Raw genomic sequence first — 144,179 nt, 5'->3', positions numbered from 1 at the left:
TAATAAAAAAGATTATGAGCAAATAAGAGTTTGAATTATTACTCAAAAATCACTCTAAATCCTAAATTCTTAAATTATGTAAAATAAATCTTAAACTTTTAAATTCATACAAAAATAAACCTTAAGAGTTAACTTCTTAACACCATTATTTTTCTATGAATTTAACTCTAACTATACAGTATCTACATAAATAGTAATGGTATTATAAAAGTTAACAACAAGGTTTATTTTATAATAAATTTAAAAATTTAAGGCTTATTTTATATATTTTAAGAGTTTAGGGTTCAAAGTAATTTTCGAACAACAGTTTAGGATATTATTTAGTTATTAACCTAATAAAAATTAAAAGAAAAATGATTTTTAACTTTAGAGTTTAACACGGCAGGAAGCGATCATTATTTTTAACCTTCTTTATTTCAAGGAAAAGAGTTTCTGTGTAAGAGGGGGAAATAGTATTTATTTATGTATTTGATATATTCCCTCCTAATTTAAAAAGAATTACTATTTGGCGGTGCTGAATCAATTTTTCTGACGTTACTAAGTTTACCTTTTATTCTCCTTGTCAGATCTGCTTTCAAATGGCTAGTATCTATGGTATCTTCTCTTTTGACAACATTCTTTCATTATTTAATATTATTTTTTATCTTTTTTTATTTCAAGAAAATGACTTCTTGTTATTGTGTAAGAGGGGCAAAATAGTAATAATAGGTAGTGTTTTTTATTTAAAAATAATTAAGATTTTTATAAGTTATTTTTTAATGACAGAATTTCTTTTTTGCGATGCTGAATCAATGTCCCCAATGTAAGTCAAACTTGCCTTTCATTCTCATTCTCAAATATACTTTTTCAGCCATCTTTGCTGTCATATGGTTAGTATATATTTATATACTATGGCATCTTCTCTCTTGGCATCATCATTGTTTCGTTAACTTCTCTTCCATCCTCTTCATGTTTAGCATACAAAAAACTTTCACGAAATGAAAAATGTACTTAAAAAATGAAATAAGTGTATTTTTTTTACTTTTTTTAGAAGTCACTGCTCTGCAAGCTAAATGTCGTATTCTACTGTCTCTGTGTTGCTGAAATTTCACTACTTTTAGGCTTTTGGCAACGGATAGTATGTGATCAATCTACCTCAATATGTCTATCTTCACGCATTACTAACCTCTATTATTGCCATTGTAAGTTGTAAGGCAACTGATTTTGTAAGTCTCAATTGCGGAAGCTAAATGCTTGTTTGATTTCTATTTTCAAAAAGCTGTTTCTTTATTATTGATTTTGTTATTAAAAGCCCTTTTAAATTGATCATTTTCTCAAACTCAGTTCTTATTCAAGATTGGACTTGTAAGCTCATTATTCATTTATTTTCATTTAAATTTTAAAAATTTAATTTTATAATAGAATATTACATATTCTTTTTTTTAAAATGAAAATTATAATGTTCAAAAGTAAAAATAAGTAGTATAAATTTTAATTTTAAAATATAGACACATATTCTAAATTCTAAGTTTAATTTTAAAATAAAAAATTTATAATTATTTTAGGGATCAAACAAAATATAGGCTTAAACAGTTAGTCCAAGCATTTTTTAAGAATTAAATGGGGTCAGCTTGGAAATCATTTTATATAAAAATATCTTAATTTTCAAAACTCAAGCCCTAAGAAAATTTGCTTAAACAAATAGAGTGATAAACGGGAACATATTTCCGACTCTACTATCACAAAAATATCTTTAATGTATATTGATTTACTTTTGGTAGTTGGTACCTAATTTTATTTTAATAATTCACAGACATCTCTTTCCCAACAAAGTAGCCATAGGTAAAAGTGTATGTGTGTACATGTTCAAGGGTTATCATTTTATGTTGTTGAATGCCACTAATGTGCATTATGTATTTGTATGTGTAACTAGTTCTCGCACTCATCACAATAATGAATACTGCAAGCCTATTGTTTGCACTATTCAAATTTACTTTAAACGGTTTAAATTTAAAGTTTTAGATCTACAATTTTTAATCAATAATTTCAATTTTGAAAAAATAGTAAGTAAAAGATTTTCTTTATTTTAAATTTTCTATTAAAATATTTTTTTAAAAATATGAAAAAAAAAGCAAGCACTTTCCATTATTGATATCTGAATTATCCACATATACCTTATTTAATTTTAAGATTGGTTATATAATTACTGAAACACTTTTGAAAAATTCTAACTAATTTGATAATTCATGCAGGTTGATTCTTGAACAAGAAGCCTTTAAAGATATAATTAAAACACTATTTGCAATTATTCAAGTGAACTTTCCAAATTCATCTCCTTTTGATGAGAACTCTACAATTACGTGGATTCTTATTATAAGCATATCTGTTTATGGCTTCACATCAGATGTTATCTCAAGATCTTGTGCTTATACAGCATTAGTATCATTGGTGATTCCAGATCATCTTAAATTATACCTCTTCATAGCCTATTTGACACTATTGTTCATATATTTTGCCTGCAACAAAATATGGGATATGTGTGTGGATGCAATTTCATATTTGAAGAACAAGTGGGATTTAATTATTAGCAGAGACTGCAATGACTCTTCAAACAACAATAGTGTCTAGACTCACCTCTCAAATACTTTTCTTTGCCAATGTTGTACCTTTGTATTAGACTTTAATTTGTATTTAAGGCTTCCAATGTTTCTTGTAATGCTTCAATTTATTAGTTGTTTTTCATTTTATATATCATTAGATTCTATATAAAATGAAAGATATTTTGATATTTTATGGTAATGAAAAGTGCACTATTTATTTTATTTTTATGCTTTTTCAAAGAAAATTTTCTAAAATTATGCATTTTTTATTAGGTAAAAGAGTAAATTGACTCAAAAACTATTGGTCCAAAAGCATATAGGACTTTAAACTTATTATTTGTATAATGTGCCCCTCCAATTTTTGAAAACAATGCAATCTAACCTCTATTATTAAAAAAATTAACTTTGACTACTAGTTATTCAAAAAATGACAGGAAATAACTTAAAAAATTATAGAAAGTGACCAATAAAATCTTCTTGATCCTTTTTTGTAATTTTTGGATCATTGCCTATAATTTTGGGTCTTTTATTGTAATTTTTGGAATCTTTTTTTTTAATAATTTTTGAGGTGTTACTAATTGTTAAAGTTAGCTTTTGTTAATAACAAGGATCAAATTTTACCGTTCTCAAAAGTTGGAGGGTCATATTGCATAAATAATGAGTTTAGGGTCACAAACGCTTTTGGATCTATAATTTAAAATTCAATTTCCTCTTTTACTTTATTTTATTTTATTTTCTTTAATGAAAGTGTAAAAGAATCCAAAACTACACCATTTTATTACCATAAGAAACAGAAGAGGATTGCATACGAAGGTCCTGTTTAATTTCAGTTTTCAAAAACTATCTTTTACTTTTGAAAATAAGTATTAAAAATTTTACTTTAGTAAGTGTTTTAAATTTAAATTTTTTTAAAAATATTTTATCTTTTTTAAAAAATAACAAAGTCATAGCACTTTAGATCTACAACGCTGTGGAGTATGAACAATATATTTTTCCCTTTTTTTAAATTTTGTAAAATTTAGTTAATGAATTATTTAGTTAAAAAAATAAAAAATATAGTTGTAGGATTCGTGCTAAAAAAAAAGGGTGTGAGACCTTCTATTTAAAAATATGAATGTGGGACCTACATTTATAAATTTTAAAAGCTTAGACATTGTGTAAAAAATAATAAGATTTTTATATTTTGAAAGCTTATATAAAATCTATAGTAAAAATTAGAGGTGAATATAAGATTTTTAGGAAAAAGATAGGTATTAGATATACAAAAAAAATTACTAATGTTAAAAAAGTGGGTGCAAGACCTATAATTTAATTAATAAAATTAAATTAGTAAGTAATATAAAAAATTAACTTTTAAAAAAATTAGTTAGTGAATGGTTTTGTTAAAAAAAATCAAAAAAAGATATAATTGTTAGACTCATGGTTAAAAAAAAAGTGGGTGTGGGACCTACATTTGTAAATGTTAAAAATTTAGACAATGTGTAAAAAATATTAAATTTTTTATATTTTTAAATAGCATGTTGAATCTATAGTGAAAATTGGTAGTATATATAAGATTCTTAATAAAAATAATAGACATTAGATATGCAAAAAAATTACCAATAATGATTAAAAAAATGGTTGTGGGACATGTAAGTTAATTAATAAAATCTATTTACATGGGGTGAAAAATCTTTGCCATATAAATTCTTATTTGTAAATGTGAAAATTTTAGATGAGGTGTAAAAAAAACAATATTTTTATATTTTTAAAAGTCATGTAGGATTTATAGTAAAAATTAAAGGTGGATATAAGATTCTTAATAAAAATAACAAGTATTAGATATGCAATGAAATTTACATGAGGATAACAAGGTTTAGATAAAAACAATTTATTGTATATTTATTGTTAAAACAAGATAACCAATTATAAAATAAATTGTGTGAAAATATATAGAATAAGTTTTGTTTATATTCTTCAAATGCATAAGGTATAAAACCAATTATTTTATTATTTATATGTAAAAGTAGATTATGATTTTAAAACCTATGAAAACATTGATATAAGTATGTAACATCCTCAAATTTTAATTTGGTTATTTAAGTCCGATTAGATTAATTAAGTTTATTAGAGGTATGTGGTCAGAGAGGTCTAACAGGTATGTTTGATTGTAATTTTAGCCCTAAATGTAAGTCAAAAGTAAAGTCAAGTCACTTGGATATGAATAAGGAACGAAATCTGAAAGGGAAGGCTATATGTCGCATGCTACGGCTTGTGGAGGAGCAACCGCGGCACATGGGTGCTAATGCATCTGGGGAGATCTTCTTTGTGCCATGCACCATGACGCATTATGTGTTTGCCGCGAAGCATTGTATAACAATTTGAGTTTTAATCCTCTAATTAATTAAACCTAATCAGGGTAATTAAGTAAGTTAAAGTGGTGTGTGGCCAGAGAGGTCTAACAATCGTATTTGATTGTATTTCAGCCCTAATTGTGATTTCAGTATCAAGATGGGCCACCCGGGCATCAAAAGGAGACGAAAAATGAAGAGTGATGTTGTTGTGCCACACACTTCGGCATGGAGATCGTCTGCTGTAGCACATAAACACTTATGATGTGAGGGAGGACCTCTCTGTGCCATGTGCCATGGCACATTATGTGTCTGCCGCGGTGAATGACCATTTTCTACAATTTATCAGATGTGAAAATGAGATAGAAATAGAGAGGCAGAAAAGAGAAATTGGAAGAGGCATGCCAAGCTTTGCTAGGGTTTGCTAATAGACAACATTGGGAGTATTTTGAAGGTTACAAACATCTAAAGTAAGTATCACACTCATTAATCTCCCCATTTCTTCCACATTTATAAGTTTATAATTAGGGTTTGATAGTGGAAGTGGAATTTTGATCCATATAGGTTATAGGTTTGAATTTATTGACTCAAATGGAGTTAATGAAAGTAAATTAGAGTATCTAAACCTAGGTATAATGAATTTTGATGTCTTAGGTTGTTGGGCACCATTAATATATAAAAATCTCATTTATCATAGGTAGTTGGAAGATTATGTGCCATTAATGAGGATTTAATGGTTTATTAATGTTATTGGAGACTAAAGGTAATTAATAAACCTAAGAGATAGGCTCAAATTCATATACAGTGGTCATTGGGCAATTTAGAAGTAGAGGATTGAGGGTGTAAATGCTGATTGTAGTTTTAGCTCTTAGTCACCTATTGGATTGGAAATTCAAGCTTGGAAGCTAGTAGATTGAGGGGTAAACTTTTGACCTCTCAAAGGTTTGAGGTAACTGGGGAAAACTTTACTTTAGGTAGTTATATATTAATTGATTGTAAATTGATTTCTATTATTGTGTGGCATGCATGGGTTGATTTTCAATGTGAAAAGCATGTGCTAGTTTCGATAAGTATATGGAAAATTGAATGTGCATAAAGTTATTTTGACTTGAAATAAAAATGCCTAATTAGGATGTTTTTAAATATAAACATGCTTATATTTTGGAAAATAAATGTAATAATTATGTGAGATAGATGTGTATTGATGAGAAATAGATTTTGAGAAGATGATGAGAATACACACTTGGGTAGCGCATGGTCATAAGCCCAACGTGATTATTGTAATAATGAGCAAACGAAAAAAAATGTGAAATGAGTGAGTATTGATTATGGCATGATTAGTGGTGGGAGCTCGCTTAGGGATTGGGAGTAGAGAAAAATCCATATGGTATTTAGGCTGCCCTCTAGTGTAAGGGGTATAGCCTTATCTCATAGTTTGTAGAGGGACTGTCTCTTAGTTTGTTGAGGGACTAGAACCTAGCTATCTCCACCAATTCAATGAGGAGAATAGCCTAGGGTATGAGACACCCTAGGGATTCGAGAATGATGGAAGTCGTGGTCTGAGAGTGAGTCCTATGATCTTTGGCTGGGTTAGACCTCACGATTGATGAGCTTGGATAGTTCAATCACACGAATGGAGCCTTAATTAGTGTTATAGCCCATGGTTTCGGTCTAAGGAAATAAAGAGGGTATAAGGTTGGTTGATCATTGCCTAAGTAAATATATGACGTGTCACACTTGTTAAGTAGTGGCAAGTCGCATGAATTGTAACATCTGAAAAAATTTAACCCTAGTTTATTAACCTAATGAGAGTAATTAGTGAGTTTATAAGGTGTGTGGCTAGAAGGGCTTAACTTGGTATATTTGTTATGATTTTAGCCCTAGAGGTGGTCCCGAATTGAAGGCGGGCCACCCGGGCAAGGAAAAAGGAAATAAAAATGAAAAATTGTTCTCTGTACCACATGTCACAGTACATGGTTGGTCTGCCGTGGTGCACATATACAAATTTAAATACAACGACCTCCTCTATGCCATACGTCGTGGCACATGAGCAAAATTTTTGATAAATCAAATCGTGTCTATGTGAGAAAATAGAAGAGAGAAAAGGAAGAAAACAAAGAGAACATTGGAGCTCTGTTTAGGGCACGCTCATTGGCTCCCATTATTGACGTTTTGAAGCTCCTAAACATCACAAGTAGGTAATATAAGCCTTATTCTTCCTTTCTCTCCCTCATTTATGATGATTTATAGTAGGGTTTGACTTGGGAGATGGATTTTCAATCTATAGGAGTATGGATCTGATTCTATTGGTTTGAATGAGTATAATGAGAATTGTTTAAGGTATTGGAATACCACATTGATGATTTGGAGTAGTAGTTGGTCTATGAGAGCATTTATTATCTAAAATTATCATAAATTATGGTAGTTGGGAGAGGTTTATGTGCATTAATGGTGATTTGAGGTGTTATTAGTGATAATGTACATTATAGAACCTAATGAGCCCATTGGGTATGAATGGTAGTGGCTATGAGTTGATACAATGGAGTGTGTGAAGCTATATCTATGATAAGCTTTAAGAGTTAGACACTGATGATATTCTTGTGATATAGATGTAGTGACGTTCGTTTTGGCACTATTCAAGCTTGTTGAATCTTGGAAAGTTGGTATAGTAAGGGGTAAACCTTTAACCTCTCAAAGGTTTGAGGTAATCGAGAGAAACTTAATCATTATATTGTTGAATGTTAATTGTGTCTGTGAAATGTGAATTATGATTTAGATTAATGATGCATATTAGCAAATGTGTTGTTGTTATTTGTGAAATGGTTGGAAGGATAACTTTTATTATGCCACCCTTATGTTTTGCGAAATTTTTTAATTTGTTATGATAGGTGGAGAATTGGGTTGTATTAATGTTGCTTTTGTGGAGTAATTGAATATGGTTATATGAGATTATTTGCCATGAATTAATTCTTGAAAAATGCATAATATGTGAGAAATGTGCTAGCATGATCATTGGCGGGAGTTTGCCTAGGGAGAGGAGTAGACTAGTTGAAATCCATGTGGTATTGACAGTGACCGTTGAAATTGAGAATTAGCCTTGGCACCGACTGTTGGAATCAAGAGGTAGCCCTTATCTTATAGTTGACTCGGGACTGTCCCACTTGTTTTATGAAGGACTTGAACCTAACTAGTCTCTATTGATTCATAAGGAGGTTAGATTAGGGGGTACGACACCCTATGGTTGTTAGTATTAGAAGAAACCGGATTATATAAGTGAGTGAGTTTACCCTGGCCCGATAAACTCCTCACAAGTGAAAGGATGAGTTAGTCTATAAAGGACGTAGCCATGTGATAGCCACTAATTTGTGTCAGAGGTAACAGGAGGATATAAGGTTGGCATGTGATCATGCATATAAGTCCGGCTACATGGTTGTTAGTTTTGTAGTCCGGCATGTGTTGAGGGTGCATAGTTGTTATTTTTGCGACCCTATGTCATGTTTTTGCCAAATAACATGATAAAGTGTTTTATGGTAAGCCCGGTTACATGGTTGTTAGTTTTGTGAATCGTAGTCAAGTGTTATGTGTTATTTGTGCTTATTTGCCTAATTTCATCTATTTACAATTGATATGCAACTGTATGGGTTAAGTGAAACTTGGTTACTGAGTGGTTGTACTCACCCTTCAATTCTCAATATTTTCAGGACCTAGCTTATCAGATTTGAGTCGGGGAAAACATACAGAGGCTTAGGATTGTGGAGTAATCCTCTATATGTCTCTCTTTTGTTATTTTCTTGTGTATTTATTAATGTAATTGCTAACTAGGATTATTTGACATAATTTATGCACTACTTACATGATTTTGTGTATAACTAGTGTATTTTGTACCTTAGGTTAGTGAGTTTTGGTTGTGAACCCATTGATGGGGCCAAATACTTGTGTAAGTAGAAACATATGCATTTTGAGAAATTTGAAATGAAATTATTGATTTTGTACAACATTTCCTCCCTTTTTATGTTTTGTGAAAATCAAGGTTGAGTGGTAATTTTATGAGATAAGTGTTTTTAATTGTGTGTGGTGTGTTGCACGAGTCTGCAAGAGTTCATTGAGTATGGTCAGATGGTTGGTGTAAGCTATTGGCACGTGTGGTTAAGTTGGGACACCCCATTTGTGAAATTTTATGAAAAGAAGTCAAAATGGGTTTTGGTGTCCAACTTTTTATAAAAAATGAGTTTAAGTATGAAACTAGTGCCATTAGCTAGACCTAGGAGAAAGCTTCGTGTAGACACCGAAACCACCTCAATCGAACGTCGGAGAAAGATTTGGGACGCATTAGAAGTTCACTCCCTATGCTATCAAATGACAACACTGATGCTATCAAATTTCCTACAATGGGCTGCGGCGTGTGATGCACGGCATAGAGAAGACGAGCTACAATGCACATGTTGTAAGCCACAATGCACATGCCATTTTCTAGACAAAATCTATTTTAAGTTTTAAAACTCATTATTTTGGGTCTTAATTGATTTCCTAGCTTCTACTTTACTTTTAAAACTCTAATGTGGATTTGTCAAATAATGTTTGAGATTTGAATTATTGAAATTGGGATTCCTTTGAAAAAATTTTGAGAAATTCCTTTTTATAAAACTTTACAATTTAGTAATCCTTGAAGGTTAAACCTTAGGTTGCTATGATTTGAAGTCAAACGTGATTTAATAAGGGAGACTTTACGGCTTGGTCTCTTGGTCATTACAATTTCCCTCACCGAGCTAGTGCTAACTCCCTTCTTCCTTTTTAGAATTGCTTCCATCCTTAGGAGGGAAAAATATGGTGCAAACAAGAGCCACAAATGTCAGAAATGCACCAAAAAATGTGCAAAGACTAGAACAAGAATCGGTGAACCAAGAACGATAACCAGGACCTCAACAGGGTAATAAAGACAATGCCCTGGATGAACTAAGGCGTATGATGATGGACATCTGGAGGAGAACGGATGGTTATAATGAGATCCTCAGAAGAAGACCTGGGGAGAGTAGCAGGATTGTAGAGAGAGTTAGGGTTGACTAAGAGGAAATCCGAAATGATATGCACATTGAGGTACATGGACATAGAGATGAAGAGTACTATGAGGAAAGCATTCTTGAGGGCCAATGTGATTGGTGCTGCTTAGGACAAGTGAGCCCGAAGGCTCTATAGATATGGCTTTGAAGCAGTTCACGAGGTTGAATCCTCCTTCTTTTAAGGGGTTTATGGAGGATCGAGCAGCTAAGAAGTGGATTGACAAGCTTGAGACTATCTTCTCAATCATAACCTATACAACTGCGTAGAGGGTTTTCTTAGCCATTTTCATGCTTAAGAATGCAACAAAGTAATGGTAGGAAAGTGTGAGGCTGGTGGATAGCTCGCAAATGACTTGGATAGAGTTCAAGAGGCAGTTTTTCACCTACTATTTTCCAGCCTCATTTTGAGTAGAGAAAGAGGCAGAATTTCATAGACTCCAGCAAGAGAATATGAGTGAGGAGGAGTTTATAGAAAAGTTCAATGAGCTATCAAAATACTCCACTTACTTAATTCATCATGATGACAAGTATTAGAAGGACGAGTAGTTTCTTAATAAGATAAGGCTTGAATTCAATCATCAGTTTGCTACTTTTGATATTACTTCCTTTGAGGTTATGTGCAACAAGTTCAGAGCCATAACTAGAAGGAGTAGAGTGGTGGAAGAGAAGAAAAAGAGATGGTCAAGGGAGATTTTCTTCTTACACAGGCCCTATGGGTAAAGTGAGTAAGAAGTCAGGTTTTAACCCGAGTATATCTGGGAGGTACAGTGCTAGAGGAAGCAAGAAGAGCTTCCATAAGGGGTCCCAATGTAGGGGATCCAACCAGAGGAGCAATGCCCCAAGGAGTTAGTAGGCAGAGTCAGAAATCAAACGTCCCAATAGGGATCTATAGCTCCATCTACTATGATGCCATTTTTCATAAACGTGTCTACGCCAGCTGGTGCATCTGTGAGGACCAATCATGCTTGTTTGAAACTTGAGTTGAAGTTAGTAGAGATAGAATTACTATTATTAACTTAATCTACTTACCTTTGAGTGGCATTGATGTGATAGTTGGGATGGATTGGTTGTTTGCCAATGGTGTGACACTTGACTGTAATAGAAAGACAGTTTCCCTACCAATTTACACAGCGATGGCTGTTAACCCTAAACCTATCAAGTCATTGCCAATAGTGAATTGTGAGACTCCCAAGTTCTTGTCAATCCTATAAGTAGAGAAGTTAGTGAAAGAGGGTTGTCAAGCTTTCATGATCTACTGTTTTACACACGAAGTGTACGATAGGAGAATTGATAGAATTAGTGTGGTGAATGAGTTCCCAGATGGTGTTTGATAACTGAATGTTAAGATTGCCACTAGAAAGAGAGATTGAATTCTCGATAGATTTAGTACTCGATATCGAGCCAATCTCTAAGGCTCTATATCGTATGGCTCTTACAGAATTAGAGGAATTGAAAAGGCAATTAGAAGAGTTGTTGGAGAAGGGATTCATCTAGTCAAGTGTATGCCATAGGGATCGCCTATGTTGTTTATAAAGAAGAAAGATGGGAGTATGAGGTTGTGCATTGACTACAGGCAACTTAAACAAGTGATAATTAAGAACAAGTATCTTTACCACAGATTGATGACTTACTTGACCAACTTACCGGAGTCGCAGTTTTCTCTAAAATTGATCTGAGATCTAGATACCACTAATTGAGGGTTAAGATAGATGATGTGCCTAAAACTGCATTCAGGATATGATATGGGCACTATGGGTTCTTAGTAATGCCCTTCGGTCTCACAAATACTCCTACAATCTTTATAGACTACATGAACAAGATTTTCATACCCTACTTAGACAATTTTATAGTGGCTTTTATTGATAACATCGTGATATATTTTAGAGATGAAGAAAACATACAAGACATCTAAAGATAGTGCTGCAAGTGTTGAAAGAGCACAAGTTGTACGCTAAACTGAGCAAGTGTGAGTTTTGGCTATGAGAAGTGAAACTTTTAGGACATGTCGTTTCTACTGACGACATAGCAGTAGATCCACATAAAGTTGACGCAGTACTATTATAGGAGAGATCAACTTCGGTAACTAAGATAAGAAGTTTCTTGGGTTTAGCCGGCTTTTATCGGAGATTCATCCAAGGGTTCTCTTAGATTGCTTATGCTTTGAAGAAGCTAACGAAGAAGGATCAACCATTTGTCTGGACAAAGAAGTGTGAAGAGGCATTTTAAACTTTAAGGAGAAATAGACTACAGTATTAGTGTTGACTATTTTAGATCCCAAATGGCTATATGTGGTCTATATTGATGCATCACTTAAGGGATTGGTTTGTGTGCTAATACAAGATGATAGAGTTATGCTTATGCATCGAGATAGCTGAGACTGCATGAGGAGAGTTATCCAACTCATGACCTTGAGTTAGTAACAGTTGTATTTGCCTTGAAAATATAGAGGCACTATCTCTATAGTTCACGATTTGAGATATTTAATGATCATAAGAGCCTCAAGTACTTAATTGACCAGAAGGAGCTGAATATGAGATAGCGAAGGTGGATGGAATTTTTAAAAGACTACAACTTCGAGTTGAAGAAGTACCATCCGAGAAAGGCCATGTAGTGGCCGATGCTTTGAGTCGCAAGACCATACATGTGTGTGGCTGATGATCCATGAGTACAAGCTATTGAAGGATTTCTTTAGTGAACACTAGAATAGTTTAGATTTTACTGTGTACAACTTGAATACAATGGTAATTGCTAATGAATTTTGGAAAGACTTGAGAAAAGCTCAGTTTGAAGACAAGTATCTGTTAAGGATGAGAGATGATATTGAGGAAAAACAAGACCAAGGACTTTTGGTTTAATAATGATGGGTTGGTTGTGGGATCGGTTATGTGTACCTAATGATAAAGGGGTTTAAGAGACCATTCTAGCTAAAGCTCATCGGAGTAAGTTCACCATTCATTAATACTACCAAGATGTATTAATACATGAAGATTTGGTAGTGGTGGCTTGGTATGAAGAGGGATGTGACATAGTATGTATCTCGATGTCTGACTTGTCAGAAGGTGAAGATTGAACACAAGAGACCCCTAAGGTTGCTACAATCATTAGAGATTCTCATATGGAAATAGGAGTGTGTGTCTATGGATTTCATTATAGGGTTGCCACGTACCTAAGCGAATCATGATGCTATTTGGGTAATTGTGAATAGATTGACCAAATCTGCTTATTTCTTAGCTATTAGAGCTAATTATGCTCTAGAGAAGCTTGTAAAGGTCTATATTCAAAGAGATTGTAAGGTTACATGGGGTGTTGAAAGAGATTGTGTCAGATCACGATCCGAGGTTCACATTAAACTTTTAGAAAGCACTGCATGAGGCTAGAGGATATGCTATATGCTTGTGCCATCGAGTGGAGTGGTAGTTGGGATAAGCACCTACCTTTGGCAAAATTCTCTTGTAACAACAGTTTTCATGTGAGCATTCAAATGGCTCCATATGAGGCCTTATATGGTAGGAAGTGTAGATCACCGCTTTGTAGACCAAGTTGAGTGAGAGAAGCATAATGGGTCCTGATTTGGTAGATCAAACCATTGAGAAAATTGAGACTATCCATCAGAAGTTGTTGACTACTCAGAGTTGATAGAAGAGCTATGCAGATAAGAGAAGGAAACCATTAGAGTTTATAGTGAAAGACCACATATTTCTGAAGGTCACATCTATAACTAGAATTGGGAGGTCTATTCGTGCAAAGAAATTAACTCCTAAATGTATTAGGCTATTTGAAATTCTAAGAGAATTGGACCTTTGGCATACCAAATTGCCCTACCTCCTCATCTGTCGGGTGTACATGATGTATTCCATATGTCTCAATTGAAGAAATAGTAACCTAACCCTTCATATGTGATTGAGCTCGAGGATGTGGAGTTACATGAGAATTTAACATATCGGGCAGAGCCAGAGAAAATTGTCGAGAGTAAGGAGAAATAACTGAGAAACAAGACCAATTTGACTTGTAAAATTCATATGGAAAGGGATGACTTCTGGTGATATTATGTGGGAAACTGAAGAGAAGATGAAAAAACTAATATCCTCACTTGTTTCAATGAGGTAAGGTTTTACCAACTTTGCTAGATTAAGTGAATTTTGAGGATAAAATTCCTAAAAGGAAGGGAGAGTTGTAACATCTTAAGTTTAATCCCTTAATTAATTAAACCTAATTAGGGTAATTAAGTAAGTTGAAGTGGTGTATGGCCAGAGAGGTCTAATAATCCTATTTGATTGTATTTCAGTCCTAATTATAGGTTTGGTATCAAGGTGGGCTACCCAAGCATTAAAAGATGGAGAAAAATGAAGAGTGATGTTGTTGTGCCACACGCCACGGCATGGAGATCATCTACCGTGGTGCATAGACACTTATGATGTGAGGGATGACCTCTCTGTGCCATGTGCCCTGGCACATTGTGTGTTCGCCACGGCGTATGGCTATTTTATGCAATTTATCAGACGCGAAAATGAGACAAAAATAGAGAGGAAGAAAAGAATAGAGAGGAAGAAAAGAGAAATCGAAAGAGGCGTGCTAAGCTCTTCTAGGGTTTGCTAATCGATGAAATGGGAGTATTTTAAAGGTTACAAACACCCAAGGAAAGTATCACACTCATTAATCTCCCTATTTCTTCCACATTTATGAGTATATAAGTAGGGTCTGATAGTGGTAGTGGAATTTCAGCCCATATAGGTTATGGGTCTGAATTTATTGATTCAAATGGAGTTAATAGGAGTAAATTAGAATATCTAAATCTAGGTATAATGAGTTTTGGTGCCTTGGGTTGTTTAGTACCATTAATATCCAAAAATCTCATTTATTATGGGTGGTTAAAAGATTATGATGCCATTAGTGGGGATTTAATAGCTCATTAATATTATTAAGGACTAAAGGTAATTAATAAACCCAAGAGATAGGCTCAAATTCATGTAGAGTAGACATTGAGCAATTTAAAAGTAGAGGATTAAGGGTGTAAATGCTTGAAATGGTAATGTTAATGAAAATTCAACTTAGTTGATTATAGTTTTGGCTGTTAGTCACCTATTAGATTGGAAATTCAAGCTTGAAAACTAGTAGGTTGAGGGGTAAACCTTTGACCTCTTAAAGATTTGAGATAATTAAGGAAAACTCTACTTTGGGTAGTTATAAATTAATTGATTGTAAATTGATTTCTATTGTGAGTATGGCATATATGGGTTGATTTTCAATGTGAAAAGCATGTGCTAGTTTTGATGAACATATGAAAAATTGAATGTGCATAAAGTTATTTTGACTTGAAATGCAAATGCCTAATTAGGATGTTTTTGAATATTAACATGCTTATATTTTTGGAAAATGAATGTGATGATTATGTGAGATAGATGTGTGTTGATAAGAAATGGATTTTGAGAAGATGATGAGAATACACACTTAGGTAGCGCATGGTCGTGACCCAATGTGATTGTTGTGATAATGAGTAAACAAAATGAAAATGCAAAACGAGTGAGTATTGATTATGGCATGATTAGTAGTGGGAGTTCACTTAGGGATTGGGAGTAGAGAAAAATTCATATAGTATTTAGGCTACCCTTCAGTGCACAGGGGTATAGCATGTCCCACAGTTTGTCGATGGACTAAAACCTAGCTATCTCTACCGATTCAATAAAGAGAATAGCCTAAGGTATGAGACATCTCAGGGATTTGAGAATGGAGGAAGCCACGGTCTGAGAGTGAGTTCTATGATATTTAGCTGGGTCACACCTCACGATTGGTAAGCTTGGGTAGTCCAGTCGCACGGACAGAGCCCTAATCAATGTTATAGCCTATGGTTTTAGTTTGAGGAAATAAAAAGGATATAAGGTTAGTTGATCATCGCCTAAGTAAATATATGACGTGTCACACTTGTTAGGTAGTGGCAAGTCGTGTGAATAATGGGTCATGTCCACGTATCTGAGAATATGGTGATAACACACCTAGTTTATGAGAGATAAAGAAGTTATTTAATGAAAAATGATAAGTTATGGTATATGTGCACTTGTTTTACATACTTAGTTCCTTATACATGTATTTGATTTATAATTGATATATAACTGCATAGGGTAGGTTTAACCTTAGTTACTGAGTGGCTAGACTCACCCCTTCTATTTAATATTTTTCAGGCTCTGGCTTTGGTACTAAGAGGGAGAAGATTTAGGAGGCTAAGAATTAGCATATTCCTACTATATGCCTCTAGTTTAGATTTAATTGTGTAATAGTATATGATTAGCCAAATCTAGGATGCATGCTATCACACTTGCACTATTTTATTATTGGAAATGTTAGATTTGTATTTTGGGCCCTTAGTTTTTGTGTATGTTGATGTGTGTGTGTGTGTGTGTGTGTGTTTTTATAGGGCCAAAATACTAGTGCAAGTGTAGAAATAATGATCTGAACATGTTTTGAATGATTTAGGCAAAATGTAATGACAATTTACCTCCCCCTCTGTTTTTGGTAAAATGGGGTTAAGGAGTAAATTTTTGTTCTACTATTATTTTAGTGCTTGTGACGTGTTGTACTGGTAGTCCTAGGTCCATTGGACTTAGTCCAGGTATTAGAAAAAGCTTTTGGCACTTGTTAAGATTTTGGACACCCATTTTGTGTGAAGGTTATGAAAAGTAGTAAAATGTGTTTGGGTGTCCAACTTTCTAATGTGACTTGTTTGGAAGTGAAACCTATCCATTAGCTAGTTAATATGGAGAGGTTTTCGTAGACACCTAGATCACGTCATTTGAATTTCGGATGGAGAATCGGGGCACGTCAGAAGTTCCCCAATTCTACTATCATTTGACAGCAAAATCAGTTGAATTTTCATGCAACATGCCATGGTGTATGATGCTTGAGCTGCGGCACATGGCATAGAGAGCAACATGCCACGGTGCAGCGTGCAAGAGCCATGGCATATTGTCCTGTATCACAGCATATGTTTCGTTTTCAACTGTTTTTGACTTCTTTCACTCCTCTGAGGTATCCTATGCTTTTAAAACTTATTTTACTCTAGTATAAAGGATTTGGATTGATTTAAACTCATTGTTATTTAGAAAACTTGGGATTCCTTGCTTTTATATTAAACCTTGGTAATTACTCTTTGAGCTAATCTTTTGATTACCATGATTTTTTATTTGTTAATTATGTTTAGTAGAGTAAGAATATTTCATATTGTGCATCTGCCGTGACACATAGTTACTTTTTTGCAAAATAAGATCACAAAATGAAGCAAAAAAGAGAAGAAACAAAGGAGAAGTGAAGGACAAGCAATAATACTCTACTAAGGCTGGTAGAAATTAAAGCTCATAAACATTAAAGGTAAGCTTTTCAAACCTAAATCTTTCTACTTTCTTCCATTTTCTTGATGTTAGAAGCTATGATTTGGTTGAGAATGATGATTTTCAATCCATAGAGGCTATGGGTCTAAGCCTATTGACTTAAATAAAGTTAATTGGAGTTGTTTGAGCTATTTAAACTAACCATTCATGACTTTATGCGTTTTTGGTTGTTGGGGCATATTAATGGACAAAAACCCATCATTAATAAGGTGGTTGGAGCAATGTGGTTTCATTAATGACAATTTAAGAGTTCAGTGAAGTTAATGTGAGTTGAAGAAAGCTAAGAAACTCTATAGGTATTTTTATATGAGTAAAGAATGAATCCTGAGAGTGAAGAAATGTTAAGTTAGTAGTAAAAATTACCCACAAATTGGATATTGATGAATTATATTGTAATTCATTGTAGAGTAAATATTTTCACACCATTCAAGCTTCTTGAAAATTTTAGGAGTAAGTATTTGAGAGGTGAGGTAATTGAGGAATTCTACCTTATGCTTTTATATGTTAATTAGTTTATTGATTGATATTGGATAATTTAAATGTGTGAAATTTAATAAAAATGTAAGTGTGGTATGATTTGTTGGAAAATCCACCTTGATGGTTTTGTAAAGTTAAAGTGAATTGTTAATGGGTTTTCAATGATTGTTTCGCTAGGAGTTCAATGATTCAAAAAGTAAAAATTTCAATAAAATTGTGTTCAATGACGTGATTGAATGATAAGTGGAGTACTATGATTGTGTGTTAGAGGAGTTTAATGACATATATGTTTTGAAGTTCAATGATGTAATTTGATATGTAAACTTCAATCACTAAGTATAAATGGAGTTCTATGATTGGATGTGTTGGAAGTTCAATGATTATTTTTAACGTGGAGTTCATAAAAAATTATGAATATGTGAAATAAGAGTACAACGAAATGATTGAGCATGTTGAGTAGTAAAAACTTGCTTGTTGTGAGTTATTACATAAATATGCATTGCATGATCGTGAGAGGTGGGAGTTCACCTAAGAAGAAGAATAAAGATTTAAATTCACATGGTAAGGCTTCCATCAGAGCTCGATGGTTAGCCTAGATTCATGTATACATCTTGTCTCACTTGTTCAATGAGAAACTATCCTATTGGTTCAACGAGAGACTCAAACCTAGCTAGTTATCTACTGGTTCAATGAGGAAGTTGGTCTAAAGGGAATGACACCTCATAGTGTGAGGAAATGAGGAAAACTATGATCCATAAGTGAAATGGGAAACCTTGGCCGGGTACCCTCTCATAAGTTTTTTGGCTAAGGTAGTCTCAATGTATAATGTTTCTTACTACAAGTGTACGGGTCATGGCAAGCAATATAATGAAAGTAAAGTATCATTCCCTCAGAGATTTGTTTAAAAATAGTGATCAAACAAAAGACCAAGTGAGTTCAATTAAATTAGGCCAAGCATAATTAAGTGAACATGATTTTGCAAATTAAATTAACACTAGAAAATAAAGAAAACAAATTGATTCACAGACTTCAAGCACAAATTTGGACCTAGAATTATTTATCTCCCTTGTATCTCATAACACTAAAATCACCTCCTCTCCTAAATGCTTTTAATGGAAATAAGTGCTAACCTAGGGTTTTAAAAATACTTGGACAAGCTCTCTCAAGTCATAAATAAGTGTTTAGTTAAATCAATTGCCCAATCTCTTATTACAATTAATAAAACTCAATTTTTAACTCTAACCCTAATATGGCTACGCAAGGCTAGCAAGTATATCTCTAATTGATATGGCTTAGTCGGACCTTGGTTACTAAATAGTTGTACTCACCCTATTATCTTCAATATTACAGGAAATAGTTCAAGAGGTATGGATAGAGGAAAACACCTAGAGGCTTAAGACTATGATCCTTTTGTAGTAGGCCTCCTTATTTTAGTAAACTCGTGTGTATGACAATTTCAATTGCTAATTAGGAATTCTCATTTGTTCCCTACTTGCATTATGTGAATTATAAATTATAAGTGTATTTTGGGCCCTGGGAGTGAGTTGATGAATATATGTTATTATGAGAGGGCCAAAATACTAAGGCAAGTAAGAGTAGAGCATATTATGAGATGATTTGGGAGAACTTGATGAAAATTGTGGTAAGCTCCCCCTTTCTATACTTTTGAGTTTAAAGGATTGAGTAGTAAAAATTTGATTTGGGAGTATTTTATGTGATATGATGCATTGCATGAGTTAGTTTTAATGATTTGTATGTGGTCAAATTGGTATCAGTGGCTATTGGCCTTTGGTATTTAGCTTGGACACTTGATTTTGCGAAAATTGTTGTAAAAGTGTAAGTTTTGAAAAGGGTGTCCAATTTTTGTTTTAAAAATAATTTGAGTCTGAGACTAATGCCATTAGTTAGAGCGTAGAAAGAGCTTTCTGTAGACACCTAGTTCGCGTCATTCGAACGTCGAACAGAGATTTGGGGCACATCAAAAATTGGCCCTAATGCTGTTAAATTGATAATAGAATTTACTGTCACAATTTGTGTAATTGCACTTTGACGCGTGATGCCACGAGCCATAGCGTGTGTCACAGAGGCGAACATACTGAGGCGCATGTTTAATGAGCTGTGGTGTACGCCTCAAAATTTTTTAGAAATTCTCTTATTTTAAATTCTTAAACAAATGCACTCACTTATGTAATGATCCTATGTTTTTGCATATTTATGAACTTTGATTTGTCTAGTTGCAAGACTTTGAAATGATTTTAGTTTTGTAAACTTGGGTCTCCATTTTGCTAACCAATGAAAATTTTATATTTTGATAATTACTATATTCTCATTCCCTAATTACTTGGGATTTGGTTTTAATTATGGGATTAGAAGGAGGAGGATATTACACAAGTAATATAATGAAAGTAAAGTATCATTCTCTCAGATATTTGTTTAAAAATAGTGATTAAACAAAAGATTAAGTGAGTTCAATCAAGTTGAGCGAAGCATAATTAAGTGAACATGATTTTGCAAACTAAATTAACACTAGAAAATAAAGAAAACAAATTGATTTACAGACGTCAAGCACAAATTTAGACCTAAGATTATTTATCCCCCTTGTATCTCATAACACCAAAATCACCTTCTCTCCTAAATGCTTTTAATGAAAATAAGTGTTAACCTAGGGTTTTAAAAATACTTGGACAAACCCTCTCAAATTATGAACAAATGTTTAGTTAAATCAATTACCCAATCTCTTATTATAATTAATAAAACTCAATTTTTAACTCCAACCCTATAGCTATGTAAGGTTAGTAAGTATATCTCTATCTTACTAGCAAAACCATCCATTCAATATGCAAATATCAAGTTCTTGCACTATTTTACCTAAGTTTTATACTCAACCTAGCCCTCTCAAGCATTAATTAAGTGAACCCAACATCTAAATGGTGGCCAATCACTTAGAAGCATTAAGAAAAGAGTAAAATAAACACAGATATATATATATATATATATATATATCATTAATCACAAAAAGAGAGGAGGAACATAGTATTAATCCATACAAGGGTTCCAAGTAACCCTAGAACAAAGTGTTTAGCTACTCATAATCATCTAAAAGATACAAATACAAAAAAAATATTTGAACTCATATAAGAATTTTAGAGAGGAAAGGAAGAGGAATAGAAAAATCGAAGAAAAAAAAAGCTCCCAATGTCTTCAAAAATCCATTCTCTTGGATCGAACTCTTCCAATGCCCAAACCTTAACATGTAAAGCTCTAAATGGTTGCTCACAGACTGAAGAATGCATTTTGGGTCGAGCTCTCAACATATATATGTTCTAGCCAATCAATTTTTGATAAATAAAACATAGCGTTTTTTGACAACAATAAAAGTCGTGAACGAAAGTCACGAGTTTCTGACGACTTTGGCAGTTTTGAAATGTTTTTGCAACTAAAAAAATTTATCCTTTTTGTACTTGATTTCTTCATCCAAAAGCCTTCCAAAAGCATTAACAAAAATCTAGAAATACATCTAATCAAATCTTAAATTAAAATAACACAAATTAGCCTAAAAGTATCAAATTAAAGCCAAGAATGCAAACTCAAAACAAAATGCACATTTTCCTAATTTAGGCAATAAAAATATATGCAAATGAGCCAAAATGGATTAGAATATAAGAAAAATGTGATGAAATTCTAGAGGTGAACATATGGACGAACCTAACGTGTGATAGTCCATGATTCCGTGTTAGAGGAATAAGAAGGATACAAAGGAATTGTGATCATACATATTGTGAAAAAAGGCACATAGCTGTTACATTGTGATCCTAGTGAAATAAAATGGGTGGAAGCCTTGTTTGTTATGAAATGGCATTTATTTGATTAAAATCCCATAAGTATGTATCATTGTGAATGAGCATGTCAATGTAAGCTCTTGAAATATAATTTATGAATTAAAATCTCATAAGTATGTATCATTGTGAATGAGCATGTCAATGTAAGCTCTTGAAATATGATTTATGATTCAAAATTGATAATTATCTCATGTGTATGCCTGATGGGAATGAAAAGGTTAAGCTATGGTCTTAATTAATTCCAGGCTTTGTAATTACTTCTTAAATTGCCACTTATATTTAAATTAATTGACGTGCATTAGTATGTGTTAGTTAGATCTTGGTTACTGAGTAGTTGTACTCACCCCATTATCTTCTATATTATAGAAAATAGCTCAAGAGGGTTGGATAAAGAAAAATAACCAGAGGCATAGGATTGACATCCTAGAAGTAGGCCTCTTTTATCTTTTGAGTATGTATGTGTATATGATGATTGATATAGCCAACTAGGACTAATCTATTGGGATCTTACTTACATTAGTGTTTGTGAATTGTAAAGTGTATTTTGGACCTTAGGATATATGTCTACAATTTATGATATCTATTGCAGGGCCAAAACACTAGTGTAAGTGTAAATTGAGTATGACATGTGATTGTTGTGGATTATATGATGATATGTGTGATTTTAGCTCTCGCTTCTATTTTTGAGATTAAGGGGTTGAGTACTAAAAATGTAATTTATAAGTATCATGTGTGATGTGGTAAGTTGCACAAGTTAGTTTTACCCTATTGTATGTGTTTTGATGGTGTTTATGGCTTTTGGCTTGTGGGATGTGTTTTGGACACTATATTTTGTGAAAAGTGATGAAAAAATGAAAGTTTTAAAATGAGTATCCAAATTTTGAATGAGTAATAATTTGAGTGTGAAATCAAAGCTATTAGTTAGAGGTCAGAAAAACTTTTTCATAAACACTTAGTTCGCATTAATCAAACTTTGGGTGAAGAAATGGGAGCATCAAAAGTTGCATTTGATAGCAGAGTTTTGCTATCATGAAACATGCAATGCGTTGCGGTGCATGTTCAACGAGTCGCGGCGCACGTCTTTGTAATTATAGAAGTCTATTGTTTCTTGATTTCTAAGAAAATGCATTTATCCTTTTAATGATCCCATATTTCTGCATAACATTTATACTCTAATCGTTCATTTGTAAAACCTTTTAGGATGGTTTTAAACTTTGAAAAATTTAGGATCCTATCATTATAACCTATTTGTGTACTTAGTAATTTGTCTTTTACCTTGACCCCATCTCTTAATTAATTAAGATTGGGAGTTAATTAGGGAATAGTAACTGAGATTTTACAAAGTATTTGTTTCAAGTTAAAGCATAAAAAAAATCAGGGAATTCAAGTTAATTATATAATATTAATAAATATATCTTTCACTGCTCACCTAATCTTTTTAGTAAAATCATTGTATCATGCTCATACAAATGATTGATTAATGGTATTATAACATAAATTATATTATTTGTTTGATTTACAATCATTATAATTATGATTTATAAATAATATTATGCCATAAATTGTAGTACTATTCACTATAGTACATGTCTTTTTTAAGGTGATATGAAAAATTTCAATCCTTCCTTGCAAGTATCATCTTATTAAAATTTTAGTTTTATAGTTGTCGGCTTTAAGGATACCTTAAAAAAAACAAGAAGAAGAAGAAGAAGCCGTTCCTTAAATTTTAATTTACACAGGGACAACACAATCTAAAATAAAATAAGTTATTATTTATATTTTTAATATGTATGAGCATAACAAATTTTAGATAAAATATTCTTTAAATTTTAATTTGTATAAATTAATAAATTATAGCGTAAAATACACTGATATCTCTTTTGTTTTGTTAGAATTATAATGACTTATCTTTTTAAAAAAAATCTATACTTTAATCTTATTTTTAACACTACTAGTAATACTATGTTAAATATTCTAAAATATTTAATTTATTATTTGCATTTATGTTGAAAAATTCTAAATTATTAATTTCCCCTTATAATCTATTTGTTTATCCTCTTGCTTTCTAATTTAAGGAACTTCAAATAATTTTTTTGCCAAAAAAATTTAAACAATTAAGTATGACAGTAATTTAAAAATATTTTATGAAAATTATAAAATTTTAATAAACATAAACACAAATTATAGTGATTAATCTATTTCTTGTTTCATTAATTTTTTTAACATAGGTGTTTGAAATATTATTTTAACAAACTTATGTATTTCATTTTTAAAAAAAATACTAAATAAATTAGTTTGTATAACTAATAAATTTAATATATGAATAAAAATTTAAAAAAATATATCAATAATGATATTTTGATCCAATATATGTGATTTAATTTTCAACTAATGACTATATTAATGAAAATAAAAACTTAAAAATAGAAGATATGTTTGTATTTTGTACTTGTAAATCACGTAATATTACTATAAACTTTAAAAAATGGTTGTCAAATAAAAAATGATTGTTTAGATGGCCAAAAGAATCTAGGGGAAATTCAATATAAGACCATGAAAGAGAATTATTTATGAATGAGGCTAAAAAATTCTTGGGAACTTGGTCTAAAATGGGGAAAAAAAATTGTTACCCAAAATGACTAAAATTTCTTTTTGCAAAAGAAAGAAAAAAAGGCAGATAAAGTTCATGTTAGTTGTGTAACTTTACTTATTAATTTTTCAAATTGCTTGTTAATGACTTTATTTTACTTGTTAAATCTGTGACTCTCTCAACTGAAGTGCATCACTTATTAATTACATAATTTTACTTATTAATTAGACAATAAGAATTCTTAACTACTTAACTAGCTAACCTGTGATTCCTTAAACTCAACTATGTACATTATTTTTTATTTTTCCAATTGTACTTGTTAATTTTGCAATAATATTTATTAATTCTATAACTTGACTTGTTAATATCGTGACAAGATTTGTCCAATCTATTAATCTAAAAGGCAATTAAACATTTGTTAATTATGTAATAATTTTATTTGTTAATTTCTTAACAATACTTGTTAATTATCTATCATCACTTATTAAATGATATTTGATATCTTGTCCAACATCAAACTTGTAAAAAAGTCTATTACTTATGAAAGTATTATCTTAAATTGTGAACTACATAATATTACTTGTTAGCCACATAATATTACTTGATAATGCTTAATATCACTTGTCAATTTACATTTCATCTCTTATTACAAAAAATCAATCATCAAATACATTCCATCTCTAATTTACGCTCCAACACAAGGAAATTTGCTGTCAATTTAAATTTCCATCTCTAATTACAAAAGATAGAATATCAGAGAAATACATGCTTTCAACCATGATATCACCTTTTTCTTTTAGCTTGTCTCAGTGTTTGAAATTAGTGAAAGGGCTGTTGTAAATTTTGAATTAGATGGATGATCCTCTGGCCACTAAAACAAGTCAATCTTCAGGGCAGATAGTTTATTGCCTTCAAGACAATCAATCATTCACAAGGTTAATACATATGCTACTTCCAATAACATCAACTGTATAATACTGAAATTGATCCTTGAACTGGATCCTTGCAAAGATTTACACTTAAATTATTTATTATATATATATGTCACTTGTTAATCTCTTATATCAAACTTGTTAGTTTCCTAGGTCTACTTGTTATTATGCTTGATATAATTTACAAATCAACAAAACCCACATTTCATTCAATATTACTTATCAATCTCTTGCGCAAGTCTTATTAATTTTGTAGGTTTACTTATAATTATACTTCATATAATTTACAGACTAACGACCCGACGTATATATTGTTAAATTACCTATTTATCAAAGTCAAAACCCCTTCGGGTCAGTTTTGCATTACAAACCAATAGAAATGCCAAAGCGAATGGAAAGGAAAATCAAACCTTAAGAGCAGATCTTCTCAGAGATAAATCGTTGCTGACAGGAACAATTATAAACACCTGCAAACGATATCACAGCGCACGTATTCCTCTATCAAGTATTGCTAAATGGCTGAGTAAAGAATCTCTTGCTTTGTACATTATTATGCTTTAATTTGACATTTAGCTGGCAGAGATTTAAGCTTCCTCTAAAACCCATATAGAATGCAAAAGAAAGTCAAACCATGATTCCATTTCCACTTCGTGATGTATTCTATTCAGCCAAATAGAGTGTCAGCACTTAGAAGAAGAAGTCACTGGGTTTACATTGGGACACAGACTGGGTTTACCTACAAACATTCCTTCCTCCATTTTAACTTAAGGGCAATTCAGTCATTTACTGTATAAAGTTTTTTTTATTTTAATCCCAAATGCCTGCCGTGTATTATCAGATTTTGTTGGTTTTAAATTTTAATTAAATCTCTGACGAAGTCCTATATTGAAATTCTCCCTAAATACTATATATAAAAATGCTGTATATAAACTACATACATATGGACTACGTCAGGTGGGTTTTGTTTTGCAAGTGGAGGGGCTTTGTTTTGCGAAGATACAGAGAATTTCACTGTACATTTGCATTTGTAATCGGATGGCATTCCCGGGTTCCGTGAAGTATCGTACGATACAGTCTTCTCAAGAAGTCTGCATCAAATAGAATAATTAAGTTCTTTTGCAGATTTCAGGGTTTGGAGACTTTTCTCTCTCCAAAATTTTTTTAAAAACATTAGATACTTTATATTAAAAGGTGGGGTAATATGCCCCTAGATAAATTTTTCTGCAGCAAAATTATTCTTCTATTAGAGAACCCATCATGTTTTTTATTATTTACTAATGTAAAATAGTTAAAGGATCCACGGATGATGATATTTTGACCATCTAGCATGTGCCCAAGGAGCTGGAAGTTGCAGTGACAAATGAAAGGAATTAGGTATAATTTTAGCAGTGAAATGATGATAAAATATGTTAAAATGCAGTATTGTCACTGTACACAGGTCATACAACTATCCTACGTTAGCAAATACTCCCTTCGATCCTATTTATAAGTCATTTTTACCAACCTCATCAATACCAATACAATAAAAATACAAGGAATAAAAGTAAGTAAAATTCCAAACATACCCCTATATAATAAATCTAAAAAGTAATGTCCTGTTACTTTTTCTCTCTTATGAAGAGTAATTTTGAAAATACCTCTCAAATATTACTTAAAAAGACGCACCATGACTTATAAATGGGACCAAATACACCTTTTAAAATGGGACTTATAAATGGGACCAGAGAGAGTAATAGATAAGATAATGAAACTCTGATAAAAAGATAATTTTACTTCTCAAAAAATTATTTAGAAAGTATATTATCATACCTTATAATCTTTATATAAGGTAATTCTCTTTAAATCTATAAATGATCTATTTGATATATTCACGTTAGGTAGTTGTACGATGAATTCATTGTGCCTGACAACTTGCAAAAGAAGACCCTCTTCGTTGGTCCCCACAAAGTAAGTCGTCATCCTAACATTAAGGACCATGCTTTTGATGAACAAGCTGAGGACTTAAGTAATAATTTTCTAACAAGGGCTAAAACAGAAACTTTATTTTTGATACCTTATTGTCAAGGATGAATTAATGTTAATATTAGTCCTAAATTTTAAAGTAATTTTATTTTTTAAAATATAAAGATTAATATTTTAAATGATTAAAATTATAGGAATTAAATTGTAAGAGTTAAAATTCAGAGACTAAATTACAATTTAATTAAAATTATAAAGATTAAATTATAATGAGTTAAATTAAGTGATTGAGTTATAAAATTAAAATTTTGAGAATTAAATGATTAAGTTTTTAAAAAATTTATATAGAAACTAAAAAAGTAGGCTGGAATGAGCAAAGGCCCAGAGTATCTGAAAAAGCTATATAGCGACGAATATAATCTTCAAACAAAAAGAAACGGTATTATGAACTAATGGAATCAGAGAAATGGATAGAATCATAGAAACCTGGATTTTTCTGCTTCATTATCAAATCGATCGGCTTTGGAACTGTGAGCTAGCGAGAGCGAGGACATACATCTGCATCTCCTCAGGGCTTGGAGCTCCAAATCCTTCATTAAACTCTCCGTTCCTGTCAGAATCAAAGAGCCACATGCTCCTGATATTTCTCTTCATTTATTATCCGCTGGTTTTTGACTCAATCAACTTAACTGCCGTTCTTGGCATCGAGATCATATTAAAAAACATTTTAATATTTTTTAAAAAAGATTAAAATTTTACTGTAGGCTCAAAGTACTTAAATGAAATAAATTTTCTTGGTTAACTGACCAAAATGCTCTTCAATTATAATTAGTATTATTGATATAACAAGTCAACTTATAATTTTTACAAATAATATTAATAGAATAACAAGTTAAGTTACGGGTTTTATAAATAACATTAATAGTATAAACATAATTTTTTATTATTCTTGTAATATTACATATAAAAATCATAACTTAACTTATTACTATAGCAGTATTTTTTTGTAAATTATTATAACAATGTTATTTATAAAAATTGTAACTTGTTTTGTTATTTTACTAATGTTACTTATAAAAATGGTAACGTGACTTGTAATCTAAAATATTATTTGTGCAACTAACATCTCTTGTAGAATGTAATATCACTTATAAATTTTTAACATTGCTTGTCAAATCTATAATGTTACTTGCAAATATGACTTCTCTTACATGTTTTTTACTTTTGTTCAAACATTAGGGTAATAATGTCATTTCACTTTGAAACTTAATTTCATGTGAGTCTTCAAAACCTGCAGTATAATTTTAGAAATATTTGGGTATGATTGAAAAATATGTGCCCACCATGATCCTAGAATGAAATTCTCCCTATATTTTATTCTTTAGTAATTATTTAACCAATTTTTTACTTCCAATTTAACTTAATAATTATTTAAAATTATAATTAAAAAATAATTAATATTTATTTTGAGTAAAAATTTTGCTCCCATTATCTAATTTTCGAGGTCTGTCATTGATATAGCATTAGGTAATTTTTATGATTGTTTTTTCCACCATCCTCCTATTTCATTTATAAACTCTTCTTTTTTAAAAAATAAAATATTAGAATTTCAATTATCATGATTAAGACACTTATATAGAATATGTAATGGGGGTATAATTAAAAAATATAGTTTTTAATATTTATTATAGGGTTAATGAGCATTCTGGTTCCTAAAGTATTACGCGAAAAGCGCTCTAGACCTTGAACTCCTAAAATGTGTAAAATGGACTCTAAACTTTTAAATTCATAGCAAATTACCCCCATCGTTAACTTATATTTAATGTCGTTACTATTTTCTTAGTGGGGCCTAATCAAAATATTGATGTGGCAGTTTCTTGCTGATGTGTTATTTGTTAATGAGCATTACAGACCTTAAACTATTATGTGAGTAGTATCCTGGACTTTAAACTTTGAAATTCAAAGCAAATTATCCTCACCATTTATGTGTAGAATGTTGACTATTATGTAGATCAAGTTAGCCTAAATATGGTCCACCGTGGTGAACGATCCATAATTTTGTGAAATGACAGTCTTGTTTGGTAATATGTTTTGAAAACAGTTTTATATTCTCTAGAACAAAAAATAAAAAAATCTATTTGATAATGTGTTTTTAAAAAGTGTTTTGAAAAATTAAAAAAACACAATATTGTTTTGGAGAATAGAAAAACAAAAATATCTTTTAAATATTATGAGATTATTGTTCTAAAGAACAAGAAAGAATGAGAAAAGCACATATTTTCATCATTTTTTTGTTTTCAAAACATGTTTTTTACAAAACATCAATTCTTATAACAATAAAATAAAAGCAATTTCAAACAGGGCCAACATTTTTAGCCCCCTTTTTTGTATTATTTTTCAAATGATTGGCGTGACATGCTTACATGTACTTTATAACTTTGTTTTAGTCTTATTTTAAATAACATTTATTTAATAGTGAAAACTTGGGCTCTTATTTGGAAAACCTTTGAGTATCAGAAGATTTTTTAGATAATGGATGCGAAAGTCAATAATTTCATCAGCAGATTTCAAACCCAAATTAACCGGTTAATTAAAATCCTCTAATATTTAAACTTCTTTTCAAATGAGATTTCAAATTTTCATTATCAAATAAATAAACATTATTGAAAATAAAACTAAATTATGTAAAGTATATGGAATTATGTGATACCAATCGTTTGAATAATATTGAAAAAAACAAGGTAAAAAAGGCCATTTCACACAATTTTGGGTTGTTCACCACAGTTAACGATGTATTTACCAAGGCAAACCACGTTGAGGCTAATTTAGTTTATATAATAGTCAATATTTTATACATAAATAGTAGGGATAATTTTCTCTAAATTTCAAAGTTCAGGGTCTAGAATGCTACTCATGTAATAGTTTAGGATTTATGGTACTTATTAACAAATAATACATTAGTAAGGGACTAACACATCAGCATTTTGATTGAACCCCACTAAGTGAACAGTGACAGCATTATGTATAAATTAACGATAGGAGGTAATTTGCTATGAATTTATAAGTTTAGAGTGCATTTTGTATATTTAGGAGTTTAGAGTCTAAGGCATTTTTCGCATAATACTTTAGGGTTCAAAATGCTGATTAACCCTCTATTATAAGGCATCTTTTAGAAGAAATGGGTTGTCATTAGGATAAAGCATTTGGTGGGGTATTAATTACATTTTTCTAATATGATATTTATTTAAGCTCACTAATTGTGAAATATAATGCAATATAAATTTAAAATTTTTATTTAAATATGGGTAAAATTGAAAGTATATTATTTTTGGAAAAACAAATCGATAACTTAACCACTTTTCATGATTCTAATAAGATGGTTAGAGGTGTCTTACACTAACAATGAAGTAAAATTTTTCAAGGATGATGCATGCATGCAAGAATTTTAATACAGACACAATGAATTATGAGACAACTATAATTGAATCTAAAACTTTTAGAGTCTAAGATGATTAAAAGCTTCATGTTGAAAATTTTTAAGGAAGATGCATATAAGATTTTCACCCATGATTGTTTTTTTGAGGAACAACAGGTAGCCTATATTGATAAACGAGATAATTTTTTTCTTGAATTATTTTTATAAGATCAAAACATTAGTCATCCATTAATTTTGACATTTTTTGCTGATGTGGCATGTGTGTGAAGCTCACGCATAGTGAAAAGTAAAACTTTGATTATGTCTATTGATGCTAATTTGTCCTTGAAGGTTTGTTAAAATAAAATTAATTAATATTGTTAAAATACTAAATATTTGAATATTCAATAATTTAAATATTATTATTTATAAATATTCATGAAAAAATCATAAATTATTTTTAAAATTTTAACAGTTCAAATTATTTTTTTCAAAAATTTATCAATGAATTGTAAATTATGTATGAAGATTTGTAAATAATAATACTACTATTCACAAATAAATTACATACAATGACCTTATAAGAAAATTAATGTTGATTAAATCTCTTAAATGTTCTATACCATTTTCTGTAATTTATTATTCAAGTAACGATCAAATTAATGAATATTTAGAATTGAAGTACCTTTTACTAAACTTTTTGAATAGGCTAAAATATAGTAATTATAATATATCAAGAGTAATTTGAACTAATCAAGATGAATGGATTGCTAACTTTAGGTGTTCATTCCCTCCGTTTAAAAATATAAGATATTTTTAATCGAATCTCACATCTCAATAAAGTAGTTATCACTTTCAAACTAACCCTATATTTTTATATATACTCGTATTAAATATCCTACAATAAATACAAAGTCACTATCAATAGAGGTACTTTTGAAAAAAAGGCAATGATTACATCTCGAAAGATAAAAAATGCCTTACATTTTAAATATTCAACTCCTCAAAAAATACCTTATATTTTTGAACAAAGGGAGTATAAATTTATAAAATACCTAAATATTAAATTTGGGTGGTGCAAAGATTTTGGAGGAAGACTGTTAATTGACAAAAAAATCACAAAAAAGGACCTAAAACATTTAAGGAATTTAAATATTTTTTTATTATTTAAAAATCTTTACACAATTTATAATTCATCTATAAATTTTTGAAAAATTTGTTTGAGTTATTAATATTCAACAATAATTTATGAATTTTGTACGAATATTTATAAATAATAATATTTAATTAATAAATATTAAAATACTTAATATTTTAATAATATTTATTAGTAAGACTTTAGGATACCAAGGTTCTTGAAGAAAGAGTTAAAGGACAAATTAATACTAAATGTCATGGTCAAGTCCTATTTGTCACGATGTGTGAGTCTTGTAACACTCTCAAAATTACACCAATTATTTACTAAAATATGATTAAGTAATTAAACATTAACCATTAAACATCTATTTTTTTTCAAAAAAATTATCATGGCAAATAATTATTTATCATGGTAGAAGAAATTTTAGATATTATTTTTAAATCTCATCATGGTAATTAATTAAAATCATTTTCACAAAATTTACCATAATAGAAAGAGCATTTTGTACAATAGAACATTTTGTCAAATTGGACTATCATGATAGCAAAGGATCTATCATAGTAGAAAAACTTAAACATAGTGAATAGACCTGTAATATAGGAAGCAAATAAATTTAACAAATATATACTAAGTTGAATAAAATGTACCAAATAGGTTCCTATTGAAAATAAATATTTTAAATCCACCATTTTATTAAAAATCATAAACACAAGTAAAGAATTGTTCTCAAGGGTAGTTTGATTCAAAATGTCATATTAATCTCTCAAATAGTTAACAAAGTGATTCAAGTGTCCATCCAAAACAATAACACTGGACTCTGATTAGACAACATACTTTCCAAACATAAACTTAACAATCAATACCAAGAGTGAGCCTAAACATCACTTTTCTCAAAGTGTGAACATAACTTGACCAGAGTCCACTCTAGGGTGAACAACTTGATCACAACCCATCTACTTCAAACATCATATGGCAAATTGTGTCCTTGTATAAGTAGAATAAAACTATAGTTGAATTACAGTCGCCCAATATAATTTTATAATTATATTTAAATAAAAAATAACAATTTTAAGATATAATAGAATATTCTAGGTAATCATCTATAGCCATGAGGGTCAGAGATAATTCTCATGAACACCACATGTGAATTCTATCTACATTTAGAGTCTACATGCTCAATAGTATTCCAAAATTTCTCTAGGTTGGCAAATATACATTATTAATCCAAAGAAGCAAAACAAGAAGGATTAGTGTTTCACACGCTAATCTAAGCCTTGGTGCTTCTTTGATTGGACCTACTCTATACAAATGTTAACTACAAGGAATGAGATATAAATGACCTAATAACCAGTACCAATATGCTATAATGTATGAAATGCAATTGATCATGTAATTGCTAAGTGGACATACAAGATATTTTTTTCAGACAATAAAAACTAAACAACCAAATACATACATACATACATACATACATCACCTTATTTCCTCCTTTCTCCATACCCAACACTTAGCTCACCCCAACTAAAGGTAAATTAGCCCAAGCTATATGGGCCACTCTTGGATTAGATGAGAACTTACCATGTGACAATCCGAACAATACTAAATACTCCTAAATACAAGGCTCCCAATACCATTTTATGCAACCCATACAGATTGTGTAACAATAATACACTTGAAAAAGCAAATTCATATTTCCAAACATATATAATTTTGAGTTATCATTCATGTTTTTCAAGCATAGCATTTCATGCCAAACATAGTCATATACAAATTTTCATTCTGGTTGGCAAAAATCATTTTCAACTTATAATGCACAATTCCAAACATATTTTTTCCAAACAATAAATCGTTTCAGCAAAATCAAACATAATTATTCACAAAGCACATACATTAACAAATTAGTGGAGGTTACCTCATGGCTTTATCAACAAATTACCCTTTACAATTTCCCTTCCACCATAAACTCCAACAATAGTACAATCTACACATTAAATAGCATTATGAAATATTAGTTTTAATTTTTGAAACCAATAAACAACTCCAAACATGGAGTTAAAGAATATCACTTCAATTTCTAAGTCCATCATTTACACTACTCTAGGATTAGTACCCATAATCAAAATTCTAACTCCTCGTTTAACATCAATCAAATAGACCATAATAAATACTTCAATCCATTTTCTATTATCAAAATTCCCCTTCTATTCCTTAAATTTTCACAAAAAAATACCTAAAAATTAAAAATTCAATCACAAGCCTCAAATCATCATTCCACAACCTCATAAACATGTTTATATACTAAATAAACTTCTAATCACTCCAAAATCATCTTTGAAATTTAGATTTAACAAAATCTTAATTGTAACAGTCTAGGGTTTTGCTCATAATCAATAAATTCGGATTTCATCCCCAAAATAATGTTTTAGTAAATATATTACACTTCTATCAACCTCAGCAACAAGATACAATCATCATAAATTTGAATTCTAAACTCCTATGGAACCCCTAATAGAAAAGCATCCTCAAATCCAAGAGAAAACTAGAATAAGAGAGGGGGAGACTAGAAACTTACCCCAAGTGATCTCCAAGCTCAAAGCATCTCCAAGGCTCCAAGAATCCATGCCTTAGCATAACAAAATCCATGCTCCAGAACATGGACCATTATATTAGCATTCGTCCGCGCGTAATTGTCCCTTCAAAAATCATGCCCATGTGAGGACAACCTTACTTAAAACGAGTCCAGCTCCTCTAGTCACATTCGTGAGCTGTTGAGCCCTTTGTTAGGCTTGTTCGCCGATAAACAATAGCAAGGAAGGCTTGTTCACATCCACAAGCAGTTGAGCCCTTTGTTAGGTTCGTTTGCAGGCAAACAATGGCAAGGCAGGCAATTCCCACATAAGCCCAAATCTATTGGCCCAATCTAACTCAAACCTATTTCTGGACCTTAATTAACAACCCGTGCATAATTTAGGCCCAATTTAATTGTAATTAGAAGCCTAATTAATTTCTTAATAGGGTAAAATTTAAAACACAAATTACAAATTTATTACAATAAAAATGTAAAATTGAGGGCCAATCTTACAAATTCTTAAAGATTGACACTTTAAGATTTAATTTAAATTAATTGGTTCCCTTGGTCTTATCTGTCATTCTCCCTTTCATTTTACTCCCTTCCCTCCCTTCTTCCCTTTTTACAAATTAAGAGCCTGAGTTTTGATTGGATGTGAAGTTTGACGAGATGATGGCGGTGAGCTTGGCCTGCAAAGATGGGAGCAAGTTGGGAATGGATAACGGCAGGTATGTGCGGCACACGCTGGAGCTGGTGGATGACACCATGTGTTAGCTTCGCAAAATCTTTGCTGTTCATCTGTTCTCTGGCAAGGCCTTGGATGATTTAAGACATCTCCGTTTAAGGTTTGTAGCCTCTTTCACTTTATAGCCTTCATATCATAGTGGGTTTGATCAGACTGTAGTGATTTTGCATTCTGCATTTTCCTCTTGTAAAGATGATGGAGGTTTGATGGCACGTGGTCAGAGAAGATGATGGAGGTTCGACGTTCGAAAAAGATGCATGATGAAGAAGAAAAATGGAAGATAGTCAAAAAATGTATAGCCACTTGTAGGCTGTAGCCCAGTCTGGCCAACTAACATTCTTTGGCTTAAAATTAGGGCTGTGCAAAAGTCTCCCAGTCCTGTCTGGTCCAGTCCAACCCGAGATGGTCTCAGTCTTGTTCGGTCTGTATAGTCACTGGTCCTTCAGGACCAAAAGGACTAAAAAGACCAGACTATTTTTTCGGGTTGGACTGGACAAGAGACCAGGCATCCGGACCACTTGGTCCAGTCCAGTCCTATTAATTTTTTTTATTATAATTATAATTAATTTATTTTGACAAATGTTTAAAGTGTAATTGATGCTAAGGAGATGATTGCATAAAGATTTATTAAGTTTGTTTCTAAATTGTTATTGTAATATAGTGTTGTTGAATTTTTTGAGTACTGTTTTTATTAAAGTTTATAAATTTAAATAATTTAGACTATAACAAAAATATTTTTTTTTTCTTATTGTTAGAAATTATTATGGATTTATTATTATTATAAGTATTTTTACTATCTTAATTGAGTTTATTATGTTGGAATGGATTATTGCCTCTCATAGAATAAAAAGAGGGAAAAAAAGCTAAGTGAGTACTGGACTGACAGGACCAGTCTCCCAGTCCTATGGACCAAGTCCGGTCCTGTTAATCTTCGGGTTATCACTGGACAAGACTGGACTACGGGTTGCCTAACCCAGTCTTTTTCATGAAAGAGACCGGACTTCGGGTTAGGGTGAAGTCCAGTGCCGTCCAGTCCTTTGTGCAGCCCTACTTAAAATTAAACAAGAGGCCTTGGATGTTTCATTTCTTATATTCATAATTTATTTTACACTGCCTCATATAGGTTATTAAGTGGTTTTTTAAAAATTAATTCATAATTAAATTTATATTATTAAAAAAAATCACTGAAATATCTTTTTAATTTCTTTTTAAATTTTTTTAAAAGTAGAATTTCGGTTTTGCCCCGAAAGAGAAACCTGATTTCGTCAAGGCCTTAAATCTTCGAAAGTCTAAAACCCAGAGGTAACAGATAGTGACGAATGGACATGGAAGTGGATCCTCCGAAACCAGAGCAGCAACAAGTAGTCAAAGCATCAGACCTTTTCAAAGCCGCCGAGAACGGCGACGTCTCAACCTTCCAACTTCTCTCTCCGGTGAATCTCTCCAATGCTCTCGTTCTCCGAAATGAGGATGAACGTTCCCTTCTTCACGTCGCTGCTTCCTCTGGTCACTCTCAGGTCTTTGTTTCTTCGTATTTCTCGATTATCCGATTCCTCTCTTCGTTATTTCCTTGAAAATTTGGGTGGAATTACTGTTACTGAACCATATTGGCAAGGGTCTGGTTTCCCTTTGAGAAATTGAGTCCTTGTGGCTGTCGGCTTCGAAGCAGCCCTAGATCCTTGTTTTTATTGGTGATTATTTCCAGCAATCTTAGCTTATCTTTTTTTCTTTTTTGGGGTTGTTTTGATATGAAATCAGATGGTGAAAATCCTCGCATCTGCTGAGGGATCCGCAAAAGTGATAAATAGTGCCGATGAAGAAGGGTGGGCTCCGATTCATTCTGCGGCTAGCATTGGGAATTTGGAAATAGTAGAAACATTGTTGGATAAAGGTCCGTATTCTCATAAATGTTTGAAATTCCTTCTTTCAAGCTTCATATTTTATTATTGGCAAATTTGGAATGGTTCATGTGACTGCTCTTGCTATGTTAGAGAGACTTTTGGTGGGTTCATTTTAAATCACTCGTTATATTAACTAGAATAATTATTTTCTTGATTACCGAAATTTCCTATCTTCTAAATATCTCTTAGACGGTTTCATTAACCGTGTAAGACTTATCCTGGGTTTTTCTCAACATATTTCATTTACAAAGTAGAAGATATGTTTAAATTATTTCAATTGTTTTTCAACAGGAGCTGATGTTAATTTGCAAAATAATGGGGGCCGAACTGCTCTTCACTATGCTGCCAGCAAAGGTTGGCTGAAGATTGCTGAAATTCTCATCTCTCACGGTGCAAAGATCAATGCTAAGGACAAGGTTATGAGAATGAAAGCCTTGATATACTTTTGGATTTTTAATATTTTCCCCCCCTTTCTATAAGCATATTGTCTCGGACCACTCATATAAGTGACTATTTACATGGCTTAACTGTGATCAGGTTGGAAGCACCCCCTTACATCGGGCAGCGAGCACCGGGAATTCTGAACTGTGTGAACTTTTAATTGAGGAAGGTGCAGAGGTTGATGCTGCTGATAGAGCTGGTCAAACTCCACTAATGAATGCTGTGATTTGCCAAAACAAAGAGGTATGCTCGTGACGTAATTTAATCATGAGTACTGGAAGTAGTAAAAGTTATCTGGAATTTGTTTTTCAGAATAATACTTGTTTTAGGTATTCCGTGTTCCTCTTCCGATTCCCCCTCCCCTTCCTTTTACAGCATTCATTAGTGGTCAAACTCCACTAATGAATGCGGTGATTTGCCAAAACAAAGAGTTATGCTTGTGACGTAATTTAATCATGAGTACTGGAAGTAGTAAAAGTTATCTGGAGTTTGTTTTTCAGAACAATACTTGTTTTAGGTATTCCGTATTCCTCTTCCGATTCCCATTCCCCTTCCTTTTAATGGGATATAGCTCTGAACTAGCGTAGAGTACATTAGATGAACTAATTCATGTTATAAAAAGATTGTATCAGAAGCTTCAACAACTCATTGCAATTAGTTTATGTACTGGTATGACCGGTAATCCTGTTGACCATAATCTTCTCCAAGCAAGAATTTGGTTTCAGATCCTCAGATGCTTGTGAAGATTCTGCCAATTAGATTTGATCATTATCAATAATGCATAATCCTCTCTTAATCTTCAAGAAAATTGTCACATGTATCATTTTTCATACATCCTAACTCAGTCACTCCAGTCCTTTGACGTGGTTCATGTTATTGGCATGTGTATTCATCTTGAGCTAGGAGCCTATAGATAGAGTGGATTGGTTGAAGTCTCACAATTTCAAGGGTTTAAATGTTTAATCATATGATTTGGGGTTGTTTTCCAGGTTGCTCTCCTCCTGATAAGACATGGAGCAGATGTAGATGCTCAGGACAAGGAAGGATACACAGTGCTCGGTCGAGCTCCCAATGAATTTAGACCAATACTGATAGATGCTGCCAAGACCATGCTTGAGGAATGAAACTCTAATTGTAAATGAAGAGGGATAGTACTGAAGTCTAGTTTTCCCAGGGGACGAGTTTTACACATAGATCCTGGAAACAAAAGTGTTCATAATGTTGAAAAATTATTTGAGGTTCCGAATAGATGAATAGTTTTTTTATGCTCAACTATCAAAAGGGAAAATAAATACTCATGTGCCCATGCTTGGTTTTTTCATATGTTGCTTTTTTCTTTTTCTTTTGGGTGCAATTTTTCGTATGTTGCTTTGAGTGATCATAATTGTGGTTTTGCTTGGTTGTCCCCCCCTCTAACTAGATATGGTTGGTTTTGCTCGTTAAATATACTATCGTTGAGGGAAAAAAGAAGGGGGGGTGGGGGGCGCTAAAGACGGTGCACCTTGCCAAACTTACGGTGGAAAGCGATTCTACCAAGGTGGTAAGTATGGACTATGGAGAGCAGCGGTGGATCAGAAAGGTTGTATACAAAGGTTATATGAAATGACAATTGAGGCAATTGGGTGATTAATGTGAGACGCATTTATATAGAGAAAAATATAATTATTAGTCTTTATGGTTTTATTTGAATTTTGTTTTTAATTTTCATAGCTTTTTTTCAGTTCTTTCAATCTTTATAGGAGGAAAACAATTGAAAACATTGAAACTATAGACTTGAGGAATAAACAAAATATTAAAAAAATTATAGGGGTTAAAAGTAAAATTTTAAAATTATAAAGATTGATGATTGTATTTTTTCACATTATAGAGAAAGCAAGATGTGTGTTTGCTTGGCTTACTAAGCTTGGAATCAAGCAAAATTACTAGTGTCATGTACTGTTAAAGCCTTTTTAGGGAGCTCTTGCACTGGTTGCATAGAAATGTATAGAACTTTTTATATATTGTGTTAGTTATAGTTAAATAATTAGAGGTAGTAATTCGAGTTAAATTTGACTTGCCATTCATATAAACCTAAAAAATTTTAAGGTTAGGCTTGGGGTTTAGAAGGTTTGTTTTTTTTTTAAAAAAAAAAATTTCAAGCATATTTGAGCTGTTAGAATAAGCTCGAACCCCTATGGATTTAGCTGAAATACTTGAATTCTTTATTTATTAGTAATAAAATAATATTAAAATAAGATAAAAATTAAAATATTAATTTTTTAAAAAGTAATGAAATTATATAAAAAGAAAATAATAATAATAATAATAATAATAATAATAATAATAATTTGAGAATCCAGGCTAGCCTAAAAGCTTGAGGTGTTAGGGTTAGATTTAATTATATGAGCTTTATTATATGTTTAATATTTAAGCCTGATTTAAATAAGTCAACTTAAATTGTGCTTGGCCCACTTGAATTGGCTCTATAAATAATATTCTCTCTAATTTTTATTGTATGACATTTTCAATTATTTTATGCATTTTTAAAAAAGTTAGTTTGTTCTCTTGATATCATAAAAAATAATATGAACTTTTTTTTTTATTCTTGATTTTAAAACATAATACAACTATATTAAATATCATAAAGCTAATCAAGAAAGGTTAAATTAAAAAAATAGTTTAATTATTATAAGACATCTTATTTTTTGTACTAAATTATTTCTAGAAGTTGTTTCACAAACAAGATTGGAGGAAGTATAATCTAAGTTTTAACCCTTTTGTGTTAACCAAAAAAAAAAAAAGGATAAAGAAAAAAAAAAAAGAAAACGACTATGGTTATTTTGAATGCCGCCCCTACCATTGGTTGTCCTAAACTAACTGTGAATGACTTTCAATTATCTCCGGATGGGACACGTCAATAAGCCAGCTTAATTGTAGCGATTCATAAAATCATACATCATCCAACTTCTATCGTTTTTGGCTAAGCTAAAATATATTTGTGTGAGGAGAGTAAATCAATATTGTATGTTGATTGGAAGGTTTTATGTGGAACTTATATGGATATGATTCTGATGAGAGCATGCATTATTCATTGCTAAATCACCTTAAACTACACGCGCACATATAATAATTAATTAAAAGGGGTATTTATGTTGGAAATAATTTATGATTATTTGAATTTTAATGGACGCGTACCGAGTTACTCAGTCACTGACATTAGTTGGCATATTTCAGTGGCTAAGTGTGAGCCGTTTGTCTATGCTCTCCCTTATCTCCTCCTGAGTTTTTGATTCCCTTCGTAAAAGAGAATCAGAGGAAGGAACGAAGAAGAAGAAGGAGAGGAGGTAGGGGAGAGGCCAATCATGGGTTCCTCTTCGTTATCTTGTTTCTTTCAGATTTCATCATCCACCACTAACTTCTCCATTTCTCCAAAACCCTCCCTCCCTCCTCAAAATTTTCTTCTTAGAATGCGCAGAACAAGACCTATTGATTGTTCTTCTTCGTCTTCTCGCGGAATTCTTCACAAGTCTCTCCCTCTTGCTGCTTCAATTGCTATCCTTCTCTGCTCAACCCCACCTGGTATACTTCTCGCCTTCTTTCTTTCTGTATCTCTGCATTTGTTGTTTTTATTTTCCCAATTATTGTTAGGTACACTCATGTGAGATATGTATTTAATTGTATTCACCTTGGAATCATGCTTTGCAATTGGGTTTGTTCATTTTGATGTGATTCTAATATGTGACGTGCATAAACGTTGGGCTCTCCAATGTGATGATTCTTTTTAAGTTTTGACAGCTCATATCTCGTAGCCTTTCATTGTCTTTCACCCTCTCTCACTTCCTCTCCCGGGTGGTGTGAGATGTATAATTGCAAGGTATAAAACATGAGTCTCATATGAAAAATATATGGCTCTAATATGGGGTCTATGACTGTGTGAATCATGAACTATTCAACCTCATAAGGTTCTGCGATAAGTTCTCTTGCTTGAATGTCTACAATAACAAGCCTTGTTCCATTTAGTAGGATCGACTACATAAATTACACGACATAATGACTAAGCCTTTAGATATATAGTTAATCAAAAGATTTCGTTCCATAACTTTCCTTAGTATTCTTTTTGGTCTTCTTACGCCTCTCTTCACAAGGCTTAAGACTATCTATTCCATGTCATTGGTGCCTCCCACATCCTTTTCTCTGTACATATCCAAATCTTTTCAAACAATTTTCTACCATTTTTTGCTTAATAGATACCATGCCCACTTTTTCTGACTTTTTCTACCAACTTGCTTGTACGTTTATTTAAGAATTTTTCCAATGTAACGTATTTCATTTTCTTGCTGTGTTATATAAACACAACCTCATTAATGGCTGAAACGTTTGCTCTTATGACAGCTCATGCAGGGCTCATGTCAGGATTCTCAGGAATAGAATCTATTCCTGGTCCTCAGCTTCCTCAAATTGACTTTCTGAATCGTCTAAACGGTTTGATACTAAGCTGTGTTATAGTTATGGTGTGACATTGTGAGCCATATGCTGTGTGATTTTGTGAAGCTTAATCTGATTAAATTAAAATGGGACCTACAATTATCTTTACTTACAGAGGAAAACCAGAAGAAATATGCTGAGTTTGATGAAAGATTCAAGTCTTCTCCTTTGCTGAAGAAGCTGCTAGAGCAATCCAAGTTGAACAAAGAAAAGTAATTTCCTTTTGCTATTTCTGTGAAAAAGTACTGATTTCAAAAGACAAATCAAATGCTAGTAACTAACATTAGCGTAATGCGAAGGAATCGGCAAGAGATTCAGGACAAGTACTGCATACGTGGCGCAGAATGGGGAGTAGGAGATTGTTCAGCAGAAGGAATGTCTCCTGATGAGAGGGACAAATTCATAGCCATGTTGAAGCAGAAAGCTGCGGAAAAGTAAAAGTGATGCAAATTTTGTAACACACAACTTTGCCTTTTAGAACTGTCATTATTCAGACTAGAATGTAAAGGAAACTACAATCCCACATCTATATTTCATACTTGTTTTAGAGTTTCAAACTTGGCCTATGTGTAATTGCTGAGAAGGCAGGAGCTCATGGATGTATCTGGTTTTCTTCTTCCTGGTATAGGTCGTTTTTTTGGCAGGTTCAGTTTTCTGTCCTGTCCTTTTGGTTATGTTCTAGAATGTAGACATGAAATTAGTCGTTTATCTGCATTCATAGTTCATTGATGTATTGTTGAATTGAATACCAACTTTGTCCAATCTAATCTTCTTCTGGATGGTCTGATTAGTAACATTAATCACTGCTTCAATTGACCTATATTTACAGAAAATGGACAATATTTTGTCGTTTAGCATAGAGTGAAATGAGAGGAGTGTGCATTTTGAAACTGGGATCTCTACATGCATTGCAATTGAAAATTAAATATATTAATTTCTGCTGCATTTTTTTTATTCCAACATATATGTGAAATTTCATAGCATAGAATAGAATTGGGTGACTAAATCATATTTAAAGAAAGTATATAATATTTATGTTACATCTCTAGAGTTGGTAACACGGTTGAGCCCAACTCGCAAAAAAATGATAGGTTGAATTGGAGAAAATGATTCATTTAAATATAAGGCAATTTTGGCTCGCATTACATAACTTGAACCCACATTAGTTTTTTTTTTTAAATAGACAGAAAATAAATGAATGAAATTGAGTTTAAAGTAAAGTATTCAGAGCAAGCATACATAGAATTGCAGTCTAAATAATTGAGACTTCTACATTATTTAATTCAAGTTTAAATCATGACATAAAACGATTAAAACACATCGCTCATATATAAGTTGAATATTTCAAATGATAAGCTATATTTTTATTTTGCCTAAATAAAGGTAGGATTTAAAAATTATCAACCATTTTTAATAATCAATTAGACATAGTTATTTCTGTTCTCTCAAGGTTGAGGAATGCTAAAATCTAAACCAAACAAAAAAAGAAATTATGTATATGCAAAAGAAAAACTTGCGTAAAGTGTAAAAATTAGATAATGAAAGGATCAGAAAATTAAATTAGTTTAGATTTAAGTAATGATATAACCATGACTTAATTAGAAGGATTTTTATTGTTATTTTTGGATGGTTAGTTTTTAGAAAAAATAACGATTTTTTTACAATAAAAAATAATAAAAAGAGATAAATTTATAATTAAAAAATTATAAAAAATATGTTTTTACTAGTGGGTTGACCCATCAACCCATTACGAATTGTGTAGGTTGGTAGAATTATAACTCACATATACCAATCCATCTTGCTAGACCTTGTAACTCATTGTGGGCCAACCCATAAATTGCAAGTTGACCGTATTACCAGCGTTGTCACATGTTTTTAGAGCTAGTAATGTGGTTATGTCATTGGCCTAACTTGCCAAAAAAGTGGTTGATTGAGTTGAATAATTTGGGATTTAGTAAGAAATGGGTTGTATTGAGCTAGTCCACACAACCCACCCACAAGTTGGCTCGCTCATTGGTTTCTGGATAATGAAGTGCATGCATGTATATATATATATATATATATATATATATGGATAATATATGCATGTATATATATATATATTTTGATTGATAGGGAAAAGAAAAAAAACAAAACAAAACACGGAAAAAATACTACTTAGTTGCCATCGAACAATGAGCAATGTTCTTACATAACTCTAAGAGTGTGTTTGGGAATTTATAATTGAATAAAAAGAAACGATCCTTGATAAAATAAAACGGAATGAAGTGAAGTGGAGTGAAATAAAATAAAATTTTTTATTATTTGAGAGTTTTATGATAGCAAGGAACGGTTTTATGTCATCATCACTTGAGAATTATTATAAAATGAATGAAACGAAATGATTTAAAATTTTTTTCTTTCGATTACCCATATGACTAATTTAAAAAAATAATAATGCTAATTAAATAATTATAATATTCATTCAATAAATAATAATAATAAAATTAATGGTTAAACAAGATACTAATAATTAAGAATAAAAAGGAAAGCAAGTAATAAAGTTATTTAAGAAAACATTCTTGTTACACAAGACAAAAACACAATAAAGTCATAGTGTTGAAAGGTACAATAGAGAGAGATGGCAAGAGCGAGAGAGACACGGCATGAGGTAGGGCTATATACCAATGTTTTTAGAATTAGATTGGATATTGAATTAGAAAGGTTAGCGATTCACAATTCGCATGGTTCAATCAGGTTGGGCTAGTGGTCAAACCGGTGACGTAATAATTAAATTAAAAAAATTATATATGTATATAATAATCTAAATATAAGAAATAAATATGAAATTGTCACTTAACTTAAAAGTAAACTAATTATTTTAAGTTTATCATGACTTAACAAGCCACACGATAAAATATAATATCAAATGATTAACAAAAGTTGTCATTTTCAAAAAAAAAATTTGATAAAAAATATTTTTTTAAAGAGTCAAATTTTTGAAAACCGAATCTGATTCTAGGCTTAATCCTGATTCTTAGTTCTAATGTCGGTCCAAAATGGCCCAATTTGACTTAACTTCCAAAATGATTTTTACATGCTAACCGAGCCAAAATCCAGTTTGGTCGATGGTCGAACCAATTTGACCATCCGATCTTTTAATTATTGCTATGCACTATGCCTAAATGCCTGATCAGCCTAGCCTTGCCAAAAGCATTTGGGCACATGGGGTCAAGTATTGACAGAGGTCAGACATTGCCTTGTCTGAACATGTGCAAGTTTTTTTTTTTAATTTTTGTGAATAATATTTATTTTATGCAATTATTTTTTATTAAAATTATCATGAATTATATTATTTTTATGATCTTTTAAGACATATTTTATCATACATTTTTTAAATCTCTTTGAAAATTTAAAATTTATTTTTAACTTATTATTATGTAAAATAAATGGCAATTGTTGTTCATTTGAACTTTTAAAAAATTACTTTTGATTCTAATATTAGTTTTATGAAGAATATATTTTAAATAATAATAATAATAATAATATTTTTGTCAAGGAAAACTTTTTTATATATTTTTCAAAAAATACTTGTAAAAATATTTTCGGCCAATTGGGCTAGCCTGATGTCCAAGTGCACAACGAGCTGGGCACTGAGTTGGGTTGATGCTTGGCCCAACCTTGCTCATGTGTAACTCTAACAGGAGATGAGAGAGATGACTAAAGAATAAAAATGACAGATAAATTTTTTTTTATTATGATAGAAGTTTGGGAATAATTTTGTAAATAAAATAATTATATTATACAACTCCATCTTTGACCCCCAATTTAAAGGATAAAAAGTATTAAACTATGGATAGCAAATGAGGGCTTTAGAGACCCTTCTTGCCATTCCATCCTTCTTTAAAAAAAAAAAAAACTTACAAACAATGACTATATCTTCTAATCATCCCACTCCATTTTATCTCCCTAAAAAAAATCTCCCAAATATTATGTAATCTCCAGTTTGATAATAAGGAAGAGTTTTTTACAAGGTGAAAGCATAAGTAGAGGTGGAGGCGAAAGAAAAATGAAAATCCATCGATTTTGATTGCCATGAAGCTGGGTTCCAATGTACCAAACACCTAAATTCTACGATTTTACTTCCACTTTCACTTCTCCGGAACTGAGGAGGGAATGCAAAAATCACTGTATCAGTCATCATGCTTGCGGCAAATGAAGCATATCCGTCGGCGACTTCGTCCGCACTACGATTACATTGATGAGTATCAATCTGCCAGTCTTTTTCCAGAAAACTACAATCTCATAGCAGTCACTCTCAAAACCTTGTCCCACGTCATCTTCAAACCCCAAAGAATTCCCCACACCTCAGCTGACGAGCATGAACCAGCCCCAATTCGATGAGAGAGACCAAAGATAATAAAGAATTCCCCACACCTCAGCTGACGAGCATGAACCAGCCCCAATTCGATGAGAGAGACCAAAGATAATAAATATAATAATTCATTCAGCCTTTCCCAATCCCAAATCTGATCAAAATAATAAATAAAGGCCAAAAGTTGCATATCATTAGTTAATTTGATAATTACTCGCTCCATTCCTGTATGTTAGGCGTTTTTAAAAACTACAATCTAATTTATTTTATAAGCTATTGGCCGATGAAATTATTTTATTTTAAATTAAAAATTTTAAACTATTCTTAAAAAATAAGAGAGAGAAAAAAAGCAAAAATTATATGGTTTGTATTTTCTTTTTGAGCTTGTTTGGAATCATTTTTATTTATTGTTATGAAAACTGATATTTTATAAAATATATTTTGAGAATAAGAAAATAATAAAAATAGGTATTTTTTATATATTTTTTTCTAGGATAATAATTTCAGAATATTTAAAAAATATTTTTATTTTTATATTCTCCAAAACAATATTTAATTTTTTTTGTCCTCCAAAACATTTTTTAAAAACACATTTTTAAATAGATTTTTTTTATTTTTGTTCTAGAAAATAGAAAACCGTTCTCAAAATAAATTGCCAAACAAGTTCTTTGCTTTTTATTTGAGGGGTATGTTTAAAATTTTACTTACTTTTATTTTTTTATACTTTTGTTATATTAATATTGATGATGTTAATAAAAATAACTTATAAATATGATCGGAAGGAGTATGTAAGTTTAACAAAATTAAAGTAAACAAAAAATGATAAAAAGAAAATATTAGATATAAAAAAGAAGCTTTTTTACAGAGTTTACTATTTATAAATTTATAGGTCATAGATATAAGTTATATATTATAGATATATATACATGTTTGATTACGTATTTAGAAAGCGTATTATTGGTGTTTGGAAAATTAATTTACATGAAAAAATGGATTTCATTTGCCGGAAAAAAAAATCAGATTTAAAAAGTGCAGGTACAAAATTGAAAAAAAATTTAAAATATGGGAGGGCTATATTGGGAAAATTCCACCCCTCCATAAAAATGGGCCTTTGATCAAGCCTCCACTTTAGAGTGTGTTTGGTTTGAGGGGAGGGAAGTGAATAATTTGATGTTATTTTGTTTAGTTCAGGAAGAGAGGGGAGGAAAAATAATTATATATAAATAATTTTACCCTCATATTAGTGTTGATATACTAGAGAGGTATATATGCATTTTTTAAACTTATCACTGAGAAAATATTGGTTAAGGTATAGAAAATTTTACTCCTCTCCTAATCCCCCCAATTTGGAAGGGAGAGGAGGAAAAATTTTAAGATTTTAAAAAATCTCTCCTTTGAACCTTCCAATTTTTTAGACCAAACAAAGGGAGGGGACAACACTAAAAATCTCCCCTCCCCTCCCTTCTAATTTTTCAAATCAAACAAAGGGAGGGGACCAAACTTTTTCCCTTTCCTTCCCTCCAACCAAACACTCTCATAGATGATGAAAGAGTCCTAGTAATAAGTATCACTTCTTTAATGTAATCTTTTGTTTTTTTTGAGATATGATGCCCTTTTTAGTCAAAAAAAAGAAGAAGAGAAAACTCACACCGAGTAGGATGACTTGTTTTCTCCCCTTCATGTCTCTCTTCCTCCATTACTACTTGGTAGGCGTGTTGTTTTAAATTTTTTTGTGCTTTGGATTTAATGTGCTTTTAATTTTTAAAAGTAACATTAATTAATTAAATTATTAGATAAATCATTTGTGTGTGGCACTAATATGGGTATGTGTATCAAATACAGTAAAACATGATATGCTGGATATGATAATTTTCAAAATTTTAGGATGAGAATGATAATGTGTGTGTATATAATATAGTTGTTAATAATAAATGTAAAGTGTTAATATAAAAAATATAGTTGTTATATCTTAACTAAATTTAACTTATAATCAACTGTATTGTTAATACTTAAATTAAAGTTATTGGTCACTGAGTTAAAGTTATTAATATAAGAAACATATTTATTATTATATAACTAAATAAATTAACGAGGCTTCTTTGAAATAAAAAAATACTATGCTTTTTATATTAATAATTTTATTTATATTATTAATAATTTTAGTTTAGGTTTTAACAGTTATATGCTTTTTATTATTTTGCTAAGGGTCAAAAAAGATTTTGCAAAAACAATTATGTCAAACTAGTCCTTAGAGGCTTCAAAATAATTATCCCATTTTGTAGGACTTATTTGTCATTCTTCAATTTTGATGAAATTTATTTATCATTCACCTTTATATTTAATGCACTCTTGTCACATTTACTTGTGGAATCATGTAAATTCCTATATATTATACCAAGTTTAAATAAGGTGTGTTTTTCGTCATGAATAAAATAACTTATTTTATCTTTTATATTTATAACTAGTTTGATCACATGACTATAATTATGGCGAACACCAAATTCTTGTCAAATTGATTTTTTTTTTTTGGTGTTCTTAGACATTTTGTATAATTTTTACCATTGCCTTTGGAATAATCATCATCTTTAACTTTTGTCCAACAACAAGAACAAGTTTTGTTTTATTAGGTAAAATCAGCTATATAAATTACACGATAATATTATGTTCAATCAACAATCAAATATTTGCATATATTGTTAATCCAAAGATTTCGTTTAATAACTGCATGAGTGTTCTTTCAAGTTTATAATGTTTGCTTTGCTCCCAAAAATAAATCATCGTCTTTGACTCCTATTACACGATACTCCTGGAAACATCGATGTTATCACAGTTTGTGTCAGAGAAACAACTTTTTATTAACATCATCATGCTTATCTTCAGACTGATCACCACCATTTGACACTGATTTCTCATTTCCTTTATGAATTCTTTAAAAAAGACCAACAACCGATAATTTAGTAAGAACTTGAAGGATGGTTTACATTCCTTAATCTTATTTATAAATTATTTTTAATATATTTCATCAGTATTAAAAAAAACTTTAAAACTCATTAACTTTATTTTAAAATTTAATAAATTCTTAACTTTACCCCTATTAAATATACACACTTCAATAACATTTTCTTTCTTCAATATTTGATAGAGTGTAAACAAAAAAAATTTATGATAAAAATTTAATGATGTGACTTATAAATGAGACTAAAAAATTTTTTTTTCTTTACTCTATAAATAGAATCAGAGGGGGTAGTTCACAAGTTCTCCAAAGATTCATGGAATTATGGTTAAAAGGTTAGACATGGTAAGAAACGATCACACTAATATACTGATTAGTGATCAATGGTGACTATGTACTAACTTCACAAGTAACCTCATTCCTAGGGTAACCATGCCCATAATTAAGGTAGAAAAAAATGAAAATTACTTGAAATATATGTGAATGATCCGATCAACATGTAGACATCCTTGTATAAACATCCTTCACGGACAATAGAAATTATCTTTTTCGAGATATTGAAAGCAAAAAATAGACTTCTTTTAACTAAGTTGTTACACATAAATATTGAGATAAATCATACAAATACTTGTTTACTTACCCCTGGGAATGTCCTCCAAAGCCAATCGAATGATCACAGAAAAGAGACACAGAACAAGTAAGGCTTTTACTTAGAAACTAGGGTGAACCCTATGCATTTGTATGGATCTTAAGATAAGCTGCATAGTTCATGGCTTGTAAATGATACGGCTTCCTACAACTTTTACATATATATTTGTTGATTTACATTTCGCCTCCATTCTCATCATCCAGAGGTACTTCATGTCGAGGTCTATTGAACTTCTCACGGAGTTGCTTGATGGGGATGAAATCGCCAGCTGTATCCATCCCATAGAAGAGAAAAGAGACATAGGGATGATCAAAACTGCCCTGGACAGAGTTAAGAGAATCAATTAAGTTATGAAACTAATGGTGTTGCTAAGGTACGCCTAAGTATAAATCCACTAACCTTGTCTGGTTTATCAGGGGCTAACAGGTTCTCTTCTGCAACTGCAGAAAAATGGAGAATTATTCTGCAAGTCATTTTTATCAACAAGAAAACAAGAACATACAACTCATGACGGTATAAACTGCATAGCAGTGAAATGCGCAGATAAGACACAGAAAATAATTACTTTGCTAGTTGGAAAGACACCAAAAAAAAGATCAAAATTTATGTTACCAAAAAGAAAATTAATATACGCATACAAAGGGAATTAAGTAGCTGACGTACCATATGCCACCAGTATGTTCGGATCAGCACGTACATCAACGAGAACCTGGACAGAAAAATAAAGACCTAAACAACTCTTAAGAAACACGAATTTATTAAATAATAATGAAAGGGGAAAATGGAAATATGCTTCTCACCATTGAAAAAATGGAAAATATCCCCACTCTATAGGATTTAAAACCCTCTATCCATTCTTCTATTGATCCATTTAAAGGATATATATATATATATATATATAAAATCTGCTTAATAAGCATATAAACAATTTAAAGAAGCACACTTTCATTCCACCAAATGGTAAATGAAACCATCAAGAAGTTGATAAACATCTATATATGTTACAACTGACTCTGAATTCTTTTACAATGCCATCTTTCACATTATGGCGTCGTATGTATTATATGGAGTTGTTAGACGACAAGTTTGGTGCTTCATACTTTTGTTGACTGCTTATTTAGGCAGGTTCACTAACAAATGAGAATAAAGAAATGATGAAAATACAAGAAGAATCAACAGCTTATAAAGGTCACAACCAAAGGATAAAAATTAAATTGATCCTAATAGAAATAGAAGTATCTGTTGCAATTCAACTGATACAATAAATCAAACCTGATAAAATGGCTGACTAGAACCCCGAGACAATTTCTTAATCTGAGCAGTTTCCATCCATGAACTTGATTCACAGCATACTGGATCCATTCCACATACCACAGCTCGATAGCCTGAAAAATATATTGAGAAATTAAATAGTTGAAAGGGGAAAAGAGAATCAAACTGATAGATGCTGTGGCTACATGTTTACGGGGGTGCCCAACTGATCTAGGCGGTTTTGATAATTAAAATTTACAAGATGATTCCCAAGTGCTTAAACACTTTTTGCAATCTCAAAATATCAAATTCTCAACATAATCATCACTTTCGCAGTTATGCTATTTAAACTATTCAGAGTACAGCCATAAAAAAAAAAATGCTGACATAGCTTAAAAACACAATGCTCTACTGCAGATTTAAAATGCACCCGATGAAATCAATCATACACAAAGGGACATGTGACAACTATATACCAAATATTCTATGCTTCACTTTCTGCCCCAAACGAAATGCATATTGCACATTTTCATATACTAAAGCTTTAGCTGATGCCTCCAGAGTCTGTGCTTCAAGTTTTGAAATTTTATCACGTAATTCAGCAGCCAAGGCATAATCTTCACTCTTGATTGCGTCTTGGAGATCTGACCTGGAAGGAAACATATCAATATCATTGATCTAGAAATTTGCACAGTTGCACATTACATTAATTAAAGAAGCTAATTAATCATGGAGACCATGTAGTTAGAAGGTCAACAAGATGTGATATACTCACCGAAGAGATATTATCCGCAGAGCTGCATCTTGAGCTTCACTTTTTGAAGACAATCCCCTTTTAGCATCTTGCCGCTTAACAATTTCTGCCTCAACCTTCCAAAAATAATATTTATCAAGTAAGCTGCAGGCTGTTTAGTGCTTCACTTGAAGAAAATTTAAATAACCTGAAGACTTATATATAGCAACACATACAAGTCCAAAGTTGTTTACACTAAATTTAGATCACATGAAGATGTACATTTACACAAGAAAAAAAAATTGTTGTCAGAAACCTCGACAACAAAATTTCCATTTCAACAACTTGAAAACAGTTCAACTCACAGAGACGAGGGTGTGATGCAAAAACGGGTTAGCAGTTGAGCAGTCTAACCTCTGTAAGCTTGTTCCTCAGATCCTGTGCAATGTCATATTGCTCCATATTTAAAGCATACTGCCACTCATAAGTTCAAGAAAATGAGGAATGAGGTTTCGGTACAAATTTGCCAAAGCAGAAGATAATACTATCAAGCATTTTGTAAAAGAGTAAAAACTAAATCTGGCCAAACCTGTACTCGAGTGGCCAAGTCAAGTTGGAAAAAGAAGATCAAAATATTTTCATTAGCACTTTCACTGCGCTCTACACTTGCATCTGAATCTCGCTCCCCACCTCTAAACATCCATCCTGCTTCCACCTTAAAATCCCTAGGCCTTGATGCATAGGGATCTAAGAACAACATCTGCACACTTTGATTCCAGACCCAGTGTCGGTCATAGATATAGGTTGTTTGGGATTTCTTAAATGGCTTTAAACGTGCCCCCCAAGGTGCAAATGATCCACAAGGTCTGCTCTTTCCACATGTTGCCAGAGTGCTAAGTGCCACACCTTCCACCATATTTTAGAGCCAAGTGATAGTTTCTCGCCCAGAAAATGGAAAACAGAATCCAATTATTACTCTTACAGCAATCTGTGCATCAGCAACTACACCGAAAGCCTTCATTAATGTCAATACATGCCTATCAATGTTTCCAATAAAGCTTGTGTTATAGATTATGAAGTTTCAAAACCATCGTTTGCATGATCAGCTGGGGAAAAAAATAGATATATAAATAAAGCTTACCCCAAAAATTAGCTAAATATCTCTCAAATTCAGAGCTTTATCATATCTTCTGATTAAATTAGGAATCTAAGGATACAAATGAAAGTAGAAGATGTAGGTCTCATGTCTTAATTTACAAAAACAAAAAAGCAAAAAACAGATAGGCTTCGATAGCAACAACACAGTGGCCGCGTTGGGGTTCTTGCTCGCCGGAGACAACGGCTAAATTTGCAGACTAACCACTTGGACTAAAAAGTTTTTTAATTTTCCCAGGAAACAAAAACGCATTATCAATAATCAATAATAGAAAAGAAACAAGGTCAGGTGAATACTACATCAAGAGATAGAGGATTTCGAAAAAGAGATTTTGGCCTCACAGAATTGTTGAACATCTTTTCCACTCGCACTGCTCCGTCAGTGCAACCCAATTCGCTCGCAATATAATCAAAAGATGACCACAGAATTCCAGAACACAAGCTCTTTGCCAAATTTACTGTCCAAAAGTCGGATTTTTCTCTGATTTAGTTTCGAAAAATTGGGAAATAAAGAGAAAGAACGGGTAGATATTTTGTTATCAAAAAAAGAACGGGAAGATGTTGATTTTGCAAATATTGAAATAAATATAATTTTATGACACTATTGCATGTTTATTCTTTAGGTGTTTTGAAACAAATAATTTTATGTTTAAGTTATAAATATGAAAAATTAATCATTTGGTTTGGTGTAAATAATTTTAATACTTGTATTATACTTTTAACTTCTTGTATTTCAACCATTTAAAATATTAATTCATTTATTTTAAAAAATAAAATTATAAAAATTAAAATTATCTTAAATTTTAGGGATTAATATTTCAAATTACTAAAATTTTTAATATTTTTAAAAATAATAAAGATTAAAATAATTTAAATCTTTTACTTATTTATAAAAATAGAGACTAATATTTTAAATAGTTATAACCATAAAAATTGCCATTGGTTGCATCAAATCAAAGTTCACATATTGAGTTACTAATTTTCCCAATATTTATTTTATGATATTGAAAATATTGTACTTATAAAAAAAATTCAAGATTTAGTTCTCATACATATGTCTGATGAATTTTCTAGCCGTTCTTAAATAAATAGAACTTATTAATTTTCATAATTTGATTTTAATTTTACTAAAATATTTTTAAAATAATTTATTTTATGGTTATTATTTTTATATCATAAATAAGTATTTTTCTCTATTAAAGCCATGAGAGATAAGTATTGAAAACATATAAAGTGACAATTGAAAAAAAAGAAGATATAAAACTAAGTACTAAAAATAACTATTAAAAATGTAGAAGATGAATATTGAAAATAACACAGTGTAACTCTAAATGAACAATATTATAAATTATAATTTCATAACTTCATAAATATAGGTAGATGTTGGTTAAATCAAGTATAACTAGATTCAAAAGTATTTATATTTGTACTTATATCTGTTATTGTCAATATCTTCCTAAAAAATAAATTCCCTAATGACATTATATACTTCTTCCATTTAAAAATATAAAATATTTTTAATTTAATCTCATCCTAATAAAATAATTAATTTCTTCAAATTAACACCATTTAAATAAGGGTGTTTCATTTTTAAAGTAAATATAAAAGATTTATTTATTATAGGCACTTTTGAAAAAAAATACAATGATTATATTTTAAAACACTAAAAATATTTTGTATTTTTTAACATCCAAATACTCAAAAAATGCTTTATATTTTTTAATGGAAGGAGTATATAGAAAGAGTTTAAAAATAAAGTTGACTCTCAATAGCGTCTAATCTTTCATTTTTTTTCTGGTTTTTAAAATTTTTTTGCCTTTTTTTAATAACTTATGAGTGTTCTCCTATTTTAAGCAATTTTATTAGAAGTACTGCCTTTTTAAGTTTAGACCCTTCTTTTCCCCCTCCCCTGAAAACTAGTCCAGTTTTTTATTCACGTTCAATTTTCTTCATTGACAGTTTAAGTTCTTTTTTTTTTTTTGGCCTAAGGTATCTCCACAGTTAGCAACTGTAAGACTAATCTCTCAAAAAATCTGAACGCTATTTAAAGAGTTATCCTTTCTCTCAAGTAATATTTTCCATATACATCTTTAAGAATCAAACTCTAAAATAATGTTTAAGGAATCTAAACTATTACCATCTGAGCCACATCCACACCCACTGACAGCTTAACTTTGATCCAACTTGATTCAACAATCAAAACAAATTTTCATATCCAAATCGAGACAGTCCAACCCCTGTCCACGAAACAATGGTTTAATAGTTGTCTGCTACTTTAGGATAATCCAAATGATTGGAATATGTTATCTTAAAATATAACAGTGGTCAATGAAATTCGAAATTCTCAAAGTTCCCAATTTAAGCAGCAATAAGAAAAGTGACTGCACCTAAAAATACATTGATATTATTACATATAAATGAGTAGTTTTGGTGTATAAAATGAATCTACCCATAAATTACACTTTAAAATGAATAACTAAATGGAACGCAAGATTAACAAACCCCAATTTCACATAATAATTTTGCACAATTTCATCTTTCTAACAATTTTTATATCGATCATAGCATTGTGATTTGCTGATTGCCGTTGATTTTAGTTTTTGATGAATTAAAAAATTTAATTCATCCATAAATATACAGTACACAAATTTACATACAAAAAAACCAATGATATTCAAGAAATTAAAGAGAAAACTATGGGAGCACAAAACAAACATTCAATGTAAGTAATCCAAATGTTCCATCTACAAATCAACAAGCCACTTTACATCGACAACCGTCTGGATTCAACAGTAACCAAAACGACATTAAATTTTGTTGAAAACTCAATAAGGAGATGACAAGAGAAAATAATTTTATTTCACCTATAAAGAGAAACAAATCAATGCTTAATAGATCAAAAGCCTAAAAAATAAATAGAAGTGAGAAAAGCAAGATTCTGACACGTTACATTTCAAACAGAGAGACCCTAATCCACTAACCAATGAAAAATGTTGATGGAGAAACTAAAGCCAGTGATCCTCTTGTATCAACAGGTGGTGGAATTGCATATGAAGCTCAAGGACCTTTGATTAATATACATATTTTGTTCTGTGATCCACACGAACACCCTTTCCTCCATTGACTTCTAAGTCATGCCTGCATCAACAGAACAAGTCAGAGAACTGCATTGCTGGAGCACTATTGATCGGTTCAACCAACAACATGACAGATTAGAACTTCCACGCGTCCATTTATTTTCTAACAAGTGTTTTTATTGAAAAACGGTCAGGGTGAGCAAGGATAAACATTTCATAGAAGAGAAAATAAATACAACAACGTACTGGAGTATTTGACAATGCTAATATTTACTAAGGAAATTGGAATTCCCCCTTCACAACACTAATATTTACAAAGAAATACTCCCTTTGATCCTACATACAAGTCACTTTTAACGTCAATGGAATTAAGAGAAGTAATTAAATTATTAATGTTGTTTGAAAAGGAAAAAAAAATTCCCAGTTTATCCTGGTTAAATGCAGCATATTTTAAAAACTTTCTCCCTCATATGTAATATTTTACTCTACTCAGAAAATTGCGAAAGGGTAAAATTGGAATAAAAGTAATTAATGAACCATCTTTTTATTCATAATTACTTATAAAAAGGACCATTAATTATTTCTAAAATGTGACTTATATATAAAAGATCGGAAGGAGTAGGAGTTGGGAGGTCAATTAGTAGTATGAACAAGGAAGGGAAGGATTTCCTATATCAGCTACCCTCTCATCCACCAGCAAGGACACCCCTTTACTAAACAAATGGAAAGGCACACCTATATGCAAACAAATGCTCAAAACCCTAGTACTTTGAGAAGTCTTAAATTGAAAGCAAGACCGTGCAGCCGTGCAGGTACATTATGAGAACAAATGTTCATGGCTAAGAATGAAACAGAAACTCAACTGAAAAACAAAATCTGGGATGGTCAACTGCTCACGAGGCACATATCTGAAGAGTTGCAGAAGCCGATCAGCATATACCACTTTGTTCCAAACCTAAAAGTATATTGCAAATAATAAGCATAAATGTGTGCTGCTCAAATAGGATTAACTTCCACGAATAGAATCCAATTCTAACATACCACGTTGTCTACAAACCACTGAAGTGTGAGTATTGCTGCTTTTAGCCCAAAAGTTGGGTGAAGAACATATATTGCCTACACATATCAAACTGCAAGATCAGAACAAAGACCCTGAAGGTGTCATGCAACAGCATTATCTGTAAAGTGCATACATGCAGGTTCCGCCGGTGCTTCTGACCAAGTATCTGTTGTAATCTTTTCATCCAACCAAAGTCTGGCTGCCTATTTATTCCAATAGTAGGGTGGAGAGAAGTGAATATCTTAATTTTATGATCAAACCAAAGTCAAAAGAATAAAAAAAAAATCTAGAGCAACCAATGTCAGGAATTACATATGAACAGACATCATGAAACAACAAACTTATGCAAAATATTCTTCACCAACCTTCAAAACATGCTTCTCTTCCTGTACATCTTCTCCATATTTATTTATTTATTGGTTTACCACTTTAACTCTGTCTACATTATATAGCCGATCCCAAACCTGAGTAAAGGAGGAGGGTTGTTTTCGGCCCTTAACAACCAATGTAAAACTTTGTTGAATCTCTTATAGATATGGACAATAGACGTTTTTGTGCTAATGCTAGGTTGTTGCTTATAAGTAACGTGCTGCATGGCTCGAGTACAGTGATAAGTATGTTAGAGCCATTACATCGACGTCCAGATGTAGTGTTAAATGAGCAAGGGCTACTGTGTTATTTTGGATGAGCACGGCTAAAGAAGTTAGTCCATATGAATAAGATTAGATTTAGCACTTGGAATGTTGGGACCTTGAATTGTAAATCTATGGAAGGTGGTAGGAGCTATAATTCAAAGAAAAATTAATATCTTGCATCTGCAGGAAACTAAATGGCCTGGTGAACAAGCTAAAGGTATTTAAAGTTTCAAACTTCGGTATACTGGAAAAGTAAGCACACGTAATGGGGTGAGTATCATTGTTGATAAAGAGTGGAAGAAGAACGTGGTAGAGGTTAATACAATTGGAGACAGATTTATTTTCTTAAAAATGATTGTTGAACGTGAGACTGTCAATATTATTAGTGCTTATGCACCTCAAGCTGAGGTAGAAGCCAATCTTAAGGAACTATTTTGGAAGACTTGAAGGGGTTGATTCAACCATACCACAAAATGAACAGATCTTTATTGGAGGGTACTTTAATAGTCATGTCGGGAGGGAAGCAAGTCATTATGCGAGAGTGCATGGTAATTGGTTTTGGGAAGCTAAACAATGAAAGACAATCTATTCTTGATTTATCTTTGGTGCATGATTTCAAATATTGTGAGCACTCATTTCAAGAAGAGGGATGGACATCTCATCACTTATAAAAGTAGAGCTTTAAGATCAATTGATTTTTTTTTTTTTAAGTTAGGAACACAGATAGAAGGCTTTGTAAAAATTGTAAGGTGACTCTTGATAATGCTATAACGACACAATACAAGGTTCTTGTCCTTAATGTGCGTATTATGAATAAAAACCAAAAGTGTTGACAAGTGGTAACTCCAAGGATTATATGGTGACATTTAAAAGGTGAGAAGCGAGAAATTTTCAAGTGTAATCTTTTGGCTGAAGGAATTTGGAAGTCTCGAGGAAGTGCTAGCATTTTATGGGAGGATATGGCTAAGAAGGTAAGGAAGGTTGCAAAAGAAGTTTTGGAAAAATCAAAAAGTTTTGGTCGAGAGATAAGGAATTTTGATGGTAGAATAATAGTGTATAGAAAAACCAAATATAAGAAGGAGTGTTTGAAAGCCATCTATTTGTGCAATAATGATGAAAATCGAGAAAGATATCATATGACTAAAAAGGAAACTAAGACGGTGGTGAGTGAAGCTCGTTCTAAAGCATTTGAAGAGTTTTGTAATGATCTTGGAACAAAGGATGGAAAAAGAAAAATTTATAAGATTGCCATGAGTAAGGAAAGAAAATCAAAAGATTTAGGACAAGTAAAGTGTATAAACGATGAAGAGGGAAATGTTTTAGTCATAGATGGTGATATTAAATACAGATGAGAGACATAATTTTCTAAATTTTTCAATGATGGATAGGGTTTATATAATAATTTGAAGGATTTAGCAACTCCTGAAAGAGAACAAAATTTGTTATTCTATTGAAGGAAACACAATTGTGAGGTAAAAGAAACTCTTAAGAAAATGAAAAATGGTAGAGTTGATGGGCCTGATTGTATCCTTATTAAAGTGTGAAAATGTTTAGATAAAGAAGGGGTATAATGGTTAACTAAGTTACTTAATGAGATCTTAGAATCTAAAAAATGCCTGACAATTGGAGGAGAAGCACCTTAGATCCTATTTACAAAAATAAAGAAGATATTTAGAATTGCACTAATTACATAAGGATTAAACCTATGAGTCATATAATGAAATTGTGGGAACAAGTGATTGAGAATAAGTTGAGATGAGAAATTGGTATTTTTGAAAATCAATTTGGCTTCATGCCAAGCAGAGCGACTACAGAAGCGATTTATCTATTAAGGGAATTAATGGAAAAGTACCGATGAAAAGGTAAAGATTTATATATAGTTTTCATTGAGTTGGGAAAAACTTATGATCGTGTACCAAGAGAAGTACTTTGAAAAGAATTGAAAAAGAAATATCCGGGTTGCATCTGGGATTATCAACAACAAAATATGTATGAGGGAGCAACAACTAATATAAAAACATCCAGTAGCGAAACAAAAGACTTTTCTATAAAGATTGAATTGCATCAGGGATTATCTTTGAATCCTTATTTATTTGACCTGATCCTAAATGTTTTGATTGAGCATAGTCAAAAGAAAATCCCCAACATGCTTTTTGCAAATGATCTAGCCCTTATTGTGGAGACAAGAAAGGAGATTAATTATAAACTAGAGTTATGGAAAAGACATTGGAGTTAAAAGTTTTCACCTGAGTAAGAGTAAGAGGAAATATTTACATCATAATTTTAATAAAAAGTCAATGAGTAGTAATTTGGAAGTCAAATTGGGAGATTAAATTATACCTCTCAAGTGAAAAAGTTTAGATATTTGAGAACTATTATTCAATATAATGGGAAAATTGATGAAAATATTGCACAAAAGATACAAGCTAGGTGATTAAATTGGAGAAAGACTAAAAAAGTTATTTACGATTGTAAGGTACCTAATAAATTTAAAGGGAAATTTTATCAAACTGCTATTAGATCAGCAATATTATATAGTAGTGAATGTTAGGCTTTACCATGATAGCAAGAGCATAAAGTTAGAGCAGCAGAAATGAAAATGTTGCGATAAATGTGCGGGCATACACATAAAGATAAAATTTAAAATGAGTGCATACGAAAAAAATTGGGCGTCGCACCTATTGAAAGAAAAATGGTAAAAAATCGTTTGAAATGGTTTAGACATGTACAAAGAAGATTACGAGAGGCAATTGTGAGGAAAGTGGAATAGATAACTTTAAACCCTGTCAAGAAGGGTAGAGAAAGATCAAAGAGAACACTTCTGAAAATTGTTGATCGTAACCTCTTAATTAACAATATTTCTAAAGCTTGATAAATGATATAAATACAATAGCGTCATACAATTCACATAACCGACCCCATCTAGTAGGATAAGACTGCTTGTTGTATTGGTTTGCCACTTTAAGAGGCAGATCTGGCCTCAAAATAACAATGCATCAATGCATTTAACCTTACAAGCAAAACCATCTTCACCAAAGGAGAACATAATTAAGAAGCAATATATCCAGTATTGCCTTTTTTTTTTTTTTTGGTGGATAGCAAGTATTGCCTGATTTTAACATGGGGCTATGTTTTCAGCAATGATGTTAATAGGCTTAAAATACTGCACAACCACTCTCAACAAAAGGCACGTATGATTATGGGGGGAAAAAAAAGGCACGTATGATTAAGTGAAATTCAAGATGCAAAACATGGACAAGGCCAACAGTTGAGTAAATTTTTTCCAGCAATCACACAAATTATTATGCATATGATGCAAGATGTTTGGTAACTGAAATACTATTGCAGGTTTATACAAAAGCATGCATATTTGTTAAACCATATTTATTGTATCTTAATGGCTGAATTTCCAATTCCTCTTTTTATACCAAATGGGGAACAGTTAATTACTTAATTTTGGCTACCAATTGTTTTGACATATCCTAAAAAGTCACAATTCAAACAAAATAACAGCTAGTTGGCATGCAAGGTGTATAGTTGGTCCATTTCCTCTACCTGTACTGACAAACTTTTCAAGATGAACAGCCCTTACAATATCAGGAACCGCTATTTGTACAAAAGAAATTGATAATATGTACTTTGCACAATTTATGATATAAAACTTACATCTGCAGAGATGCAGCAGAGTGGAAGTAAACAATAGTATAAGGCTTCTGTATTAAAGGCTCGAACTCCTGAAATTTAATGCCAAAATGATTTATTACATTTGAAAAGCAAACAGGAAACAAGAAAGAGTTTAAAATTTATTGACAGAAATCAGATTCAAAAAGAGTAGTATGGGTACAAGACTTATCAATTATTATAGGATGTGTTACATACTACAAGTGTATAAGGGGAGATGACTGCCGAAGTGTACAAGTTTACAAATGATTAAGGTTTCTCGTTCAATATCTCTGCGTTTTAACAATAAATTTCCACAGCATGCATTGCCAACATCCAGGAAATAAAATTTCATAATCACAAATGTTATGCTCAACCTAATTACCTAAATATATGCCTGGAGTAGATTATAATCATATTACCTTTACCACATAGAGGACAAATCGCTCCAGATCAAGACATCTGAGCAAAAAGTGTGCCCCCACAATAACCATAACAGGACGACCTTCATTGTCTACTCCACCACGATAACTGAAAATAATATTACATTGATCATTACATGCACAGATTAATCTGAACAATCGCAAAAGCCCTTGACATTGATTGGTTAAAAACTTGAATACATAAGCTTATCGGAAATTTTAAAGAGCATAAAACATTATTATATGAAGAATCACATATTATCCTGCATCATCATTTTGCAATTCAATTTCCAAAAGAGCCCCCCAAACCCCCCCCAAAAAAAAAGCTCTTTAAGTAGTTGATGAAGAAGCCATAAAAGGTTGAAACAATATGAATACTCCAGAACTGTACATTTTCTCTTGTAAAGATGGCAGACCGTTATCCACCAGGAAATTATACAAAGACCACCAACTAGTATGACTCACCAATCCTAACAATGAAGTAGATATAGGAGATTGGAAGTCATATATGAACTGACAATGCCTGCAAAACTTGATTAAATTACAGATACTTACACAATTTTCATATCTGCAATTTCAGAGAGACTTAGAGAATTCGCTTTAGCAAGGTATCTAGAGTGAAGAGAATATTCTTCAGCAGCAGATAATGGAGGCACAACAAGTGCACCAAATCCAAGCATTTTGGCTAAATTCCAGCCTCTTTGTGCTTCAGCAGTCTTCTCCCATTGCTCCTGACGTCTCTGATCAGGATCTTTTATTATGGACATGAAAGCAGGATCCAGAAACAAACCTAACGATGATGAACTCCTATACAAACCACACAGATCAGTAACACTTCATGCCAAGCAACAAAACTTCAAAATATTAAGAAAAAGAATCAAATGGCAATTGATAATGACATATGCATTCTGTTGGAAATTATAGTTCGTTTTGATTAGGTTATTTTGTGTGTTTTTATTTTAATTAAGGATGATTTTTTTTTAGTTATTTTTGGACAACATCGTTATACTAGGATTTTTAGCGTTTGATTTCAACATGGACAGAGCAATTCCATTTTGATTAAGATAACAGTATTTTAAATATTTTGTTTGATAGACTTTATCACTAAGTTACTTGAGAGCTTGAATCTCTCTTTTATCATCTACAAATGGAATGCTGCTTTCATCTAATAAAATATTCAAAGGATTCTTAAACCCTGAATTTATACACATTCCATATCTTAAATGCTTTTATTTCAAGTAGAAAGATCCCAATTGTTGCTCCTGTGAATGAGGATAGGATAGCAATGGTCTAGTTTTTAAGCTACACTTTCAAAGAGCACATGGCTGAGTTAGTTTGGGCTTTCTAGAGAAGGTTCCTGCTAGAAAATGGTTTTTCCAAAGTCAGAAAGAGTAGATTGCAGGTTCCCTTTCAGTGATCACTTTTTCTGTGGTTGACATTATTGAACATAAATGCTGGTATCAAGGTCAGAGGGGAATCAGGAAAGAGACTTCAACTCCTTTTTTTACTTTAGGGCTTGTTTGGTTCACTGTAAATAAGTTCCAGGAAAAGGAAATGGAAAAAGAATCAGTAAATTCCTTTGATTGGTTGGCATGAAATTTAATCCTTGGGGATTGAAATTCAGGAAAAAGAATGGAAATTCAGTTCCCACCTTAAACCCAAGGAAAATCATATTTTCCAAGGAAATTAATTTTTCTGACCAAAATACCCTCTGTGATTCCTCAAAATTCCACACTCTTCTCCATTGGAAGCATGTCTCAAAATACTTTCAAGTTTCTTCCAGCTTCTTCTTCATCAGCAGCCATTCTCCATCATAAGGTTAAAGATGCCAGTGATGACTAACAAAGAACCTGCAACGAAGATCGAAGATGCCAGTGATGAGGAATCTTCTTCAGATCTCCCTCATAGTGCTCTGTCAAAGCTTCTCCCTAGCTCTCCGTGAAGCTTATCCCCCATCCTCTGCTGTCTTGCCTTAAGCCACTGCATTCAGCTTTTCCCTGTTCCTCCACCATCGAAGGTTCTCCCTCAAAAATACTGCATCCTTGATTTGTCACTACAGATGAAGATTGATGAAGGAGATGAGATGAAGATCGGGTGAGACAAAATGACAAGTGTTGTCGGAGATGAAGATCTGTGATTTGTCCTCCACATTGATTTGTTGATGGAGATTCCAATAAGAATGATAAAGTGGGAGATGAAATTTATTAATTTAATTTATTTGGGGTGAGACAATGAACAGGTGAATGGTGGTGCCTTGATTCATTAATTTATTTTTTAAGGGTATTTATGTATTTTAATATTTTTGGCTAGAAGGATTCCATTCAAATTTTCCAATGTATCAAACTATACTTTTAAACCCAATTCAATTTCCTTTTCCAATTCCATTTCTAGTTTCATTTCCTTCAAAATGCTTCCAGCAAACCAAACAGACCCCTAGTTTTGGATGTTTGTACTTATGACATTAGTTTAAAGGCAAATTTCGGCATATGTTGCAGCATTAATGTAGAAATCCATATTGTGACTTCTCCTTTTGTTTTTTCAGCCATCATATTGTGACTTCTTTAACTAGTTTGAATTGTTAGGCTTTTGCAATAGCAGACCAAAGGAGATTTCGTAGTATCGAATACCAAGTCCCACATTGAATAGTACAAGGTGCTCCATTGGGTGTTTAAGTAGGTTGATTCTCCCACCTCAACAGCTAATTTTTGGGATAGGGTTTCCCATCCCACTTAAGAACCTATCAATTGGTATCAAAACCACGTTATTAGTAGTTCCAAAGAGGGATATTCACGGAGTGTTTTTGACTGGCAGGAAGCTGAGTTTAGTGCCATGGAGTGTAGTCACCGAGATGTTGACTTTCCATGGTGGGCCAATTGCTAGAGACTTGGAAATATAAAATACCAAGTCCCACGTTGAACAACATGAGAAACTCAATGTTGGACCACAAAAGGTTCTAACCAACAAGAAGCTAAGTTAAGTGCCATGGAGTATGGTCACCGAGATGTCAACTTTCCATGGTGGGCCAATTGCTGAAGACTTAGTAGTATGGGATATCAAGTCCCACATTGAGTAGCATGAAATGCTCAATGAGGTATTTAAGTGTGTTAGTTCTCCCTCCTCAACAGCTAGTTTTTGAAATAGGGTTTCTCATTTCACTTAGGTACCTATCACAAACAAAAACCTATCTAGCATTAAAAACTAAGTAGACATTAACCCTCTTAAACTTTTAACTTAGATGTATGCTATACACACGCAGACATGGGGGAGAGGCAGAAAGTTAGACAACAACTAAGATATAAGCAAAAACTTGGAAATCTTGAAACTGTAACTAACTTGCGTAACATGCCAACATCATTGATAGGAACATCAACTGAAGCTTCAGGAGGTTTCACAACATTCTGTTTAGGCAAAGATGTAATTCTGATTTTACGCTCATCAATGGTGGTCTCACCATTCTCATCTCCAACATCTGCAGGAAGCTTTGTTAAAGCTACCTCCTCCTCATGTTTATCACGAGGAAAGTAAAGTGGAAGCAACCTACATGGAATGATTTAAAATATCTAAGTTGATAAGGACTAAAGCATTCAAAAGTAAGATTGAAAAGCAAGTCAACCAAAATTGGATAACTGTCAAAGACACTAATAACTCAAAACAGTGCAGGTAGCAAACCCCAATACTTGAAAATACCTTTTATATATCTCAGTATCAGTTGTGCTGATAGTGCAAAAGACAACAGCTATTATGTTGGCTTTATGCTTCTCGAGAAATCTACGCACAGTCCCTGTAGAAGAGACATTAAATGAAATGGGTGGTAAAAGAAACAAAGTTAAGAAGCCAGTGATTTATCCACTGTTATTCAACCATCTGAAATCAATCGCTAGCTTAACAATAGAGGAAGCATGCAGCACCACATATCAGATGCATTCAAGAATTGTGAATTATGGTATTGTCATGCACATAAAGATACTCCTAACATGCATTACGTTTTCCTGATATTTAGCCTTTACAGAAGCTATTTTTCATACGGAAAACTGCAATGAAATAGTTATAGCACATATCAAGAAGATTGGGGCAATTTTAATTTCCAGATATTGCTAATGTTATTCGATATGATTTATAAGGAGAAGATACATATCACTGTAATATTAGAAAAAGTAACATCATGAAGGAAAAAAATATCTCACTAATAGCTACATGTGCAGCTGGTTCGCGGGGATAGTTCTTTGCTTCTGTATAAATACAACCCATAGCTATGCTGCACACATATCGAAGACAGCATAAGTTGTAGAACAAAAGAAACAACATAGGAGATGCACCAGAACCAAAACTTTTGCATCAAGGAAATGATATGAAATTTTTAAAATAAACCTGCAAAGACCATTCTCAATCAGAAGCTCCAGGCAAGAACGATAGCAATGACTTAAAGCATTTTCTGCAGCAGTATGGTACTTTACAGCATACTTAGGACCAACAGTATGGATGATTCTCCTACAAAATTTATAGAAGGAATAAAACAAAGTACACAAGAAATCCAGTTTATTGCTGAGAAATTGCATGTAACTAAGGAAGAATTATACATAAGAGACAAAAATGTATAATACAGTGGCATAATTAGTGCAACAAGATACAATTAACAATCTCAGATCCAAACTAGAAGAAAAGAACAAGCATGCTGCTTAGCATTTGCAGAAACACATCCACCATTGAACAGACTACAATATACAAATCCCACACCCACTAACAACCATCCAAAAATGACACAAAATCAGTAAGAGAAAGCATCTTGTAATAAATGGAACACTAATGACTGAAAATGAATCATCAGTGTCCATTCGGCAGACAGAAAAAAATAAAGTAAACCATGTTTGCATAGAGTAGTCCTTTAACAACATAAATAGACTGTTTATATCTTCTTCACGGACAAGTATATGGAAGAGGGCCCTATAGACAAAATATCAACCTTGCAGGAAGGTCATATGCATTAGTAACTTTAGCCATTCCTGTTCGACATCCACCCTGTCAAGAATAAAGATACAAAATCAGCATATGTCAACAATAAACATATTACTTCTAGAGAACTCCTCATCAGTCATGCCACTGAGTCTGAGACAACACTATTTATCAGAGATGTTCACCAGAAACAAATAGGTTCACTAGTATGTGATAACAACAATGTAGTTAATATTCCAACCAAAGCCTTAAACTCACAAAAGAATTCAAAAAGTTATATCCCGCAGTAAAAAGTATTAAACTCATTAATGAAGCCCCAAGCTCACATATTATCAGCATTAAGCACATAAAGAATATTTTTTTTCTTCTGAAGCAATTAAAAAGAAAATATGATTAAAAATACCAGCATCATACACTCTTCCGCAAGACCAGGTCCAGCTGTAGCATGCAACCCAGGGCTGCTATGTGCTTCGTCCAAGTTCTATAGACCAAGAAAATAATTGATTAAAAAAGTAAGCTGTGGTAAGGTCCCATTTTATTTACTAAATGTTCAGTTCAGCACGATCAATAGCAGTGGCAAATACATATATTTTGGTCAGCACTTAGTAGGAACAATAAATACATACTTCTAAAAATTATCATTTAATTTTTTTATAACAATTTTATGATAACTAATAGAGGAATGATTAAGCAAGTGAAATCAAATTTTCATTGATAATGATGTTTAAAAAATAAAATTAATTTTCCGCATCTTTATAGTTGTCATGTCAAAGAAATAAATCCATTGTCTTTCTGATTTCTAGCTGCACAATTTGAGATAAATAACAAGGGGCGATTGGCGATGTATAGCAGTAGGGGCAATAAGAAATCCAATATATACCTATAATAGAAATTAGCAAAAATTACAGGGGGCATTTTCCCTCAAGTCCATATAGAGGATCCACCCAGACAACCCCTGCCCAATAGTTACCTCATATTACATAATGATACCAACTGGGGTTGCAAGAATAAAAAAGTTCAGCCGCAAGAATGTTAGCAGGACTCATGGTAAGGGCAAAAGAATTTCCTATGTAATATAATACCCAAGCTAGAAAGCAGACACAAGATAGCTTGTAGCATTAAGTGTCACACAGATCGTGGTGGGGATAAGTCTTGCCAATTTTTTCAAAGATATAGAGATATCTATACGAACTAACTCTTATTAGGCTTCAATATCATACACTTTATGCAACAACAAAATCATCGCTATCCAAAAGTTTCAATGCGTTCAAACACCAGACAGTTTAGTATTGCCAGACACTTTTGAGCTTAAGGCAAAAGATAACAAAAAAACAAGCAACTCCCAAAGCAACTGGTTAACTCTATGCAAGAGAACAGAAATCAGGCATCTCTAACATATAACTGAGTCAGACAAAAAATATATATTTAAGTTCATAGTAGATGGGTATATTATTAAAAACCCTTTAAAAACAACAAGGATGCCATAAAAAAAAAATAATTTGAACCTGAGGTACTTAAAATTTATAATTATTGTGATCATGTTTACGAGCAAAATGATCACTTCATATAACAGAACAAGTGCATTGGTGCCCTTTCCACTTCTAATCCTAACATGTTTCCCAGTACCCCTCAAGGATTAATATCCAGCAAAAAAGTACAGGAAAAAGAGAGAGAAACAAAAGGAACATTCAATCTATCTAATGTGGATTGAAACACCCAGCCAACACACCGCAACAGAAGTCAACAAAGAAGATTTCAGCTTTAGCTTTCCCCAAGTGGATAAAAAAAAAAGAGGATTTATAATTTATCAGAGGAGTTCCACAATCAATTGTCTTCTAAAGCAGCACCATAAAGTTATAAAGAAGAAAGCATAAGTTCCATCATGTGAACTAATTTTGGTAGTCCATGATATTATTTGCAAATAACAGAAAACATGATTATGACAACTAGAATTTACCATTATCAATTATCGAAAGCTCAAACCAGATGCATACCAAAAAAAAAAAAAGGACAAAAAAGAAAGTTCAAATAAGATGATAATGAAAATTCAAGTGCATCAGACCGAAAGGAATATATGCAGACATATAACACATACACATGCGCACGTGCATGTAACATACCTCATTTGTTGAATTTACCACAGCATCCACTGCAAGATTCCAGGGATCCCCCCTCCACAAATAAATCTTTGAATTAATTTCTTGGTCCACCGGAAACCTTGCCACTGACCCAATGCCACCACCCTGCGTTCCTGATGTATAGGTTAAAGGGTCAGGAAAGTTTGAAGAAGAATAGGATGGATCTCCATTGTCATGCTCCAAGGAAGACCGATGCTCAGCATCACTCCATCGCGGAATCTGATCTAAAATCACAATGGAATCTCCATTATCAGTTGGCACTCCACCTCGGGTTGCGGCTAAACCCACAGGCTGGTACATTTGTGAAACTCCTATTTACAGCACTGCGTCCCTTCTTGAGGTTGCAAACTCTGCCAAGAAAACTACAACAACTGACAGGTGAATAGTAGCAAAATACAGGTAAAATGAAGCTATACTGGGATTAGAGGCAAAGACTAGAAAGGAACTCGAGCAGGAAGTTCTGTTGGCCATATTGAAGATATTTCTATACATACAATTACCTCCACTCAACCAACAAAAACTTTCCCTTCAAATTCGCTTCAAAGTAACGCCCATAAATCAGGATTTCAGACAAGATTTTCAAGATTCCTCCTGCTAATAAATCATCCTTGTTTGGCAGCCACAAAAATGCCGGGAAAAGAATTATGAATACGAAAATCTAATTACATAGCACCAAAGGCAAACAAAACTAAGCATGACATACTTCAATAGCCCTTTCCAAGAGTAAATCCGAAACAAAAGCAGACGCAGATCTTATAATTGCATTACGAACGTTTAAGGGATAATTAGTTCGAATCAAAACCCTGGCTTGAGATTTTCTTGACAGAAATGAAAACGAAAATCTCAGATATATGACACACAAAATAAATAAATGGTAATTGAGGCGAGCCCGAAAAGCTACCTGGAACTTAGATTCTGGGTGGGAAATTAATTCCGTTTACTTCATTTTCCCCTCAGGTTTTCGGCGTTGGAATGACTCAGAAATACAGCTCATTACTGGGTTGACGACGATGAAGTTGCAAAGCTCATTCTACCAGCAGTGAATTTCGATTAAAAAAAAAAAAACTTACACACACATATCCATACATATATATATATATTATTAAACGTTCTGGCTTCTTGTCCTTTTCCGGACCACTTGAACAAATTGATATAAAAAATTAACAGATGAATTATATTTTATATTTTTTTTTCCCTCTTACAATAATTTTGTATTTATTGTTAATAGTAGAGCAAACTGTGGAGAACTTCTCATTTACTTTTAATCATTAATATTTTATAAAACAAAAAATGCGATTTATTTTCTAATATTCTAATGATGACACAGCGTAAATTTACAATCATAATTTATTTATAGCAATAAAAAATAATATATATGAAATATAAACATAAATATAAATTTTTATGTTAAAAAATTAAGCATAATTCGGTATAAATATTAAGAAGTAATGTAATGTAAATTAATATATTTAGAAATTTTGTAAAATTTATGAATATCCTCATATTTCATTGGTATGCATATGCTTATATTTATGGGAGAATCTCCCTTAAGATCCCAAAATTTAAAAAAAATTATATTTAAGACTTAATAGAATCTAGTTGGCTTAAGGACCTTTTGTGCCATTTTTTTTGTGAACGAAACAATATATTTGCCTTGTCTCAATAGAATGCTCATATATATATAATATGATGTCCATGAATCATTAAGGTAATATTTATGAATGCACCACACATCTAATAGATAGTAATTTGAAGTGGGCAAATTGACTATCATGCTATAAGAAAAATTTTTATTTACCAAGATACTATACTTTATAAAATATTTATCATGATACAATAAATTATAACTTAATTTGATAGATTTCAAGTCTCAAATTCTGCGTGTTTGCTTTTATTATCAAGCCAAATTCTACATGGTTATTTAAAATAAAAAAGCCACATGAAAAGTATGCATGTTTCTCTCTGCCATCATTTCACACACCACAACCCCATTTTCTTTTAACATTTTCCGTAGCTCCCACTGTCAACTCTTGTATTGCAAACAGTTTCCCCTCCCCTCATACATATAATGTAGATTTAATATAAACTATTTAAAAATTATATATATATATATATATATTACATTATATTAAATTTAAAATTTTAAAAGGTTAAAGGGTTTTTTCAAGCTCATTAATATTTTATATTGGAAACAATCATATTACCATTTTGGATCAATAGAGATTTGAATTTTGGTTTGTTATATTATAATAACCTGACCCCTTCTTTAAAAGACATTTTTCCCCACAATTTTTTGCCAAGTAATGTTTGATATCATAAACTTATTAAATTATTATATATTAAAATATTAGTAGTTTGATAATTATTAATAAGATAATAATATATGATATTTATTTGGGTAAGTAATAATACTTGTCTCTTTGTATTCATTTATTAAAGGAAAATTTACATCAAAAATAAGTTTAAAATTCAGATATTACTTAATAAATAGTTGAAAAAAAATGTCTTTTAACCATCAATAGGGGGTCAAATCACTAGAATTAGTCTCTTATAACAGTACAAATCAAAGTTTAAATTTTTATTAAAAAAAGTATCTACATTTAATGCATCAATCATGCCCAAACAAAATTGTTTCTTATAAAAAAGTACATGTGTATGCAAGAACCTATTTACATTAGGGATAGAGGGGTCAATTGCCCCCACTAGAAAAATAAAAATTTTATTTAAGTTTTAGTTAAAACTATACTTGCCCTCTCTTTAAAATTATAATTGCCCCCCATAAAAAATTAATTGCCCCACACTTCTTTTAAAATTGTCAAGCATACGTATTTAAAAACATTGTTTTCTCATATTTATTACAAAAATAAATTTATGTTGCAAATGACAATAATATATATTTTTGAAATTATCATATATTTTATTTATATATTATTTTTATTAATATTTAGAATTATATTTTCTTCAAAATAATTAATATTTATATTTAGTATAAAGTTGCCCCCTCTAATAAATTTTTCTAGATAAGTCTTTTTGTGTATAATAAAAAAAGCCCTATCACCCTTCAAAATTTTTAAAAAACACATAACTTTTAACAACACATTTATAATTATTTAGAAAGAATTTATTTAAAACTTACATAATGTAAATAGTTTATATTAAATCTACATTATATGTATGAGGGGAGGGGGAATTGTTTGCAATACAAGAGTTGATGGTTGGAGCTGCGAAAAAAAGATAAACGAAGAGGGGGTTGTGGTGCGTGAAATGATTGGAGGGAGAGAAGCATGCATACTTTCCATGTGATTTTTTTTTTAAATAACCATGTAGAACTTGGCTTGATAGAAGCCAAGTTTTATAAAGTCTGAGACAGAGAGAATTTGAGACTTGAAATGTATCAAATTAAGTTGTGATTTATAGTATCATGATAAATATTTTGTAAAGTGTAGTATTTTGGTAAATAAATATTTTTCTTATAGCATGATGGTCAATTTGCCATTAAAGTGTGTTGTTTTAATGAAAGTGTGTTGTTCGTTATGAACTTTATACTATACAAATGTTGTAATCTACATATGTTCACTCTTTTGAGAATTGATGGATATTGTGTTATACATTTATAAACATCATGTTATTCATCCTTTGCTTGCTTATACATTTTACTTAAAATTAAACCATATCCACTAAATGTATTGTACATTTATGAATATTGTGTTGAGAATTTGTGAATATTGTATTGTGCATATATGGACGTATTCTTAAGACAAGGGCAATTGCGTCTTTTCATCTATAAAAAAAATTTACAAGGGCTCTCGAGCCTGCAATACATTTTTAACTTTTATTGGGCCCTAAATGCAAATTTTTTTGTTTTGGAGCCCTAAGTGAGATTCTTCCAATGTTTTTCATGGAACTTATATCATTATAAAATGTGTTTGTACGGAAAATTATTGCGAGGTAAGTAAGAAAAAGTAGTTATATCATTAAAATTAGGGAAAACATTTGGCTACTACCTATAGTTTCTCTCATTTTTCAATTTGGTACCTATATATTTTTTTCCTTTTAATTCCCTCCTTTAGTTTTTCACTATCAAACACATAAGCCCCTACACATTTTGAAATTAGCCGAGGGACTTATGGTTCATAGACAATGTTAACTCTGGAGTTCTGAAATTATGAAACTTCAACAACTTGATAGGATTATCCATTATAGATCGTCATTCATCGAAGAGCTTTAATTCAATCTTCATTCAATAGAAAGCAAGGGCGATTAGGGATTTCAGTTCACCAAAAAAAGTGATTGCAAAAATTAGGGATCTAAGTTCAATAGAAAGTGAATGGGCGACTCAGCTTCATCTTCTTGTGATAGGGTAATTTGGTAGTGTCTTGTGCCAATGGGCAGTTTGAAACATGTAAGTTTGTCTCTATTTTTAAAGTACATCTTTTTCAATCCATGTAATTCATAAAGGTTGTTTTCTTGCTTTGATTTGTTTGTTTGATGCCTAGGTTAGACTAATACATGGATATTGCTTTCTTTTGTCTTTGTGTAAAGCTTTGAATATGGGTTTTTGTTATATTACATTAAAGAGTCCCTAGCCATTTCTCATTATGATTATGCTTCTGTTTTTCATTTTATATTACATTGCTAGTAGAGTGAATGTCCAAGATAGCATTATATGCACGCATCCTTTGCTTCGATTATGTTGATATACTTGGTAAATGTTTGAAAACTTTTTTCCTTGCTTTTGTCACTCAGTTGTACTTTCTTGTTTATAACAATTGGGTTTAAGACTTAGGAGTTGCTTCCTTTCTTGCATGACAGGTATTATTGTTGGAAGATTTAAATTTTCTCAAAGAATTGTTGCAAGTTTGGTGAATATATCCATTGCTTTAAAAACTGAACCGGACTGGCCGGTTAGATCGATGAATCGGCAAATTGGCTGTGCGTCCGGTCTGGTTTTCTATTTCAAGGTAGACACAGTTGCCTCGGGTTAACCCAGGTGACCCGAGATTAACTCGGATCAACCCGCCCAACCCCACGGGTCAGGCGGGTTGGGTGGCCTGATATTTTAAAAATAAAAAAAGACTGAAACGATGAAGAAGAAGAACCTAAATGGAAGAAGAATGAAGACATGTATGAAGATTTGGCAAAATGAAGAACGAAAATGAAAAAAAAACAAAAGAAAAACCAGACTTTATTGTTGAAATTAAACTTGATGCTCCACTGCCCTGGTGAAGCTTCACAATGCGATCTTGCCTTCCATAATAAAATGTCGGAGCTAGATCCCTCGCAATCGTCTGACATAGATTTTAAATGGAAGGGTGAGAGCATGATAACACATCGAAAGGAGGGGAGGAAATAGCCTTCAGAATTGCGGCTCGTTGACAAGGGCACGTTGCTCTCACTTGTCAAGTCTACTTGACGACAATACTGCCTTCTTCTTCTGCTCAGTAGAAAGGAGGGAGGAACGAACCGGGAAAGGCAAAAAAAAAAATTAAGAACGGAGGGAGAAAATAGGGGCATGATAAAGCAAGGATAGAAAAGAAGTGACATGACTCCTTCACCGCATCCAACACACGTTTTTTGCCACAATAGTACACGTATAACAATGCTTCTTAAGCTTCTTTATTTTTTTCCCTAGGCTTAGCCTCTAGATATCTATAACATTATTTATTATTTACACATTTAGAAAACTCTTTATTTTTTGGTATGCAAATATTGATAATATTAATTATTAAAGTATTATATTTTATATTTTATCAAAACAATGTAATGTTTTATTTTATTTTTTAAATGAAATTATATATTTCATGTATCTTTAATATTATACACTAGTTATTATTTTTAATTTGCAAATTTTCTCACTTTATCTTGTTATCTTATTATTAGGTAAATTTATTGTTTTTAAAATATTTTTATTTGAATTAATCTATATGGAATTAAAAATAAATTAGTTTCTATGATCCCAGTTTGACCCCGGTTGAACCCCTAACTCCTAACCCCTGATCTTAATCGGTTCAGTAACCGGTCCGGTTTTTAATACCTTGAATATATCCATTGGTTTGATGACTAAAGTTAAAGTTTGTTATGATATAATGTTGCTATTAATTGAATTGGTTTTGTATTTGTTTTGGGATTTGAATTTGTTTTGTTTAGTTTTTTTTATTGAAAAATTTTATAAGAGACATGTAGCAAGCGAAAATGCATCTAAAACAAGAGTGTGAGGACATTAAATAAGAAAAATAGCATCTAGAGCAAGAGAATGAGAACTTGAAGGGAGAGTTTGAGATGTTGAAGAGAAATTTGAAGAATTTGAAGACTGTGTTGCTTATTGTGGCCATTGTGCATGCTTTTCTAGTGTGGAATGCTTAGGAATGTATTTTGTGGAATGCATTGACATAGGTAGATAGATCATTTTGTCTTCTTTTGTATTTTTTGGAATGTATTTTAGGTGGATAGATGGACTACTTATGTTGTAAGTTAAGGAACCAATTTTTATGGAATGAAGGAAGATTAGCATTGTTGCTTGTAGTCCAATTAAGCTGGATGCTATCATTTTCTATTGTGCATGTTTTATTTCAAAACTAGCATGTTGTGCATGTTCTATGATGCACAATATGGTACAGGTCTTATATATATTAGGAACTTGCTTACTGTCATAAATATTTTTACTAAAAAAAATATAAAATAAGTATATTATAATATGAATTTGACAGCATATTTTGAGATAAAAAAATTGAATAATATATGAAGTTATACGCTTGCTATCACAAAAATGAAACCAAAACTAACATAAGTCTTAAAACCATATTCTTACTATCACAAAAATAAAACCAAAACTAATGCAGGTCTTAAAACCATATTCTTACTGCCACAAAAATGAAACCAAAACTAATATAGGTCTTAAAAACATATTCTTACTATCACAAATATGAAACCAAAACCAACATAAATTTTAAAACCATATTCTTGCTATCACAAAAATGAAATCAAAACTAACAAAGGTCTTTAAACCATATTCTTGTTGTCACAACAATAAGACCAAGATTAATAGAGGTCTTGAAACCATGTTCTTGCTATTGCAAAAATGACACCAAAACTAATAGAGGTCTTGAAGCTACATTCTTGTTGTAAAAAAAAAAATGAAACCAAAACTAACATAGGTCTTCAAACCAAATGCTTGTTGTTGAAAAAATGAAATCAAAACTAACTTATGTTAGTTTTAAAAGCTATGTTAGTTTTAGTTTCTATTAAAGTTGAGTTGCCCATTCACTTTCTATTGAACTCAGCTCCCTAATTTTTATAGTCACTCTTTTTAGTGGACCGAAATCCCTAATCGCCCTTGCTTTCTATTGAATGAAGGTCAAATTGAAGCTCTCTGATGAATGATCATCTATAATGGCTAATCTGACTAGGTTGTTAAAGTTTCATGTAACACTTGCCCTGAGTGTTATCCAAAAATCACACAATTCAAATAAACTAAGTGTGGTTGAGGAATTAATCCTAAAACCAACTTAGGAAACAAACCATTTAAATCACTAAGCAAATACACAATTGCAAATTAAACATTTAAAGCCTTTAAAATTTTTATAAATTCTACCTATAGCACACGGAAGCAAGTTAGATGAAAGAAGGGTAAAAATATGCTGTCATGACAGCATTAAATTACTGTCATGATAGCCCTCCCAAGTCAACTTCAGGGAGGTACCGTTCTGTCTTTCGATCTCCGACCGAAGAAATTTTAAAGCTCACACGTCACATTTAAAGGGTACTATAAGTGTACCAAATTCAAAAAGATCCAACGGTCAGATTAAAAATTGGACATGTTATAAATTTGGTCACTTTTGCTGTCATGACAGCACTTCCGGACCAACTTCCGGAGTGCACCATTTCATCATCTGACCTTCGATCGAAGTGATTCCAAAGCCCACATGTCACTTTTAAAGAATACTATTAGCATACCAAATTTTGAAAAGATCCAATGACGGATTGAATTTTATGCAGGTTACAATATCACTACTGTAGCTGTCATGACAGCAATGAAATGCTGTCATGACAGCACCTTCAGATCAAATTCTGGACTACGCCGTTTCTCCATTCGATATCTGATTGACATGATTCCAAATCCCACATGAAGCTTATAAAAGGTTTTACTTGTGACCTAAATTTTAAAAAATCCAACGGTCGGATTAAGATTTGGACACCCGGATGCAAAAGTGCAGCTTTTTGGTAAAAACCATTTTTAAAATTGTCCAAATCTCATCCTAATGATCATAAACCTGTGGGAACACTTTGGACATGTCAAATAAAACTAAAAACACCTGATAGAACATTCAAATGATGGAAAACCCCATACATCAAATTTTGACCACCCGGGTGCCATTTCCCAAAATGAACCCTGAACCCCTAAAATGCACAAATCATACAAGAGTGGTCACAAATCAATCCAAATACCATGTATTTATATAAATACATATGCTAAATATTTTCACTTGGCTCAGAGCTCCTTGTAGGGCCCACACACCACTTCTCTCTATCCAAGGTGTATGCTTGCCCATAGCACACCATTTGTAATGCAACCACTTTGCATTTCCTTATAGAATCACACATATATATCAAAATAAATATCTGCTTGTAATAGAAACTTGGTCTACTATGTAAATCCATTAAAACCACACACCATAACCAAGTTTCCTAGCCACAAGTCTACAAACAGACAAAAATTCATAGACAAGCACACAATCCACACATATTCACTCACACATACATAATCATATCCTACTGGCACCCTAATCCTAAATACATTACAATATATTTGCTCAAAAGAAAGGGGTTGCAGTTCTTTACAAATCACAAGCAAACCCCTAGCTTTGCTCCTTTTCCCGTCCACCACTAGATCCTTCACCTGGACCTAGAATATTGAAAAAAAAGGGGTGAGACAACCACAGTCTCAGTAACAGAGAAATCTACATTGATTATTACAAAGCAAGCCATAATTAAATAAGCGAATAATAAATTCAACATAGTATATAATTTAGCCATTTAAAATGCATGAATGTATGACCTAGGCCGATATGGCCTTTTATGACCAACAGAATGCCCCCCGGACACTCTTTAACTCACAGGTAAACCTTATACCTACTTGTACCTCCACAGGCACAAAACATAATTTAAGGCATGATCTAATCCACCGAACCGCCTATGCCCCTTCGACGTGAATCCTGAGCAGTCAAAGCTAACTCCCTCCCAGAGCTAGCTCGACTTACTCTCCATGTGAGGGCTACCTTGGCCTAGGCACTCAACCTCATACTTCATATGTCGGATTCCCTCCCCCACTGAGAGGTGTCGAACACTCAATACACTAACCACTTTAGTGCACTAAGCCCATAATACGTAAGACAACACTGAGTACTGGCAATGTGCCATAGAATATCAAAAGTACACACCTTCTCATTGGTAAACTCCCACCGAGATCATGCCTTTTATTCGTGTCTACCTTTCCTAAATATTGATCACTTCAACACTCTAAGGTAGTATAACATTTATAAATCTCCCTTAAACAGTTCCTTAGCCTATCTAAGGTACCTTACTTAGTTACACTTCCTTAAGTGCAACTTCTATTCCTTATGATTAAAATACATGTAAACAAATCTTGTTTCTATAAAAACATTGTTGTTAAACAATTAGAAAACATATTAGCACTATAATCAAAGTAGTACCTCATAACCCCTTATAAAGCACATTTAATCTTTTAAAACATGTAATGCATGATAGCTAGTAATATTTATTCAAAAATAGCTAAAACAAAGTAATAAAAAATATAAATTTCCCCTGTTACCTCAACCCTTTGGTACCAAAAGGGTTCCCCTTGTACAAAATAGGGCTCAACTTGTTCCTTAACTTCTGAACAAATTCCACCAACAATTCCTACAACATATAAGTGATCCACATCACTTATCATGTCAAATAGCATTAATGAAGACTATAACTCATACCACACAACTTGGGTCTATGAGCCATAGTCCATCCCAATGGTCCATATATTAAACCAACCATTCACATAGTATCGCTTAACCACCAAAACCATTTATTAGCCATCACTAGGCTAATTTCCAATTTATATAATTTTTAATTAATTAAAAACCTTTACTTAGTGTCACCAACTTTCACCATTAGCCTTTATAATGAAAACCAAACCTTAATTTAAATCTTATTGGGCTCAAATGGCAAAATTATAACTAAATCAATAGGCTTAAACCATTGAGGAGCAAAACCCAATCTCTTAGGGATTTTATTTGTGCCCAAAACACCTCTTTTCATCTAATTATCCACTCAAAACATTAGATCACTATATAGAAACTCAAAACATCCTCCTTAGGATCCAAAGAAACAAAAACTTACAAGAATAAAGCCTTTGGGATCAAAATCTAAAAATTTTCTCTTCCATAAATTGAAAAAAATCAAGAGAAAGGGAAGAGGATTGAAGTAGGAAGTTTACCTATCATGTAGCCGAGCTCGCAACGGTCGCAAAGACTTCTAGATCCAAGCCTAACTCCCTCCCTTTCTCTTCTCTTCTTCCTCTCTCCTTCTCGTGAGTTTCCTTTCCTTTCCTTCCAATTCAGTTTCTACATTTTTTGCATCAGTTTTGGTCTTTAAATTGCTGATCTATAAGTTTGGGGAAAATTACAAGAAATGGCCCAACATTTTTTATTATTGCACAAAAGCCTGGGTCAACTTTGGTAATTTTTTCCATAGTTAAAAATCAAATAAAACCAAACTTTTGCCTAGTAAAATTCAAACTTTGGACCTCTATCAAATTATTCTAAATTTTAATTTAATTATAGATATTTTATTTTATTTTTATAAATCTGAGTCTTAAAATCTCGGGATGTTGCATGTCATAATTTCAAAACTCTAGAGTTAACGTCATCTATGTACTGTAAGTCCCTTGGTTGATTGCAAAATGTCTAAGGGCTAACGGGTTTGACAATGAAAACCTAAAGGAGGGAATTAAAAGGAAAAGTAATAGGTACCAAATTGAAAACTAAGAGAAATTATAGATACCGGCAAAATGGTTTTTCCTTAAAATTATTAAAAAAATAAAAAGTACTATGTAAATTTTTAATTTTGCTTCTCTATATATTCAATAATTATAATAAATTATAATCTAGGAATTTAAACCATACTAAATAAATAAATGATAAAATTAAAAAAATAATTATTCTAATCTTGTTCCTAAGGGAGGAGCATGTAAGGGAGTATTAATCTCATTCTATTTATAAATCATTTACAACATATTTTACTAAAATTAATAAAAATTCATTGATTATAGTTTAAAATTTAACAATTTTTCGCATATGCTCCTAATAAAGACAAAACCTTACTGAAATTATTTTTAATAATTTTTTCTAACATTTAATAAGGGCAGAAAAATAAAGATAAATATAAAAAATTGTGAAATATTCTCTAATTAGAACCAAAATTAAGATTTTATCTCTATTCTATAAATAACACTAGAGGAGTATATAAGAAAAAAAATTATTAAAGACTACATAACTATGATGTTAAATTGTGTTAAATAAAGAATATTAGCTTTTTGGTTTATTAAAAAAGGGGGAGAATTGGTGAAAAGGACCTAGTTAAAATAGAAATTATGCCCAAGAACCAATTGCATTTAAAGGACCATTCTGAATAAAATATTCATAAAACAATCTAACCAAGTGACCGAAATGCCCCTCCTCTATGAGACGATTTCAAGTGAGATGATTTCCAATGTAAGAAGTGAGTTATGACTTGGACCCTTCATCTATTTGCGTGCGACTATGTGTAACCACCATTACATGACTCTTCTCTCAGAGAACTTCGACTCCTCTCTTTGCATGCTTTTCGACTATGTTGTGTGACTGTGCATTCATATCTGTGGAGGATGATTTATAGTGAGAAAGAAGAAACTTCAAGCAATGTGAGAGGCAATTTCTAATGAAGATTTCCTTTCTTCTTCATTTAACACAATTTACTTCCCCCATTATCTCCTGTTCGTCTAGAAGTTAGGCATATATTCCTCAGCTTGAACTTTTTAGCTAATCCAAGTTTGAAAGAGTTATCAAGTCATAAATCTGAAATGGAGCTTACAGGTATTTTTCTTAGAATTTCTTATTGTTACAAGTTCACGTGTTTCATTTTGTCTGGACATAAACACTTCTTCTGTTTTGATAGGCATTGACTTTCATTTAAGTGCTTTCCTTTCTCATTTGTTGGTTAATGGTTACCTCTTAATGTATTAATTAAGTTGATAAATGATAGAAGTTACTATATGAACCTAAAGTTACAAATCTACAAGTATGATTCTAAGGTTCAAATTTATCCAGCTTAGAACTATATTTTTTGACTGGGGGCTTCTTTAAAAGTCCAAATGCAGTGATGAACTAAACTGTCTGAGTTAATTTTGTACTACACTTTTGAACACTAAATGCAATTAGCATCCATAAATTTGGTGAAGAAATTTATGCCCTTCATAATTTCAGAACAAAATTTTAATGTATTTCTCTTCTAACTTATGTTTTTGTTTTGGTTTTCCTAATCACATTTTAGACTAAATTTTAGCTACATCTTGTTTAGTCCCTAGGACAAGTAGGTTGCATTCTTTAAATAATAAAAAATCCACCAGAAGATGCCTATTTACTATGACAAATCCTTGATATATACTTAACTATATGTCTATAACTCTCTGTACTTCATAATGCATTGTCTCTCTCTTTATGGGTATGCAATATTAACCACTTTTAAGGGTTCGTTCAGGGAATGTCCAATACTTGTGACCAAATCGAAGTATAGCAGTGAACGTGAGTATAATATCATGAGGTGTGAGTTTTTCATTTCATTTTTTTATTGGGTTCTTGTGTACCTTCTTGATGATTACATTTTTAATTTTTTTTCTAGCATATTCATTCATCCCCTTTCATTTTGAGATCATTATCTTGTTGTTTTGTGTCATAATCATTTTTGTTAGTATTCAGTCATCATATGGTCATGTTTGCAATTGATGTAAAAACCTTTTGAATAAGGTTTAGTGACTGAATAAAATTATGATAATGTAGAATTTTTCATTGAGTACATTGTGAGAACTAATAATAAGACAGCATACAAATAGTTACGGCATATTCTAAAATTTGTTAACCAATGAATTAAAGGTGGCACTTATTATATAATAGCTATTATACAATTTGTCATTTTGGTGCTAAAAATGGAAGTGATATAAGTGTAATTCAAGGTTTATAAGAGTTTGGCCATTATATAATATGTTAAAGATTGAGTTTAGTTATTCAATGATTATTTATGTAGATATAGCAAGTAAGGCAGGGATGACAATTGGAATTTTAGCAACTATAAAGATTTTCCTTTATTAATTTCTTAGTTTCCAAAAAATCTACTAAAAGTTCAATGAAAATAGTTGCAGCATTATATGTGATGGATTTGATAGATGTAGCGTTGTATGTGATAGCAGACACAACATATGGTAATTGCTATGTTAATGAAGTTTTCATGTAATTATTTATAATTATCATGAAATCTAGAGTCACTGTCATGAGCATGTACTATGTATTGACTTAGATAGCAAGCTTGGCTTTTGGTTAATTATTTCATTTTGGATAAACATCATATACCTGAATGTAGCATGGCATGAATGACTCACTTATGATGGCTACTAATTTTCATTTCAGGCATAACATTTTGGATGCACTGAAGCATAAGGTTTTGTCTGAAGATGAGAAAAAATAAGTTCACATCAAGAAGCTCTTACAAATTCAACTCATGCATATCATAAATCAAGCGAGCTATAAGAAAATGCTTATTAAAGGATTCCCCTGAAAGATTGCATGGAATTGTGATTGTACTTTGAAGTGTACTTATGACCATCCCCCTTATTTGTTTTTTTTGTATAGGTTAGGATGTAGTTTAACATAGGCATAATATTGTTCTTAACCCCCCGTGGTATATTTTTTAATATGGGGTACTCTATGATCTTTGTTTATCATTTTGATTATACTTGACAGAAAGATAAACCAAACCTAATGGAATTAATGTTCTTTCATCGAAATTATTGTTGTTCATTCTCACTCTTCACATTTACCTATTTTTTTTAGGACAATTCAGTTGTTCTCAATGTTACATTATTGAGTCGACATCTTTTATAGGTTAACATAGCTTGCTATGCGATGTATAATACTTAAAAAAGAGAGAACTTATTATGAGTGTTCCCTACTTAAAAAAGAGAGAACTTATTATGAGTGTTCCCTACATAAAATAGAGAGAACTTATTGTGAGTGTTCCCTTATTTATTCATTATATAGGGTATGATGTAGTTTAACATGGGCATGATGTTGTTTTTACTCCCTATTATATATTTCTTAATTTAAGGTACCAGAACTAAAGGGTACAAGGATTTTAGGTTAGGGTGCAAGGGTTCTGGCTTGGGTGTAAGGGATTTGGTTTAGGGTGCAAAGCTTCTGGCTTGGTCATTTTCATGCAATTTAAGGGCACTGACAGTGGTGTGCTCTCTGTGCATTCAATTTACATATAATCTGCTAGACATTGCATGTAAATCATTCCTTAGTGATACTCACAAGTTTTTTCACATATTAAGTTACATATAATCCACAATTGTTTTCATGTAATTCTAGGAAATTGACAAGGGCATGCTCTCTATGTGTTTAATTTACATGTAATCCTCTAGAGATTACATATAAATTATTCCTCAAGTATGCTCGTAAATTTTTTCCCACATTGATTTACATGTAATTTGCTTGAGATTACATGTAAATTATTCCTCAGGCATGCTCATGAATTTTTTTGCATAATGATTTACATATAATCTATAGTCATTTTCATGTAATTCTAGGAGATTGAAATGGACGTGCTCTCTGTGTATTTGATTTACATGCAATTCGCTAGAAATTGTATGTAAATTATTCCTCATGCATGGTCATGAATTTTTTCCCATATTGATTTACATTTAATCCAGTCATTTTTATGTAATTCTAAGAGATTGATAGGGGCATGCTCTCTGTGTATTTGATTTACATGTAATTTGCTAGAAATTCTATGTAAATTATTCCTCAAGCATGCTCACAAATTTTTTCCCATGTTGATTTACATGTAATCTATAGTCATTTTCATGTAATTCTGGGGAATTGACATGGGTGAGCCTTACAACTTAAGCCAAAACACTTACACCCTAAACTAAAAGCATTCCATCTAAAGCCATATCTCTTGTAGCTAAGTTAGAAGCCTTCTACCCTAAGCCAAAAGCCCTTTGCACCCTAAACTAAAAGCCTTACACTTAAGCCATATTCTTTACACCTAAGCCATAACCTTTGTATTTCAAGCCAGAAGCCTTGCACCCAAGTTAAAAGCCTTGTACTTAAACCAAACCCTTACACTCAAGCTAGAAGCCTTGCACCTAAGTCATAACCCTTGTACCTCAAGTCAGAAGTCTTACGTCCAAGCCAAATCTCGTGCACCCAAGCTAGAACCCTTACACCCTAAGTCAAAATCGTTACACCCTCTAGTTATTGGGTTTACATGTAACCCTTGATGATTACATGTAATCAAGGGGTGTTAATTTTTTCTAGCAAGCTTTCTAGCGACACTTCACTGCCAGCTAGAGCTCCATCAAGCACATTGTTACTTGCCGGAGCTTTGATGACTGGATTTTGTGCCATTTTGAAAAAAAAATTAATTAACACATAGGGCTATTTCGTTCATTTACTCAAATTATTTAATGAATAAAATATTAGCCTTGGTCCTTCAATTGCATTGGATCCTTCGGACCAATTTCCCTTCCAACAAGGTTCTTTCACCAATTTTCTAAAAAAAAAGCAGTTTTTTACTCCCATGATGAAGAATTTGATGAGTGACACTACTATTCTTTCTTTCTATCTTTGCAGTAGCATTTATTGATACACCTAATATTTTATTTTTTTAGCCATTAAAATGCTAAATCAAAAATTATTAAAGCATATTTAATGCATCTGCGTTAATCAGTGGCTCTGATGACAGATACAACCTAGTACTACCATATAATCCAATTTAATTTCTCTTTGGAATCAAATGCATATATAACTAGAATTTGGTGATCATCAATAAAATATTAGAAATAGGAGAAGTTATTCATTAATCACTAGGTTAATTTTTTAGCTCTACCTAATTAACTAAAATTTTTTCCACATGCTGTCATCTCAAATTTTAGGTTAGTTTTTGTACTCTTGCAGTTCAATATTATAAGGTATTTTTAATCAAATCATACTCTCAATAAATTGGTTAATTATCTTTAAAATTGCATACTCTTTTTATGTTTACTCCTATTTAATAAGGTGCCTCAGTTATAAAACCTTATTAATTACACTTTAAGGAAAAATCTCATTAATTACACCTTAAAGACAAAAAAAAGTCTCATATTTTTTAACATCTCACATAAAAATGCCTTATATTTAGAATGGAAGAAGTGATATTTGTATTTGACTAAAAATTTTATCATGATCATTTTTTATTTTAAGCTTTTTTAATATACTTATTTGACCAAGTCAGTTTTGTGAATTGTCAAACCCATTTGGAAGTAGCTCTCCCAAAAAAGTTTTCTACATTTACACAATTTAAAATTAGGATTTCATGCTTAAACGGTCACAGTCCTTTCCACTATAGGATATTCCATTGGATTCTCATTCTTCTTGTATTTGAATCTCAAAAGTTCAAAGACATATTCTGCAAAAATATGAACTTTATGTTACCTTGCTTTGTTGGGTCTAACAAGGTTAGCTAATGTAGAGTATGATTTTCACACTCTTTTGTGAGCTTTCCTAAAGATAAGAGACATGCTCCTTTTCTCTTTGTTCATTGCTCAAAATATGTTGTTTATGCATAACCATGATTTTGACATGAATTTTCCAAAACACATACTCACTCCGTTCAAAACTATAAGGCATTTTTAATCGAATCACACTCCTCAATAAAGTAGTTACTTACTTTTAAATTAACCTTATCTTTCTATATTTACTCCTATTAAACACCCTACAATAAAGTCATTTATCAATAGGGAACTTTTGAAAAAAAAGACAATAATTATACCTCAAAAGATTAAAAATGTCTTACATTTTTGAACATCCAACTCTTCAAAAAATACCTTACATTTTTGAACAGAGGGAGTATATGTTATTTAGTTAGTCATGAGAAAGATTGATGTACGTAAAATCATTTGCTTTATCAAAATATGATCTATATGAAGATGCGTGAACACTGTATTTTATCTGTTTATTTAACAAAAATAAATAAAATACAAACATATGTGTTTGGTCCTTTAAAAAACATATAAAAATGAAATAAAAAAACAAAATATTAACTCCTTTTTTAAGAATTATATTCCAAAAGATCTAATAAATATAAAAACAAAATTTAATCCTTTTTAAGATTATTTTTCAAAAAAAGAAGATAAATAAATTTAATCTCTCTTTAAAATCAATTTTCAAATTGAGGAGAAAATCTTGCTTAAATCTTAAAAAAAATCTCTCCCAAATTATCTCAACAATTCAAAGATAATGGAAATTAACTTTTTGAGAGTTAACTACTTTTAAATTTCTTTCCTTAAATCTTATTGTTTTCCATTAAAAAACAAGATATTCTTGTTTAATTCAAAATCAAATTTTTTTCTCTCAATCTAATTTTTGAAATTAACATAAAAAAAGCATTAAAAAACTAAACAAAATATAACGGGGAGGATGAAATGCTGTAGAAATTAGCACTTCACCCAGCCCTAACATGCTTTCCTTTATGCAAAGAAAAAGAAGCTAAAGGATGCCAAAAGAAAAGCAAGTGAGCAAGTGGGTACAAGACAGAAGAGAGGAGCAGGGGTGACAAAGGGCAAAATGGAGAGGCACACACATGTAGAGAGAAGAGGAGCAGTAGCGGCAATTAGGAGGAAATTGATGAAGGATCAGGCAAGTGGAGAAGCAGAGCAATCCCTCAATAGCTTAAATTTTAGGAGGAAAGCTGGCAAAGCAAGTCTCAGATGCTGAGACGTGGCGAATTAGAGAAGTAGAGGCGATGAGTACTCATGATGACCTTTGAAAATCTAGCCTCCTCTGCTTATATAAGAACCGACGAGTTTGACACCAGAAAAAAGAAGAAATTAAAGATGGAGAGCTAGAAGAGAGTTATTCAGGTACTCATAAAAACAGAAAACGACGCAGCCATAGGGTAGACTGATTATTTAAAGGAGAGGGGACTGATTGGAGACACCTATCTCTATTAAAAGGTTTGAAGCTAATTTTGGGTTTGATTTAATATAAATTTTGATTTCTAGACAACTTCCATCTTCTACTTCTAGACCTTGGCTTAGTTTCAGGACACACAAAACTGAATAATAGACATGTGGTTTAACTAAAAAATTACCCTCTTGCTATCCATTAGAGAATTTTTGCCCATAAGGTTAAAGGGTGTCTTAGCAAAGGTTCAGATAACATATTATGCTGGTAGATTTTGTTAATGCTGTGATGGATTTTTGTATATGCTTATATGCTGTTATAATAGGCTCTCTAGTTACATTTTATATATGAAGAGTACTTGTTCTGCCTTGGTGATTTATGCATGTTTAAAGATTTTTATATGCTTGGAGATGTATTGGCAATCTATCGCCTCTTTTGTTAAAGTTTCCTTTCTCAAAAAATTATGATTATTGTTTGCATCATGAAGTTGTCCTAAATAAGGTGTTTGAAAACAAGAACATGTTCTTTGTTTTGAAAGTTTTAGATAAAGGCCATGGTTTAAATCATATTTTTCTCCCTTTTCATTATGCATATGGGCCACTAACTGATTACCTATAAAATCCTGTGTTACCTTGTGCCCTTTAGTGGTCAAAGGGATGAGATTTTAATAATAATAAAAAGTGAGGATATATCTGTGTTTTATTTATTTGCTATGTGAGATTTTAAGAATCTCTGTAGGTATTTAAAATGATTTCGTAGGTATAAGAATCAAACTTGTATATATTAACATGAGTTCCAATGAACCATTATTCAAATTAATTCTTTTTCTTTTTAGATTTTAAATCAATAAAATATTTAACAATATCATGTGAGATTTAAAAAATCTTCGTAGATACTCAAATTAATCACCTCATTATGTATGATAATAAATCTTCGTAGATATCACAATTATTAATTTATATAGTAAATAAATTCATGGATTTTGTAAATAATAATATAATCAACATTTTAAAAAACTAATTAATTAAATTAATACATTTAAATAATAATCATGTTTACCCAATCTGATCCTTTTGGTCACGTGAGATTTTTGAATCTTAGTAGACCTATAGGATAACATGAGAGTTAATAAGATTTCGCAGGTAAAACGATTAAGATTTTTCATAAAAATGTAAATTATATATACATGCATAATAAATCAATTAAATTAAAAACATATTTAAATAAATGTTACTAATCCTTTCGTTGTATGAGATTTTTGAATCTTTACAGACATTTAGGATAATCATGTTACCGTGTGAATTAATAAGATTTTGCAGGTATAATGATTAAGGTTTTATAACACATGCTTAAAAATTAAAAATATAAATATATATAATTAAGCCATTTGATTCTTTTATCATGTGAGATTTTTAAATCTCTGCAGGTATTTAGAATAATCATATCATCGTGTGAGTCAATAAAGCTTCGCATGTATAATGATTAAATATGTAAAAAAAGCTATTTCTAAATAAAATATATTTTGCTTTTTCTCTTTCTATTTCAAAAATTCAAAATTGAAAAATAATTGAAATTAAATTACTTTTTTGTAATTTGAAACACATACTTCCAAATTTCAAAAAATTATTTTATTTGTGAAATAGTTAGTTATTTTTTAATTAATTTCTCTTCAAAAAATAATAAAATACCAACATATAAAATTACAATCCCGAACTATGTGGATTTTGATCCCTCTAACAAAGTATGTAGGCCTTAGGCTCACATCCAAGGTCAACTGTGCTTTGTAAATAAATAATATTTTTCTTTCATATTTAAATTTAATTTTTTTGATTTATTTTTTTAGAAGGTGAATAATAAAAAGAGTAGTTAAAATAATTTTCAAAGGCAATACTAATTGCACAATTAACTAAGGTAATCGTTATATATAACAACTTTTAAACCTATCTCTAGTTTCGAAGACTGTCCTTATCACTTTTGGTTGGTTTTCCAAGATTTTTCCTTAAAATCTCAGTGGTGACTTCTTTTTTCGGGATCAGTACTCATTGAAGGCTGGCTCCTTTCCTCTTTTCCCTCATGACAAAAGGGTGACTGTGTTGTGCGGCAAGCGCGGCAGCTTAGCGACTCTACTGGGGAGAATTTTTTTGAGAGTCAAGCCTATGAAGTTGATTGTGCCTTTTAGTTTATCCTTTTTATTTGTTTTGACTATTCTTTGACATGTGTTTGCCTCTTGATAATTGTGCATATCATGTTTTAAATTTAATCCTCTTGCTTTTTTTTTCCTTTTTCTTTATTATGTGAATAACATGCTTTTTGGGTAGATAATATGTGGAACAAACTCTAGGATAGATGACTTTAACTACTTATATTCTCCTATCTCTTATTGTGACCTAGTTAGCAGATGAGGGTTGAGTAGCTTTTAGTATATCATGTATGTATGCTCTCTTCACACACAATACATATACACTATTTCCTCACACACATTTTGGGCCCTACACCTAAGTCTATGAGTATCCTAGGTTAGCAGAGGTTAATAATGGTCTCCCTATGGGAGTTTTTAATCATTAGAGGTTACTATGAATGCTTTGCTTAAGTTGTTACTTGTTCAATAAGTTTAACCCTATGGGTCTTTTGAGATCTTGGAAGGTTAGACTTGTCGAGTGGGGTCTTCATGTTTCAATGGAGATGTTCGTATGTGAACAACAAATTACCAAGTGTGCCAAAGACGCTAAGTTTTAATTGATAATAAAAGGATCCCGAGCTCCTTTACCACAGTTCACCCTGATGTAAAAGATATGTAAAACTTGGTAGAACAAGTGTTTTTTATTATTACTAAAATGTGAAAAGATTATAAGTCTAAGTCAAAGATAAAACTAACTAAGAGACCTAAAAGCTATGGGTGCAAAATGTGAGTCTTTTTTGAGAGTTGACTGTCTTTCTTTTGTACTTTAGTATCTATAATATCCTCCTCCTTTTAATCTCATAATTAAAAATAAGTCCCAAGTAATTAGGGAATGGAATTATAGTAATTAGCAAAATAAGTTTTCAATGGTTGGCAAAGTGGGGACCCCAAGTTTATAGAACTAAAATCATTTTCAAAGTCTCGTAACTAGACAAATCAAAGTTTACAAATATGCGGAAGTATGGGATCATTACGTAAATGAGTGCATTTGTTTAAGAATTTGAAACAAAGAATTTCTGAAAAATTTTAAGGCATGCGCTGCTGCTCATTGAACATGGGTCGCAGCGTGTTCACCTCTGTGACATATGTCATGGCTCTTGGCACCATACGCTGCAGCGCAATTGCATGAATTTTGCAGTGAATTCTGCTGTCAATTTGATAGCATTGAGGCCAACTTTCAATGCACCCTAAATTCTCGTTTGACGTCCAAATGATACAAACTAGGTATCTACAGAAAGCTCTTTCCGAGCTCTAACTAATGGCATAGGTCTCAGACTCCAATTTTTTTTTTTAAAAAAATTAGACACCCTTTTCAAGACTTATACTTTTACAATAATTTTCGTAAAATCAAGTGTCCAAATCAAATACGAAAGGCCAATAGCCACCAACACCAATTTAATTACATATAAATCATTTAGACTAACATGAGCAATGCACCATAGCACATGAAATATTCCCAAATCAAATTTTTACTACTCAACTCCTTAAACTCAAAAACATAAAAAGGGCGAGTTTACCACAATTTTCATCAAGTTCACCCAAATCATCTTATAATATGCTCTACTCTCACTTGCATTAGTATTTTGACCCTATCACAATAACACATATTCATTAACTCACTCCCTAGGGCCCAAAATATACTTACAAGTTACAATTCACATAATACAAGTAAGGAACAAATGAGAACTCCTAAGTGGCAATTGACATTGTCATACACATATAATTTCTCAAAATAAAGAGGCCTATTACAAAAGGATTGTGATCCTAAGCCTCTGGGTGTTTTCCTCTTTCCAAATCTCTTGAGCTATTCCCTGTAATATTGAAAATAATAGGGTGAGTACAATTGCTCAGTAACTAAGGTCTGACTAACCCATACTAATGCATATCAATTAGTTTAAATGTAAGTGGCAATTAATGTCAATACTTAAGCCTATGTAAAAAATTTAAAAATAGATATTCACAATTCCACTCACATAATAGCATTTACTTAAGAAACAATGCTTTTTAGCACATTTCATTAAAGAGATTTGGTCCCACAAATCATTGACAAATACATTGGAAGAAATTAAGAATCATCGTGATATCATCATTAGGGACACCATATAGACAACAGGTGCCCTTACTCACTCACTATATGCATGATCACACCTCCCTTATATCCTCCTTATTCCTCTAACATGAAACTGTGGACTATAACTTAATGGGATAGTTTATATTCTATGACTTCCTTAGCCTAAACACTTGTGAGGGGATTACCTAACCAAGGCGCACCCAACTCACTTATGGAACACGGTTTCCCTTATTTCTCACACTCTGGGGTGTCATACACCCTAGACTAGCCTCCTCGTTGAATTGGTGGATAGCTAGCTAGGTTTAAGTCCCTTGTTGAACTAGTGAGATAGTCCCTCATTGAACAAGTGGGATGATATAGATATAATTAATCTAGTAAACCATCTCACAGATGGGCCTTACCATATGGATTTTATCATCTACTCCTCTTCCTAGGCGAACTCCCGTCTCTCAAGATCATGCAATACACATTCATGTCATAATTCACACATATACAATTCATAGAACTTTACATTATCAATTTTTTTCATTGAACTTTATTATTACACAAATTATTGGACTTCTTAAATATACTTTCATGGAACTTCAAACCAAATAAGTCATTAAACTCTAACTTCACAATTATTGTACTTTACCTTTTCAATATTGAACTCTACTATTTTAAATATAATATAAAAATCCACCGATATTGTTCTCTAAGAAATTTTACATCACAAGGCATAAAATTCACAAATTTGATCTAGTAGATTTTCTAACAAATCAAGCCATACTTGCATTTCATTTTAATTTACATATTTCAATGATAAATCATAAATCCATGGACTAATAAATACACAAAAGCATAAGATAGAATTCCCTCGATTACCTTAAACCTTTAAGAGGTCAAAGGTTTCACCCCTTAATTACTCACTCCCAAAGCTTCTAAGAAGCTTGAATGGTGCCGATGGTAGTTACTCTACAAGATTTACCATGCAAAACATCAATATCCTATTTGAGCTATTTTCCACTAATACTTCATCATTTCTTAATACTCAATATTTATTCTTGACTCATGTAAAGGTACCCATAAGGCTTCTTAGCTTCCTTTAACTCTCATTAATAACATTGAGCTCTTAAATGGTCATTAATGAAACCACATTGTTTCTAACCACCCTATTTATGAGAATTTTAGATATTTAATATCTTCCAACCACCAATCATCATAAAACCATAAATACTAATTTTACTTAGCTCAATCTACTCCTATTAACTCTATTTAAATCAATGGGTTTGGACCCATAGCTTTTATAGACTAAAAATCACCATTATCAATCAAACCTTAACCTCTACCATTAAGAAAATGGAAGAAGAGAGAAAGATTTAAGTAAGGAAGCTTACCTTTGGTGTTTATGAGCTTCAAAGTACTCCTATAAGTTAGTTTCTTCAAGCCTTAGCTCAGTCCCTTCATTCTCTTTATTTTTCTTTTTCTCTTCTCTATTTCTCTTACATAGATATGAAACTGATATATCAAATTTTGGTGGTGCCCAGTGGTGCACGTTGCCCTCCACCGTAGTGCATGGCATAAAGGAGCTCATTGGATTCAAATCTGCCTTTATGTGTCACGACAGATTGACCACGCGCCGTAGCATGTGGCACAGAGAGAAAATCTTTAATTTTTCTTCCTCTTTCCTTACCTAGGTGGCCCACCATTAATCTGACCCACTTTTAGGGCTAAAACCATAACAATTACACTATGTTAAGCCCATTTAGCCTCACACCTCATTAATACATTAAATTAGTTTATTTGAGCTTAACTAACTTGATTTAAAGTTGAGGACATTACAGTATCCTATTTATAGTGTCAGATTGATAATAGTTTCTTTCTTAAGACCTAGAACATTCTATCAAAGAATCAAGGATCCCGCGAAACTCATGGCACGATCTTTACTTAGTGTCTTCTATTTTTGGCAACTAACCTATCTCACCAATATATTTGGGCATGATGATATTGCTCCCATGAATTCTGAGATCATTTGGGATTGTGTCTTTATGTGCCAATGGTCTAAAGTTTGCAACTGGTAGGATTTTAGCATGCTCATCTTGTCATGATTTTCCATTGAGCTCAGGGCCAGCCCCTCTATTCAAATTATTGATTGGGCATGATTCTTCAATCACTTGGCCCAAATAGCTTTATAACCTACCTAATGCTTTGGCAAGCGACATTTCATATTTTAGCCCAAACAATCTCGTGTGCTAGTGGCTGATAATGTAAGCCATATGGCATGTTTGAAAAAATTGAAACGTTGCTTCATTTCTAAGCGCCCTTTGCTAATATAAACTTATTTCTTTTTTTGGTCATTTCTCTTGCCCTTCTTGTCATTTCTTGTCGTTTAAGCTTTTGCACCCCTTGTTTCATTCTTTCTCTTGCTCAAAAATGGCTTCCTCTACTACTGTTATCGCCTCTATTGCTGCTCTATATAATGCTTCTATCAAAAGTTTACCTGACTCCCTAATCACCATCAGGAATCCCATTACTTCATTAGGAGGATTGGTGATAGTACGTATCTTATTATTAAACTTTCCTTTCCTCTAAATTAGATTCCTAATCTAATATCTCCCCATTTCTATTTCTGGATGATTTGTCTTTTTATGATTCTATCACCTTTTGGTAAGCTTCTCATTTTTATCTAGTCCTTATGTTTATTAGGGATAAAAACACTAACTATTTTCTATCTTTTCAGTACTTCTCCCTAAAGCTTTCAAATTGCCAATAAGAGCGATATCGAGTATCTGACCATTTCTCCTGACCTTTCTAAAGTGACTGCTTCTACCCAACCAAATTCATAGCTACTGACCTCAGTCTGCAACCTGATTTTAGCCCAAACGACTTCACCCTTTATTGAATCGTCTTGTCAGAAGCTTTGAACTGGCCTCGATCTCCCCGTGCTTGCTCCAACTCAGTGAAGCCCTTGGGATAGATCTACGAGCAACAATGGAGAGAGATAAGTCTTTATGACCTAATCTAACTTTCATTGGCTGACATCGATATTTCGGTCAACTTACTGATGGCCCTTTTAAGTTTCTAGGTGCCTAACTGCATGCCTTTATCTTCAAACTAAGTCCCATGTCGATTATGCTATGGAATGTATTTATGTACCTGAGGCTTTCGATCATTAGGGAGGAGAATTTCTATGCTATCCTCGAAAGGCATGACCCTCACGTTACTTCTTTACTGACCTGGAAAATAAGATTACGGGTATTGGCTCCTACATAAAAATCATGAAACTGTTCTTTAAGAAACCAGTTGACAAGTATGTCACCCCTATGGAGCATCTAGTCTTCATTTGGATCCTGTTGAGCTAATAATCCTGGCCCCCGGGGGAGGAAACCTGTGCAACTACATCTACAGATTGCTCAGTCCCTTCTTTGTGGCAACCAACTGGCCCTAGGGATTATGTTTCTATGTCATCTATATGATGGTATGAAGGAGTCCTTGATGAAGAAGCCCTTCATCAACTTCTACGAGCCTATTTGGTTCTTAAAGCTATGGACGACCGCTTATTTCCCTATACTTTGTTAGGAGCCTATCCTTAAGGATGCCTACCCCAATCACCCTTTCACCTGCTTGTTGGGTGTCATCCTCTAAATGAGTCAAAGAACTTCTTTGAGTTCTTCTATCAATAGAGTTGGTCCTTGTGAAGGACCCTGAAACCCTTTAATATTTCAAATTGCTGCTTTCTTACTTGGTACAAATTCTTGGTGTACTAGAAGAACAAGCTTGCTTTATTGTTATGCGATGAGGTTTTCCTCTCGGTCACAAATCCTAAGAAAATGTGGCTTCCATACACTGGCTCTTCCTCCAAATCTTTGAAGGTTTATTTAGAGTCATATCACCTTCAACTGATGGCGGGCTAGTTTGGGTTGAGCTAGTGCATCCCCCAGGGGCTGTCCCCTTAAGTTAGTGTAGAGCTGTGAGATTGGGAGGCCATCGATCAAGGAGCTATTCCACGCCCTACGCAAGGTGGAATTGGTAGATAGAGATGCCTGCCTTTGTTTCAACAAATGGTGGCCCCAGCACTTCAAATACATTATAAAGAGCTATACTAATAAGTACTGTTTACTATGTTCACCCTTTTTGCTCTTTAACATATTGTGACCTATTTTGAATCCTTGTAAGCTATGATTAGATGCAACGTACGTGTTGGTGAATTTCTTATGGGGGAACATTGATGCTCTCACTACTTTAGAGACCTAGAAGGCCCTTTCGTTGGGATCTATAGTTAAAGAGATTGAGAAAGAAGACATATCCTCTCATGTCTCAGTCTCGAAGAAGCCCAAACCTAAGAAGAATCACCCTTCAAGCCACTCGGATAAAGGAGATGGTCCTAACAAAAGGAAACAGTCTCCATCTCCTCTATCTGAATCTAAGAGGAGGAAGAAGACACCACCCCTCCTTTCTAACCATCTTTCATCCACCCCTCCTCCTCTAGTCAAACCCATTCCCCCAAAGGAAAAATGCTCATAGAAGTGTTAATATACCATGATCCTGTCAGCTGACTCCAATGATGGCAGGATGAGTCCCTTTTGCCATGAGGGGTTAGAGGCTCAAACTCTAGATCCTTAGTTGGTCACTTTTACCACTATGCTTAAGATAATGTTGGATCCTTAGGTGGTCACATCTTCTACTATTCCTAAGGTAACTTTAGATTCTTAGGGTGTTGCCTCTGTTGTAATTCTTGAGGCAATCCTTAAGAACCCTGTAGAGATTACTCGTGAGATGGCTAAAGAGGTGGTGGAAAGCATAAGAGACCTTGTGGCTACTACTAAGGTTTAGTAAGCCATACCTACCAAGGCCTCGGATGGTATTGGTGACCTAAGAGGTGTCGGGGCTACTACTGATTAGGAAGGCACTTCCATTGTGGTCTTGGATGGTGACTCAGGGCTTGAGGCCAGTAAGGTTTAGGAGGTTGCCTCTACCATGGCCTTAGAGGTGGTTTTCCCCATCACCTCAATAGGGGGTATTGTGTAACATCCTGAAACTTTAAATTTGGAAAAGTTGATTAATTAAGGAATAAATTAGTTAAAAATATGATTAATTTATTCAATTATATTTTGGGTCGCTAATTGGATTTTTGGATCATATTTGGCTCTAAATTGAGATAGGATGAAAGTCAGATCAAGCCGGTGGTATTGGGGGGAGCAAAATCAATATTTTGCTCACTGCATCGTGAGTTGCGGCTTGCATGGCGTGTGCTGCATATGGCACAGCAGGCAACTTAAAAGTTTAAAAATCATCAAAAATTGTACAGATTTTGGGTAGAAAACCTAGAACATGAAAGGGACAACTTTGGGCACTGTTAGGCTTTAATTTGGGAGCTTTTTGAAGATAAGTTGAGCCTTTAAACTCTTGAGTAAGTTTCCTACCCTTCTCCTCTACCTTTTCATCTCATTTTCCATGGGATTTGGAAGAGTGAGAATTTGGTCTGATTGGATTAAGCCATGAGTCAATGTTTTAAAGGTTTTTATTAACTCTAAAGGTTTAATTTAGGTTTATTGATCTTGAATATATGGTAATAGAAAGCTACTTTCTTATTTGGTGAATTTTGGATCAAGCCTTAACTTGATCATAGGGTGTTGAAGTGTGATAAGTTAAGATATTAAGTTTTATATTGTGATAGAGTAGAAGGAGGCTTAAAGGAATTGTATGAACAAGTTCTAATCTTAACAAGCCTCTTTGTTGAGAAAATGAGTGAGCAGTGGGAGAATTGGGAGGTTATTATTAGCTAATGGTGCTTGTGTTAATTGAAAATCAACAGGTAGTACTTGTTGATGTAGATTGTAGAGTGGGAAAACTTACCTTGACACAAGAAGATAATTAGTACCACGAGTAACCGTTTTAGTAACAAAAGGGTTGAGGTAACTAGATAATTTGCATTATTTATTCTTGTATAAGTTATTCTCAAGTTGCTTTTCTATGAATTGTTGAGTATATATATATAAATTCTTTAAAGGTTAACTATTTTAGAAAATGAGTGGAGTATTGCTTTGTGAAATTTTATATTTTTAAAGTAATGGTAAGATTTTGTTATATTTGTTTGGAAAGTTGTTTATGCATGGTCAAGTGGAGATATGTAGTAAAATGTGGCATATTAGAGGCTGGGAGGTCACCCTAGTGGAGATAGTAAAGATTAAGTCGATATGGCATTGCTGCCACCTTAGAACGCCAGGTGCAGCACTTACTCTCCTTAGTGCTCGAAAATGAGTGTGGTGTTGGAGACTTACTCTCCTTAGTACCCAAAAGGGTGCGGAGTTAGAGACTATGTTCCTTAGCATCCATAGGATGCGGTGTTGGAGTAACGACACTCCAGTGACTTGTAATAGGGGGAAACAGTAGTCTAGAAGTAGTTTAGGACACCTTGGCCGGGTTGTCCTACCATGGATGGTGAGCTTGGGGACCAAACATTTGGTTTGGTTCTGTGAAATAGCCTACTGGTTTAGTTGGGAGTATTGGAGGACCGGATGGTTAGGGATCATGCATGCAATTTATGGTGATCTTATATGATGTGATTGTATTACTTATTTTAATGCTTGTTTATAACTTGGCTTGTTAATCAATAATGTAGATTATCTTAGTTACTGAAATTTTTATCTCACCCCATGGTTATCATTTTACAGGTTCTACCAGTGAGACTGAGCAAAGGAGGGAATCGGGCAAGGGCTAGCATACTTACTACATTCTAATTGTAAAGCCCAATTTCGGTTTGAGTTGTGTACATAAACTTGTTATATGTTATTATATGTTGCCAATTAGGAATGCATATCTTTTTGATTGGTTGCACTTGTTTCATACTATGTTGTTGTGTATTTTAGCCCAATATTGTATATGATGTAAATATGTGGGAATTTTTGTGGTGATGGGCTAAAATACTAATACAAGTGCAAGGAATGTTTTATTTATGTGGTGACAAGGTATATGTAATATATTATGTGGCAATAGAGGCCAAATAACATATATGATGTTAATTTGGTATTTTGGCTATATTGGGCAAAAAGGCCATTGAGTGGTCAAATTTTGTGTTTGGTATATTTTTATGTGTTTGAATGTTCACTCAAGTGTATTTTGGTCTATTGGACTTGGTTCAAGCCTCACAATGGGTTAATGGTATAAGTTATGAGTTTTGGGTACTTGGATGGTTGAAAATTTCTTTAAAAAATTGACTTTTACATCCGAGTGTCTAAAATTCTCATATGGTGTTGGATCATAACGAAACTGATACCATTAGTTAGCTTATTGAATAAGCTTCGCGTGGGCACTTGAATCACTCTAATCGGACATCGGATGTGAAAATGGCGTGCGTTCGAAGTTTGTTCAGAAAAGTTGTCATGATAGCATTGCTGTCATGGACACATGCGCCACGATGCATTTCACGCAAGCCACGATGTACAGTACAGCGAGCAAACTTGGCTTTTTGTGCCACATGCCGTGGTGCGTGGACCACGAGCCATGGCGCATGGGCCAAAACACTCAAAAATGACATTTTTGGCCCTGTTTTGAAGTGTTTTGCTTCCCAAAACTTTTCCATGCTTCTAATACCTTTATAAATCATTAAGTTTAAGCTCAAACTATCAATTTAAATAGTTTTTATAGGATCCCAATTATTCCACAATTATTTTTAAAAGATTATTAGTTTTAACCCTTATATAGATAATGTGAGCTTAGGAGCAATCCTTGCTCCTAATTATGATTGTTTGTTGTGATTGTGTAGTGAATTTTGGTAATGTCAAGGTAGACATTATATATTGAGACTGGAGGCTCTCAAAGACCTTTTGAGGAGCCTTCGGTAGCGACTATTGTCGGTCCCACAATTGTAGGCACTCTAATTTTAGAGAACGCGATAGTTGCCTTAGCCTCCACTCAGGGTGCCTTAGTGCAAGGCAAATCTGAACCCACCATACCTGCGAGCTATGTAGAGAAAGCCTTGTAGTCAACTTCACAGTCCGCTCATACCCTTCATTCCACATGCAAAGATAAAGCACTCATGGTCCCAAGTCAGGTATCAATCTATTGCATTCTTTTCTCTTTTCTATTACTTTTTTGTGTTACTATTACTAACTTACTTTTTCTCTTTTTAGCTTGCCTTAATGAAGGTGGTCCCTACTGATACCCTTCTAACCTGTATCTGCATTCTTGAAATAGATATGGTGCTAAATGCCTGGAGGTTGTTTAGTTTCAACTCAGCTAAGATTTGCTTCTACTTCTTGAGTAGAATTATGAGGAGATGATTCGGGCCATTGCTACCATGGAGAAAGCTGTTCCCATGCTTAAGCTCGAGTTCCTTCGCACCCAAGTCTTAAAATGCTGTAGCATCATCAATCGCTATAGTACAGAGCTCTCATTCCTTTTGAACTATCTAACAAATAGCTGGTCTATTAAGGATGAGTATCTTAATGCTAAGGCCCGAGCAACCGCTACTAATAATCGAGTTTGAGAAATGGCTCCTCACGTGGACTATCTCCATTCACCGCAGGCTAAGGTAGCTAACTTAAGGCATCAACTGGTAGTTGCCAAAGAGGAGCTAGCACGGGTTAAAGAGGGTAATGTAGATCCAAGCTAGAGGTAGCCAATAAAGCATTAGATGATGCACAGGCCATCTCAGAAGGGAAGCTTCATTCAACGTTAGAATTAAAGATGGCCCTTGGTCGACATCAATCATTATTTGCTGAGCTGGACGTAGCTTTGGCTATGTGAGATGTCCTCCAGGCCTATTGTAAACAATAAATATTTTTATTCTTTAATTATTTTTTTTAATTATTTGCCCTTGCACCATAATTCTTTATGAATAAAAGGATAATATTCTTTTTTCTCTTACTATTTGTTTTGCTTCACTATAAGGCCATTCTAGGCCTCAGGTCTTTACTTCTTCGCATTTCGGACCTAGGTATTTTGTTATTATGATAGCCAATATTTCTTTAAGTATTTTCCGTTTATAGCCCATTTGTGCTGAGTCCTATTGAGGCTAGATAACTAATATGCTTTCCCTTTAAGTACTTCACTAACTTTGAACAGTCCTTCCTAATTAGGTAAAAATTTACCAAGCGTTCGGTCCTTAAAACCAGGTGGCAACACAAGTTTCCATACGAGCTCACCTTGAAACTATTTCTTTTTTATTCTTTTATTATATATTCTTAAAACCTTTTTCTTCTAGGTGATTATACGATCCAACACTTGTAAACGTATCTTATTTAAATGAATTAACTCGTTCATCATGGCTTCATTATAATCTTCAAAAGGTCTTCCTAAACTGTTCATAACATGTAGTGAACGGACTACTATTTTTATAGGTAATACGGCCTCGTGCCCATATGTCAATACATATTGGCTCATACTCGTGGCCTCTTTCTTTGATGTTCGGTACGCCTATAGTGTCTCATGAAATCGTACGTGCCATTCCCTAGGATTTTCCTTGATTGTCTTTTTTAGAATTCCAGGATTATTTTATTAGAAGCTTCAGCCTGCCTATTTGTTTGAGGGTAATATAGTAAGGATGTTAATAATTTGATCCTACTTTCTTTGACAAAGGCTTGGAAATTACTTCTAGTGAACACGGTCCCTTAGTCCATTGTAATTATTCAGGGAATCCCAAACTGAAATACAATTTGCTCATGTGCAAAGTTAATAACGTCATCCTGCTTTACTTTTTTCATAGGGATGACCTCTACCCATTTTGTGAAATAATCTATGGCCACTAAGATGAATGAATGGCCTTTGGATAAGGCCGGATAAATTTTCCCTATTATGCCATAGCCTACCCTCAGAAAGGCCATGGCTTAATGATAAGATGCATGTCTGATGCTGGTATCAGTTATGCTGGCCCATGAGTCTGGCATTTCTTGTATCTTTTAGCATATTTGATGTAGTCTTTTCCTATTAATGGCCAATAGTATCCATTACATTTTTAGCCCTAACTGATGGGTCCTGCACACTCCTTCATGCACCTATCTTAATACCTCTATGTATTCAATAAAGGCCAAACACTTAAGTAATAACCCATTTGGGCCCTTTTTATACAACTCATCTTTAATTAGAATGAAATGTTGGGCGCGTATCCCTGTTTTGTAAGGATATCATTGGTTAGGATTTTATAGATAACTTTTAAAATCATTCCGTCAATTTTAAGCTAACTCTTGCGAGATCGCACCACACTATACTTTCAAACCATGCTGAGAGACTGAAGAATGTTCTTTTCGTCCCACCACAATTATCTTTTTGGAGAGTTTGAGCGATAGCTTTATTATTAATGCTACTTAAGCCAGTTTATTGGCCTCCCAATTCTGAGCTCGGGAGGTATGTGTCAAAGTTATTGTGTCGAGCTCTTCCATGATTTGAGAAGCCCCGACGTAATATATCACTAGAGCCGAGCTTATATACTCATACTCACCAGTTAATTGTTTGATGACCTACTGAGAATCCCTTTCTACTAAGAACATATGAACTCTTTTTTATCTTTGGGGAGCCCGGCTGAAGGATGATCAGCTAGGAAATCTGCTAATGCTTGGCCTTTTACTAATTTTTGGGGTGAGAATATTAATGAAAATTCTATAAGGGCCAAGCTACACTTTCTTATATGGCCTACCATGATTGGTTGATTATGTATATACTTAATTAAATTAGAATATGAAACCACATATACGATTGCATTTATTATATAATGCCTTAATTTGGTACAAGCATAGCACAGTGCAAAGCATGCTATCTCTACAATTGAGTATCTGATCTCTGTGGGAGTCAAACACCTACTTAAATAATAAATCACCTATTTATGTCCCCCATCAATAGTTTAGGCTAACATACATCCTATGGACGTGGCGGTGGAAGCGTAATACAATAAAAATAGGGTGTTCTCCCTCGACGCCACTAAGACTGTGGACCTTGTCAAGTGTTCTTTGATTCTGTCAAAGGCCCTATAATGGTGTACAGTCTAGGTGAATTCTTAAGTTTTAAAATCTCAGAAAACTCCTTAGTCTTCCCTGCCAGATTCGAAATAAAACGCTTGAGATAATTGACTTGGCCTAAAAAACTTTGAAGCTCTTTCTTATTGCTTGATACCTTTGCTTCTAGAATAGCCCATGCTTTGTTTCAGTCTACTTCAATCCCCTTTCTGTGGACTAGGAATTCAAGGAAGTTACCTGTAATATACCATACGCACACTTAAGTGTGGCCTACTTCCCTCATTTGGAGGAAGTTTGTTATCAAATGCTTGATATAATTGTGTGCTTTTTTTGATTTAATTATTATATCATCTATGTATACCTTCAAATATTTTCCTATCATATTTTGAAAGATAGCATTCATAGCCTACTGATAAGTGGCCCTGGCATTTTTTAGACCGAATAGCATGACTACTTATTTGAATGTTCCAATAGAGCCCGGGTACCTAAAAGCAGTTTTGTGAATATTCTCTTCCGTAATAAATATCTGATAATAATGCATTCCCAGCCTCATCATCTATCAACTTGTTTGTAATAGGCATTGCATACATGTCTTTAGGCGTGGCTGAGTTTACATTCCAGAAATCCACACACATCCTTAGCTTTCTATTTTTATTAATTACTGGAACTATGTTTTGAGAGCCATTATGCATACTTGCAAGGCCGTATAAAGCCAGCTTGTAAGACGCGTTTGATCTCTTTTTTTACTTGTAGCTCTACTTCAACTGACATTCTCGTAGTGGGCTATTGATGTGGTCTATAGTTTAGCTTTATAGGAAGCCTGTGTTCCACCAATTGCCTTACCAACCTTGACATTTCATCATAGTCCCATGCGAAGCAATCCTTGAATTCCTGTAGCACTTGTTTAAAGGAATTCTTTTGTTCCTCATCTAATAGTGAGCTAACAAAGGTAATTCTCTACTCTTCTGGAGACTTGAGGTTTACGTTTTCCAACAAATCCTGTAACTCCGAGGCTATGTGTTTGAACTTTAAAGGTACGTGATCTAGCTAGTGTAGTTGCATTACTTTTTAGGTTTTATCTTCATAAATGACCTCGGTCCCAAAAGTCTCAAGTCCGTAGTCTTCTAATATTTCTTATAAGTTGTGCAACCATAATTTTTAGATGGTCATAATTGTTATAGCCTTTTTATGATCTAACTCAATCATCCATCAATTCTATGATGGGCTTACGCCTTTGTGATGCTAGAGGCATGATAGAATGCATTGTTGTTTTACATGGAAGGGCTTTGTTCAGATCCTCTTGTACCTTTTGAAACGTGAATGGGCCCACATCACCATTGTAATACCTTGCATCCATAAAGTCAATGACCGTTGTGAAGGGTTTATCCTCAGTCCAGACCACTTTTACCTCTTCCCCCTTCCATATAAGAAGCATTTAGTGTAGCAAGGAAGGTATGCACTTATTGGCATGAATCCAGTCCTAACCTAATAAGGCATGATATTGTGCTGTTATGCTGATTATAAAAAAGGTTATCAGAGAGGATTTAGTCCCGATATCGACCTATAATGGCAATACACTAAGGACCATGAAAGCAGTCCCATTGAATCCTATTATAGACACTTCTGTTGGCATCAAGTCTCATTTCTCTCGTCCCATCTTGAGCATCACACGAGCTGGCAGTATATTTACTACTGAGCCATTATCTACTAGTACCCTGGTTATTAGCTTCCCATCAAAATGTACAAAGCCTTTCAGTGTTAGGTCATCTTAACACTTGGCTTTTCCAGGATAGCCCATTTTAGCTTTCCTTCTACAGCTTGTAAAGTGACCTAGCAGAAGGGCTCTACTTAAGCCTTCCCTTTTTTGTGTCAGCATCTTTACTGATTCAGGTTCCTTATCCTCCCTAGGTTCCATTGGGCAATATTGATAGGTACCTGTGTACATTGCCCCTGAGTTGTTTTGCTTAGACTGCTCCTGAGTCCTAGTGGTAGACCAAAATTGGGAAGGGAGAGTTAATGAAATCATGCATCAAAGATTAAGAATTATCTCCCCAACGTGAATGGTCCCATTACACTAGCTTTCATTCTTGATCCCCTCGTCCTGATCCTTGGTAGACTTCCTCTTGAACTTATCAGTTTCCTGTACGTCAAAGCCTTCTTGTGCCTTAGCCTTCTGCTGCTCAAGATATCTTTTATAGCCCACTTTCATTGAAGAAGTCATTTTTTTAGTTCTGGTTAAGGCATCTAGGAATTTTTTATGCCTTGTGGCTCTTCACTTTAGAGGTAGCATAGTATTAGGTAGTGTAACGAACTTGCCTGAACTCTTAAAAACTTTTAGTTTTGAATGAAGCTCTGTGGTGCTTTCTGATGGTGTTAATGGTAGTTTGTTGGGGCCTACATCCTAACCTGAAGGTATCCCTGTTAAAGGTTCACTTGCTCTTGCCAGTGCTGAATACTTGACGAAGTAGTCAAATTTACTAGATGGCTCTTCCAAATGGTCCTAAGCTATTGTAGACCCGTTGATTTCATCATAAGTAATCCCTCTAGACTAATGTCCTATTTCAACGGCCGCTTGCTGTTCTGCTTTACTGTTTGCTAGTTGTCAATCTCTTAGCTACTCGTGGTTTCTCTCAAGTGATCCAAACCACCTTTGATCTTTCTAGGCTTCTCATGTTTTGCCCCTCCAGGCAAATGTCCCATCTTGAGGACCTGTTCCTATTTGACCAGCTTGTAGGTTCCTCTAAGTAGTCCCACACTGTTCTCAAGCTCTCTTGAGCTACATCTTCCCTGGTCCAAACATTCCAGGCCTCCTATCTCTTTACCTATCATCATTTCTCTTAGTTTGTCGTCCATTAAAGTTTATCTCCATCATGTTTACTGTGGCAAATGGAAGAAATGGATCCTCGTCCACGACCATGGATTTTTCTTTTGAGAACTTAAGGATCCTTTATTAATTTAGTTAGTCTTGGATGACATTTTTAAAGCCCTAACAAGACTTAATATTTTGACTCCATAAGTGATGGTATTTGCAGTACTCCTTCCATCTTTGCTCCTCTTTTGAAGGAATCTTGTGGTCAGGGGATAGTGAGATGAAGTTCTCCTTAAGTAGGAAATCGAAGATCTCCTCTATTTTAGTAGTGTTGAAGGTGTATTGCACTACGTTAGGCCTTTTGGGAGTCTCCTTGGTATTCTTTATCAGGGCTGGGCATGTGTAGTTGCCTGTATTTTTCAACTCTGCCACTGCTATGTTAAGGTCACCAAAGTAGGTTCCTACCGTAGTCTATAGACGATGTTCTTCCTCTTTCAGCAATTCCTCATATCCCTAAACCTTGGCTATGAGCTCATAAAATCTCAAAATTCTATCCCTTAAAACTTCTTTCGAAGCTCTATATCAAGGCTTGCTTGGGCCATCTTGACAAATTCAGTATCTAAAAGTGGCACATGGCACTTGATCCTTAGCCATTTGAACCTCATCAAATTGGTTCACTATCTCCCCAGCCCATTGGGTGAACTTATAGAGTTTTGCTATGTTAACTTCTAGTTTTACCTTATAGAATTGCACATGAAACTTCTGCTCCATCCCCATCTAGCTAATAATTGAGTTACATGGTAGTGAAGTATACCATATGAATTCTAGGCCTATGAGAGTGTTTGGGAACAATCTTAGCTTTGAGTTAGCAAAGTTCTCATAGTTGGCAATTTCTCCACATTGGATCATGAATCTTCCAACGTGCTCTAGGGTGGACTGCATTATATCTCTTCATAGTAGTGTAAAGTTAGGGATCCTATACCTTGAGGGTATGGGTTATCTCTGTCTATGTCTTGGATATGGCATTGAGAAAGTGGGATAGCCAATCAACCTTAGCCTCGATCCGTATATGTCTTGAATAGCATCCCTTAGGGCCTTTATGTTTAGCAATCAGTTCAGAGGCTCGTTTTGATGCTCCGGGACTATTCACATATCCCCTAGGCCACTCGTGCTAGGCTCCTGTAAATAATATGAGGGGTTATCTAAAAGATTAGTGTTAGCAAAAGCATGGGGATTAGAATAGCCCTTTATAATTGGGCGGCTTTGAGGGCCAGCGCCTACATTAATTCCTACTTGTTGTCCTCTATGTAGTCCTAAGTTTGAGCTTACTTCTAGAGGAGTTCCTCTCAAGGATGCAGTTAAGTTCTTTATGCTATCATGCAAAGCCTGCATCATGATTTGTTGTCTTTCCTTTTCCCTGTGTTCTGATGTTTCCAAGGATATAGCAAAGAACTTCTAGTTTTCTTCTAGTTGTTTATCTATTTAGTCTTGAATTCCTCATAGTACTTTTGTTACAAGATTATTGGATATGATCAGAGGGTTTTCCTATCCACTTCCTAGCTTTGATTTAGGGCTTGTGCTGCTGCTACCTGTCGACATCATCATTATGTGCTTACGATGTTTAGTTGCCTCAGCTTCAGGCATCAATTGTTTCGACCCTATGAGTATAGATTTCCCTTCTGGTTTGTGAGAACTAGCACCTATTTCATCATTTCTTTTGTCCTTTCTTGTCATTATCATCTTTATTACACAGGTCTCACTAGGCGTGTCAAAAATTATTCGTCTGTGAACAATAAATTACCAGGTGTGCCAGAGATGCTGAGTCTTAATTGATAATAAAAGGGTCCAGGGCTCCCTTACCATAGTTCACCTAGATATAAAAGATACGCAAGACTTAGTAGAACAAGTATTTTCTATTGTTACTGAAATGTGAAAAGATTACAAGTATAAATTAAAAAGAAAACTAATTGATAAACCTAAAAGCTATAGGTGTCGAATGCGATTCTTTTTTGAGTATTGATTGTCTTTCTTCTATGCTTTAGTATTCTATTTATAGTGTCAAATTGATAGTAGTTTCTTCCTTAAGACCTAGAACATTTTGTCGAAGAATCAGGAATCCCGCAAAACTCATGGCACAATCTTTACTTAGTGTTTTTCATTTTTAGCAACTAGCCCATCTCACTGTGATACTTAAGCATGATGATGTTATGAATGCAGATTCTGGGATCATTTGGGATCGTGTCTTTATGTGCCAACGGTCTAAAGCTTGTAATTGGCGAGATTTTGACATGCTCATCCTGTCGTGGCTTTCCATTAAGCTTAGGGCCGGTCCCTCTATTCAAATTGTTGATTAGGCCTGATTCTTCAGTCACTTGGCCCAAATAGCTTTATGATCTACTTGATGCTTTAGCGAGCAACATTTCATATTTTAGCTTAAACAGGAAGCAACTTGGGGACCATGTATCTAATAGGAATGTAGATCTATCTTAAAACTCTACACATTACTGGACAACCTTAGTAACCAACCTACTAGTTAAAGCCTAATCTTCTTGAAGGTATATATCTAAAAATTAGAATTCAACTAAAATAAGACAACTGAGGGCATATTTTCATGCACTATCATGGCATATCATTTTTTTTCATTTTTTGCATTAATCCCTCTAGTAGGTATGTAGGCTTTAGGCTCTCATCCTAGGTCAACTTTGCCTTGTAAATAAATAATATTTTTTCTTTCATATTTAAATTTAATTTTTGTTTGTCCTTTTTAGATATATTTTGTTTTAGCAGGTGAATAATAAAAAGAGTAGTTAAAATTATTTTAAAAGGCCATATTAATTGCACAATTAACTAAGGTAACCGTTTTGTAGAATGGGTGTTGTAGGGTGTGTAAAACCTCCCTACTCACGATTGACTCCTGAACCTATATCTAGTTTCAAAGACAATCCTTATCACTTTTGGTTGATTTCCTAAGATTTTTTCTTAAAATCTCAGTGGCGACTCCTTTTTTTCGACCTACACTTATTGAAGGCTAGCTCCTTTCTTCTTTTCCCTTATGATGAATGGGCGACTGTATAGCACAACGGGTATAACAAGATAGAAAGATACTTAGCAATTAAGTATAGTTTGCAATTTCTTCTACTTCAGTTCATCACATTCATCTTATCAGATTTTTTAAATTTATCTTTTGTTAAATGTATTTCTTCTTCTGATGATCCTTTGAGTATTATGGTAGGGGAGATGTCATTCTTTTTTTGTAATTTATCATTATGAGGAGAATTTACTCTTTTAAGGAAATCTTTGATAATTTGACAATATTTTCAATATTTTCCTCTAACTTACTCCTTTTATGTTACTTCTTGATGCATCTTTAACTAGCTTTTATCATTACTCTGCCTAATTTGCACATGATCGAAGCATCCTTCCATAGTAGTGCATCATCTTTCAAACTTGATGAGAGATGTATAACCATTTTGTGTCAAGTGCTTTCCTATAAAATTAGATGATTCTTCATTTTCTTTTGGTATCCATTTTTACTTGGATCCATTCAATGTTAACTTGTAAGAAATAAGAGATGGAATGCAATAATATGCTAACTCAATTGAAAGTGAGTTTTTATGCATAAAATAGTTATTCTTTTTCAAAAATTATGTATGCATGGGAGGCTATGCAGACTATATGTAGGGAGAATGAACAATAGAATTTTAACTTAGGTAAAAGATTTATACCTCAAGTTTACCCTTTTTGAAATCCCTGATGAATTTCCTTTTCTTACGCATCATTGAGTTTGACTTCTTGCTTTAGGTGGATGTTAGAAATATCTCATGGCATATGGATTTATAGTTTCCTATAATTGAGAGATTTTTTATTTCTCCCATTTTCTTTGTGGTAATTGAATGACAATTTATGAAAATCCATTCTTGTGGAGTGAGAAGTTTTTGTTTGACCCTTGCCTTTTCTGATGATTGGCTTTGTCATTGTTGCATGTTGTTGCTTGAAACTTCTTTTCTCTTGTGCAACTTATGTGTATTGTTTCTTGTAAAGGTGAGCAGCATATGCATGTGAACTTCTTTGGAGGAAAGTTTTCTCAGCTCTTCTCCATGATAAGTATTTACTTCTTAATTCAACATTCCCTTTCACATGCACAAATGAAGATCTAGAGATTTCCTTTAATGCCCATTTCATCTTGGATCCATAATGGTTGGCAGAAGACTTCATTTGTCTTGTAGGCATGCCTTAATTGACATTTCTCTTATAGAGATTTCTTTTATGATAAAATTATGAGAAATATGACCACTTCTACCACAATAATAGCAAGTCATAGAATGATATGCATCATGATTCCATTTGCTATCATGAAAGTTTCTTTTAGAAAAAATCCCTTTTCTAAAATTCTTCTTTTCAAATTTCCTAGCATTAATCTTAAGAAATCTTGAATTGAAACAATTTTTTTTCTTTTTATCATAGAATTAGCCTTAGGTTTGAAACTAGTTGTATGAGGTTTTTCACAATCATATATGTATGAATAGTAGTGATAAATTACCTCAAAATCATCTTGCTCATTTGATTCAGCAATATTAGGCATGCTTAATAATGGCTCATCATAAAAAATTTCCTTCTCAATTTCTTTGAATCTCAAATTCTCATTATCAGAAAAATCCACACCATTGAATTTAAAGGGAGCAAATGAGAAAAAAAAAGATAAAAAGAAAAGTATAAAAATTATCTAATTTTCTTTTATTAGAAATGTCTTTTGTATTCTTGAAAATCCTTAAGAATTCTTTCCTTGTCTTGTCTCCCTATAAGCCTTGAATGCTTTTTTAATTATCAAGATTCAAGCTCCACCATTAAGTTTCATTAATTTTATCTACATGGTCTAAAAATTTAAATGCACCCATTAGTGTATAATATCACTACTACAAAAAAAGAATAAATGTTAGTTATTTTAGCCTATAAATGACAGTTAATACACATCATTTATGTTGTTGACATTTAAAGTCCCCTAATAAATTATAGTAATATAACCATCATTTAAAATAAATTTTTTTACAAATGTCTGAGCTGAATGATATAATAAATGATGGGTAAATGATTTGCCCGTCATTTAAATTATGATAAATTTTGGAAGAAATTTACCATACTTTAAATGACGGGCAAATCATTTACCCATCATTTATTGTGAGATAAATAATGGTCATTTAGATAACTGCCATTTATTATGTGGTTTTTTTTACTATGGGAGCTAGTTTTATACTAGCTCCTTGTAAAAAGAAATTAAAATAGTGGCAGACAATTATTCTAGATTTGAATACCAACAAAATTTATTATATTCAATTTTAAAATTAATCAATAAACATCTTAACTAATCTATATTAAGTAAACAAATGTAATTTTATAAAGTAAACTATTTTCAAAAATAAACTACCTATAAAAAATATAAACATCCTAGCTAAGTAGTTTTTATTGATCTTTTTTATATGAGATCTACACTTGGAAAATGTATTGATATCATTCTTCAATTACCTCATTTATGTTCACATTCCCGAATTTTTCAACATAAGAATCATCTTAGTACTGCAATATATAAATGATCCACCATAAATTAATTTCAATACATAAATTTTTTTTGTAATTTAAAAGTGAAAATTGTTGACATACCATCTTAGGAATTTTGTTCTCGTTATGGATAATGATGTTCTTAATGAACCTTATGAGGCAAAAGCCACAATCCAAGCTATTTTTCTTGTCTTGGACACTAAAAATTAAAAAATTAATAAATATGTATTAATGCATTATATTTCAATTTAATAAATGATTCCAATTACCTTTATTATATTCCAAGTATAGGCCACATCAAAATTTGTAAATGACCTTAGAATTGATGTTTTGTGTTAGTGTGGTATAACAGAATTGCCTAATAAAATAGTAAAAATATGTTAGTATGGAATTTAAATAAATAAATAAATATGCAAAATACTTTATGCACTTACATGTTAATCAACTCCAATAAAATTTGTCTATTCCTTAGTTGCCCTCCAAGAGAATCAAGATAATATATCTTTGGAGTATTGTCGAATGGTTCGGTGGTGATCAATATCTAATGATCGCTAACAGTATTAACAAGTGTTACAAAATTATAATTAATTGATTAAACTAAAAGTAAACAAATTATTAAGGTAAGTGAGGTGTATGTCATCCTTGATAGAATGGTATTATGAATAATGTTCCCTTTTGAGCCCTTATTTCAAAATTTTCGCTTAATGTCTTTGCTTATTCTAAAATTTTGTTGCTTTTAATCAAGGCATGTGTACCTACTTCATGAGGACTAAACTTTGTTTATAGATCAAAAGGGACAACAAATTTTTCATACAAGAACTCATTATAAATATTAAAAATGGATTAGTTTAAAGTTAAAATATTAACTATTCATATATAGAAAAAAATTACTGTATGTAGAAGCTGAGAATAGTAAGACTAGTCATATCATGTTAAAGCACTTCATCAATAATATCAAGCGAAGGCATGTCATATCGGTCTTTGTCATATATACCAACCTCGAATGGGATTTGCAGGATTGGAGGATTGGAACCATAAATCCTTGCATATGCTTGGAGCAAATTTTTGTGTTGGCTTGGCAATTGAGGCTCTTATTGTGGCATAGCTTTATGGGAGACTGTCTTTTTTTAGGAGAGTCTAGATCGAGGTATCATCTTTTTCTTGGACTATACATCTTGACTAGTTTTTTTTTTTTTTGAATTTAGTATCTTAACTTGACTAGCTTGCCATCCAATAAAACTACCCATCGCCTCTCCAACAATCCCTACGTCCTAGGTAGGAATAGGTAGCGGATAGTTTAAATATTTAGTATTTTCTTGTAACCCTCAAATGGATACATCCATCTCAAAAAAACTGGCCATACATTTCTATCTCTCTAATTAAGTGAATAGTTAAGTACACCATTATATCAAAGAATGTAGGCAGAAAATACATATCAAGTTCACATAAGATTAACACAATTCAGCTTTGCAATCTTGGCAATTTTATTAGGTCAATCGCTTTACTGCATATATATTTAAAGAAAAAACATAATTTTATGATTGTGGCTTGAACCGTATTGGGTAAAATGGAACGTATAGCCACTAAAATAAAATTTTTCATTAACACATGAAAATCATGCAATTTTAAAACCTTCAACTTCAAATCCTTAAATGACACAAGGCCCTTAATGTTTGAAGAGTACCCCTCTAAAACTTTAATAGTAGTAAGTAACTCACAAAAAGTTTTCTTTTCTTTTCTAGACAGTGTATAAGCCATTGCACAAAGAAATGTCCAACTTCCCTTCTCTTGCGGAGCCAAGTCTTCCCTTATCCCTATGGAAATCATATCAAGTCTTGCCTTGATGCCATCTTTAGTCTTTCTTGAAATATAAAGTAATGTACTAATTAAACTATCAGACATATTTCTCTCAATGTGCATGATATCAAGAAAATGTCTCACATATAGGAGGGATTGCTAATATAGTAGGGAAAAATTAGACATTTTCTTCCATTCACATGTCCCAAAATGCTTTGCAAATGGTTTACCAAACTCAATATTCAACATTTTTACCTTATTAAAATGTTGCTCACATGTCAATGGCAAACGTGCCTTACTTTCTTCTAAATTCTCATTGAAAGCTTTTTTTAGGCGCTAATAATAATAATAAGGATACAACCATTTGTGATGTTTGAGATAAACATTCTTCATCACATGTTCTAATCTTACTAAATGTGCACCTTCTTCATAAATAGGAGATCTGATTTTTCCTTTGATACTATACCCTAAAAAATTACCATATGATAGAAAATCATTGATTGTGCCAAACAATATTGCTCTCAAATTTAACCTTTCTTCTCTATATCCATCATATACCTCAACATTGTGCTCCCACAATAATTTTAAATCTTTAATTAAAGGAGTCAAATATATGTCTATGTTATTTCTCGGTTGTTTTGGCCTTGAAATTAGAATGGATAGTATCATATATTTTTGCTTCATATATAACTATAGAGGTATGTAAATTACCAAAATAACTAGCCATGTATTGTGAGTAATACTTTAAAACTCATGTGGAATCATTCTATCAGTAGATAATATGAGGCAAAGGTTTCTATCTTCTACTCCAAAGTAGGGTAATGAAGATCAATTTTTTTCATCGAGAAGATTTAGCTGGATGTTGAAGCTTCCCATCTTTGATCCATTTATCTACATGCCATGTCAAATTTTTTGCATCGTCTGCACTACTATATAGTTGTTTAAATCTAGGTACAATGGGAAAGTACCATAACGCCTTTTCTGGACTCTTCCCGTTTTCTTTGTAGCATGAGGCATTATAATTTGGACACTCTATTAATGATACATATTCATTTCTAAATAATATGCAATCATTAGGACAGGTGTGTATTTTCTTATAACTCATACCAATTGACTATAGCATTTATTTTACCTTATACATAGTTCTTGAAAGCTCGTTGATCGTAGATAGAAGTTGTTTTATAAGTGTAAGATTTTCTGTAAAGCTCTTATCACTCAATCCATTGCTCACTTTCAAGTTGTACAATTTTAACACTGTCGATAAATTTGTGAATTCGATGCAACTAACATATAAGGGCTTCTTTGTATCACTTTTCAACATCTCTAACATTTCAAGACAATCCTCAAGTTCCCTTTCAATTGCATTGGCTATCTCTTTAAGACAATCATCCTTATAAGTATCTATGTCATAATCATTTGATTCAAAGCTTTTTTTATACTCCTAATTACTAGTACACTTATCGTCTCTAGTCTTTCTATACTTATGCCAACACTTGTAATTTTCATCAATTTCATGGCATACTAAATGGTCTTCTAACTTAGACGCACTAATTTGCTTTAAAAGACCATATCTTACACAAGGGCACAATATTCTTCTAAGGTCTTTTACATGCTCGAGAGTAAACTTCATAAACTCTTTGACACCATTCAAATATTCTTTACTTAATTGATTGGTAGACATCCATTCTTTATCCATAACTTTAATCTAGAAAAAAATTCATTCAAGGAAATATGATCAATGACTCATAAATATGGACAGGAAAGGAATGATAGAAAGATCATCAAAAAAGAAATTGATTACTCTACATATAATATAAAGTAATTAATATATCACGATTCATGAATCACAATGCATGAGCATTCACATATTCTTTCAACCGTTGAAAAAAATTAGGCAGCATAATGGCATAGAAAAAGTATTTCCTAGGCTTAAACCCTCTTTTCAATCTTGGCATATCACTCAACAAAATAATTTCAACCATATACAATCATAACAATAACAAAATTCTCACAAAATAGCAGTTTTAAATCAACTTAATTATGGTAAAATTATATCTAAAATTCATTAAAAAATCATAGAAAAAAAAAAAATACCATAAACATCATTTTCAATCAATTGTTTTTGTCTCATTGATCATTCTAAGGTTACACACATCCTATATTAGCAATCCCAAGCTAAGAAAACATCATTTTTTAGCAAATGTAAAAATCTCAATAAAATAACAATGATTTTTAGAGAAATCGCACGTCGGTTTCGATCACTTAAATCAACTCTAATTGTAATAAAAATTAGTACACTAGTACATTTCAATATGTAGTTTTGAATGATAAACTACTTTGATCAAACAAGACATGGAATTTAAATTAAAAATTATTAAAATAAATCATTCAAAATTCATAAAAAATGCAATCATTATAAATATCCTATTTTGATCACTCATTTTTATCTTAACAATCATCCTAAGACTAACTATATCATCTACTATCATTCTCAGGCCAATAACACATCAAATATTAACAATTTTCAACACCTCATAATACAAAAAATGGGCAACAAATGAGCAAAATTTAAACAAGAAAAATCAACTAATAAAACAATTCATAACATTAAATAAATCAATCCCATAACCTAAAAATCTAAGGATATTGGAAGAGAATGAAGAAAAACCATAGAAATCACACATTGACGTACCTTGGAGAAGAAGGGATTGAAACCCAAAGAGGAAGAAACTTGGATGGTGAACGAAGGTGTAGGACATGGCGACTTCACATAGGAGAGGACGACAATGGTCGACGACAGCAATAGAGGAAGATTATAGGAGTTCTAATGATTTCATATGCAAATGGAAAAGAGAGGAGACACGAAGACGAATGGGTTGGAATGAAAAATGAGGAAGTAGAATTGATTAATAAAAGGGAATAAATGATGAGCTTTTTAATGCCCATCATTTATTCCACAATATATTATGAGTGTTTTAAACACCTATCGTATATTGTAATAACTTTAAATTATGAGTGTTTGAAACACTCATAATTTAAAGTTTAAATTTTTTTAATTGTTTTTTACCTTCAAAAATTGAAACTTTTGGACCTTTAAATGATCGGTGTTTAAAACACCCATCATTTAATCTGAGATCTTAAAATGATAGGTGTTTTAAACACCCTTCATTTAAAGTTTAATTTTTTTTTATTTTTTTAACTTCAGAAATTGAAACGTTGTCAACCTTTAAATGACTGATGTTTTAAACACCCATCGTTTAAAGTTTCACAATATATGATAGGTGTTTGATTGTTTAAAATTTTTTTAAAGTTTTTTGTCTAAATTTTAAACTTCATATGATGATTTTTTAAAATACCCATCATTTGTATAAAAGAAATAAATGATAGGTATTTTAAAAACCTGTCATTTATTGCTTGACCATCACTCGCTTCTCTCATATATGATGTATTTTTTAACTGTTATTTTTTATGGCATCTTATATTCAAATTTTTGTAGTAGTGTATGTCTAAAACAAGTCTCATATCTTATGAAATACTTTAAAATTATTTTTTTCTAACAATTATAAATTTCCCACAAAATAGCCAACAACTTAAATAATGTATAATAATTCAAATTAAGCTTAATTAAATACTAACAATGTTAAACCATGTTAAAAATAGAAAAATAAAATATTAACAATTCAAGACCAAAATTCCTATAATTAATCCAAAAATATATTATTCTTCAAAATTGGCTAATAATAAATAATATCTAATAGACCCTAATTAGCCCCAAAATTTTTATTAACATGCATGGAAAAGGTAAGATAAAATATATAAAAATTATGATTTATCACTCAATCTCTCTAGTCCTCCTCACTAAGATTCTCAACTTCGCACACATCTTATCAATGGAGGTAATCTCGAGATGTGACAATTGTTGGTGATATTCCAGTCTAGCCTTCTTTAAAAGCTACTTAGCCATCTATCGATTGTTATCATGCATTAATAGATAAGCAAAGTACTTGACAGCTCATTGAACTTCACAATAAATTATTCTTCATCCATATTTCCTTGTACCAACTTATGGAACTTTGATTCCTTCTTGGCCCTTGAGAAAGTAATGATCAAAGACTTTTTTCATGAATTCATCCCCAATCAACTAGGATCCATTAGATGGCTTTGTACTCTCCCACCAATGCTTAGCCACATCAATAAGCAATATCATGTTGAAGACTACTTTTTGCTCTAATGAGCAAATCACTGCTTGAAGATGATTTCTAGTTGATCTATCCATTACTTGATTTTTCTAGCCTTCAAAGACCCATTAAAACTTGGCAGGTTAAATAATAAAAAACGCTTCCATGTTATATCAATCAAAACTATAGTGCCTTAAGGTTAGCTATTATTACAGCTAAGAAAAAGGGCTCAACCCAGTAGGCTAGCCTATTACCCTACCATTTTTTATGGTTTAAGTTGGCAAAATGAGCTTGTTTTGAAAAATAGGCTCGGTTGGTCCGCACCATGAAATTGTGCTGGCTAAACAAGCTAGTTCACTAACCTGCTTTTTTAAAAAAAAAATCTACCACACATATAGAGGCTAACTCCACTTGGTGCAGCTGAGACTCGAGACTAATATGAGAGTCTAGTCCATAAAGGCACAACACACAAGCCTTCTGAGTCCTGCCTATGTTTTTTTTAGCTCATAGCCTCACACTCACACACTCAAAATCAAAATCATTATTGTTTAACCCTAGGACACTTTTGGTCTCAACCTCTTCAGTCAACTTAGCTCTTCAATCTCTTCTCTCATTCTCTACTCAACAAAATTGCTTTATGGTCTTCACTCAACTCACTCTTTCTCACTCTTCGGTCTCTTCTCTGCTGATCATGTTTTCTTACTTGAATTCACATCTTTAGTCCTTACCTTCATCTTTGCTCAACTCACTATCACTCTTGGTTATAAAATCTTCCTCTCTAGTTCTCGTTGATGTAGTAGCAGTGACATTTTTTATTTCTCTTTGACTCAATCTCTATTCTCATTGTCTCTAGTTCTTGTTAACTTATTCTCTATCTCCTCTTCCTTCCTTTCTCTCACTCAGGTAGGTTGAGTTCCTCTGTACCTTGATTATTTCTGATTCCATTCATTGGTTTGATTGTTTTTCTTCAATTAGTAAACTATAGATAGTTATAGATGGTAATTTCTAATTTCTTAGTTATATTTTCTTAGATAAAATGCCTAATTCTTCTCAAAGGATAGATTTATAGATGATAAGGTAGACTTACAAGGGTTTGAAATTAATGATGAGTTATAGTTAGGAGATGAAAGTGTTGCTAGTGCTACTACTCCTAATACTGTGATGGAGGAAGAGAGGAATATGTGGCACTGATGAGAAAAATAAGAAAAAAAGAAAGATAAAAAAGAAAGATCTATTATTTAGAAGTCTTTTACTAAGGTATTTGTTAATGGGATACCAATAGCAAAATGTCATGGTTGTGGAATCCTGTACAAGATTGGTAGTCATATAGGACTTCTACTCTCTTCCTTTATGTTCAAACTTTTCAACTGCTTGCAAGATATCTTAATGTTGGTATAATGATATTAAATTATGAAGGAAAGCTTGTTTGTAGGAAAGATGGTTTTGGAGTTTTAAGAGAGATGCTTTCTATGGCTATTATTGAGCATAATCTTCTTTATTTCTATGTTGAAAACAAATGGGTAAGGAAAATATAGCAGTATTTAAATCCTAATGCCACCTCTTTTTCTATAAAATATTTTATGTCAAATGTTAGGAAATTATATATTAATAAAAAAAGAATTTCAAAGCAAACAATGCTAAAGAGTCTTGGTAGAATATGTTAACATCTAATTATTAGACTGCAATAACTTCACAAGGATAAATATGTTTAACTTCCTATTTTGTTACTGATAACAAGTAGAGGCTTAATAGCTAAATACTCTCTTGTTGTAAGATGAAGCTACCACACTCTAGGGTGGAATTGGCAAGAAAAGTATATAAATTCTTGATAGAGTGGGTAATTGATAAAAAAAGTATTTTCTATTACATTAGATAATACTTTATAAAATGATAGCATGCAAGAAATATTGAGAGAGAGAGAGAGAGAGAAATTGAGTTGGAAAAGTAGGTTCCTATGCAATGGAGAATTTTTTCATGTGAGATGTTGTGCTCCATTTTAAATTTAATAGTTTAGATAGTCTTAGAATAATGTGGGGTTTGATTTCAATTTTTATGGGTTGTAACTGAACCCATTGACTTAGTTAAGATCTTGGAGAGTTAAATCAAGCTTCTAAACCTAGATTTATGGATTGTGTAGTGATTTGGAATCTTTGTTAGGGTTTGAATAAACCCTAAGTGAGATTTGAGAGTTTTGGAATAATGTGGGTAAAGGATTGGTGTTATTAGAGTGTTTGGATGTTAAATGGGATTAATGAAATGTAGTAGAAGTATTGATGGTGTTAAAGTAAGATTTTATGTATAGTAGGTACCCAAAATTAGACAAAAAAGGGATTTATTAGAGTGAGAATTGATATTAATGTTTAATCTTGTAGATTAATTATTAATCAAGTATTGTTATGCTAATGAACACGTGTGGAGCTAAGTTTTGACCACGGTAACCCTTTTGTGATAAAAGGGTTAAGGTAACCAAATTTTCTAAACCCTCTAGTTGTGTGTTTGGATGGTCATATGGTAATTGCAAAAATTACTATTATTGTTTTAGACTAGTTTAGTATCAATATGTAAAATGATTATAATTTAGAAATTTTATGTGAAGTGGAATGTATAGCTATGTTTTGTACACATGTGGTTTTGAAAGTTTTATGTTAAATCCTATAGATATGTATATGTACTTTCAAAATCATATGATTTATGGTGAGAATGAATATTCAAGTGTAAGTTATATATTTATGACTATGTATGGAATTGTTGAGCATAAGTTTGACATGATCATTGTGAGAGGGTAGGAGTTCACCCTAGTCTTTGTTCGGGAACATTGTTTAGAAATTCATATGGTATACTAGCACTATGGAGGCCCCGGTGCATATTTCTATATATGTTTGGAAATCTCAGTACTATTTGAGATAGATTAGGCATTGTGGAAAGGGGAATTATGTGGTCCACACTAAGTGAAGGTGCCTTTAGCTAGGGTAGCCTCCCATAATTGGAGAGCTTGAGCCAATCCAATTACATGGATTTGGCTCTATTAATTGTTAGCCCACAAAATCAGTCGTAGGAAATAAGGAGAATATAAGGCAGTGTGCTGATCATGCATATCTTTAATGTATAGCTATATGTATGCATATGCAACTTGTTATATATGGAATATATGTCTCAAAGGCCACTTCAAATGCTCATTAACCATTCTCACACATAAGTAGTTTGTTTAGATTATTTGGTTACTAAGTCTTCAATTCACCCTATAGTTACATTTTACAATTAAAGGCTTCAATAGGGGCAAAGGGAAAGAAAATGCTATAAAGAATTGAGATTTCTATTGTATAGTCCTCTTTCTCTCCATTTTATGGTTTCTGTAATGAATATTAATTGATATTTATGACAACTTAGGGACATGTTTTGTTTTGGAGTCACTTGTATGAGAATTGGTGTAAATGTGTGTATCTTAGCCTAGAATGATGTAACTGTGTTGAATTAGTTGTGAGAGATTGAGATATTAGTGCAAGTGATGTTTTTGTGGTGTATAGATATTGGAATGGCCAAAATGATGTTTAATGTGTATTATTGTCCCCTTTTTAATTCATTATGAAATTGGGGTTTTATTGGCCAAATCATGTTTAGAATGTTATTATTGTTGTATGACTGCTTTGTCAGGTTATTTGTGATTCATTTGAGTTGGTTCAAGTGATTTCAAGGTTATTGGCACTAGGGTTGTAGGTTTAGATACCCTTGTGGTTGTTTTGAAATGAAATTAGACCATTTTATGTTTGGGTATCCAACTTTTAAATGGATGAGTATTTGGGTGTGAGACTAGTAGAAATAGCTAGATGGCTTAGAAAGCTACATGTGGACACTTGAATTACTCATCTCAGACATCGGACAAGACTGTTTGCTGTCATGACAATAGGGGTGTGATGCGGTGCAATTCATAGAGAGCAATATAGTCCCTTTGTGTTGTCCGTCGTGGCAGGTGATACCTCTACTACAATAGATGGTGCATTTATGGAAAGTTTCTAGAATGTCCATTTGATGCATTTAAGTATTGTAATTTATTTCTATGCTTTAGCTACCTTATTTAATTTGTTTTAGACTGTAGTTTAAGCTTAAACGACTTTTCAAAAAGGATTTCTTGGGATCCTAATCTTTTAAAGTAATTTTCTAAACCATAGTATTATGATAACCTTATAAAAGGAATTTAATTAATCTTAATTATCATAATGGTGTCTTGTGTCTCATGTTCTGTGTATTTGGTAATGTTAGAGAGGACATTATATTAAAGAATTAGAGATGAGGATGATTACTTTTAATAAGTGTATGGAGCAAGTTGGGGGTGTTGGCACATCAATTGGCTTGGTAATAGATTGTCCCATTAGATGGAATTCAACATATGCAAATACTTAAAAATGTGACTAAATGTTGCTGTGCTTTTAATAACTTTTCTATAACTAACAAAAATTATAAGTTCAGCCCTTCCACTAAAGAATGAAGGAGAGCAAAGGAGAAGAGGAAAGATGAGAAAAATGCATTATCTCAAGCTTATAGTGTAAGTTTTTTTAATTTTATATATTTATTCTTGGCACTTTATTTTGATTGGTAATTTATTAACACTTATTTGAATTTGATATAGGATTTTTTTAGAGTGAAAATTTGTGATACCTCTTCCATTATAAAGTCTAAATTAGATTATTATTCATAAAAATGAATGTTTTGGATTATTGGAAGAACAATCAACAATGATTTTCAATCCTTTCAAAAATTTCATATGATATCTTGAGCATTCCGATCACTACATTAGCTAGTGAATCAGCCTTCAACATTGGCTCATGCATTCTTACAAAGTATGGGTCTTCCCACCTTCTAGAGAATGTTCAAACTCTTATTTGTACAAGAAATTGGTTGCTTGGATGGAATTATTTGAAGTATTTTTTAAATCAAATAATGAGATTATCTTTAGCTAAGGTTGATCCTTAAATGTATTGTTCATTTTATTTAATTAATTAAATCAAAGTTGGGCATAATGGTGGAGGTCATTACAGCTAAATGATAGTAGAAGCTACCTATATGTTGTCCATGCCACATGGATATACACACATTTTCCAATCCTAAGGTGAACTCCCACCCATTCCATTTTATATTCATGTCACATTTATAATCATTCTCATTTCAACGCTCAAAGCATATTCAATTCATGCTCATGACAATAACTCATATGTTCATAATGAAATCATGCTTCTCATTTATCATATCATCATCATTCCCACATCACAAACATACATAAGCACATAACTTATCACAATTGCTTACATGGATTCCCAAAACATACTTCATCAATACATATCAATCAAGCATGTATTTTTATATTTCACATTATAATAAATGCTTAAATCATACAAGGAAATTTAAGTTTTCAGTTACTTTTACCCCTCGAGTCAATAAAAAAAGGGCACCTAGTTACTCCTCAACCTGAGCTTCCAAGTGTGCTCAAGTAATTTGAGTTGTTAATCTACAACTAATATTACTCAACACATCAATATCTAACTATAGGTATTAATCAATAACTATCTATAGCCTCTCATAGTATCCAAAATTTATTTTATTAACTAGCTTTAATTCCCATTAGTCTCATTTACTTCATTAGAATCCTAAGAGTTTATCTAAACCAATTTTAAACCCCTCTATCCCTTAACAAAGGATTTCCAAGTTCAGGGTCTGCTTAAAATCATAAACCCAAACATATAACCCCATTTAATCCTCAACCATAGGTTTACAAACTTAAATAACATCCTAATGGCCCATTTAAGTTCATTGGGTTTGGGCATATATACCTATATAACTAAAATCACTATTTTCCATACTAAAACACCATTAAAAAATTGAATGAGAAGACAGGAGAGGAGTTAAAGACACCTAACATTTTCCAAGCCTTAGATAACCTTGAAAGACTCCCAAGAGCAAGCCTTAGCATAATAAGAGTCATTCTCTCCACTTCCCTCTCTATTTCTTTCTCTACCTCTCGATTTATCGAGTGATAGATTTTCTTTTTAAAAAAAAGAGGCTGCCACCACAACAAACAACCTAGTGAGGCCTAGCCTCATTATAACACCCCTCTTTGACCCAAATTGGCCGAATAACCTCTTTAGACCCAATCCAATGTTGTATAGGGGTCCAATTAATTTCATTAGTGATTCCCAATTACAATTAGCTTAATAAACTCATTTTTTTTACCAATTTTCCCTTAATTAAGTTAATTAATCCTAATCAAATTTTTAGGATGTTTCAACGGTGGATGAAGTGTAAATGGAATTGAAGAGAGTTGTCGAAATTGTGGAGTTTGAGCAACGTGTAAAGAATAAAGTGGAATAAGACCTGGGATTAAATTAGACCTTGGAAACCTAAATAGATGAAGTGCCATGATGAGAAGGGATGAGAGCTCTCTTAGACAATATGTAAGAAACCTATTACACAAACTTGAATGTGACATGTTGTCTAGAGTGTATAGAGCATGTTGACTAACGCACAAATATTTTTCTCCCTTGGCATCAAAATATCATGCACAAGGGGTAATAGTTTAGATCAGATTTAGCACTTTAAGCTCGGATGCTCATTTAGAGAGGCCCCAATCAGAAATAAAGTAAAACACAGCCAAATAGATTTGGTCCTCTGTATAGAAAGCATACTGATCCCATATCAAGCCATTTCTCTTACTCCCCATAAAAGGTGAAGCACTCACCTAGTTTAATGCCCAGAACAATACAAACAATTGTTTGCTTCTTTGAGACAAAATTCAAATTTAAAGGAGCATGTCTTTGTCTTTCTCTATATAAGGCAATGAGCATGAAACTAGAAGCTCTCTTGACTCTGCAAACTCAACACAACCAAATTAACTTTCCTAGCACAAAAAATTAGACAACTAACTCAATATCATTCCAAATTCATCTAGAAAAACTTTCTTTGTCATTACAGCTTAGCCTTTCTAGGCTATTTACTTTGCTTTTCTCTTTGTCGAGCAAAGCACCAGTTGTATTTACTTACCAGTAACGCAATCGAGCCTTGTACAATCTTTAACATAACTTTAGTTTCTCATTCAACTTTGGCACTTTAAGGAAATTGTAGTAAAAACCCTTGGAAATCACACAATATTTAATCTATTTTCTCATTTTGAGGATCAATTCCTCTTGCACGCCTAGAAAGACCTCAAGAGGCACGATGCTTTGAACAAATTGCAAAACCAAGGTAATAGTATGTTAGTTATATAATGGAGTGTTTTTTTAGTAAAAATGTTTTGGCACCTTATACTATATAGGAGAATTTTTATGCACATAATTTTTCTAGCATGTTTCATTTCATTATTTTAGAGTGTTTTTGTTTAAAAATGCTCTAATATGGATGTTCTGGTATTCTTATAGTAGTGACTTCGTGTTTAAAATTCAACTAGATCTTATACCTATGCATTATGTGGGGATATTAATCCTCAATTTTCACATTAATCCTTAGATTTTATACAACATCATTTCCCGATTGTTTTATAAATCGGTTTCATTAAAATCTCCCCTTCCCTCCCCTCTATTTTCTTTAAAATAAGCATACCATAAAAACTAATTGAAGTTAAATATTAAGTTGATAATTTTCTCATGTATTTGTGTCTAAAAAAATATGGAATAGAATTGTACAAGTGGTTAAAAAAATAATTATAACAATAAGAATATCTACAGTATATTTTTTCTCATGGTATAAGTACTTGTATAAGTAAATTATATAGAACGATATTTTTCATATATGGGAAATGCACTAGGATATTTTAGAAATTAATTTATAAAAATACAAAATAAATTATTTCTACAAAAAAATATAAATGAAAATTTATTTTATTTTAGATGTTGACAACGCTATTCAAATATAAATAACTATTTATTTTAATCTATAAAATATATTTAAAATTTATTTAATGACATATTTTTTATTTTAAAATTTAGTTCCTCATATAATTTTCTTACATTTTTTTTAAGAAATTTAGAAGTTAGATTTAAAATTTGGTAAATTAAAAAAATTATGTTGACATGATATGATAAAATTTTATATGATTTATAATTTGTAGGATTAAAGTGTAATTTTGCTCCTAAACTATTTTTAGAGGAGTAATGTTACCCCTAAACTAATTAAATTGGAGCAATGTTACCCCCGCTATTTAAACATCAAATTAACTATAATTAGTGAGACTCACTTTTCATGAGTTATGGTGTAATTTTGCTTCTAAATTATGCTCAAATAAGTAATATCCCCCTTAAACTAATTAAATCCAAGCAATGTTGTCTTTGCTGTTTAAAAATTATAAACATCTGTTAACTAGAGAGAGATAATGAAAAGTATTTTTTATACTAATGTCATTCCATTTACATCCTTTCTAGCATCCAATATTCATGTGAAAGTATTTATATGTGTCATGATAATCTTTACCAAAATTCTAACAAGTTATGAACTATATATTGAGAAGAAGCTTGTAACATTGGAAAAATTTAACCCTAGCTTATTAACCTAATGAGGGTAATTAGTAAATTAATAAGGTGTGTGGCTAGAGGGGCTTAACTTGGAGTAATTATTATGATTTCAACCCTAAAAGTGGATATGGATCGATGACGAGCCACCTAGGCAAGGAAAGAGGAAGAAAAAGTGAAGAATCATTTTTTGTGCCACACGCTGTGACGTATGGTTGGTCTGCTGCGGTACACAGAGACAATTTAAACATAACGGGCTCCTTTGTGCCATGCGTCGGGACAGAGGGCAGTGTGCGCCGTGGCGCACGACCAAAAATTAGATATATCTGATTTGTTTTTACACGAGAAAGATAGAAAAGGAGAAGAAGAAAAATGAAAAGCTTGATTTGGCTCTGCTAGGGCACAACATTGGGTACTTTTAGGGCTAGATTGAAGCTCCCAAACATCCAATATAAGATTATGGTTCCTTCCTCTTCCTTTTTCTCCCTCATTTATGATGATTAGTGGTAGGGTTTGAGTTAGAAAATAGATTTTCGGTTTATAAGAGTATGGGTCTGATTCCCTTGGTTAAAATGAGGATAATGGGAGTTATTTGACGTATCGGAACACCACATTGATGATTTTAGAAGTGGTTGGTCCATAGGAGCATTTAATATCCGAAAATTGATATTTATGAGGTAGTTGGGAGAGGTTTATGTGCATTAATGATAGTTTGAGGTGTTACTAATGATAATGTGCATTTATGGAATTAAATGAGCCCATTGGGTATGAATGGGTAGTGATTATGAGTTGATAAAAATAAAGTGTATGGAGTTATATGTTGATAAAGCTTCAAGCGTTAGATAATGATAATGACTCTTGTGGTTTGAAAGTAGTGAGGTTTATTTTAGCACCATTCAAGCTTGTTGAAGCTTTGGGAAGTTGGTATAGTAAGGGGTAAACCTTTGACCTCTTAAAAGTTTGAGGTAACCGAGGGAAACTTTACTCTTATGGTTGAATATTAATTGTGTTTTGTGAAATATGGTGAATGATTTAAATGTGTGATGCATGTTGGCAATGTTTGACTTGTGAAATGATTTTTGGGAAAGAAATGATTATGCCACTTACTTGTGATTTAAAAGTTTACTTGTGGCATGTTGTTACAAAAGTGGAGATTTGTGATATATAATATGCTAAATGTGCGGAGTGATTTAAATGAGTATGTGAGGTTGTTGCCATGAATTTATTATTAAAATGCATAATATGTAAGAAATGTGTATAACATGATCATTGGCGGGAGTTCATTTAGGAAGAGGAGTATTGGCAGTGACCATTGGAATTGAAAACTAGTCTTGACACCGACCATTGAAATCGAGAGGTAGCCCTTATCCTATAGTTGTTTTGGGACCATCCTACTTGTTCTACAATGGACTCAAACCTAACTAGTTTTCACCAATTCATGATGAGGCTAGATTAGGAGTATGACACCCCATGATTGTTAGTATTAGGGAAAACTAAATTACATAAGTAAGTGAGTTTACCCTGACACAGTAGCTCTTTACAAGTGGAAGGCTGGGTTAGTCTGTGAAGGATGTAGCCACGTGATAGCTATTGGTTTCATGTCAGAGGTAACAGGAGGATATAAGGCTGACATATGATCATGTATATAAGTCTAGCCATATGGTTGTTAATTTTGTGGTTTGACATGTGTTAAGGGTGCATGGTTGTTATTTTTATGACCCTATGTTATGTTTTTATGAAATAACATGATATAGTGTTCTATGGTAAGCCTGATCACATGGTTGTTAGTTTTGTAAACTATGGCCTAGTGTTAAGTGATATGTGTGCTTATTTGCCTAATTGCATCTATTTACAATTGATATGCAACTATATGAGTCGAGTAAAACTTGGTTACTGAGTGGTTGTACTCACCTCTCAAGTCTCAATATTTTCAGAACCTAGCTCATCGAATCTGAGTCAAAAAAAAACATACTGAGGCTTAGGATTGTAGAGTAACCCTCTATCTGCCTCTCTTTTGTAACTTTCATGTGTATTTGTTAATGTAATTGCCAATTAAGATTAATTGACATTATTTTGTGTAGATTAGCATATTTTGTGCCTTGGATTTGTGAGTTTTAATTGTGAACCCATATATAGGGCCAAAATACTTATGCAAGTAGAAACATATGTATTTTGAGAAATTTGAAATGAAATTGTTGATTTTATGAGATATGCGAAAACCGGGGTTGAGTGGTGATTTTATGAGATATGCATTTTTGATTGTATGTGGTGTATTGCACGAGTCCGTAAAAGTCTATTAAGTGTGGTCGGATGATTGGTGTAAGCTATAGGCACGTGTGGTTGTTTTGAGACACCTCATTTGTAAGATTTTATGAAAAAGTGGTCAAAATAGGTTTTGGAGTCCAACTTTTTATAGAAAATGAGTTTAAGTATGAAACTAGTGCCATTAGCTAAAGCTAGGAGAAAGCTCAGTGTAGACAGTTAAATCATCCCAATCGGATGTCAAACGGAGATTTGCGATGCGTCGGAAGATTGCTCCCCGTGCTGTCAAATGACAACACTGATCTATCAAATTTCATGCAATGTACCACGACGCATGGTGCCTCACACCGTAAGCCACAGTGCATGTGTCATTTTCTGTACTAAATTTGTTTGAGTTTTAAAACTCATTATTTAGGTTCCAATTAAGTTCTAAGCTTCCACTTTGTTTTCAAAACTCTAATTTGGAGTCCTTAAATCATGTTTGAGATTTGAATTGTCGAAAATTAGGATTCCTTTAAAATAATTTTTAGGAAATCCTCTTTTTAAAACCATACAATTTAGTAATCCTTGAAGGTAAAACCTTGTATTACCATAATTTGGAGTTAATTGTGGTTTAACCTCAGGGAGGTTACAGAGCTCAATTTTTTTTACTAATTTTAGTGATAAATATTAAAATAGTTGAAGTATAAATTCACACTAACAACACTATAAGAAGAGCTCTTGATCCAACAAAAAGCATATAAACAACATTTATAGGGTAAAAAAGTCACTTCTTATTGTTGTGAGTAGATCAATGTACAAAGTTAACTATTATAAATAAATGTACTCTCTCATATGCATTATAAACAAAAAAGCCTATACATAGATCATCATAAAGTGGTTACCCAAAAATCAATTCAACAATTAGAATGCCACAGTCTAGTTGAAATCCGGACCTGATTCAATGTTAACCAAAGAGAAATAATAAAAAGTAAGTCCCACTAACTACAATTAACGGACGTTTGTGATTTTTAAATGGTGAAAACAACATTGCTCCTCTAAGAAAAGTTGAAGGAGAAAATTACACCTTAACTCATGAAAAGTAGGTCCCACTAGCTATAATAACTGACACTTAAATGGTGGGAGTAACATTTCTTTGATTTAATTAGTTTAGGGGCAACATTGCTATAGTGAGTAGTTTAAGGGCAACATTGTTTCTATAAGAATAGTTTAGGGGCAAAATTGCACCTTAACCCTAATTTTTATTTCCTATATCTTTTATCAATTCTGTAAAGTCCCCAGGTCCAAACTTTAAGTCCCATTTCAACCCATGCTTTACCATTCCATATAACACAATCAAGAAATTAAAATCAGAGTAATAGCCCTTTATTTATTTTCAAAATCACGGGATCCTGACTTCTTAAAATATATATTCAAATAAGAGGGTTAACGGACTTAAAAATGGGCCATGTGCCACAGCATGCAGCACGTGTGCCACAGCATATGGCACAGAAACACCTGCCCTAGTTCTGACTGCATCATGCGCTGCAGCGCGCCTATCCAAAATTCTGCTGTCATTTTGATAGCAAAAATGACAATCTTCCAGTGTGTGCCAGTTTTACATCTGACATCTGATTGGAGTGATTCAAGTGCCCATATGAAACTTACATCGTCTACTAGCTAGTAGAACAAGTTTGGGCTCGATCTGACAGTTTGATATAAAATTGGACATTCAAGTATAAAAAGTCACTTTTTATTTCAAAAACTTACACCCTAAGTGTTTAATTCTCATTTCTTGTCCCATTAGACCACTTTGGGCCTTAAATCAAGTCTAAAAGGATCACATACACCTGATTAACATCATACATATCAAATATCACATCAATAGCCTATTTTGGCCTCTCAAAGCCACATTACACACTTGTGGTCTTATATGAGAAAAACATATATATATATATAATCACATATATAACAAGACTTGTTCCACTTTCAATCCTCCTACTCTCATTTATGGGGCTCTACCTCATCATATGGTCGGAAATTACAAATATACTTGACTATTTCAACTGAGGCTCTGTGTCACCATTTGTGTCAAGCTCTTACCATTTATGTCAAATTCTCATACAATCAACACAATTCACATTCAATTCACATAATCAATTATAATCAACACATATATACACTAATGGAACAAGTTGCAACACAATATATATACTTTCTTGTTTCGCATTTTGGCCTACCCATGTACCCTCCTCAGGGCACCCTCGGCACAATGCAATACAAAACATATATATACAAGCAAGCTTCATATCGCATCTAACTTTCTCATATTCACACATATATATACGTCTTAGTTGGCAACTTAACTCAATAACAACTTTATATATTCATTTCAACTCAAAGGTAGTCATACCATTACCTATCAAGGTTACTCTTTCCTCGCTTCCTTTCCTGACCTTCTCAAGCTCTTTTCACCTGCATTTAAAAGTAACAGAGTGAGACATACGTCCCAGTATCTCTGAGGTAACCCCAATTGCTATTTAATAAGTAAAATCATAAACAAGTGATAAAGTAGCATGTCTAGTCATAAAACAGTAACATATGCATATATAGAAATTCATAATCATCAATCTTATTATGTTCATGCAATGCAATCCTGGTTCCCTTGATAGAGTAAAATCTATACTCAGACTAGGCCTCTAGTCACCAGAACAGGGTCTACTATACCATTATTCAAACTAGATCATTTTCATATGGGTGGTCTCCTAGGTCCATTATGCCAGAGCCCAGCTCTACGCTCTAGATCATTAGGACTTCTTAGCCTTGTACAGAGTAGGACTACAACCCCCGACCCTAGTCTAGGGTAATCTCATAGATCATTCCATATCCTTAGTCTATTGTCACGAAGTCAAGCTTTACGCTTTAGATTATCAGGATTTCTTCTCCTAGGTCCGTCCTGACGGAGCCAAGCTCTACACTTTGGATCATCAGGACTTCTTGGACCTCCACATGGTAGGGCCGCATTTTCCTACTATAATCTAGGGTATATCTTACAAATACGATACATGTTAGTGCACATGTCACTTCTCAAATTCATTTCAATCAATACTCATACACTTGCATGCATATACTTTCACAATATTCTACTCTATCAGTTCATAATACAATGCATGTAGTTATATCAAAATACTTGCAAACAATTTCACAAATAAACAAGTAAAAGGGTTACTCTAGTTACCTTTAACCCTTACTACTAAGGGTTACCAACCAAAATAAACTTCTAGGGGCACAGATTCTCACGAGTAACTCTATAGATGCTCAATCTATATAACAGTGCCCCTCAGTCAATTTCCCATATAATTCATAGGCATTGATTCAACTAAACTGAATCCCTTAACACAAAAAAAACAATTCAATTGAACCCTTTTCAATTCACTTATCCATTATTCATGGTCACTAACCTTATAAGTTACTCAAATAACCATAACAACTCTCTAACACATCCATTCACCCAAATTCACCCTATTGACCTAACTTTTACGTCATTTTGAGCCTAAATGCTCAAAATTCAACTATTCAATTCCATACTAGTCACAAAACCTTAGTTCTGTGTTAACTATCTTATTTTAACCCTTTCTTTTTTATTACAACACCTCAGAATCTCATGGTTTGATTCCTCAACTAATGAAATTCAATGAAAAAGAGGTAGAATTGAAGCTTAGGATTATGCAATACTTACCTAGCAAGTTATCAAATGAAGTAGACTCCTGAGCTCTAGATTAGGCTTGCCCTAGTAGAGATGGCTTCCTCTTGCCCTCAGGACATGTCTCCATCAATTTTCCTTCTAATTTCACGAGCTGATCATGTTAGCTTTAAGTGATTCCTGGTCAGTGCACCGCAGCGTATGGCACAGTAAAAAAATTCGCACTTATGCTCACGCATTCTGTCCCAAATTGCCTCTCTACCCCTTTCATCCTATCAATGCAACACCCAAACAACAAAAATTATCAATTCCATATTCAAATCACAATCAATCCATTGATTATTAATTTACCCCTAATTAGCAACTAGTTCTTGGAATTAAAATTCAGGATGTTACAATTTTAAATTTTATGCCATTTATATATTTTTACTCTTTTATTAAATAAATCATTCAACAAATTAAATTTTATATTGTTTATATAATTATTAACAAATCAAATTCCATATATCATAAAACTCATGTCTTTTTGAATAAATATACATTTAAAAGTAATTTTCATTGTATATCATCGAAAAACTTTTATCACTTTGAAAGAAAATGTATCTAAACATAGATCTGGTTACCATAATAGAATTTTGGAAAATTAAATAAATCTCTTATGAAAAAAAAATCCAAACTAAAAACGAAACCCACACTTAATTTGTAAAATTTTGTTACATCCTATGCCTTAAGCATATATGTTCACACTACTGATCACTTTTGCCCTATCAAAGTTAACAGTTAAACAATGCAAATTGTGAGGGCATTTAAACAATGTGTTTGGATATGACCAAATAAAAAATGTAATCTCCCTGAGGTTAAACCATAATTAACTCCCAATTAAGGTAATCCAAGGTTTTACCCTCGAAGTTTACCAAATTGCAAGATTTCAAAAAGAGAATTTCTCAAAAATCATTTCATAAGAATCCTAATTTTGCCAATTCAAATCTCAAACATAATTTAAAGACTCTAAATTAGAGTTTTGAAAACAAACGAAAGCTTGGAAATCAATTGGGACCTAAAATAATAAGTTTTAAAACTCAAAAACAAGTTCTGTGCAAAAATGACACATGCATCGTGGTTTATGGCTCGTGTGCCGCGACATGTCTCCTTTGTGCCATGCGCCATGGTGCATTGCACGAAATTTGATAGATCAGTGTTGTCATTTGACAACATAGGGAGTGGACTTCCGACGTGTCCCAAATCTCCATCCGAGATCCGATTAAGGTGATTTCGGTGTCTACACGGAGCTTTCTCCTAGCTCTAGCTAATGGCAAAGCTTTATATTCAAACTCATTTTCTATAAGAAGTTAGACACCAAATCTCAATTCTACCATATTTTCACAAAATATCCCAAAAGGGGTGTCCCAACACAATCATATGTGCTAATAACTTACACAAACCATCCAACCACACTCAATTGGCTCTTACGGACTCGTGCAATGCACCACACACAATCAAACACGCTTATTTCATAAAATCACCACTCAACCCCAATTTTCACAAGACATAAAAGGGGAGGAAAAGTTTCACAAAATCAACCATTTCATTCATATTTCTTAAAAATACATATGTTTCTACTTGCACAAGTATTTTGGCCTTATCCACGGGTTTACAATGAAAACTCACTAACCCAGGGCACAAAATACACTAGTTAAACACAAAATTATGCAAATAGCGCACAACTCATGACAATTAATCCTAGTTGGCAAAGACATCTACAAATACACATGAAAACAACTAAAGAGAGGCATATAGAGGATTACTCCACAATCCTAAGCCTCTATATGAGCTAGGCCTGAAAATATTGAGAATTGAGGGGTGAGTATAACCGCTCAATAACCAAGTTTCACTTAACCTTTACAGTTACATATTAATTGTAAATAGATGTAATTCAGCACATAAACACATATATCACATAACATTAGGCCACGGTTCATAAAACTAACAACCATGTGATCGGGCTTGCCACAAAACACCATATCATGATATTTTTAAAAACATAACTTAGGGTCACAAAAATAACAACCATACTCCCTTAACACGTGCCAGACCATAAAACTAACAACCATGTGGCCGAACTTATGTGCATAATCATATGCCAACCTTATATCCTCCTATTACCTCCAACACGAAATCGGTGGCTATTACGTAGTTACATCCTTCATGCACTAACCCAGCCTTCCACTTGTGAGGAGCTACCAGGCCAGGGTTAACTCACTCACTTATGTAATCCAGTTTCGCCCAATACTAACAACCATGGGGTGTCTTACCCCTAATCTAACCTCCTCATAATCGGTGGAGACTAGTTAGGTTCAAGTCCCTCATAGAACAAGTGGGACAGTCCCAAAACAACCTGGTATAAGGGCTACCTCTCGATTCCAATGGTTAGTACCAAGGCTAGTTCCCGATTCTAACGGTCACTACTATTACCACGTAGATTTTAACCAATCTAATCCTCTCCCTAGGCAAACTCTCGCCAATGATCATGCTATGTACATTTCACACATAATATGCATTTTAATAATCATTTCTCAACACATGAACTCACATAACAATATGATCATAATAAACTCATATTTCATCAAAATTCTCCATCCATAGTAATAAATCACAAGTAATTTCATAAAACATCAAGGGTGGTAAAATCAAGGTTTTCTTTCAAAAGAAACCATTTCACAAATTAACACTTGCCTATACACATCATCAATTTGTTTCACAAATCATATTTCATAAACACAATTAATGTTTAACTAAAAAAATTAAGTTTTCCCTAGTTACCTCAAATTTTTGAGAGGTCAAAGGTTTACCTCTTACTATATCAAATTCTTAAGCTTTAACGAGCTCAAATGGTGCCAAAACCAACCTCTCTACAATCATATCACAAGGATATCATCATTATCTAGCTCTTGAAACTTTATCAACATAAACTTCACATACACTATTTTTATTCACTCATAATCAATACCCACTCTTTCCTAATGGGCTTATTAAATTTCATGAATGCATAATGTCATGAATAACACCTTAAACCATCATTAATGCATATTGACCTCTCCCAACTACCTCATAAATACCAATTTTTGGATATTAAATGCTCCCATAGGCCAACTACTTCTAAAATCATAATTATAGTATTCCAATACATTAGACAACTCCCATTTAACTTATTTTAACTAATGAAATCAGATCCATAATCCTATGGACCAAAAATTCATGTCCCAACTCAAACCCTACCATAAACAATCATAAATGAGGGAGAGAAAGGAAGAAGAAAGAACCATAATCTTACCTTAGGTGTTTGGAAGCTTCAATCTATCAATAATGGGACTAAATGTCATGCCCTAGTAGAGCCAAAACCGAGCTCTTCATTTTCTTCCTCTTTTTCTCTTCTGTTTTTGTGTAACTCATGAGTTGATTTATCTAATTTTTCATCATGCACTTTGGTGCATGCTGTCCTTTGCCGCGGTGCATGGTACAAAGGAGCTCGTTATGTTTAAATTGTCTCTGTGCACCGTGGCGGACATCCACGCGCTGCAACGTGTGGCATAGAAAATAATTCTTCACTTTTTCATCATCTTTCCTTGCCTGGATAGCCTGCCATTGATTTAGACCCACTTCTAAAGCTGAAATTATAATAATTATGCCAAGCTAAGCCCCTCTAGTCACACACCTCATTAACTCACTAACTACCCTTATTAGGTTAATAAATTAAGGTTAATTTTTTTTTTCAAATGTTACAAAAAAGGTATCTCATATAATATAAATTAAAATTTCTAGAAAGCCATCTATCCGACATCCTTTCCCTTTTTTTCTCAAAAAAAATCATTGTATCATATGATAGAAAAAGCTATTGTAGAAATACACTTCTGTGCACAAATAGTTATGTCCACTAAAACATGACATAAATATCAATGTTTGATTATCAAACAAATATATTGACAATACAAATTTGCAAATAGAATCAAACTAAATATCATAAGAATGATCATAAATGTAAATAAATTCAATTCAAATATGATACAATATTTGGAAGTGATTAAGAAATAAAGAAAAATCTTAAAAACACAAAACATACATGAAGCTGCATGAAAAACAAAATAAAAGGACTATGCACAAGCGAGTGCATTAAATTAAAATGAGTAAAGATAATGGAATCAGTGTCTACATTAATCAGAGAATAAGGATCCATAAGCATAGGCTCCATGGAAGGAATGTCCTTAGACTCAGTCAAGCTCAAAACTTGTCCACTTAGCAAAACAACTTGGCTTTGAATGTTTCCATCTTTAGGAGTCAAATGTTATTCCTCCCTCTTCTCTGTGTTAAAATCTCATTGGTTCGAATACAAATTTATGTCAACATTACAGTCACATTAAAGGAAGTAGAATTCAGCATGTTTATTAGTAGTACACTCACACTATCCTACACACATTTAAAATTTTTTTATTTTTTATCAATGACATTTGAGAATGAAAAAAAAATAATTTACCATTGATTGAGTGAGTGAATGGAGCTTACCCTATTTTTTGAACAATGAGCATATGGACGTAGATATGGTGAGCTTTCATGGTTTACAAAAAGTACTTTAGTTCCTATAAGTCGATGCCATAGTAGGACTCTGTTCAATAAAGACATTAATCACATACAATTACTTGTATTTACACACACACACACACACACACACACATGTATATATAGCAAATCAAAATCAGAAGACTTACCCATAATAATTAGGGTTAGGGATGAATCATGTTGTGTTGAGCAAACCATAGTTTCCTCCACTAAGTGTCTATCTACAATAAGCCTTGTGGTTGAAGGTTGATGTCATGCCTAATTGATCCAAATACCTAATGTTCATTAGAAAGCACTTTAAGGGAAGTTCATGAAAATGAATATTTTCTAGAAAGGTTATAAAAGGAGAACAAGAAAGGAACTTAATTAAGTTATAGAATAGTTGGAGTATGACCATAAGCCATTGGCAAAGGTATATGACATGTTCTTGCCTCCACTGTTATAAGCTTCCCTGATTCTCCAACCTATGCTCAAGCCCATAGTGTGTACTCTTTCACACTTGTCAATATATCCTTGAATGTTTGGGCAACTTGGCTCAAGAAAATTGGGTCTTGCACCTTGTTGATCAAATTCTTATCTACACCTACACTTATTAGATTGATGGAGTGTTAAAACATTTTCTCAAAATCTAAATACAAATTAAGTGTTCACTTGCCTTCTTTGTGTTGAAGGAAATGCCCAAAAGAGAGAAAGAGTAAATAGACAAAACTTTAGGTTATTCATATCTATGTATTTTTGCAGTATCAAAGAGCCTATATATTTGTAATTTTATAAGTTTAGTACTAGATAATTAATTAACTCCTATTTTAAAATGGTTATTTTATGGAAAATTTGATAACAAAGAGAAAATCCATTGATTCGCGCCAATACCAAAGTTGTAAATATGGTGGGTGACTCCATCAACAATACCAGATACAATTAAAAAGCTATCAAACCATTCCTTCTTGAAGAAGCCACCAGGGGCTAGCGCTTGGGGACTTGAAGTAGGATCTAGATAAAACATAATCACTAATTTTTTTGTATTCAGTTATATGTTTTGCATATTGCATTAATACTATCACCACATAACTCATTTCCTGCCACACATTAAACTTTTATCCTAAATATTAATCCCATCAACTCATCAACATTCTTTGCACTTCTATAAAGAAAACTTTGCACACCTAATTCATATGAATCAATTTTGTATCCTATTGAAACAATATAAGCCATGATGGTAGCAGCATCATGTGGGTTTCAATCACCACCCAAAGAACCTTATCCTCCCTAGATCTCCTCTTTTCATGAAAGGCATTCAACCCAAATGTGAGTTTGACTCTGCAACAACATTAGCATTATATAATACGCATATGTTTGAGATATCATATGTATAGTTGTTGAGATAATTAAAGATCACATGAAACTTTTTTGTGAAGAGTATTGATGGAATTAGAAGTATACACAGTTTTATTGAACAAATCATTGATTTGGTCCTATCTGGTATGGTTAAGGCATCCTGAGCTAAAACCAAACAGTCCATCTTGATTCTTTGTGAATTCGGGGCAATTTTTTGGGTGTTTAAATTTGCACATCACATGATCTTCTAATGATCCTCCTAATTTGATTCTCAGAGAGTTAAATGCTGCACTTACAAATTTTTAAAATGATTAGATGTTTGAATTTAAAATAGTGAATGTATCAAACTGGCTACTATGTGTGTTTCCTCATGAGGAACCTAATTCATTGACCTACTCATGGTCAAGGCAAAATGTTTTATCCTCTTCATTAATCTTTTTTCAAAGTATACATGTGCATACTTTCGTTAGTGAAGAAGACATCCAAAAATGTGCAAAAAGTTCTTAAAAAAAACAAAATCCTAGCTGAAGACTTGTATTTTATTGAGAAACTTTCTTAGACATGTTATTTTCTTTTTCAAGAAAATTTCTTACCCTTCATAACATTAATCAAGATCTTGTTATTCCAATCCTATCAACATGGAAAGCGCAAGAGGTTTGGATACTCAATTTAATGTTTAACAAGAACAACAATTTAAAATTTAAATATAGAGAATTATATACCAGATTGAGAATGCCCGTTTGTCCCCAAGGACAGTGACCATAATCGTACTTATCGGAAGGCCACCAGTCTAAAGTTGCACGTATGAAATTTTTATCTATGCTAGCTATTGATGTTGTCACTTTTACATTAAGCTTCACATCTTCTAAATGAGATAGAGAAAACAATATAATGAAAAAATAACACACAAGAAAGTTAATTTTGCCTCCACATGATGATGGAAATTGATATAATTCAGGGACGAACAGAAAAATTAAGCAATTTTTCTTACATTTATATGACTAATAGGGTGGTAAAATTGCTCTCTGGATCGCTTAGACATTGAATTCTAGGTAGATTTACTTTTCTTTTAAAAACTATATAACTAATTGTTGCTCTTATTATTGTCTACTAAAATAAGCCAAAGAATGTAACAATCTTGTCTTTTTTTTAATTAGCTATCTTAATGAAAAGTGTTAGAACTAAAATTGTCTCTCTTTTATGTTAAAATTGACTTTAAGTATTTATTACCAAAATTCGTTCACCCTTAAATATAGTTGCCAAAGCCCAGCTCAAGTATACCCTTGTTTAAGGGGTTAATTAATTTTTCAAAACTTTTTTAAAATTATTTTATTGGATAACAAAACTTTTAGTCCCTTGAGTTTGCTTTAATTATCAATTTGGTCTCTTAAATTTAATTTTTACCAATTTAGTCTCTTATATTTTCTTAAATTATCATATGAGTGTTTTAAAACACAAAATGACTCTTAAAGTAACCTAATATGTAAAGTATGTTAATAAATTGGCATATATGTATATGTAGTTAAATGAGAACTAATTAACCCTCAAATTAGTTAATTTTTATTAATACAATTCCTTACATTGTGTTTTATACTCTTATTTTTTTAAAAAAATTTGGAGTCTTTTTTATATCTAGATAATTATACCTCTTTTATTAATCTACATGACTGCTATCATTATTTTGTATCCATGTCAATAAATTTTAACCGTGCAAACTCCTTTTTTAAATATATAATAAGGACCAAAATGTAAAGAAATTAAACATAAAAGATGTTGTGTGCGTGCCAAAATTGTGTGCGTGTGTCAAAAGTCCCATATTGCCTAAATGAAGAATGCCCCTAGTGTATAAATACTAAAAAATGAAATGGGCTAGTAAAATGGGCTTAGAGGAGAAGTGGTCTTGCTTATATTAGATTAATTTTACAAAAATAAATAATTATTTATTTACATGAACTTATCGAAAAATTTCAATTTTTGGTTGTTTAGAGTATGAAATCAAACCATGAATTTTTTTGGCCATTACTAGATTTTGAAATGGATGATTAATTTCCTAAACGACAAGAGCTTAAATGTGTTTTACGTCCGTGTAACCCCCCAACATTTCCAGACAAATGCTTAAACATGTTTTATGTTTGTGTAACCGAGGTATTATGCTGCTTTATGAGTGTGTGATCGAGCCTTTACTCTGGTGGTTGAATGCCAATGTTCGAGTCTAAGATCTGGCCTATATATAAGCATGCATTTAGACTGAACAACTTTCTAGCCTCTTGAGCTTTCGAGGCATTCTTCTCCTCCTCTAACTTCTCTTCTTCCTCTGATTTTTTTTATTAGTACTGATGTTCTATGCCCTTGCATCATGCAGGAAGTACTCGTTTAATCCTTAAGAACTGCTGGTTTGTCATCCTGGTATGCTGGAATAGTTCTTAAGGATAGTGTCTTTTTGGGCACAACTCAAACAGCTCATTGTTTATGTCTATACAACCAACAATCTTAAGAACTAACCAAATTGAATGGCATCCAACAGTGTTAAAAATGTCATTCCTGAGGACATGCCTAGTGGTTTCGCTGGAGATCAGTATGTCCCTAATGCTATTGTTGTCTCCCTGCCGAGGCCATTCCCAGACATATAAAAGACAGAGTCTTTGATGGTAGGAACTTCAAACACTATTAGGACCATTCTTGACATGCATGGTGTAGCTGCTACTTTTGCTTAATCTGAGCCTCCTGCTGATGATGACCAAGCCCAAAGAGTTGTATGGATTCATGCAAACAAGGTATGCCGACACACTATCATTAGCACTTTATCTAATGATTTGTTCGATGTTTACTATGTCTACAATAAAGCTTGTAAGATATAAGAGTCCCTGGTGACAAAGTACACTGCTGAGGATACTAGCAAACAAAAGTTCATTGTGGGAAACTATTACAAATGGGAGATAACCAAGAACAAGGATGTGAAGGAGCAAATCAATGAATATCACAAGCTATAAGAGGAGCTTCGTGCTGAAAACATCAACCTTTTAGATGAGTTCATTGTTGGAATCCTGATTGAGAAGCTGCCAGAATTGTGGAATGATTACAAGTAGCAGTTGAAACATAAACAAACTAGCTGTCCTTGACTAACCTGATCACTTACATCATCATTGAAGACATTAACCTTAAGGCAGTACGTGCAGCTTGAACTAGAGAGATGACATCTAAAGCCAATCTGGTAGAGATAAAGCCTCACAACAAGAGGTATGACCCTAAAACCAAAGACAAAAAGAATAGGAAATATGATTACAAACCCAGTTCTTCTAAGCCCTCTTTTAAGAGAAAAGGAGACTATTTTGTTTGTGGTAAACTAGGACACTATGTAGTATAGTGTAGGAAGAGAGTGAATCGTGATAAGCCTCGGAAGCCAAATGTAAATTTGGTATACCAAGATGAAGATAGCGATGATGACATCATTGTTGCAATGGTGTCACAAGCTCTCTTAATTTCTGATGTGAAGAAATGGGTAATAGACTCTGGGGTTACCATGCACATATGTACTAACTGAGAGATGTTTACCTCTTATGATCCTATAAAGGAAGGGAAAGATCGTGTTTACCTTATGATTTCCAAATTGCTAAAGTTTAAGGAAAAGGGAAAGTGGTTAGGAAAGACTCTGGCTTTAAATGATGTTCTGCATGTGCTTGAAATTAGAGCAAACTTAGTTTCAATTTCTCTGTTAGGGAAAGCTGGGGTTAAAGTATCATTTGAATATGACAAGAATGTAATAACAAAGAATAATGTATTTGTGGGGAAAAGGTATTGTAATTAGGGACTGTTTGTTTTGAATATTGATAAAATGAATAAGACAGCATCTTCTGAGTATATGCTTGCCTATATGATTGATTCCTTTAATTTACGGCACGCTAGGATACGCTAGTAAGGGTTATATAAATAAGATACAATAACTTGGACTTCTTTTTGAAATTAAAGACAATAATTTTGGAAAATGTGAAGTTTGTGCATAAACTAAACAAAGTAAAAAACAAACCATCTTTAGTTCACACTGATTTAGGTGATTTAAAACAAACAATAATTAGAGGTGGTAAAAAATATTATATCACTTTTATTGATGATTTTTCAAGATATACTATAGTATACTTGTTAATAAATAAAGATGAGGTTTTTGAAAAAAAAATTATACAAAGCAGAAGTTGATAATCAATTAAATAAAAAGATTAAAAGAGTTAGATCTGATAAAGGTGGAGAATATGATTTGTTAAATTATTTTGTGAAAAAGAAGGTATTATATATGAGAAAAACACCTCCTTATTCTCCCCGAGTCTAATGGTGTTGCAGAAAGAAAAAATAGAACATTAAAAGAAATGATGAATGCTTTGCTTGTGAGTTCTTCTGTGCCTGATAACTTGTGGGGTGAAGCTATTTTATCTGCATGTTTTTTACAAAATAGGATACCTCATAATAAAACAAAGAAAACACCTTATGAGTTATAGAAAGGGTTTAACCCAAATTTAAAATATTTGGAAGTGTGGGAATATCTTGCAAAAGTTTTATTGCCTGATCTTAAAAAGAGAAAAATTAGTTCTAAAACTTCTAAATGTATGTTTATTGGGTATGGTAAATAAAGTGCAACTTATTGCTTTTTAGTTTTAAAAAGTGATGTTTTAGACCAAAACATAATTGTAGAGACTAAGGATGCTAAATTTTTAAACATATTTTTCCCTTAAAAATTGAGCATGTTTCTAAACCTGTTGAGAGTTTAGAGTTTGAACAAAATTAAAATGAGAATTTGGTTTTAAGGAATAGTAAAAGGCAAAGAAAAGAAATAAGTTTTGGAAATGATTTTTACACTTATTTAGTGCAAGATGAACCATTAAATTTTTATGAAGCTATTTCTTCTCTTGATGCTAAATTTTAGAAAGAAGCAATTGAAATTAAAATTGATTCTTTGAGGAAAAATAAAATTTGGGTTTTAGCAGATTTTCCCCAAGGAGCTAAGGCTATTGGGTGTAAATGGATTTTTAAGAAAAAATATATTCCAAATGATTTAATTGATAAATATAAAGCAAGGCTTATGGCCAAGGCTTTTACTCGAAAGGAAAATATTGATTATTTTGACACATTTTTTCCTAATACTAGAATTTCTTCTATAAGAGTTCTTATTGCTTTGGCTTCAATTTACAAGCTTTTTGTTCACCAAATGGATGTTAAAATTGTATTTTTAAATGGTGATTTGAAAGAAGAAATTTACATGATACAGCCTGAGGGATGTATGATTACTGGGTAAGAAAATAAAGTTTGTAAACTTGTCAAGTCTTTGTATGGCTTAAAACAAGCACCTAAGCAATGGTATAAGAAACTTAATCAAATTTTGACAACTGGTGGATTTTCTACTATTGAAGTAGAAAGATGTATTTATACAAAGCTTGTAAATGATTGTGTGATTATATGCTTATATGTGGATGACATGCTAATTTTTGGCTCTAGTATGTGCGTTGTTAATGAAATAAAAAATTTTCTTACTTCAAACTTTGAGATGAAAGATATAGGTGAAACCAAGGTAATCTTAGGTGTAAAAATTATAAGGAATGAAAATGAAATTTTGCTTTTCCAAAAACATTATGTTGAGAAAATTCTTACTAAGATTTTTTATTAATTTCTTATAATTTATTCTTATACAGAGCTGTAGACAACCAGTGAAGACAAATTTATGTGACCTATATGTGATGAGACATATGTTCAATATTATCATATTGGGCATGACTGAATTTATAAAAGAGGTAAATATATTTTTAAGAGTTTTATTTTATTATGTTATTTGAGAGTACATAATAAGTCTCTTTTACAAATTATATTTTAGATATTTGACAATTCAGATCCATTCCTGGAAGCTGAAATTGAAAACATTCACATACGTTGTGTAACTTATTTTGGGGAGAATTTGTGAGTTTTGTAGAAAGTTTCATACAATTTAAGAAATTTGTTAGTTGTAGATAACTTTTGAAAATATTTGTTGACACAATGTTTTGGATAGCTCAATATATAGTTTTTAGATAGTTTACAGATAACTTTAAGTTTTGGATAGTTGTTAATTTAATTTTATATTAAAAATTGTAAATAAATTGTGTTGTTTGATTCGGCTATGGTAATTTTTGTGTACAGAGTACGATAAATTTAAAAATATGGATGTTTATTTTAAAAACAAAATACGCTTTTTACAGTGATTATTACTATAAATGATGTAAAAATTACTATTATACATCAGTTAATATAAAAATCGGTATAAAATAGCAAACTTTCTACAGCGGTTGGAACACAACCGCTGTAGAAAGTGCTCCGATTTTAATTTTTTAATCGTTGATTTATTTTCTACAGCAGTTATGGTTAGCTGATGTAGAATATGTATTTTTTACAGTGGTCGTATAACCGATGTAGAAAGTTAAACTTTCTATATTCCCTGTAATAACATCGCTTATTTAACCGTTGTAAAAAGTCATTTTTAACCATTGTAAAAAGTTATTTTTATTGTAGTGACTTTTGGCGGCAACTATTAAAAGTCATCATGAAAACTATACTTTTGACAAAAGTATATTTTTGGTGGTGATATTGATTTATCGCTACTAAAAGTTACCGTCAAAAATTAATTTTTTTATAGTAATTTAAAGCTAAAATTAAAAGAGAGGCCGATTCAAACTCATAACTGCATGTTGTGTGGGTGCAAGTCTGTAGTTACTAGGAAGGTCATCAATGCCTCAATATTATATGGTATCTATATATCTTGCTTTAAATTAAAAAATATATAAAATAATAAAAAGAAATGAAGAGAAACGGATTAAAAAAATTAGTTCATTTAATTTCATTTAAAACTTTCATTTTTCAAAAGGAAATTTAAAAATAAAAATCGAAGAGAGAAAAATAAGAAAAATATGGCATCTTCTTAAATCTTAAAGAAATTATAAAATAAAATAATCATCATCATTTTTGTTACATTAACCACCATTGTTTTCAAACTCTCAAGTTAACTTTGAGTTTATCGTTTTGTGTTTTTAATTTATAAAATCATGTTAACTCACTTATAAATTTAAATTAGATAAAACTCGATTAAACTAATGAATTGATTCTTCAAGTTTATCATTTTTATATTTCTAACTTATAAAATCATGTCAATCTGCTTATAAACTTGTTAAGGTA

General features: G+C 32.4%; 4 protein-coding genes across 12 annotated transcripts; 2 read left to right on the top strand and 2 right to left on the bottom strand.

The window, feature by feature from the left end:
• Window positions 1–36,319: 36,319 nt before the first annotated feature.
• On the top strand, window positions 36,320–38,691 carry LOC129284326 (uncharacterized). The gene is made up of 5 exons (XM_054919752.1): window positions 36,320–36,526; window positions 36,768–36,900; window positions 37,202–37,326; window positions 37,448–37,594; window positions 38,341–38,691. The coding sequence occupies exons 1-5, from the start codon at window positions 36,329–36,331 to the stop codon at window positions 38,473–38,475; spliced, it is 738 nt and encodes a 245-aa protein (XP_054775727.1). The 5' UTR covers window positions 36,320–36,328; the 3' UTR covers window positions 38,476–38,691.
• A 1,859-nt stretch (window positions 38,692–40,550) lies between these two features.
• Window positions 40,551–42,615, top strand: LOC129323194 (uncharacterized). The gene is made up of 4 exons (XM_054969794.1): window positions 40,551–40,909; window positions 41,723–41,812; window positions 41,931–42,027; window positions 42,115–42,615. Exons 1-4 carry the CDS (start codon window positions 40,693–40,695, stop codon window positions 42,251–42,253), a joined length of 543 nt encoding a protein of 180 aa, XP_054825769.1. The 5' UTR covers window positions 40,551–40,692; the 3' UTR covers window positions 42,254–42,615.
• Window positions 42,616–49,679: 7,064 nt separating this feature from the next.
• On the bottom strand, window positions 49,680–53,409 carry LOC129322638 (clp protease adapter protein ClpF, chloroplastic-like). 7 transcript variants are annotated; one of them, XM_054968932.1, is made up of 9 exons: window positions 53,253–53,409; window positions 52,345–52,792; window positions 52,170–52,229; window positions 51,798–51,892; window positions 51,499–51,671; window positions 51,044–51,156; window positions 50,435–50,480; window positions 50,171–50,211; window positions 49,680–50,091 (listed from the first exon to the last, which is right to left on the bottom strand). In XM_054968932.1, exons 2-9 carry the CDS (start codon window positions 52,669–52,671, stop codon window positions 49,945–49,947), a joined length of 1,002 nt encoding a protein of 333 aa, XP_054824907.1. In that variant the 5' UTR covers window positions 52,672–52,792; window positions 53,253–53,409; the 3' UTR covers window positions 49,680–49,944. The 7 variants fall into 7 exon arrangements, with proteins under 7 accessions (XP_054824907.1, XP_054824906.1, XP_054824908.1 ...); XM_054968931.1 differs by having other exon boundaries at window positions 52,345–52,757; XM_054968933.1 differs by having other exon boundaries at window positions 52,345–52,861; window positions 53,253–53,405.
• A 2,155-nt stretch (window positions 53,410–55,564) lies between these two features.
• Window positions 55,565–69,911, bottom strand: LOC129322204 (uncharacterized). 3 transcript variants are annotated; one of them, XM_054968352.1, is made up of 16 exons: window positions 69,754–69,895; window positions 69,353–69,459; window positions 68,835–69,214; window positions 67,118–67,195; window positions 66,725–66,780; window positions 66,133–66,252; window positions 65,949–66,019; window positions 65,452–65,545; window positions 65,098–65,301; window positions 62,320–62,571; window positions 61,765–61,873; window positions 61,349–61,416; window positions 57,181–57,250; window positions 57,029–57,103; window positions 56,851–56,942; window positions 55,565–56,048 (listed from the first exon to the last, which is right to left on the bottom strand). In XM_054968352.1, the coding sequence occupies exons 3-16, from the start codon at window positions 69,150–69,152 to the stop codon at window positions 55,982–55,984; spliced, it is 1,674 nt and encodes a 557-aa protein (XP_054824327.1). In that variant the 5' UTR covers window positions 69,153–69,214; window positions 69,353–69,459; window positions 69,754–69,895; the 3' UTR covers window positions 55,565–55,981. The 3 variants fall into 3 exon arrangements, with proteins under 3 accessions (XP_054824327.1, XP_054824325.1, XP_054824328.1); XM_054968350.1 differs by lacking the exon at window positions 69,353–69,459 and having other exon boundaries at window positions 69,754–69,911; XM_054968353.1 differs by lacking the exon at window positions 69,353–69,459 and having other exon boundaries at window positions 68,835–69,202; window positions 69,754–69,903.
• Window positions 69,912–144,179: the final 74,268 nt, after the last annotated feature.

The sequence above is a fragment of the Prosopis cineraria genome, unplaced genomic scaffold (assembly GCF_029017545.1).
Source record: "Prosopis cineraria cultivar Desert tree isolate PC_DT_omini unplaced genomic scaffold, ASM2901754v1 PC10, whole genome shotgun sequence".
NCBI classification, from domain to species: Eukaryota; Viridiplantae; Streptophyta; class Magnoliopsida; order Fabales; family Fabaceae; genus Prosopis; species Prosopis cineraria.
This window is presented reverse-complemented; position numbering and strand designations above follow the sequence as displayed.

Coding starts and splice junctions, on each gene's coding strand:
- LOC129284326 (XM_054919752.1), top strand. CDS start 36,329: ATGGACATGGAAGTGGATCCTCCGAAACCAGAGCAGCAACAAGTAGTC. Junction 36,527..36,767: donor CTTCCTCTGGTCACTCTCAG/GTCTTTGTTTCT, acceptor ATATGAAATCAG/ATGGTGAAAATCCTCGCATC. Junction 37,595..38,340: donor TGATTTGCCAAAACAAAGAG/GTATGCTCGTGA, acceptor GTTGTTTTCCAG/GTTGCTCTCCTCCTGATAAG.
- LOC129323194 (XM_054969794.1), top strand. CDS start 40,693: ATGGGTTCCTCTTCGTTATCTTGTTTCTTTCAGATTTCATCATCCACC. Junction 40,910..41,722: donor TCTCTGCTCAACCCCACCTG/GTATACTTCTCG, acceptor CTCTTATGACAG/CTCATGCAGGGCTCATGTCA. Junction 42,028..42,114: donor TCCAAGTTGAACAAAGAAAA/GTAATTTCCTTT, acceptor CGTAATGCGAAG/GAATCGGCAAGAGATTCAGG.
- LOC129322638 (XM_054968932.1), bottom strand. CDS start 52,671: ATGGTGGAAGGTGTGGCACTTAGCACTCTGGCAACATGTGGAAAGAGC. Junction 50,212..50,434: donor GAACATACTGGTGGCATATG/GTACGTCAGCTA, acceptor ATTTTTCTGCAG/TTGCAGAAGAGAACCTGTTA. Junction 50,092..50,170: donor CCCCTGATAAACCAGACAAG/GTTAGTGGATTT, acceptor AACTCTGTCCAG/GGCAGTTTTGATCATCCCTA.
- LOC129322204 (XM_054968350.1), bottom strand. CDS start 69,152: ATGTACCAGCCTGTGGGTTTAGCCGCAACCCGAGGTGGAGTGCCAACT. Junction 67,196..68,834: donor TGGTAAATTCAACAAATGAG/GTATGTTACATG, acceptor CTTGGTCTATAG/AACTTGGACGAAGCACATAG. Junction 56,049..56,850: donor ATCCCAGATTTTGTTTTTCA/GTTGAGTTTCTG, acceptor CTGTTGATGCAG/GCATGACTTAGAAGTCAATG.